The 144,179-nt window shown below is 43.8% G+C and overlaps 3 protein-coding genes across 3 annotated transcripts; 1 reads left to right on the top strand and 2 right to left on the bottom strand.

Annotated features, from left to right (window-relative positions):
• Nucleotides 1-55,466: 55,466 nt before the first annotated feature.
• On the bottom strand, nucleotides 55,467-58,252 carry LOC311147735 (uncharacterized protein). Its single transcript, XM_084184505.1, has 3 exons — nucleotides 58,002-58,252; nucleotides 57,245-57,460; nucleotides 55,467-57,123 (listed from the first exon to the last, which is right to left on the bottom strand). The coding sequence occupies exons 1-3, from the start codon at nucleotides 58,044-58,046 to the stop codon at nucleotides 56,908-56,910; spliced, it is 477 nt and encodes a 158-aa protein (XP_084040631.1). The 5' UTR covers nucleotides 58,047-58,252; the 3' UTR covers nucleotides 55,467-56,907.
• A 137-nt stretch (nucleotides 58,253-58,389) lies between these two features.
• Nucleotides 58,390-130,948, top strand: LOC311147728 (signal transducer and activator of transcription 6-like). The gene is made up of 23 exons (XM_084184491.1): nucleotides 58,390-58,448; nucleotides 58,588-58,685; nucleotides 63,282-63,435; nucleotides 76,215-76,357; nucleotides 76,484-76,628; nucleotides 83,200-83,283; nucleotides 83,489-83,666; nucleotides 86,977-87,086; nucleotides 89,952-90,100; nucleotides 106,113-106,229; nucleotides 107,542-107,718; nucleotides 111,224-111,308; nucleotides 111,825-111,947; nucleotides 112,691-112,783; nucleotides 116,658-116,861; nucleotides 117,071-117,165; nucleotides 117,536-117,669; nucleotides 119,260-119,409; nucleotides 119,655-119,718; nucleotides 120,989-121,057; nucleotides 121,150-121,197; nucleotides 121,940-122,035; nucleotides 129,614-130,948. The coding sequence occupies exons 4-23, from the start codon at nucleotides 76,227-76,229 to the stop codon at nucleotides 129,672-129,674; spliced, it is 2,313 nt and encodes a 770-aa protein (XP_084040617.1). The 5' UTR covers nucleotides 58,390-58,448; nucleotides 58,588-58,685; nucleotides 63,282-63,435; nucleotides 76,215-76,226; the 3' UTR covers nucleotides 129,675-130,948.
• A 7,695-nt stretch (nucleotides 130,949-138,643) lies between these two features.
• LOC311147734 (prostaglandin E synthase 3-like) lies at nucleotides 138,644-142,374 on the bottom strand. Its single transcript, XM_084184504.1, has 8 exons — nucleotides 142,156-142,374; nucleotides 140,774-140,887; nucleotides 140,463-140,532; nucleotides 140,208-140,306; nucleotides 139,826-139,915; nucleotides 139,656-139,727; nucleotides 139,468-139,486; nucleotides 138,644-139,271 (listed from the first exon to the last, which is right to left on the bottom strand). Coding segments are annotated over exons 1-8 (486 nt in total). The 5' UTR covers nucleotides 142,158-142,374; the 3' UTR covers nucleotides 138,644-139,251.
• Nucleotides 142,375-144,179: the final 1,805 nt, after the last annotated feature.

Genomic DNA, 144,179 nt, shown 5'->3' with positions numbered 1-144,179 from the left:
TCTGCATTGTACATCTGTCTACCTATGGCTACAGTTTATTGTATTTACAGTATTAATAAGGGACAAACCTCTATGATTCCTCTATCTTTATATATTATTTTTTTATTCACAGAACGGCAATAAATCATTACCAATACAGAGTATGTGCCAACAGATTTTTATAGCTGGACTCAATGCTAAAAAAAAGTCACATACCGATCGATATATGAGCTTGATAGTGTGTTGGTGAGGAGACCATGCAGCTATTGGAGGATGCCATTGTTTGTGCTTGTGTTGTCATTGGAGACAGAGACATAGCTGGGATTAGTTGAACAAGAGGCAGCTTTCTGCTTTGTCCAGCCAGAGCTTCTAGATCTGTCCAGGAGTTCTAGAGATTTCCAGGGCTTCTAGAACTGTCAAGCGGTTCTAGAACTGTCCAGGGGTTCTTGGGCTGTCCAGGGGTTCTACAACTGTCCAGGGGTTCTAGATCTGTCCAGGGGTTCTACAACTATCCAGGGGTTCTAGAACTGCTTTGTCCATCCAGGGGATCTAGAACTGTTCAGGGGCTCAGACCTAACTCCCACTTCCGGTAATGGAAGTAGTAGAGGGACAGAATAAGAGCAGTTGGAGGCTGTGGCAGTCTGTGGGGATGTCAGAACTCCCATTCTCTTTTCAGACTGAGGAGTAGGGTTTAGAGCACACTGAGACATGCACTGCTATGGAATACTCAATGAGTTTAATGGCTAAAATGACTTGAGTTAGCTAATAGCCAAGCTTGGGACAACAGGCACCATCAGCATTACTCTACCACTGTCACTGTCCATCCAATATTGTGGATACTCTCTCTCTCCCCCATCATCGCTCCACTGGACTCAGTGTAGTCTGGCCTCTTCCTTTATTACAGCTGCAGGGTCCTTCCATCTCTCTCTCTCTCTCTCTCTCTCTCTCTCTCTCTCTCTCTCTCTCTTTCACACAATTATTGCCTTGCTCATAAGAAAACTCATATTGCTTCCCAATGGAGTCATACAGTGTCACAGGGCGTGTGTGTGTGTGTGCCAGCATGCACGTGCGCGTGTCTGTGATACTACCATTTCCCTGGATGATATTCCTCCTCGCTTGTCGCCTGCGTTCCTTCTCTTGACTAACATGGCATTCCCATGCAGAGCAGAGGGATCATTTCATCTGTGAGATTGCATAGATATTTATTGTCTCTAAGAATAAAATCTATTTATAAATATCCCAGAAGTCCTCTCTGGCCTGGAACCATCGATCATGGTGAGATAGAGTGAGGAGAGGAGCTGTTGATTATTGTAATGATCATAGTGGCATCCCAAATGGCACAATATTCCTTATATAGTGCACTACTTTTGACTAGGACCCATAAGGAATAGGGTGCCATTTGGAAAGCAGCCATGTAGTATGTAGGCCTACTCCCACTGTGCCGTGGTGAGGTTGGACCCAGGAGCAGAGAAGAGACCAGACGAGGAATCAGTGGTTAAGGATAAACGTAAATACTTTACTGAGAAATGGTAACAGAAGGATCACAGTAACACTGGGAAAACAACAAACACTAAGTTTAGAAAACGCACATGGCAAACAAATCAAGCTTCTGCAAAGGACAACAGAAAACACACCTCTCTTAACAGCGAAATCATAATGAGTAATAGAACACACCTGAGTGTCATTAATATCTCTAGGACGGTCTCTGCCGCCCTCTGGTGACAGGTGGAACTATGACAGTACCCCCCCTTCTAGGAGTGGCTCCAGCCGCAGGAGCCAGGGCGACCACCACGTAGTTGGTTGAAGTCCCGTACAAGTCCCGGATCCAGGATGTCCCGGACAGGCACCCATGCCCGCTCCTCGGGGCCGTAGCCCTCCCAGTCCACCGGGTACTGCAGGGTGCCTCGGACCCGATGAGTCTCCAACCAGAACTGACACTCGAACGGCGACAGTCCAGTGGACGAGTTAGTTCGGCAGTGTGTTATGAGCATATTCCGCCCAGACGAGGAACTTGCTCCAGTTGGTGGCCTGAGTGGAGATGAAACAGCGGAGGTACTTCTCCAGCTTCTTGTTGGCCCACTCAGTTTGCCCATTCGACTGTGGGTGGAACCCCGAGGAGAGACTCACCGACCCCCCAACAGGGAGCAGAAGGCTTTCCAATACCGTGCGATGAACTGGGGCCCACAATACGAGACAATGTCCTGGGGAAGTCTGTGTAGTTGAAAGACATGGGTAATCATGAGATAAGCGGTCTCCTTCGCCGAGGGCAACTTGGGTAAGGCGATGAAATGGGATGCCTTGGAGAACCGATCGACGACCACCAGGATAGTGGTAAGCCCTTGGGATGGAGGTAACCCTGTGATAAAGTCTACGGACAGGTGGGACCAGGGCCGGCTAGGGATGGGCAGAGGTTGGAGCAACCCAGCCGGTCGCTGTTGTGAGGACTTGCTTTGGGCACAGGTGGAACAAGCCGCAACGAAGGAGCTCACATCCTCAATCATGTTGTGCCACCAGAATTTCTGCCTCAGGAACTCCAGTGTCTGATTAACCCCTGGATGCCCAGTTAATTTAGAGGAGTGTCCCCATTGTAGTACTCGAGAACGGGCTGATTGCGGAACATAAAGTCTGTTAGTGGGACCCCCCGCCGGGGTCAGGTTCTCGGGTCTGGGCTTGTCAGACCGTGGTCTCAATACTCCATACCACGGGAGCCACAATGCGAGAGCTGGGGCTCGGAGTCCCTCTCAATAGAGACATGGTGTTGACGGGACAGGGCGTCTGCTTTCTGATTCTTGGATCCCGGGCGATAGGCCAGAGTGAAGTTGAACTAAAAAACATAGCCCGCCTAGCCTCTTGGCTTCTTGAATGGAGACGAAGTTCTTATGGTCCGTCCAGATCACGAAAGGATGAGGTGCCCCCTCCAACCAGTGTCTCCACACCTCAAGGGCCCACTTGACTGCCAAGAGCTCCTGGTTTCCTTCATCGTAGTTGCGTTCCACTGGTGAGAACCGCTTGGAAAGAAAGGCACATGGGTGCAGTCTCTTGTCCCCCTCATTCTGCTGTGAAAGGACAGCCCCTGCTCTGGTGTTCGAGGCGTCCACCTCTACCACGAAGGGATGAGTAGGATCAGGATGAAAGAGGATGGGTCCGGAGGTGAAACGTCTCTTGAGCTCCACGAATGCCCTGTCAGCCTGAGGAACAGCTGGACTTGTTTGAGTGAGGCGGGACGGGGTCAGTCGGTGACCGCCTTAACCTTAACGAGGTCCATTTCGATGCCGGCGGTAGAGATAATGTGGCCCAGGAAAGAGACTTGGGATACATGGAACTCACACTTCTCTATCTTGATGTATAGTTGACTCTGCAGGAGGCGTCTCAGGACTTGGCGGATGTACAGGATGTGTTCCGGAAGGGTCTTGGAGAAGATCAGGATGTTGTTGAGGTAAACAAAGACGAACCAATTCAACATATCCCTAAGAGTGTCATTGACCAATGCTTGGAAGAATGCCGGTGACTTCGATAATCTGAATGGCATGACTAAATACTCATAGTGGACACTAGGGGTGTTAAAGGCAGTTTTCCATTCATCTCCCTTCCTGATTCTCATCAGATTGTAAGCGTTGCGGAGGTCCAGTTTGGTGAGGAATTGGGCCCCTTGGGCCAGCTCCAAGGTGGTGGACATCAGGGGTAATCCTGTTCAGCCCTCAGTAATCTATGCATCCTTCTTTCCCACGAAGAAGAAGCCTGCACCAGCTGGGGCTGTTGAGGAGCGAATGAAACCTGCTTCCAGCAACTCCCGGATGTAATTGTCCATGACTGCTGCTTCAGGGGTCGAGAGGGAGTAAAGACTGCTCCGCGGAGGGGTGGAGCCGGGTAGGAGTTCTATGGCGCAGTCGTATGGATGATGAGGAGGGAGGGTGGCGGCTTGCCTCTTACTGAAGGCCTCCCGGACGTCTAAGTATTTGGGAGGGAGAGCGGATAAGTCTTGGTCTTCAATGGATGCAGGGGGACGCGGCGAGGCTCTTGGTGGGGGTCTTAGACATTTAGTCTGGTAGTTACCCCAGTCCAGTAGGTGTCCCGTGGACCAGGAGAATAGTGGGTTATGTAGCGCTAGCCAGGGGTACCCTAGGATAAGGGGGTTCTCGGGAGCAGTGATCAAAAGAAAACTAAGAGTCTCTGAGTGGTTCACCCCAACCTGCAGTAGAATGGGCTTGGTCTGATATTCCACCTTGCTGGAGCCAATGGGGCATCCATCGAGGGTTTGAATCTGCAGAGGGATAGGACATTTCACGCAGCGGATTTGTAATTCTCTGGCGAAGTCTTGATCAATGAAATTATCTGCGGCCCCGGAGTCCATGAAGGCTTGAATCTATTGCTGACAGTTGTCCCAGTGGAGGGTTGCGGGTAGTGACAGATGGTGTCTGGGTAGCCGGGGTGAAACTGCACAGCTCGTCAGGGTCTCCCCTTGTCCTGGCGAGCGCTAGCATTTCCCATCAGCTCTGGGCATGTAGCACAGAGATGGCCGAGACCTCCGCAGTAGAGGCAGCAGCCTTCGCACATGCGCCTGTCACATTCCTGTGGGCTCAGACGTGTGCATCCCAGCTGCATGGGCTCCTTAATGCTGGGCTCGGGGGGTTTGGGGTGCTCAGGAAACCAGGATACTGGGATGGTGTCAGAGATACACCATCAAGCGCTATGGTCCTCTGTAGCTCAGCTGGTAGAGCACGGCGCTTGTAACGCCAAGGTAGTGGGTTCGATCCCCGGGACCACCCATACACACAAAAAAATGTATGCACGCATGACTGTAAGTCGCTTTGGATAAAAGCGTCTGCTAAATGGCATATTATTATTATATTATTATATTATTATATTATTAAAAAGGCGCTGTCTCACACGTTCTCAGAGGCGGTTGTCAATCCTGATTGCCAGCGTTAACAGGGACTCGAGGTCCTCTCCCAGTTCCCGAGAGGCCAGTTCATCCTTGATGGAGTTAGACAGACCTTGGTGGAAAGCGGTGACCAGTGCCTCCGTATTCCACCCACTCTCGGAGGCGAGGGTGCGGAACTCAATGGCGAAGTCAGCCACTGGTCTGGCCCCTTGGCGGATGTTGGACAGTCGGCTGGCCGCTTCTCGTCCTCCGACTGGGTGGTGGAAGACTCGTCGCAGCTCGGCAGTGAAGGCTAATATGGAGCTTCAGGATGGTGGCTGCTGTTCCCACACCGCCGTTGCCCACGCCAAGGCCTTGCCCAAGAGTAGAGAGATGATGTAGGCGATCATGGCCTGATCGGTGTGGAACGAGGAGGACTGTAGCTCGAACACCAGAGAGTGAGGAACCCCTTGTATCCTCCCGGGAAGCCGTCACACCGCTCGGGGGCTGGGATCTTGGGTTCCCGGTGCAGGTTCCTGGAGGAACTACGGCAACGCCTGTAGCACTGGGCGATGAGACTTATTGGCTCCTCCTGGGTTGGGGTTGGACTGTGGTTGGAGGGAATCGGTAAGTGCCCAGAGGGTCTCTGATATTTGGGAGAAAAAAATATATATACACACTACCAGTCAAAAGTTTTAGAACACCTACTCATTCAAGGGGTTTTCTTTATTTTTACTATTTTCTACATTGTAGAATAATAGTGAAGACATCAAAATGAAATATGAAATAACACACATGGAATCATGTAGTAACCAAAAAAAGTGTTAAACAAATCAAAATATATGTTATATTTTATCTTCAAATAGCCACCCTTTGCCTTGATGACAGCTTTGCACACTCTTGGCATTCTCTCAACCAGCTTCATGAGGTAGTCACCTGGAATGCATTTCAATTAACAGGTGTGCCTTCTTAAAAGTTAATTTGTGGAATTTATTTCCTTCTTAATGTGTTTGAGCCAATTAATTGTGTTGTGACAAGGTGGGGGGGGGGGTATACAGAAGATAGCCCTATTTGGTAAAATACCAAGTCCATATTATGGCAAGAACAGCTCAAATAAGCAAAGAGAAACGACAGTCCATCATTACTTTAAGACATGAAGGTCAGTCAATACGGAAAATGTCAAGAACTTTGAAAGTTTCTTCAAGTGCAGTCGCAAAAACCATCAAGTGCTATGATGAAACTGGCTGTCATGAGGACCGCCACAAGAATGGAAGACAAGTTCATTAGAGTTACCAGCCCAAATAAATGCTTCACAGAGTTCAAGTAACAGACACATCTCAACATCAACTGTTCAGAGGGGACTGTGTGAATCAGGCCTTCATGGTCAAATTGCTGCAAAGAAACCACTACTAAAGGACACCAATAAGAAGCAGAGACATGCTTGGGCCAAGAAACACGAGCAATGGACATTAGACCGGTGGAAATGTGTCCTTTGGTCTGGAGTCCAAATTTGAGATTTCTGGTTCCAACCGCTGTGTCTTTGTGAGACGCGGTGTGGGTGAACGGATGATCTCCGCATGTGTGGTTCCCACCATAAAGCATGGAGGAGGAGATGTTATGGTGTGTGGGTGCTTTGCTGGTGACACTGTCTGTGATTGATTTAGAATTCAACGACAGCATGGCTACCACAGCATTCTGCAGCGATACGCCATCCCATCTTGTTTGGGCTTAGTGGGACTATCATTTGTTTTTCAACAGGACAATGACCCAACACACCTCCAGGCTGTGTAAGGGCTATTTTACCAAGAAGGAGAGTGATGGAGTGCTGCATCAGATGACCTGGCCTCCACAAACCCCTGACCTCAATCCAATTGAGATGGTTTGGGATGAGTCGGACGGCAGAGTGAAGGAAAAGCAGCCAACAAGTGCTCAGCATATGTGGGAACTCCTTCAAGACTGTTGGTAAAGCATTCTAGGTGAAGCTGGTTGAGAGAATGCCAAGAGTGTGCAAAGCTGTCATAAAGTTAAAGGGTGGCTATTTGAAGAATCTCAAATATAAAATATATTTTAATTTGTTTAACACTTTTTGGGTTACTACATGATTCCATATGTGTTATTTCATAGTTTTGATGTCTTCACTATTATTCTACAATGTAGAAAATAGTAAAAATAAAGACATACTCTTGAATGAGTAGGTGTGTCCAAACTTTTGACTGGTACTGTACACTAGAGATACACCAGAGATACACCAGAGATACACCAGAGATACACTAGATACACCAGAGATACACCAGAGATACACCAGAGATACACCAGAGATACACTATGTCACAGTTTCTCAATGGAGATCGCTACATCATAGTCGAGTGTAAATGGGTTCGTTGTGAAGTGAAATTCAACAGAATGTAGAGATTGTCTTATTAGGCGTTTCACTGCTTTTCCCTGACACCATTCGATAGAAATACATCTTAGTCTCTAGATTGTGAATTCATTTCTCATGTCTCATTTACATAGTAAAGAGTAGGTTCCCACTAACAAAGATCAAGCCAATCTATGAGTGGCCGATGGTGGACCCCTAACAGTAAGACTGTGGGTATGTTCCAAATGGCACCCTATTCCCTACACCATATTCCCATAGGGCTCTGGTCAAAAGTAGTGCACATAGGAAATAGGGTGCCATTTGGAACGCAGACTCTGTCGATTCCATTCGAGGTGGGGCAAGAAGTTTGTCATTACCCTTATGAATAAGCAAACAAACACACACACCCTCACACACCTACACGCACACACACACACACACACCTACACACATCCTTATTGATAAGCACAGGGTCAATACTGTGATTTATTCAGCTGGGAACAGACTTAAGCTTTAGTCACAAGTTTCAGCAGGACCCTGAGGAATAGTACACAAAAGACAAGTACAACATGACAACATGAACTGCTAAGAAGAGGACACAAACAATGGAGCACAGGAGCACGCACAGGAGCACGCACAGGAGTACACATGAGAGCCCATGAGTTCATGTTGAGCAACATTTCTATAGGCTATGCAATTGCGTGAGAAAACAGAGTTTTGATGGCCTCTATTAAAAAGAGGAGGATCCCATCAGCTTTCTATAGGCTAGGCCTACTATATTTATTTCTCAACTTTCCTAATATTAAGCACATTGCTTCTCTTTACAACAGGAATATAGCCTACCTGGATGGCATGAAAATGAACCACGGGAAAAGCGTCCTCCATTCGCTATTTACAGTAAGTGTATAGATGTATTTTTTCCCATTCCCCTGTTCAAGACAGGTGCATGATAATGGTCCATTCTAAATCAAAACAAATTTCACACATACGATTTAGTATATGTAAAGACAAGATTAAATCAAGAATAGCCTGATGGGTGACAATATTAGCCTATCACTTGTGAATGATATATTATCACTTGTGAATGATGCCCAGCTTTTGTGCAGTAAGGCCAGAAACAGCACATGCCTTTTTTAGCTAATTTCTCAAATCATAGTCCCACACCTCATGTAACCTAGCCCATAGGCCTATATGTTTGGATAAGGTTTGTATCACAACTAAAGTGGCCAAATAACTTCTTAAAATGAAGCACATTCATCCGCTTTACAATGGGTGTAGAGTCTAACTGGCATACATAGGCGGTGCGTGAGTTTCAATTTTGGGGAAGATCATTTTCACCATTAAAATTCACCTTTATAATAAAGTATTACATGCATAATCGCATTTGTGGTCACTTTTGAGAATGGTGTTTTCCCGCTAAGTGATTGCATTTAGGAGCATTCACATTTATAACCTACTGCCGTGTGCACATTGCTGCACTTTTAATGTGAAGAAATAGCCTAATAGTTTATCAACATTTTAGAATAGGTCAACTGTTGTACTATGGGTGATAGTAGATTGACATAGGCTAGTGCTTTTGCTGTTCGTTAGGCCTACTCATCTTGTTGGCTGACGAAAAATACATGTGGACAGTTCTTCCAACATCTTCAATATGCACTTCGGAATTCAATAAGGACGCGAGATGCCTGTGAGTAGGACCCGATCACGTGATGGGCATTGGCTAATAAGAATTGAGATATCTGAGAGAGCCATGTGAGTGAGAGAGGTGCTTCGGAGCACACAGCAGGGAGAAGGGAATTATAATTATTATATTCAGCCCAAGGGCACAACGGCCACTGGCCGCAAAGGCATGGATTCTTTTAGGGGGCATTACAGCTACCCAAAGAGGATGCCGCCGGGAAATTCGAGGCATTATCAAGTGCTTGTCAAATTGTAAATGAGAGACTAATGAAGTGTGTGCAGCCTGCGCAAAAAACTAAGCAGAGCTCATGCCTTGCAACTTTTTTCAAATCATCCTTAGAGTCGCATCATGTAGCCTTAGAATGTATTACAAATCAAAACATATAACCCAACGTTTGTATCATAACTAAAGTTGCATAAATAACCCTAAATTAAGCATATAGGAGGACCTGTTTCTTTGTTAACTGCTCAACACAGAACAGCCGCATGTGCGCACTCCCTCAAATCGTTTGGAGAAAATACCCTGTCTATTTTATACAGCTATGTTCAATTGTTTTCTTCATACTATAAAATAATATAAAATAATGCCAGGGAATTCTAATATTGTCTGCTAAATGAACTAGTGTAGCCCACAGCCAAATGGCATAGCCAGATCAGGGCCTAACATAAGGACAACTCAGAGTATGCTATTCTGTTCTTCTGAAATATACTACATTTTCTTCATATCATGTTTCTTTAGACCTGTCTAAAATAAATAATGGATTTATTGTGATGGTGTAGGCTATATTACATGGATTCATTAGACTTTTTAAAATGTGGATGTTCCAAAGGTCTGCATCAGTGGCTTGTAGGCTATGCGTGGAAGCCAGGAGATGCTAAATGTGTTTATGTTCATAGCAATCAATTACCGTGAGACGGGCAGTTATTTGCTTGACAATCACCGGCTGACAAAATGTAATGACCGCCACAGCCCTACACACACACAACACACACACACACTCTACATGCCACTCCAGTGATTTGGGAGGACACACACACACACACACACACACACTCTATGCGCCACTCCAGTGAATTTCTCAAAATGCACCTTGTTCATTAAGCAAATATGGCAAGGGAACCAACAGAGCAGACTGGAACGGAAGGGAGGGAGGTTCCACCCCAGGTGACTGAGCCTGGAGTTGTAATAAGAACACTTTGTAAAGGCAGAGCGGAGCTGTAAAAAGAAGAGAGGAAGCGAGGGAGGAAGGAAGGTGGTGAAATAGAATTATCCACAAAGGTGTTATGTATTATAGATTACCCTGTTAGGCTGGCCAGCCGGGGAGTGGGTGTGTTTGTGTGTGTGTGTGTGTGTGTGAGTGCGCGCGTGTGCATGTGTGTGTGCGTTCAAACACTTTATTACATACAGTGGGGAAAAAAAGTATTTAGTCAGCCACCAATTGTGCAAGTTCTCCCACTTAAAAAGATGAGAGAGGCCTGTAATTTACATCATAGGTACACGTCAACTATGACAGACAAATTGAGGAAAAAAAATCCAGAAAATCACATTGTAGGATTTTTAATGAATTTATTTGCAAATTATAGTGGAAAATAAGTATTTGGTCACCTACAAACAAGCAAGATTTCTGGCTCTCACAGACCTGTTACTTCTTCTTTAAGAGGCTCCTCTGTCCTCCACTCGTTACCTGTATTAATGGCACCTGTTTGAACTTGTTATCAGTATAAAAGACACCTGTCCACAACCTCAAACAGTCACACTCCAAACTCCACTATGGCCAAGACCAAAGAGCTGTCAAAGGACACCAGAAACAAAATTGTAGACCTGCACCAGGCTGGGAAGACTGAATCTGCAATAGGTAAGCTAGGGGGTCAACTGTGGGAGCAATTATTAGGAAATGGAAGACATACAAGACCACTGATAATCTCCCTCGATCTGGGGCTCCACGCAAGATCTCACCCCGTGGGGTCAAAATGATCACAAGAACGGTGAGCAGAAATCCCAGAACCACACGGGGGGACCTAGTGAATGACCTGCAGAGATTTGGATGATCCAGAAGAGGATTGGGAGAATGTCATATGGTCAGATGAAACCAAAATAGAACTTTTTGGTAAAAACTCAACTCGTCGTGTTTGGAGGACAAAGAATGCTGAGTTGCATCCAAAGAACACCATACCTACTGTGAAGCATGGGGGTGGAAACATCATGCTTTGGGGCTGTTTTTCTGCAAAGGGACCAGGACGACTGATCCGCGTAAAGGAAAGAATGAATGGGGCCATGTATCGTGACATTTTGAGTGAAAACCTCCTTCCATCAGCAAGGGCATTGAAGATGAAACGTGGCTGAGTGCTACTTTCAAAACTACTAGCTGAAATTATAAAAAACCTCTGTAGCATTACTTTAATCAGTAGGCTTCCTTTCATGTAAATAACGAGTGGATGATAAAAAATTATAACTGAAGTAAAATAGGACCTTGGGGGGTTTGTAACATAACACTGCAAGTCACTGACATTAATATACAAAAACGCTTACTTAATTAACATAATTTCCTGAAATAATATCATGCATTTATTCACTGCCAAAGAGGTCAGCTACAAATTGCATGAATTTATTCATGATTTCTGACAGACATCTTTCTATGGATTCTCTCTCATGACCCAAAGGTTGAGCAACGTTTGCATCCCAAATGGCCCACAGGGCTCTGGTCAAAAGTAGTGCACTACGTAGGGAATAAGGTGCCTTTTGGGACACAGCCAACAACTTTCAGAGCATAGCTAACTCCTCCAGTATAATTTTAGCCAGCTCAGCCTTTTGAACACTTTCTGCCAGTGCGTCCTCCTCACAAGGTCTGATGGTAGAAACACTACAAATAGCTGCAGTGCAGTCACAGACAGACAGCCAGACAGAGAGACAGACAGCCAGTCACAGACAGACAGCCAGTCACAGACAGACAGCCAGACAGAGAGACAGACACAGTGACGACCCGTCATTCAGGGCAGGTGGGGTAGAGCCCCACCTGTTTTGAGGACCACCTGTTTAGCCCAAAAAAATATATACAGTACCAGTCAAAAGTTTGGACACACCTACTCATTCCAGGGTTTTTCTTTATTTTTACTGTTTTCTACATTGCAGAATAATAGTGAAGACATCAAAACTAGGAAATAATACATTTGGAATCATGTAGTAACCAAAGAACGGTTTAAAAAATATATTTTATATTTAAGATTCTTCAAAGTAGCCACCCTTTGCCTTGATGACAGCTTTGCACACTCTTGGCATTCTCTCAACCAGCTTCACCTGGAATGCTTTTCCAACAGTCTTGAAGGAGTTTCCACATATGCTGAGCACTCTGGTTGAGAGAATGCCAAGAGTGTGCAAAGCTGTCATCAAAGGCAAAGGGTGGCTATTTGAAGAATCTCAAATATAAAGTATATTTTGATTTGTTTAACACTTATTTGGTTACTACATGATTCCATATGTGTTATTTCAGAGTTTTTATGTTATTCTACAATGTACAAAATAGTAAAAATAAAGAAAAACCTTTGAATGAGTAGGTGTGTCCAAAATTTTGACTGGTAGTGTATCTCTGTCAAGCCAGTGAGGAAGAATTCAGGAGATCAGATCTAATCAATGTGAGTCCACAGATATCTAGAGAGGTGTTGAGCTGGTGGTTTATGACAGACAGACAGACAGACACTTTGCAGAGGTAGTAATATGTCCTGTCCTGGCCTGCATGGTCTGGTCTGGGCTCTGGGCTCTGGGCTGAGCTCTGGGCTGGGCTCTGAGATGGGCTCTTGGCTGAGCTCAGGACTCTGGGCGGGACTCTGTGTTGGGCTCTGGGCTCTGGGATGGGCACTGGTCTCTGGGCTGGGCTCTTGGCTGGGCTGGGCTCTGGGTTGGAATCTGGGCTCTGGGATGGGCTTAGGTCTATGGGTTGGGCTGTGGTCTCTGGGCTGGGCTCTGGGCTCTGATCTCTGGGCTGGGCTCTGGGATGGGCTCTGGTCTCTGGGCTGGGCTCTGGGGTATCTGGGGTCTCTGGAGCACTGCACAGCTCCACACATGATGGCTCGTCATATCCAGGGACAGGAGTTATTCCACATTATCAGGAAAAAACTCAGGGTCCTACTAGTAACAGAGACTATGGTCAAGTTCCTGCCCGACTAGATGTGCAGGCGTTGCATTGCATCAACCAATGGCTGCGTCCAATGCCATCGACTGTGCAGTCAGGCATGTGATTGCTATATAATATGATGTGATTAGCTGATAAATACCTATCCAGGTGTTGTATGATCTGGCATGTGTCTGCAATGTAGTCAGGCAGGAATATTTTATATTACATTTACATTTTAGTCATTTAGCAGACGCTCTTATCCAGAGCGACTTACAATTAGTGAGTGCATACATTTTTATTTAATTTTTTTCATACTGGAATCGAACCCACAACCCTGGCGTTACAAACGCCATGCTCTACCAACTGAGCTACATCCCTGCCGGCCATTCCCTCCCCTACCCTGGACGACGCTGGGCCAATTGTGCGCGGCCCCATGGGTCTCCCGGTCGCGGCCGGCTACGACAGAGCCTGGATTCGAACCAGGATCTCTAGTGGCACAGCTAGCACTGCGCCACTCGGGAGGAACGTAACCTACAGATGTAGGATCTTAATTTGATCACTGTTTTGTTGCTGAGCATTTCCCTGCAAAATTGTAGTGTATTTCAGTTTTTTTTTTTATGTATGCACTCACTAACTGTAAGTCGTTCTGGATAAGAGCGTCTGCTAAATGACTAAAATGTAAAATGTAAAAAGGCTTCTAAAGTTTGGAATTTCCACTTTGAGATTTCAGAATCAAAAAATGTATCAACACTACAAAAATGTCCATTAATTATGATCCACATAATAAATCACATTTCCTGTTGCTGCAGGATTATTTTCCTGCTTTAGCAAACTGGCTCAAATTAAGATTCTACATCTGTATGTAACGTTAGACCCCAAACAAGAGCAGCCACAGACCTTTCTCTGTTTAGCCCAGCTCGGTCCATCTATTATCCCAGCGGGCAAAACTGGTTGCAATGACATCACGTCATTCTGTCGAGTTGCATGAATAGAAATTGCACACTGCAAATTCAAAGAGGAAATACATAAGGTACAGAGAAACAGTAGTTATTTTCCTAGAAAGAAATTGGGACGGGAGATGGTAGACAGGAGGCCCAGCCAGTGAAATGTATCCGTGTTGACTCATAAAAGCCAATCAAGTGTCTCTTATTTCTTTTTCCATCCTGATGATTCCTGTTGGATCTCTACTTCATGTAGGGATGATTCCTGTTGGGTCTCTACTTCATTTAGTGATGATTCCTGTTGGGTCTCCACTTCATTTAGTGATGATTCCTGTTGGGTCTCTACTTCATTTAGTGATGATTCCTGTTGGGTCTCCACTTCATTTAGTGATGATTCCTGTTGGGTCTCTACTTCATTTAGTGATGATTCCTGTTGGGTCTCCATTTAGTGATGATTCCTGTTGGGTCTCCATTCAGTGATGATTCCTGTTGGGTCTCCATTTAGTGATGATTCCTGTTGGGTCTCCACTTAATTTAGTGATGATTCCTGTTGGGTCTCCACTTCATTTAGTGATGATTCCTGTTGAGTCGCCACTTCATGTAGTGATGATTCCTTTTGGGTCTCCATTTAGTGATGATTCCTGTTGGGTCTACATTTAGTGATGATTCCTTTTGGGTCTCCACTTCATTTAGGGATGATTCCTGTTGGGTCTCCATTTAGTGATGATTCCTGTTTGGTCTCCACTTCATTTAGTGATGATTCCTATTGGGTCTCCACTTCATTTAGTGATGATTCCTGGTGGGTCTCCAGTTAGTGATGATTCCTGGTGGGTCTCCACTTCATTTAGTGATGATTCCTCTTGGGTCTCCACTTCATTTAGTGATGATTCCTGTTGGGTCTCCATTTAGTGATGATTCCTGTTGGGTCTCCATTTAGTGATGATTCCTGTTGGGTATCTATTTAGTGATGATTCCTGTTGGGTCTCCATTTAGTGATGATTCCTGTTGGGTCTCCATTTAGTGATGATTCCTGTTGGGTCTCCATTTAGTGATGATTCCTGGTGGGTGTCCATTTAGTGATGATTCATGTTGGGTCTCCATGTAGTGATGATTCCTGGTGGGTCCCCACTTCATTTAGTGATGATTCCTGATGGGTCTCCATTTAGTGATGTTTCCTGTTGGGTCTCCACTTCATTTAGTGATGATTCCGGTTGGGTCTCCACTTCATTTAGTGATGATTCCTGTTGGGTCGCCACTTAATTTAGGGATGATTCCTGTTGGGTCTCTACTTCATTTAGTGATGATTCCTGTTGGGTCTCCACTTTATTTAGTGATGATTCCTGTTGGATCGCCACTTCATTTAGTGATGTTTCCTGTTGGGTTTCCACTTCATTTAGTGGATGGAGCACAACACAATGAAAAGGCTGACTCGTAAAGCAGGGTCTGGCTGCATTATACACACACACACGTGGGCATTTGCAAGAGCGCACACACACACACACACACACACACACACACACACACACACACACACACACACACACACACACACACACACCAACGGTTTAATAGTACCATTTAATTATGACAAGGTTTAGGACCCTCTGTGATCTTCAGTTGGATCAATTCATTTCAACTCCAATAGGATCTCTGCACCACACGCTTGTGTACACTTACAATATACACTTATAAGACACACAAGCATGGATGCAGTTCACAAAGGCACACACACATACACTTACAAAACACATTATTTTAAAAAAAAATCGCTCGTGAAGGTCTCTCATGAAAATGTCTCTGTCAATGTATAAATGGTCAGTCACATGCAGCAGTAAGTTGACCAAGCAGTGCGATAACAGCACAGTGTACACACACACACACACACACGTTTGTGTTACTATCCTTGTAGGGACCAAACAATTAGTCCCATTCAAAATCATATTTTCCCTAACCCTTAACTTAACCCTAACCCTAACCTTAACCCCAAACCCTAATTCGAACCCTAAATGTAACCCTAACCCTAAACCTAACCTCTAAGCCTAAAATAGCCTTTTTCCTTGTGGGGATAGGCGAAATGTCCCGACTTGTCCGAATTGTCCTTGTTTTACTGTTCTTGTGAGGACTTCTGGTCCCCACAAAGACAGTAAAACCAAACACACACACACAGACACACACACTCACACAAACACACTGAGTGCACAGCTCTTGATGCAGAAATGTAGGCTATTCTATTTAGCTGTGTCTGTCACACCTAACATCCACCCACCCTGTGTACAATGTCTTATCAGAATGCTAACAGAATGTAGGCCAAGCATGGAACAACACACTTGGCTAGCTCAACCAGCCACAGACCGACAGAGAGTCTGAAATAGAACCCTATTCCCTTTATAGTGCACAACTTTTGACCAGTGCCCATTTGGCTCTGGTAAAATGTAGTGCACTATAGAGAATAGGGTGCAGTTTGGAATGTAGACACAGCAGCAACATAGCATTGTCTGGCCACAGAATTACAGTAGCTTCGCCTCAAATGAAGATGGTTTACACAGATAAACAGATCCACAGGACAGGTATTAAAATAACTACACAGACAGTCATTGATATGTTGTTTATAATACTGTTGAAGACAGCTGGAGCCTACGTTCTTTGTCTCACTACATCTATCTGGAGTCTGGACCACAGAAACACAACACAGACTGAAACTTTAGGCTATGTTCGCAATAAGTGTGTGTGAGACAATACTGTAAACATTAAACTGCCTGTATACAAAAACAATGGACTGTTTTCTCCTAATGCAATCAATGCTTACTGGAATCAATTTGTATGGTTATTTTTTTCACAAGAAAAATTGGGTTGTGGTTTTGGCGAAGTGAGGGATAAAGCATCATAAAGTCTTGTGAATGTTATTTTTTATTTACGGGCAAAGAGAGAGGTAGTCAGAGCAGAGAAGAGCATAGCAGAGCAGAGCAAGGCAGTTTAACTGGGCCTTCTACTCCCAGCCTCTAGCCCCTCCTTCAATCCTGTTACCATGGGGATTTGTTCTGCTAGCCCTATAAAATATTATTCCTCAAGGAGAGAGAATGGACTTGATTATCTAGACAGCAATTTAATGGGATTGTCAGAGCAGACGAGGATAAATCAGCTTTTGTGATTAAATGGGATCTCCAGTAAAAGTTATACGTCCGTCTCCAAATCAATAACTATTGAATGTTTCTCCCTTTGTTCCTGTGGTGGAGGAAAGAGAGAAAAAAACGGAGAAACAAAACCAAAATGATATTTTCCAGGCGCTGGTGGTGAGAAGCGGCTTACGTGTTCTACAGGGAGGGAGGGAGGGAGGGAGGGAGAGCAGGGGAGACACAGAGAGAAAGATAGAAAGAGAGAGAGAGATCAACCAACCTGCACATGTCCTCTATGCCATCGTTATTGTTCAATGTATAGTTATTTTTACCCTTGATTATTGTTGTTACTGATTGTCCCGTTGACAATCTTCATTATTATCATTTTAATTATGTTATTATTGTAAATATATCACTTAATCTCCAAAGTACGCTTTGGCAATATGTACATTGTTACATCATGCCAATAAAGCAAATTGAATTGAATTGAGAGAAAGATAGAAAGAGAGAGAGAGCAAAAACATTTGTGTCTGGGATAAGGAGCACAGTAGAGGGAGAACTGGAATAGTAAGAGCAATAAGCAAAGCCAAATGTACTTGAAAACAGTATATATTTCCATTTCATTTGTCTGATATAATTTCCTGCTGCAGTGTAATGGACAGCCACAGCTCTGAGTGACTGAATACAGTGTTTCTTAGACTGTGAGTGAAGCAGCAGAGAAATACACCATTAGATTGTTACAAGGTGTCTCTCTCATTGTGATTTAACAATAGTGGGAAGCAGGGCTTGGAGCTTGCTTGGTCTATTAGAGGGAAATTAAGCTGGACTAGAGGCTGGAGGCCCAATACTGCCGGCTAGGCCACGGCCCATAACCCCATGGAGTGATGGATTGCTGCCCTGGTCAATTAACCAGAGCCGCTCTCTGATAGGCCCATACATATTAACCACCAAACATACTTTAGTCTAACAGGAGAGAGACTGAAGAGGGGAGGGACCTCTGACCTTCTCATCCAATGGGTTTTAAGAAGGAGGCGAGGAGAGAAAATGCGGGGAATCAAGGAAATGCAATTGAGATTCTCCCTTAGAAACCAATGCCCAGCCGGTGGACTGAGCACACACCCATTAACCCTAACCCATCCGGTGGACTGAACACCCATTAAATAGATAGAGATTTTCATTTGGCAGAGGTCATCACAGGATTATGGCAGAAAGAACACTTGACTCGTATATAATCAGATGTCATATCAATACATACTGTGGCTACATGCAGTGAACCGTGTAAATCAACAATATATTCCTGGTCAGTTTATTCAGTGTTATTTTAGAGAGAATCTTTCATGTTTAATATTAATTAATTATCTTTCAGAGCCAATTGAAACCATAGCTTTTTCAGTGGAATGGTAGTATGTATCAGTGGCGCAACTTTGGTTTTAGAAGTGGGGGGGACATAACCTGGCGAGGGGTCTGGGGGTCCTCCCCCAGATTCTTTGGGGCCATCTAAAAGTCATTTCCTGTATTTCTACACAATCTAATATGACCCATTGCTCTTCTCGCCGTCTCTATTTAGAACAACAAAAAGTAAACAAAAATCCAGTCATCAAGCTAGGTAAGATAACATTATTAAATATGTTTAAGTGATTGACAAGACTGAACTAAATTTTGTTCAGTGTAATTCATATGATAGGCCTAATAGTACTGTAGAGCTCTTTTGACTTTCACACAATATAGCTGGGTCGCCCCGTCCTGCTCCTAGGGGTCCACAGCCCTGCAGCGCCCCAACACAACACACCCCACTCAGGTTTAGGATCTTAGTGAAACATTCCTGATTGGTTTCAGGTGTGTTAGGCCAAGGCCAGAGAGACAACAGTACGGCAGACCCCCAGGGCCAGGACTGAGCAGCCCAGTAGCTAGGGATTGTCTAATCCCCTGACGTCGGCATGTTTTCAATAGACTGTTTTTGTCGTACAGTATTCTATATAAGGCATCCATACCTTATGAAAGTTGCACAGTATACCCTTATTCTGGTAATAAATCTAATCTAGTGATACATAACTTGACATTTCTTCCATCAATTGTGGGAGGATAACCAACCTTCCAATTAATGGCACTCCATTTCTTAGCTGCTATACATGCTTGGTTACACAATTTCTTCTGATAACAGTCTCCAGTATCAACATTTCCAAGCAAACAAAAACAGGTAGAAGGGAGAATCTGTAGACATGCTGAGATTTACATTTTTTACATTCTACATACTCTTTGCCAGAATTCAGCCATCCTTCACAAGACCATAACATATGCAAATATGTCCCCTTTTGTGTTTTACACCTCCAGCAGAAGAATAACATTTCTGAGGGCATGATATTCAGTTTCACTGGCATATAGTACATTCTATGAATGGTCTTAAACTGCAGTAATGTATGTCTGAGATTATATGAACATGACTGGGAATTTAACATATCTGTATCCATTCATCATCATCATCAATAGTGTCTCCCAGGTCTTCCTTGCATTTTTGTTTTACATGTTTTGTGTCATCGGGAAAAGCCTCTATTAACCCTTAGTACAGTTTGGAAATCAACTTTAGAGGTTTGTCAGACTGCCTTAAAATAGCTTCAATCTTTGAAGCTTCTTGCTTGTCCAGTGTTTGATGCACAGAGAGAATAAAGTGTTGTATCGGCAAAAGTTCACCTCCCTGGCTGTCTGACCCTGATGACACCTGTCACCATCTGATCCTGCTCAGATGAGGCATGACAAATAATTACCTTGGTGTACATTTATACATTATATTATCCATGGATATAATCAATGGTTCAATAATTGAAATTACCATTATACCCAGATCCCAGACTGTAGCCTACCCATCAACTCAAGATGGAACTTTGTATCAATTCACTGATTGTTAGAATATACTGCAAAATTCACCTGAGCTCCGTACACTGGTCTTCCCTGGCTGTCTGACCCTGCTGGGACACCTGTCACCATCTGATCCTGCTAAGACATGATGAGCATAGTGTTGTGTACTGACTGTGCACCATGACAGTGTAGCCTGTAGAGCTGTTTATACCGTGTCAGTGTGAAAAGTATGAAATTAGCGAGGGAAACTGACAGATCAATAACGTTACATTGCTATACAGACTAATAAAAACTCACAATCGTTTGGCAGCTTCAATCGTTTGTCTTCATCGTTTGGTTCAGGTCTCGTGTGGTTGAGGCAAAAATAATAGTTAAAGTTAGTGACCTAGCTAGCTAGCTAACGTTAGCCAACTTTTGGCTAGTTCTAGCTAATGGTATATTGGTACATCATCAAATTTACTTAATGTTGAAACGGGACAAAACAAAGGCTACAAAACATTTCCATACACACAACAGCTGTTAGATAGCTAGCGGCTAGCTAGAGCTGAACTGGCTGTGGTAACTACTAGCTAGCTAACTAGCTGTTAGTAGCTAGTTCATTCACTTCAGTCGAGAGGGGATGAAACATTAGCTAACGACACGTAACACGTCAGTTACAATACTAGCTGGGAATAAATACTTATTTTCTGTCAAATAGCAGTTACCTTGCCAGCTATATCAGTCAACTAAAGTATCCAGTTTCTGCTCTGCCTACTTTTACAACTCAGACAAAAAGCGCAACACAGACAGCAGCTGCCTCTGTTCATCTCTCCTGTGCTGGTCCTATACGCCAGCCTTTCAGAAGCTTTGCCTTCATACAGCCTGTCCGCACGCTCTGTGGTGTCCGTGTGGTCCTAAATTCTGCCGTCTGAAACCGGAAAATAGCCTACCTGCTCTGAGGTGTCCGCATGGTCCTAAAGCACACAGCTGCTGCGATGTATATCACAGTGCAATGATAAAACTGGGGGGGACAAATATGCAATTTCAGAATGTGAGGGGGGTCATGTCCCCCCATCCCCAGTGAAAGTTGTGCCCCTGGTATGTATTATTGAAAGGTTAGTAGCGTATCCTGTACACTGTGTAGGTGTGGTATACAGCTGCATGGATAAGGCTCTGTTATGTGTTCTCTACTGCTGTGTCTCACCGCTCTACATATCAGGGAGAGAGAGAGAAAGAGAGAGCGAGAGAGAGAGAGTGAGAGAGAGAGAGGGGGGGAGAGGGGGAGAGAGAGAGAGAGGGGGGGAGAGAGAGAGAGAAAGAGAGAGAGAGGAGAGAGAGAGAGAGAGAAGAGAGAGAGAGAGAGAGAGCGCAGCAGGCTCAGAGGTTCCAGGTCTCACCAGTCTCCTGCTCTACATTCCTGCTGCTTTGATCCCCCCCAGTTCAGAGGGATTCAGCATCTCTGGAAAGTGTTCCATTTCTCACAGGCCACATCCTTGATAGCTTAATGGCCTCTAGCTGAGGAGAACATGGAGCTGGGAGAGACAGGGGCTGCGTCCGAAACGGCACCCTATTCTGTATGTAGTGCGCTACTTTTGACCAGGATCCATAGGGCTCTGGTCAAAAGTAGTCCACTACATTTATAGGGAATAGGGTGCCGTCTGGGACGGACACAGGGAGAACTGCAGGGAGCTACAACATAAAAGTTACTCTCCATATTAAACTCATTTAAAACCCAGGGATTGTTGATTTTAGCTATGGAGTTTTTGTTAGATGATGTTATAAAGACCATGGTGTCAGTGTGTTGGAGGTCAGAGGTCAGAGGACACTGAGTTCTGTGTTCTGTGCTGTCTGTTCTCGTTACCTGGCAATACAACCCTTTCTCTCCACTTGGTACAATAGGGCTATGTTGGCTACAGAGATGCAGGGCCTTTACCTTCCACAGGCTGTAGTAGTGGAAAACTAGGCCAACAGACAGACACAAGGGACACAACCTTGAGTCATTGTTTGGTGCCTTGAACATTAGAGAAAAATGGTAACAATGCATCAGTAGGTGCTGCTACTCTGTAATGTACACAAGAGTCAATTCAATTTCTCTCTTCTCTTTTTCTATTCAGCTCTGTTCCATTTTACCTGTACATAAAGGGACTGGAGATGGAGAGATGGAGAGAGTGAAAGAGAGGGATGGAGAGAAAGAGAGAAGGTGTTTGTCCTCCCACTCACAGGGTGTATCACAGGGGGACAAAGAACACAGCTATGATTATGATTAAGGCCACTCCATACTCACACACACAAACACACACACACACACCACATGCAAAGGTTCCTGGGTCCATTCAGCCAGCATTTAGCCCACTGAGTCCAGACAGCTCTTTGTCAGTACTATTTGGCATGTGGAGGACTGTGCCGTCTGCACCTCCAAGGTCAGCCATGTGTGTGTGTGTGTGTGTGTGTGTGTGTGTGTGTGTGTGTGTGTGTGTGTGTGTGTGTGTGTGAGTGTGAGTGCTGAGCGATTGACCGAAATGTAGGTAATTTTTCGGTTTTTAAACAACTAATTGACTGACGTCTGTTCAATTATTTTAATTCCATTTTGTTCTGTTTTTTTTTGTGTGAGCTCAATGCACTGTTTTTTGTAGAGATAAATCAGATCAACCCTGAACTGTGCGATGTAGTAGGGAGTTGAAAAGGGTTAGGGTTAGGGTTACTATTAGGTTTTGGGTTACTATTACAGTAATACAAGTGAACAGTGTATGCTCATAAGTGCCAACAGGGGTCAAGTGAAGCAAAAGGCCAAGCACTATGACAAATGTGGAATATATTTAAATAAATATTTATTAATTTATTTTGTATACATTTTGGGAACACAAAACAAATTAAATTGGGAAGTGAGAGGTGCACACACACACACACACACACACACTTAGCGAAGCTAAGAGAAAGTAAGGGATGGTGACCACAGCTGGGGGAGAGGGGAGAGAGAGGTGAGGGGATAGAGAGAGAGTGGGGAGAGAGAGAGAGTGGGGAGAGAGAGAGAGAAAGAGAGGGTACAGAATATGGAATGGAGATGGTAGGGGACCCTAGGTTAATTTCAGGTGTTGTGGGACAGTTTAATATAGATGTACTCCTCTCTCTGTGTGTGTGTGTGTGTGTGTAATTGGTTTTGGGGTTATTACAGATGGGTCTGGTTGATCTATCTATTTATCTCCACACCACTATGGGCTGCTGGGATGGGGATTCACACTAAACAGATTTGGTTGGTATAAAGTACGAGTTATTTTCAGTGATAGGTGCAAATAGTCTAGTCTTGATTGACTAGCTAGCTGGATTTCTATAGAGCCATGTCCTGCAGTGAAACAAATGAAAGTATCCAGAGAGAGATATGCCATCATAAACCCACTGGGATTGGTTTTTGCATTTTGGCCAACAACCCCTCTTGTCATACCACACACAAGCATGTACACACATACCTCAGTATAAGGGTGGTCTGAGCTTGCTTCCCATAATCAGAGATATTCAGAGCGAGCTTCCACCTTGTCAGAACTCGCCCCAGATGGGGTGTCTCAAGGTGGATTGAGCTGTCATAACAGCACGCCTGGAGGGCAGCTGGATCCCTCAGAGAACACTCTCTCTCTCTCTCTCTCTCTCTCTCTCTGTCTCTCTCTCTCTCTGTCTCTCTCTCTCTCTCTCTCTCTCTCTCTCTCTCTCTCTCTCTCTCTCTCTCTCTCTCACACACACACACATATTGGGCCTTTGATCATGTGAGTGGTCTTTCTCAGAGCCGAGCAGGGCTGACAGACACCCAACATGGGCCTCCCATCTCTCTCTCTCTCTCTCTCTCTCTCTCTCTCCTCAGATCAGCCTGGCCTCAGAGCCATATATAGCATACTATATGTATTTTTATGCACCTCCAAGACGTGTGATATGCACTAATGGTCTAGGTACAGAAACTAAAGTAAGGAGGTTGGTCGCGACCATCTAGCATTCCAAAGATTGCGTGTTTGAGTCACATCGGGGACAACTGTAGCATTTTAGCTAACACTTCACCAAACCCTTTTCCTAACTTTAACATAATTATCCTAACCTTAACATAATTCTCCTAACCTTAACATAATTATCTTAACCTTGTGTGTGTAACCTTTTTGTATACCGCATATATCAAATCAAATCAAATGTAATTTGTCATATGTTTCGTAGACGACAGGTGTAGACTAACAGTGAACAATTTTAATAGTGACAAGAGGAATAAATACACAGTGAATAATGAATAAAAAGAACAAGTAAAAATAACATGTCTATGTACAGGGAGTAGAAAATAACATGGCTATATACAGGGAGTAGAAAATAACATGGCTATATACAGGGAGTAGAAAATAACATGGCTATATACAGGGAGTAGAAAATAACATGTCTATATACAGGGAGTAGAAAATAACATGGCTATATACAGGGAGTAGAAAATAACATGTCTATATACAGGGAGTATAAAATAACATGTCTATATACAGGGAGTAGAAAATAACATGGCTATATACAGGGAGTAGAAAATAACATGGCTATATACAGGGAGTAGAAAATAACATGTCTATATACAGGGAGCTGAAAATAACATGTCTATATACAGGGAGCTGAAAATAACATGGCTATATACAGGGAGTAGAAAATAACATGGCTATATACAGGGAGTAGAAAATAACATGTCTATATACAGGGAGTAGAAAATAACATGTCTATATACAGGGAGTAGAAAATAACATGGCTATATACAGGGAGTAGAAAATAACATGGCTATATATAGGCAGTTGTGGAAAAAGTACCCAATTTTCATACTTGAGTAAAAGTAAAGATACCTCAATAGAAAATGACTCAAGTAAAAGTGAAAGTCACCCAGTAAAATACTACTTCAGTGAAAGTCTAAAAGTATTTGGTTTTAAATATACTTTACTATCAAAAGTAAATGTAATCGCTAAAATGTACTTAAGTATCAAAAGTAAAAGTAAAAGTATAAATCATTTCAAATTCCTTATATTAAGCAAACCAGACGGCACCATTTTCTTGTTTTTTTAATTTACGGATAGCCAGGGGCACATTCCAACATTTAGACATATTTTACAAACAAGCGTGTGTGTTTAATGAGTCGGCAAGATCAGAGGCAGTAGGGATGACCAGGGATGTTCTGTTGATAAGTGCATGAATTGGACCATTTTCCTGTCCTGCTAAGCATTCAAAATGTAACGAGTACTTTTGTGTGTCAGGGAAAATGTATGGAGTAAAAAGTACAAACTACTTTACTTTACTTATGTACTTTACACCATAGGGAGTAGAAAATAACATGGCTATATATAGGGAGTAGAAAATAACATGTCTATATATAGGGAGTAGAAAATAACATGGCTATATATAGGGAGTAGAAAATAACATGGCGATATAAAGGTTGTACCAGTACTGAGTCGATGTGCAGGGGTACGAGGTAATTGAGGTAGCTATGTACTGTACATATAGGTAGGGGTAAATTGACTAGGCAAATGGATAGACAATAGACAATAGTTAATAGTAGCAGCAGTGTATGTGGTGCGTGTGAAAGTGTGTGTGTGTGGCGTCAGTATGCATGTGAGCATGCTATGTGTGTGTGGGTGTATGTAGTGTGTATCTGTGTGTTGGGGTGTCAGTGTAAGTATGTGTGAGTGTGTGGGTAGAGTCAGTGCAAGAGAGTTAGTCCAAAATGCAGGTCAATGCAGGTAGTCCGGGATGCCATTTGATTAGCTATTTAGCAGTCTTGTTTAGAAGTCTTATGACTTGGGGGTAGAAGATGTTCAGGGTCCTGTTGGTTCCAGACTTGGTGCATTGGTACCTCTTGCCTTGCGGCAGAAGAGAGGACAGTCTATGGCTTGGGTGGCTGGAGTCTTTAACAGTTTTTTGGGCCTTCCTCTGACACCGTCTGGTATCGACGTGTGGCAGGGAGCTAAGCCCTGGTGATGTACTGGACCGTACACACTACCCTCTGTAACGCCTTGTGGTCGGATGCCAAGCAGTTGCTATACCAAGCGGTGATGCAGCCAGTCAAGATGCTCTCTTCAAGACTGTGTTGGTGTGTTTGGACCATGATCTATCCTTAGTGAGGTGGACACCAAGGAACTTGAAGCTCTCAACCCGCTCCACTACAGCCCAGTCCATGTGAATGGGGGCGTGCTCAGCCCTCTGTTTCCTGTAGTCCACGATTATCCTCTTTGTCTTACTGATGTTGAGGGAGAGGTTGTTGTCCTGGCACCACACTGCCAGGTCTCTGACCTCCTCCCTATAGGCTGCCTCATCATCGTCGGTGATCCAGCCTACCACCGTCGTGTCGTCAGCAAACTTAATCATGGTTTTGGAGTTGTGCGCGGCCATGGTTTTGGAGTCGTGGGTGAACAGAAAGTACAGGAGGGGACTAAGCACGCACCCCTGAGGGGCCCACACTAAGCTAACTTGATCCTGGACTTCCTGACGCCCACATGTTGAGGGTCAGCATGGTGTATGTGTTGTTGCCTACCCTTACCACCTGTGGGCGTCAGGAAGTCCAGGATCAAGTTGCATAGGGAGGTGTTCAGTCCAAGGGACATTAGCTTAGTGATTAGCTTCAAGGTGACTATGGTAGTCAATGAACAGCATTCTCACGTAGGTGTTCCTTTTGTCCAAGTGGGAAAGGGCGGTGTGGAGTGCAATAGAGATTGCATAATCTGTGGATCTGTTGGGGCGGTATGTGAATTGGAGTGGGTCCAGGGTGTCTGGGATGAGGATGTTGACGTGAGCCATGACCAGCCTTTCAAAAAATGTCATGGGTACAGATGTGAGTGCTACGGGGCGATAGTCATTTAGACAGGTTACCTTGGCGTTCTTAGGCACAGGGACTATGGTGGTCTGCTTGAAACATGTAGGTATTACAGACTGGGTCAGGGAGAGGTTGAAAATATCAGTGAAGACACTTGCCAGCTGGTCAGCGCATGCTCTGAGTACGCGTCCTGGTAATCCGTCTGGCCCTCTGGCCTTGTGAATGTTAACCTGTTTAAAGGTCTTACTCACATCAGCTACAGAGAGCATGATCACATAGTTGTCCGGAACAGCTGGTTCTCTCACGCATGGTTCAGTGTTGCTTGCCTCGAAGCGAGCATAGAAGGCATTTAGCTCATCTGGTGCTCGTGTCATTGGGCAGCTCGTGGCTGGGTTTCTCTTTGTAATCCGTGATAGTTTGCAAGCCCTGCCACATCCGACGAGCGTCAGAGCCGGTGTAGTAGATTTCGACGTTAGTCCTGTATTAACGCTTTGCCTATTTGATGGTTCGTCGGAGGGCGTAGCGAGATTTCTAATAAGCGTCCAGGTTAGTGTCCCACTCCTTGAAAGAGGTAACTCTAGCCTTTAGCTCAGTGTGGATGTTGCCTGTAATCCATGTTTTTTGGTTGGGATATGTACGTACGGTCACTGTGGAGACGACATTGTCAATACACTTATTAATGAAGCCGGTGACTGATGTGGTAAACTCCTCAATGTTATCGGATGATTCCCGGAACATTTTCCAGTCTGTACTAGCGAAACAGGGGTTATTTTGAACTGTTATAAGAATGATGAAAAGTGCCCCCTTGACGGAGAGTGGAATTTGAAAATCACATTTTCACCTGTGTTGCTAAAAACGTACATGCTTTATCTTGCATGTCATAGCCAGCAGTTAGCGAAGCTCCCCAAAATAGAAAAAAGTGGTACCTTAACCACAAATGAACGTCCAGGGGGTGTACTTGCATGGCGTTTGCAACGCCAGGGTTGTGGGTTCGATTCCCACGGGGGGCCAGTATGAAAAATAAAATTATAAAATAATGTATGCACTCACTAAACTGTAAGTCGCTCTGGATAAGAGCGTCTGCTAAATGACGTAAATGTAATGTAAATATACTTGCACATCAAGCTATCTAGCTATCTTGTGCACCTAGCTATCTCAAAATGAATGCACCAATGTAAGTCGCTCTGGATAACAGTATGTGCTAAATGAATCAAATGTAAAAATGTAAACCTAAGCTGCCTCGCTGTAAAAACAGGAGATAGGCTCCTGCCCTTTGGGCCGTTTTGGCTTGGACCAAGCTTAGTTACTTACACTGCAGCAAACACAAAGAGAACACACTCTCACCCTTCACCTCTCTCCCCCTCTCCCCCTCTCCACCTCTCTCTCCCTCTCCACCTCTATCTCCCTCTCCACCTCTCTCTCCCTCTCCACCTCTCTCTCCCTCTCCACCTCTCTCTCCCTCTCCCTCTCTACCTCTCTCCCTCTCTACCGCTCTCCCTCTCCATCTCTCTCTACCTCTCTCCCTCTCCACCTCTCTACCTCTCTCCCTCTCCACCTCTCTACCGCTCTCCCTCTCCACCTCTCTACCTCTCTCCCTCTCCACCTGTCTCCCTCTCCACCTGTCCACCTCTCTCCCTCTTCACCTCTCTCTCCACCTGTCTCCCTCTCCACCTCTCTCCCTTTTCACCTCTCTCTCCCTCTCCACCTTTCTCTACCTCTCTCTCCCTCTCCAACTCTCTCTCCCTCTCCACCTCTCTCTCTCTCTCTCCACCTCTCTCTCCCTCTCCACCTCTCTCTCTCTCTCCCTCTCCACCTCTCTCTCTCTCTCTCCCTCTCCACCTCTCTCTCCCTCTCCACCTCTCTCTCCCTCTCCACCTCTCTCCCTTTCTACCGCTCTCCCTCTCTACCTCTCTCCCTCTCCACCTCTCTCCACCTGTCTCCCTCTCCACCTCTTCACCTCTCTCCCTCTTCACCTCCCTCTCCACCTGTCTCCCTCTCCACCTGTCTCCCTCTCTACCTCTCTCCCTCTTCACCTCTCTCATTCTCCAACTCTCTCTCCCTCTCCCTCTCCACCTCTCTCTCCCTCTCCACCTATCTCTCCCTCTCCACTTGGACACACACACACACACACACATACAGATGGGCCAGTGTTGTTATAGTATGCTGAGTCAGCCCCGGGATGTGTGTGTGCCGTACTGACGGCAGGACCAATCAACAGGTCACCTTTTACAAACAGGCCTTTGTTCCCCCAAACCACAAACAGCTGGGAACTATTATCTACAGGACACAGAAAGCACTGGCTTAGTTGCCAGGTAGTTCATTATGGTGCCTGGCTGAATCTGTAGCCCTGCTGGGGGATGTAAATGATATCATCCTTTGGTCGGTGTACCCCTTCACTCCTTGTTGTATCATCTGTCACAGTCTATCCTTTCTAGCTTTTATTCCCAGCCTGGGCCCTTATCCACGAAGCATCTCAAAGTAGAAGTGCTGATCTAGGATCTGTGTCCATATAATCTTATTCATTATGATCAAAAAGGCTAAACTGATCCTAGATCAACACTCCTACCTTTCACCTCCAGCCTGATTCAATACTGCTGTAGTGTAGCCAACTCTACTATGGTTGTCATGCCATCCAAAGGACAAACACACAGAGGACTAAAGCACAGACAGACTGGACCACCAGGCTACTTCACTTCTTCTTTGGCAAACTTTCTGGGGCATTTAGGCTTCGTTTACACAGGCAGACAATTCAGATCGTTTGCCCAATTATGGGCAAAAGATCTGATCTGATTGGTCAAAAGACCAATAATTGGGCAAAAGATCAGAATTGGGCTGCCTGTGTAAACGCAGCCTTAGCTACTGTATCAGGTCGGAGTTTATTGAGATACAGTAGAGAGAGCCCTGATTTTTTTTATTTATTTGTATTTCTTTTTCACCTTTATTTAACCAGGTAAGCCAGTTGAGAACAAGTTCTCATTTACAACTGCGACCTGGCCAAGATAAAGCAAAGCAGTGCGATAAAAAACAACAACAACAGAGTTACACATGGGATAAACAAAACATACAGTCAATAACACAATAGAAAATCTATATACAGTGTGTGCAAATGTAGTAAGTTATGGAGGTAAGGCAATAAATAGGCCATAGTGCAAAATAATTACAATTTAGTATTAACACTGGAGTGATAGATGTGCAGAAGATGATGTGCAAATAGAGATACTGGGGTGCAAATGAGCAAAATAAATAACAATATGGGGATGAGGTAGTTGGGTGGGCTAATTACAGAATGGGCTGTGTACAGGTGCAGTGGTCGGTAAGGTGCTCTGACAACTGATGCTTAAAGTTAGTGAGAGAGATAAGAGTCTCCAGCTTCAGAGATTTTTGCAGTTCGTTCCAGTCATTAGCAGCAGAGAACTGGAAGGAATGGCGGCCAAAGGAGGTATTGGCTTTGGGGATGACCAGTGAGATATACCTGCTGGAGCGCATACTACGGGTGGGTGTTGCTATGGTGACCAATGAGCTAAGATAAGGCGGGAATTTGTCTAGCAGAGATTTATAGATGACCTGGAGCCAGTGGGATTGGCGATGAATATGTAGTGAGGACCAGCCAACGAAAGCGTACAGGTCACAGTGGTGGGTAGTGTATGGGGCTTTGGAGACAAAACGGATGGCACTGTGATAGACTACATCCAATTTGCTGAGTAGAGTGTTGGAGGCTATTTTGTAGATGACATCGCCGAAGTCAAGGATTGGTAGGATAGTCAGTTTTACGAGGGTATGTTTGGCAGCATGAGTGAAGGAGGCTTTGTTGCGAAATAGGAAGCCGATTCTAGATTTAACTTTGGATTGGAGATGCTTAATGTGAGTCTGGAAGGAGAGTTTACGGTCTAACCAAACACCTAGGGATTTGTAGTTGTCCACATATTCTAAGTCAGACCCGCCGAGAGTAGTGATTCTAGTTGGGTGGGCGAGTGCAAGCAGCGTTCGATTGAAGAGCATGCATTTAGTTTTACTAGCGTTTAAGAGCAGTTGGAGGCTATGGAAGGAGTGTTGTATGGCATTGAAGCTCGTTTGGAGGTTTGTTAACAGTGTCCAATGAAGGGCCAGATGTATACAAAATGGTGTCATCAGTGTAGAGGTGGATCTGAGAGTCACCAGCAGCAAGAGCAACATCATTGATATACACAGAGAATAGAGTCAGCCCGAGAATTGAACCCTGTGGCACCCCCATAGAGACTGTCAGAGGTCCAGACAACAGGCCCTCCGATTTGACACATCTCAAGTTGGCCAACCAACATCTTCCGGATGAGTTTACCCATCGGGTGAAGTTTCCCCTTGAAAAGTCTTGTTGATGACAGCAGAAACAAATTGCAATTTGAATCCCAATCAATCGTGGACCGGCTTGAACCCCTTACGTGCTTAAGAAGAGGAGTCAGCATCCGTCCAATGTGTTGGAAATGAGACAAGCCACCAACGGCTGGTCCCCTAGTCCTATTGTGAACGGAGCTGTGGAAGGGAGAGCAGCCACTCATGACAGATGTCCCTGGCTTTTGTTCTAGCCATCAGATTGATCTCTCTACCAGGCTCCTACCATCAGATTGATCTCTCTACCAGGCTCCTACCATCAGATTGATCTCTCTACCAGGCTCTCTACCAGGCTCCTACCATCAGATTGATCTCTCTACCAGGCTCCTACCATCAGATTGATCTCTCTACCAGGCTCCTACCATCAGATTGATCTCGCTGCCAGGCTCCTACCATCAGATTGATCTCTCTACCAGGCTCCTACCATCAGATTGATCTCTCTACCAGGCTCCTACCATCAGATTGATCTCTCTACCAGGCTCCTACCATCAGATTGATCTCTCTACCAGGCTCCTACCATCAGATTGATCTCTCTGCCAGGCTCCTACCATCAGATTGATCTCTCTACCAGGCTCTCTACCAGGCTCCTACCATCAGATTGATCTCTCTACCAGGCTCCTACCATCAGATTGATCTCTCTACCAGGCTCCTACCATCAGATTGATCTCGCTGCCAGGCTCCTACCATCAGATTGATCTCTCTACCAGGCTCCTACCATCAGATTGATCTCTCTACCAGGCTCCTACCATCAGATTGATCTCTCTACCAGGCTCCTACCATCAGATTGATCTCTCTGCCAGGCTCCTACCATCAGATTGATCTCTCTACCAGGCTCCTACCATCAGATTGATCTCTCTACCAGGCTCCTACCATCAGATTGATCTCTCTACCAGGCTCCTACCATCAGCCTCCTCTCTCTCTCTGCCTCCTGGTCAGCCTGGGTCTGGATGGAACTCAATGAGACAGCATCCCCTCCTCTGGGTCTGGGGGAGACAGTATCCCCTCCTCTGGGTCTGGGGGAGACAGCATCCCCTCCTCTGGGTCTGGGGGAGACAGCATCCCCTCCTCTGGGTCTGGGGGAGACAGCATCCCCTCCTCTGGGTCTGGGGGAAACAGCATCCCCTCCTCTGGGTCTGGGGGAGACAGTATCCCCTCCTCTGGGTCTGGGGGAGACAGCATCCCCTCCTCTGGGTCTGGGGGAGACAGCATCCCCTCCTCTGGGTCTGGGGGAGACAGCATCCCCTCCTCTGGGTCTGGGGGAGACAGCATCCCCTCCTCTGGGTCTGGGGGAGACAGCATCCCCTCCTCTGGGTCTGGGGGAGATAGAAGAGACGACCCCACTCTCTCGCCCCACGCTCTCACCACCCTCCCTGCTGCAGGCCTGTGGAGTCAGGAGAGTTGGGAGCCTGGGATGAGCACTTTGTGTGTGTGTGTGTGTGTGTGTGTGTGTGTGTGTGTGTGTGTGTGTGTGTGTGTGTGTGTGTGTGTGTGTGTGTGTGTGTGTGTGTGTCAATCAATGGTTTGAGACCACAGCTTCAGGTTTCTACAGGCCTGTCATTTATATGTGCCAGCTGGTGAATACACACACACACACACACACACACACACACACACGCGCACACACAGTTATCAACCAGGGGGGAAGTGATTTGTGTCGCACCAACGGGCAGCGTGTGCTATGTAATGTCATCTTTAGTGGAGCTGACTTCCTGGAAACGGGGGATGGGGAGTGGGAGTGGGGAGAGGCTAACACACAATGGAGCTGATGGGAAGAGGACATCATTGAGATAACAGTAACAGATTGAGGAAGGGATGAAATGTGGGAAATAAGAGATGTGTGAAAGTGCTGAGCAAGGCAAGCGCTGGAGAATGAGGCTTTGTCTCAGTTCATCTATACACACACACACACACACACAAACACACAGTGCATCTAAATAGGGAATCTACACACACACAGCAGCAGCACAGCTAGAGACAGAGAGTCGGAGCCAGAAGTCATAATGGGAATCAGAGAGCGGGAGGGAGGGAGGGAGGGAGGGAGGGAGGGAGGGAGGGAGGTGAATAGTTGCGGTTTCAACTATTGTTTTGTTTTCCAGTCGGGTTCCAATTGAGCTCGAAGGGCTAAAGAGTTGGAAAAGGGCGGAGGGAGGGAGGGAGGGAGGGAGGGGGACAAAAGGCCCATTGTAAAGGGGCAGAAGTGTCCCTGGAAAGAAGGGAGAGTGAAAAGAAAGAAAGCCACCACTGGCTGGTCCCCTAGCCCTATTGTGAACGGAGCTGTGGAAGGGAGAGCAGCCACTCATGACAGATGTCCCTGGCTATTGTTCTAGCCATCAGATTGATCTCTCTACCAGGCTCCTACCATCAGCCTCCTCTCTCTCTCTGCCTCCTGGTCAGCCTGGGTCTGGATGGAACTCAATGAGACAGCATCCCCTCCTCTGGGTCTGGGAGAGACAGCATCCCCTCCTCTGGGTCTGAGAGAGACAGCATCCCCTCCTCTGGGCCTGGGAGAGACAGCATCCCCTCCTCTGGGCCTGGGAGAGACAGCATCCCCTCCTCTGGGTCTGGGAGAGACAGCATCCCCTCCTCTGGGTCTGGGAGAGACAGCATCCCCTCCTCTGGGTCTGGGAGAGACAGCATCCCCTCCTCTGGGTCTGGGAGAGACAGCATCCCCTCCTCTGGGTCTGGGGGAGACAGCATCCCCTCCTCTGGGTCTGGGAGAGACAGCATCCCCTCCTCTGGGTCTGGGGGAGACAGCATCCCCTCCTCTGGGCCTGAGAGAGATAGAAGAGACGACCCCACTCTCTCGCCCCACGCTCTCACCACCCTCCCTGCTGCAGGCCTGTGGAGTCAGGAGACTTGGGAGCCTGGGATGAGCACTTTGTGTGTGTGTGTGTGTGTGTGTGTGTGTGTGTGTGTGTGTGTGTGTGTGTGTGTGTGTGTGTGTGTGTGTGTGCGTGTAGCCCTGGACGTGGGGCGTGCGCTGTTGGGGGTTTGAAAGGAGAGTTTTCAGCCTGTCATTCAACTGCTCGCACACGCTGAGGCAGCCATGCACTTGAATGCCCATACACACATTCTCAGGCAGAGAAATGCACACAGGCACGCACTATCAGTAATTTCTCACACTGTCTGCTCTCTCCTCTGTTCTTTCAGATAAAGATACATTCTACTCACTCACACTCACACACACACACACACACACACACTCACTCACTCTACAATCAGTCACCCTAAACTACCCCACCCCCTAGGCCAGATAACATTAATTTCAAAACATAAACACACAAACGCACAATCACAAAGTGCATTCCAATTCGTGATGACCTCAAAAGCTGTATTGCTTTTAATTGTGGGAGAGAGAGAGAGAGAGAGGAGAGAGAGAGAGAGAGAGAGAGAGAAGAGAGAGAGAGAGAGAGAGAGAGAGAGAGAGAGAGAGAGAGAGAGAGAAGAGAGGAGAGAGAGAGAGAGAGAGAGAGGAGAGAGAGAGAGAGAGAGAGAGCCTTTTTGAATGCAGTGAATGTTTAACACAGGAATCAATGGTCACCATTTAGTGAATTAAAGCAGTACAGAGACAGAGGGACACAGCAGCTCTTCAGAAACACCCTGGAGGTGTTTCAGCTTCCAGAGCTGTGTCTTTTTCCGCCCATCAGTGCAACATAGGTTATTACCTATAATCTGTTCTCTTTCCTTCCTGTCTTTCTTTATCAAACTTGGCTTTGGAGTATGGCAACGCAAGACTAAAGTTCACCCAAACAGCCTCCCGGTTTTCTCCTAACCTCTGAGCTATCTCTAGCCCTGGGTGGAAAGGCGGTTAACATACTGTGAAGTGTTAACCAACAATGCAGTTTTAAGATAAGTGTTAAGTAAAAAAAATATTTAAAAAATAAAAGCAGCAGTAAAATAACAGTAGCGAGGCTATATACAGGGGGTACCGGTACAGAGTGAATGGGTGGGAGCAACAGGTAATTATATGCAGTAAATGTTTATCCCCCTGTGTGCACCACCACACACACCGCAATCCCCTGGTCCCCTGGCTGCTATAGGCTTAGGTGACCCCCAGTCAACATCATTCAGATAGGACACAGCAGGAAGACAATGGGGAAAAGCTCTGGTCCACAGTGGTTTTAATAAGCACAAGGCTGGGTGTGGATGATATTGTTGGGATTGGAAGGGCGGATCAGCCCCTTTCTCCTGGCCCAGGGTAGGTTATAATCCAGGCACTGTCCTGTCCAGACCTGGGTTAAAATACTATTTAAAATAATTTGCTGTGCTTGATTGAGCTAGACTAGCTTAACGGACCAATAGAACAGTCCCCAAACTGTAAACCCCACCCAACTGGCACTCCTGGCAGGATAGAGCAAATGCTCAAAGTATTTGAAATATTTCGAATAGTATTTGAACCCAGGTCTGGTCCTGTACCCCCTCCATTCACCATACACAAACCAACAGCAATTATGCTGAGGCCCTGGATGCATGTGCTTTATAGATGAGTGGATAATCTACTTGGAAGGATTTACATCTAATCTGGCATTTCTGTTCCATAAATGTCATCACAATGGGGGGAATTCCGATCCGAGTTAAGCGCATGTATTCCATATTCTGACAGGAAACCATGAACAAGGTCTAGAACATACTGGTTCCAACTTGAAAAAGCATCTACTTTTTCCCACTAGAAGTAAAATCATTCTCCATGCACTTTCATTTACAACTTGATAAGAGCTATTGATAAGAGCTAGGTAAATGAGTAATGTGTTTGGATAAGGGAATTGTAAATATAAATGACACGTTTTAGTAATATGGCAGCACACTGAAGCATATCCACATACTGTATCAACTTTCCCACAGTAAAGTTGATGAAATGCTGTGCCACTATGCAGAATTTAAATTGTACTGCCTTTTAACTTGCAGGGATGGGCACTCTCGAATTTCTAAAGTATAGGCTACCCCGACTTTCTGTTTCCTATTTCTATCATGTTAATATTAGCCACTATCACTATCGACCGTCAGTAGGCCTAATAACAACACATTTTCCGTGTGGTTAATAGGCCAATTTACTGTATGTTCCCTTCAATTCGTTTAGCCTACATTATCATTCCATTTCATTACATCGTTTCGTTTACCTTCATTTGCTTCCTGTCTGGGTTGTGTGGTTGTTGCTGAGGATCATTAGAAACAGTTAATAATATATATTTTTTAAATGCCATGTAGGCTAATTAAATCGTTATGGAGCGGAGCGCAGACCAAGCTGTAACATAGGGTTTCCACCACTTCCAAATTTGTTAGACGAAGTTAAGCCCCCATTTATTTTCAACGGAAGCACGCGGAGCAATGTACCGGGGATTGCGGGAAGTTTAGCAGCGCAAACCCTGCTAGGTGGCGCTCTACTTTATGCAGATTCCACCGGCCACCGCTTCCATTAACCAATCAGATGAGGAGCAGATGTTTGCTTGAAAATCTTCCATTCATGAAACATAGTTCCGCCTGTCATTATTTCCAGGAAAGCACAACCAAAAAAGATGGAGGAAAGCCAATATTCACTGTCTGGTATTCCAATTCTATATGATGTCGCTTTGCTAGAATACAGAGACAAAATCAATGGCCTGGAGGAGGATTGCAGAGATTGTTGGTGTTGATGGTGGGTGAAGAGAGATTTGCACAACATTTGCTTGTGCTGATAGCTAGCTATGAACATAAATCAACCTTAACCTAAAAACTGTGATCAAAGCCACCATTTGTGAATGTGTTGACTAAATTAAATTGTGAAATTTGCCCACCAAAGGATAGAAATCACCTGTAACTGTCACGACTTCCACCGAGGCTGCCTCCCCTCCTTGTTCGGACAGGCTTCGGCGTTCGTCGTCACCAGCTTACTAGCCACTGCCGCTCCATATATCATCATTCCATTTGTCTTGTCTTGTCAATTACACACACCTGGTTCATATCCCCTCATTAGTCTGTGTATAAGTGTTCCCTCTGCCCCCTTGTCCTTGTGGGTGATTGTTTTATGTGAGTTGAGTGTAGCTCGGGTGAGCTACTCGTACCTTGTATTGGCGGGGTAGATTATTCCCCTGTGCCTGTATTTTGTTGTCGCTATCCAGCGCAACTGTGTACGACGGAATAAACTCTGTATTCAGTGATTTACCCTCCTGCGCCTGACTCCTTCTAATCACACTCATCACAGTAACACGCATTATAACATTGTAAATCATACACTAAGCATGAATTTCCCCTGTAATACACTTCCTGTAAAAATACATAGGCCTACATGTAAAATGCACATGAATGGGTACTTTGGGTAAAGGAAATTGTGGCTTTGACTTGCAAACATTATTGTTCAAATCTCTCTTCACCCATCATCAACATCTCTGCAATTCTCCTCCATGCCATTGATCTTCTGATTTTGTCTAAAATTCAGCAAATAAACAAGTTATCAATTAAAACAAGTTTAAACAGTTTAAATAAACATTGAATGAATCAACATATAATTTCAAAATGTACAAGTAATCTAACTTTTTTCGAAGTGTTAGACATCTTAGTAAGTAGGCTATTATTACTAAAGCATAATTTCGGGTGAACAAAATAGTCCATACCAGAGGTGACCAACCTTGCTCCACTGATCGGTGATCTACTGGGTGAGCAGACTTCTATTCCAGCCCATCAATAATACACATTATTATCAACTCATTAGGTTTGATGAGTTGAATCAGGTGTGTTAGTGCTGGGCTGGAACAGAAGCCTGCACACCCAGCATACCTCCAGGAAAGGATTTGCCTGCTCCAGTTGCATTACGTTTGTAGCCTACATTGTGTGTGACTTTTAACTGTATTGTTGTATACAACATTTGCTAACATAAGTACACATACAGTGCATTCAGAATGTATTCAGACCACTCAACCTTTTCCACATTTTGTTACATTACAGCCTTATTCTAAAATTGATTAATGACAAAGCGAAAACAGGTTCAGACATTTTTTCAAGTTTATAAAAAAACAAAAACAGAAATACCTTATTTACATACAGTGGGGAAGAAAAGTATTTAGTCAGCCACCAATTGTGCAAGTTCTCCCACTTAAAAAGATGAGAGAGGCCTGTAATTTTCATCATAGGTACACGTCAACTATGACAGACAAAATGAGGGGAAAAAATCCAGAAAATCACATTGTAGGATTTTTAATGAATTTATTTGCAAATTATGGTGGAAAATAAGTATTTGGTCAATAACAAAAGTTTCTCAATACTTTGTTATATACCCTTTGTTGGCAATGACACAGGTCAAACGTTTTCTGTAAGTCTTCACAAGGTTTTCACACACTGTTGCTGGTATTTTGGCCCATTCCTCCATGCAGATCTCCTCTAGAGCAGTGATGTTTTGGGGCTGTCGCTGGGCAACACGGACTTTCAACTCCCTCCAAAGATTTTCTATGGGGTTGAGATCTGGAGACTGGCTAGGCCACTCCAGGACCTTGAAATGCTTCTTACGAAGCCACTCCTTCGTTGCCCGGGCAGTGTGTTTGGGATCTTTGTCATGCTGAAAGACCCAGCCACGTTTCATCTTCAATGCCCTTGCTGATGGAAGGAGGTTTTCACTCAAAATCTCACGATACATGGCCCCATTCATTCTTTCCTTTACACGGATCAGTCCTCCTGGTCCCTTTGCAGAAAAACAGCCCCAAACCATGATGTTTCCACCCCCATGCTTCACAGTAGGTATGGTGTTCTTTGGATGCAACTCAGCATTCTTTGTCCTCCAAACACGACGAGTTGAGTTTTTTTATTTTGGTTTCATCTGACCATATGACATTCTCCCAATCCTCTTCTGGATCATCCAAATGCACTCTAGCAAACTTCAGACGGGCCTGGACATGTACTGGCTTAAGCAGGGGGACACGTCTGGCACTGCAGGATTTGAGTCCCTGGCGGCGTAGTGTGTTACTGATGGTAGGCTTTGTTACTTTGGTCCCATCTCTCTGCAGGTCATTCACTAGGTCCCCCCGTGTGGTTCTGGGATTTTTGCTCACCGTTCTTGTGATCATTTTAACCCCACGGGGTGAGATCTTGCGTGGAGCCCCAGATCGAGGGAGATTATCAGTGGTCTTGTATGTCTTCCATTTCCTAATAATTGCTCCCACAGTTGATTTCTTCAAACCAAGCTGCTTACCTATTGCAGATTCAGTCTTCCCAGCCTGGTGCAGGTCTACAATTTTGTTTCTGGTGTCCTTTGACAGCTCTTTGGTCTTGGCCATAGTGGAGTTTGGAGTGTGACTGTTTGAGGTTGTGGACAGGTGTCTTTTATAATGATAACAAGTTCAAACAGGTGCCATTAATACAGGTAACGAGTGGAGGACAGAGGAGCCTCTTAAAGAAGAAGTTACAGGTCTGTGAGAGCCAGAAATCTTGCTTGTTTGTAGGTGACCAAATACTTATTTTCCACCATAATTTGCAAATAAATTCATTACAAAATCCTACAATGTGATTTTCTGGATTTTTTTTTTCTCAATTTGTCTGTCATAGTTGACGTGTACATATGATGAACATTACAGGCCTCTCTCATCTTTCTAAGTGGGAGAACTTGCACAATTGGTGGCTGACTAAATACTTTTTTTCCCCACTGTAAGTGTTCATACCATTTGCTATGAGACTCGAAATTGAGCTCAGGTGAATCCTGTTTCCATTGATCATCCCTGAGATGTTTCTACAACTTGATTGGAGTCCACCTGTGGTAAATTCAATTGATTGGACATGATTTGGAAAGGAACATACCTGACTATATAAGGTCCCACAGTTGACAGTGCATGTCAGAGCAAAAACCAAGCCATGAGGTCGAAGGAATTGTCCATAGAGTTCCGAGACAGGATTGTGTTGAGGCACAGATCTGGGGAAGGTTACCAAAACATTTCTGCAGCATTGAAGGTCCCCAAGAACACAGTGGCCTCCATCATTCTTAAATGGAAGAAGTTTGGAACCACCAAGACTCTTCCTATAGTTGGCCACCCGGCCAAAGTGAGCAAATGGGGGAGAAGGGCCTTGGTCAGGGAGTTGACCAAGAACCTGATGGTAACTCGAACAGAGCTACAGAGTTCCTCTGTGGAGATGGGAGAACCTTCCAGAAGGACAACCATCTCTGCAGCACTCCACCAATCAGGCCTTTATGGTAGAGTGGCCAGACGGAAGCCACTCCTCATTAAAAAGCACATGACAGCCTGCTTGGAGTTTTCCAAAAGGCACTTAAAGGACTCAGACCATGAGAAACAAGATTATCTGGTCTGATGAAACCAAGATTGAACTCTTTGGACTAAATGCCAAGCGTCACGTCTGGAGAAAACCCTACGGTGAAGCATGGTGGTGGCAGCATCATGCTTTGGGGATGTTTTTCAGCGGCAGGGACAGGGAGACTAATCAGGATTGAGGGAAAGATGAACGGAGCAAAGTACAGAGAGATCCTCGATGGACCTCAGACTGGGGTGAATGTTCACCTTCCAACAGGACAATGACCCTAAGCACACAGCCAAGACAACCCAGGAGTGGCTTCGGAACAAGTCTCTGAATGTCCTTGAGTGGACCAGCCAGAGCTCGGACTTGAACCCGATCGAACATCTCTGGAGACAACTGAAAATAGCTGTGCAGCGATGCTCCCAATCCAACCTGACAGAGCTTGAGAGTATCTACAGAGAAGAATGGGAGAAACTCTCCAAATACAGGTGTGCCAAGCTTGTAGTATCATGCCCAAGAAAACTCAAGGCTGTAATCGCTGCTAAAGGTGCTTCAACAAAGTACTGAGTAAAGGGTCTGAATTCTTATGTAAAATAGTTTTTGCTTTGTCATTATGGGGTATTGTGTGTAGGTTGATTAGGGAAAAAACCAATTTAATCCATTTTAGAATAAGGCTGTAACGAAACAAAATGTGATAAAAGTCAAGGGGTCTGAATACTTTTCAAATGCACTGTACAACCCATGGCATACAAGGATGTGCCAGCAGTCTCTTGGGACATTCAATGGGACCACTTCATCTGCAGACAGCATTTCGTAGCTCTCCATATCTGAGGACAGACAACATTACAAAGGAACAGGCTTCATTTTATTACAATGAATCATAGTTTTCCTCTCTGGGGACTAGAACTGGAGAATCTTTTCATAATGTCATCCCACAACTTGCCCTATCTAACTAGTACACATACTCCTGTTACTGACAGCTGGAGCAGAAAATCATTTCGCCCTCTTCCATTGTTGTTATCTACAAATGCATTTGGAGCATTGTTAACTTACAATGATAAACAGGCCTAAATCAAGATAACAAGCTAATATGAAGTTACAGTGGGGGAAAAAAGTATTTAGTCAGCCACCAATTGTGCAAGTTCTCCCACTTAAAAAGATGAGAGAGGCCTGTAATTTTCATCATAGGTACACGTCAACTATGACAGACAAATTGAGAAAAAAATTTGCAGAAAATCACATTGTAGGATTTTTTATGAATTTATTTGCAAATTATGGTGGAAAATAAGTATTTGGTCACCTACAAACAAGCAAGATTTCTGGCTCTCACAGACCTGTAACTTCTTCTTTAAGAGGCTCCTCTGTCCTCCACTCGTTACCTGTATTAATGGCACTTCTTTGAACTTGTTATCAGTATAAAAGACACCTGTCCACAACCTCAAACAGTCACACTCCAAACTCCACTATGGCCAAGACAAAAGAGCTGTCAAAGGACACCAGAAACCAAATTGTAGACCTGCACCAGGCTGGGAAGACTGAATCTGCAATAGGTAAGCAGCTTGGTTTGAAGAAATCAACTGTGGGAGCAATTATTAGGAAATGGAAGACATACAAGACCACTTATAATCTCCCTCGATCTGGGGCTCCACGCAAGATCTCACCCCGTGGGGTCAAAATGATCACAAGAACGGTAAGCAAAAATCCCAGAACCACACGGGGGGACCTAGTGAATGACCTGCAGAGAGCTGGGACCAAAGTAACAAAGCCTACCATCAGTAACACACTACGCCGCCAGGGACTCAAATCCTGCAGTGCCAGACGTGTCCCCCTGCTTAAGCCAGTACATGTCCAGGCCCGTCTGAAGTTTGCTAGAGTGCATTTGGATGATCCAGAAGAGGATTGGGAGAATGTCATATGGTCAGATGAAACCAAAATAGAACTTTTTGGTAAAAACTCAACTCGTTGTGTTTGGAGGACAAAGAATGCTGAGTTGCATCCAAAGAACACCATACCTACTGTGAAGCATAGGGGTGGAAACATCATGCTTTGGGGCTGTTTTTCTGAAAAGGGACCAGGAGGACTGATCCGTGTAAAGGAAAGAATGAATGGGGCCATGTAATGTGAGATTTTGAGTGAAAACCTCCTTCCATCAGCAAGGGCATTGAAGATGAAACGTGGCTGGGTCTTTCAGCATGACAATGATCCCAAACACACCGCCCGGGCAACGAAGGAGTGGCTTCGTAAGAAGCATTTCAAGGTCCTGGAGTGGCCTAGCCAGTCTCCAGATCTCAACCCCATAGAAAATATTTGGAGGGAGTTGAATGTCTGTGTTGCCCAGCGACAGCCCCAAAACATCACTGCTCTAGAGGAGATCTGCGTGGAGGAATGGGCCAAAATACCAGCAACAGTGTGTGAAAACCTTGTGAAGACTTACAGAAAATGTTTGACCTGTGTCATTGCCAACAAAGTGTCACGATCGTCTTCCAAAGGAGCAGACCAATACGCAGCGTGTTGAGCGAACATGATAGACTTTATTAATTAAAGTGCCAAAACCAAAACAATAGACGATTCGTAACGTCCACAGTACCAATGACTGACAAGGAACAAAAACCCACAACACCCAAAGGAAAACATACAGATTAAATATGGCTCCCAATCAGAGACAACCAGCCCACAGCTGACACTCGTTGCCCCTGATTGGGAGTCATTATCTCAAACATAGAAATGAACCCAACAGAAATACCAACATAGAAATACACCCAATGAATAAACACACCCTGGCTCAATATACAGAGTCCCGGAGCCAGAGCGTGACAGTACCCCCCCCTAAAGGCGCGGACTGCGACCGCGCCTCAATAAGGGCCAAACAAGGGAGGGCTGGGTGGGCATACCACCTCGGCGGTGGCTCTGGCTCCGGCCTTGATCCCCACCTCCTTTCCAACCCCCCAAAGTACCCCTGGTCCTGTCTAGCCCCGTTGGCCGGAGCCGGACTGACGACACGCGCCCCTGGCTTGGTGCGTGGAGGACGAACAGGCCTTACCAGGCTGACGACGCACACCGTAGGCCTGGCGCGTGGAGCAGGGACAGGCCGGACCGGGCTGACGAAGCGCACCCCTGACTTGGTGCGGAGAGCAGGAACGGGCCGGACAGGGCTGACGACGCACACCACTGGCTTGGTGCGGGAAGCTTGGAAGGGCCGGACTGGGCTGGCGACGCGCACCACAGACTTGGTGCGGAGAGCAGGAACGGGCCGGACAGGGCTGACGAAACGCACCACAGACTTGGTGCGGGGAGCAGGAACGGGCCGGACAGGGCTGACGAAACGCACCACAGACTTGGTGCGGGGAGCGGGACTGGGCCGGACTGGGCTGTCGACGCACACCGTAGACTTGGTGCGTGGAGCAGGAACAGGCCGAGCAGGGCTGTCGACGCACACCGTAGACTTGGTACGTGGAGCAGGAACAGGCCGGACAGGGCTGTCGACGCACACCGTCGACTTGGTGCGTGGAGCCGAAACAGGCCGGGCAGGGCTGTCGACGCACACCGTAGACTTGGTGCGTGGAGCAGGAACAGGCCGGGCAGGGCTGTCGACGCACACCGTAGACTTGGTGCGTGGAGCAGGGACAGGCCGGACCGGGCTATGGAGACGGATAGGAGACCTGGAGTGAAGAGCTGCCACAACCCGTCCTGGCTGAATGCCTACCTTCACACACTCTGTGTGAGGCATCAGCACAGGACGTACAGGGCTGTGTACCCGTACTGGCATAACAGCACGTGACACTGGCGCAGGATATCCGGGACCGAAGAGAGGCACTGGAGGCCGCGAGCGCTGAGCCGGCACACTCCGTCCTGGCTGCATGCCCACCTTCGCACAACACGTGCGGGGTGCTCGCACAGGACGTACCGGACTATGCCGGACCACTCGCGGCACAGTGCGCATCTCCGCACTCCGCGGAACCTGCCCAGTCTCATGCTGCCATTCCTGAGTACGGGGAGTTGGCTCTGCTCTCCATCCAGGCTCCGCCAACCTGCCTTCTGGCCCCCAAACCCCGGTGGCCTTCTCTCCTCTTCTCCTATTACGCCCTGTGGCAGCCTCCTGCTGCCCAGTCGCCCATGCCGTGTGCCCCCCCCTAAAAAATCCTTGGGGGTGCCTCTCGTCCGTCCGACGATGGCACTGCTGACGCCGCTGCTCCTCTCCTGCCTGGTTCTCCCCCTTCATAGCCCTCCGGTACCGGACGGCCTCCTCCTCGGTGATCTGCCCCCAACCGAGGAGGACATCCACCAGAGTCACCTCCTGCGTGTGTTCCTGGACACGCTGCTTGGTCGTTGTATGGTGGGTTTTTCTGTCACGATCGTCTTCCAAAGGAGCAGACCAATACGCAGCGTGTTGAGCGAACATGATAGACTTTATTAATTAAAGTGCCAAAACCAAAACAATAGACGATTCGTAACGTCCACAGTACCAATGACTGACAAGGAACAAAAACCCACAACACCCAAAGGAAAACATACAGATTAAATATGGCTCCCAATCAGAGACAACCAGCCCACAGCTGACACTCGTTGCCCCTGATTGGGAGTCATTATCTCAAACATAGAAATGAACCCAACAGAAATACCAACATAGAAATACACCCAATGAATAAACACACCCTGGCTCAATATACAGAGTCCCGGAGCCAGAGCGTGACACAAAGGGTATATAACAAAGTATTGAGAAACTTTTGTTATTGACCAAATACTTATTTTCCACCATAATTTGCAAATAAATTCATTAGAAATCCTACAATGTGATTTTCTGGATTTTTTTTTCTCATTTTGTCTGTCATAGTTGACGTGTACCTATAATGAAAATTACAGGCCTCTCTCATCTTTTTAAGTGGGAGAACTTGCACAATTGGTGGCTGACTAAATACTTTTTTCCCCCACTGTAGCTAGCTGATGATGTATTACTTAGCTATAGAATGTAAAGTTGGCTGGCTAGCTAGCTAGTAGCTCATTAGCCTACACACAGTGGCCTGCTGTAGCTAGCTAGCGAGCTGATAAAATATTTCTTTTTTTACATTTTGAAAATGTATTTACTTACTTGAATAGGTTCACGTCTACGCCCACGCAGCGGCCAATCTGTTGGAGCAAAGTGTTGTCAAGTGGATGCGCCGCTTCTGGTCGATTCTGGCTCTCCAAACCAGTTTTTTAGGATTCATAAATACTTTCCGAACCCTAAATAATCTAAAATAGCAGACTTTTTTTTATCTACCAATTGATGCTGAAACTAAGACAAATAGGCATATATTTAGATGGCTTTCTTTCATTGATCCCTAATATTCTGAACCCGTTCTCTTGATATATTCTAGTGAGTCTGTTGACAAAAAATTCTAACTAAAAGGTATGGTTTAAAATAAATGTACTGAAAACCCTATTGAACAAAAACTCCACAAGAAAATCTGTTGGCCAGCCAGTGGGAGCGTTTTCAGCTGTTGAATTAAATTATTCAGAGCGTGTTACGCGACTGAATAAGGGAAATCTGAATACCAAATACTGAGAAGTGCATAGGAAAGGCATGCATAGATGTATATTTCCTAAATCTGATCCGGAATAGGATTAGGGAATAGGAATAGGACACATATTAACAGGGATTCTGAGAATAATGAGGAAGGAGGAAGAAGGATAGGATTTGTCGCATTGGACAAGATATAGAAACAGACAATAAAAAAAACAAAATGAAAGCTTTTTAAGTTTCGAGAAGCCAACCTGACCTCCTGCTAGTTCAAAGCCACTGCATGGAGACACTGTTCTACTATGCTGTGCTGTGCAATAGGCCTACAATAGGCCTACATGGCAATCTGTACATACCTTTTTAAGAGGCAGGCTGGGCTCTGGGATATCTTTCAGAGACATGCCTTAAAGCAGACAGATAGAGTTGTGCCCTGTGTGGCTCAGTTGGTAAAGCATGGTGCTTGCAATGCCAGGTTTGTGGGTTTGATTCCCACGATGGGTCAGTTTGACAATGTATGTACTCACCACTGTAAGTCGCTCTGGATAAGACTAAAATGCACAAAAAAATGTTATTATGACTGTGGGGAATACCATTATACCATAACCCCATGTCTCAGCCTTCTGCTAGAGATAATAGTTATACCATAACACCATGCTAGTAGGAAATACAGCAGCTTGCCACGTCTTTCCTCCTGCAACGTATGTACCGCAGTAATGTTGTTCTGGTTTCCCCTAAAACTCTCTCTCTCTCTGCTCCTCTCTCTCTCTCTCTCTCTCTCTCTGCTCCTCTCTCACTCTCTCTCTCTCTCTGCTCCTCTCTCTCTCTGCTCCTCTCTCTCTCTCTCTCTGCTCCTCTCTCTCTCTCTCTCTCTCTCTCTCTGCTCCTCTCTCTCTCTCTCTGCTCCTCTCTCTCTCTCTCTCTCTGCTCGTCTCTCTCTCTCTCTCTCTCTCTCTCTCTCTCTCTGCTCCTCTCTCTCTCTCTCTGCTCCCCTCTCTCTCTCTCTCTCTCTGCTCCTCTCTCTATTTCTCTCTCTCTCTGCTCCTCTCTCTCTCTCTGCTCCTCTCTCTCTCTCTCTCTGCTCCTCTCTCTCTCTCTGCTCCTCTCTCTCTCTGCTCCTCTCTCTCTCTCTCTCTCTCTCTCTGCTCCTCTCCCTCTCTCTGCTCCTCTCTCTCTCTCTCTGCTCCTCTCCCTCTCTCTGCTCCTCTCTCTCGCTCTCTCTGCTCCTCTCTCTCTCTCTGCTACATCAGCAGACGTAGCGAAGGCAGGACAACTCAGAGGTCCACAGCATCAGCAGAATCAATAGAGAGGAGAAGGGAAGAGAAGGGAAAAGAGGAGAGTAGAAGGGAAGAGAGGAGAGGAGAAGGGAGGAGAAGAGAGGAGAAGGGAAAGAGAGGAGAGGAGAAGGGAAGATAGTAGAGGCGAGGAGAAGAGAGGAGAGGAGAGGAGAAGGGAAGGGAAGGGAAGAGAGGAGAAGGGATAGAGAGGAGAGGAGAAGAGAGGAGAAGGGAAGAGAGGAGAGGCAGCAGCCGCGAGACTTCAAAGAACATGCGGGGGAAAGGGGTTAACACTGAGGATAACGTCATCAATGGACCACTGGGCTATAGAGGAACTCTGTAGATGAACAGACAGATTACATTGTTAGATAAGACTGTTTCACAGCCATTGTGTGTGTCTATCAAAGCAGGAGTACATTTTGGCCGATTATTTATTAACATTCCAACCCCCAAATGGAGCCCTTTTCAGCCAATTTGCGAGGGCCCCTTCCTCCCTCTCTCCCCTCTCTTTCAGGGCTATAACATTTTACATTTTAGTCATTTAGCCCTCTCCATTTAATTTATACTACCTGACCTGTCTCCAATGTTTCCCCTAAAACTGAGAGAGGATGGGAAGAAGAATTACAGTGCCTTCAGAAAGTATTTACACCCATTGATGTTTTACACATTTTGTTTTGATTTTCTGTCACTGGTGTACACACAATTCCCCATAATGTCAAAGTGGAATTATGTTTTTAGACATTTTTACTAATTAATTAAAACGCTGAAATGTCTTGAGTCAATAAGTATTCATGGCAAGCCTAAATAAGTTAAGGACTAAAAATGTGCTTAACAAGTCACATAATAAGTTGCATGGACTCACTCTATGCGCAATGATAGTGTTTAACATGATTTTTGAATGACTACCTCATCTCTGTACCCCGCACATACAATTATCTGTCAGGTCCCTCAGTCGAGCAGTGAATTTCAAACACACCGATTCAACCACAAAGACCAGGGAGGTTTTCCAATGCAAAGAAGGGCACATATTGGTAGATGGGTAAAGGGGGGAAAAAAGCAGACATTGAATATCCCTTTGAGCATGGTGAAATTATGAATTCCACTTTGGATGGTGTATCAATACACCCAGTCACTACAAAGATACAGGCGTCCTTCCTAACTCAGTTGCCGAAGAGGAAGGAAACCGCTCAGAGATTTCACCATGAGGCCAATGGTGACTTTAAAACAGTTACAGAGTTTAATGGCTGTGATGGAAGAAAACCGAGGATGGATCAACAACATTATAGTTACTCCACAACACTAACCTAAATGACAGAGTGAAAAAAAGGAAGCCTGTGCATAATAAATGTATTCCAAAACATGCATCCTGTTTGCAACAAGGCACTAAAGTAAAACTGCAAAAAATGTAGCAAGAAATTAACTTTATGTCCTGAATACAAAACGAACACAACAAATCAGTACCACTCTTCATATTTTCAAGCATGGTGGTGGCTGCATCATGTTATGGGTATGCTTGTCATCGGCAAGGACTAGGGAGTTTTTATATGATAAAAATAAACTGAATAGAGCTAAGCAGGCAAAATCCTAGGGAAAACCTGGTTTAGTCTGCTTTCCAACAGACACTGGGAGACAAATGAACCTTTCAGCAGGACAATAACCTGAAACACAAGGCCAAATATACACTGGAGTTGCTTACCAAGATGACATTGAATGTTCCTGAGTGGCCTAGTTACAGTTTTGAATTCGGCTTGAAAATCTATGGCAAGACTTGAAAATGGCTGTCTAGCAATGATCAACAACCTACTTGACAGAGGTTGAAGAATAAAAAATAAAAATAAAAAATATGTGCAAATATTGTACAATCCAGGTGTGCAAAGCTCTTAGAGACTTACCCAGAAAGACTCACAGCTGTAATCACTGCCAAAGGTGATTCTAACATCTATTGACTCAGGGGTGTTAATACTTATGTAAATGAGATATTTCTGTATTTCATTTTTAATACATTTGCAAAAAAATCTAAAAACATGTTATCACTTTGTCATTATGGGGTATTGTGTAGATGGGTTTAATCCATTTTGAATTCATGCTGTAACACAACAAAATGTGGAATAAGTAAAGGGGTATGAATACTTTCTGTAGGCACTGTAAATTGGAGAGAGGGGAGAACATGTGCAAAGGTGTGAGGCTCAGAAAGGTCAAATGTTATGTTTGATGATAAATGATGTGCTATGCCCCAAAACCCACCTAATGCTCAGCTCCAATCCCCCTGTCTACCCCTACCCCTACCCGCTTCAGTGGGTCTGCAGAGCAGTAGGCCCATGCCCTCAGCGCGCTCGCTGGACCGATAGGCCCCTGTAAGAAAGGATCCCTTTCAAACAGACTGACTCCAGATCCTGGCTATAACACTCCTCCAGGCTATGGCAGGGAGAGAGGGAGCGAGGGAGGGGAGGGAGGGAGAGAGGGAGCGAGGGAGGGGAGGGAGGGAGCGAGGGAGGGGAGAGAGGGAGCGAGGGAGGGGAGGGAGGGAGAGAGGGAGCGAGGGAGGGGAGGGAGGTAGCAGGAAAGCGAGATAGGAATCTGATAGCCTATCATTAACAGGATACATACATTTAAAAGATGACATGCTGAACTGTTGACCCCACTGGTGGTGATGTTTATAGGCAAGACTGTTATTGTTTTGTCTCAAACAGTATTTAAAACTGCCGCTCTTAGTTGCCATTTCAAAGTAAGTATTTGCTGTGAAGGATACATTCTGTAATGTGTTACGTCAACTATGATGACTCACTGATTTAGTATTGGAATTACAACAGGGAAATAACCTTTAGTTAAGGCACTGTAGAAACCACAGGGACATTACCTAGTGAGGGGCTGTGTAGAGAGAGAGAGAAAGAGGTCCATCATTTGTTCTCTCTTTCATGCAAGATAGTATTACCTTTATCAATCAATACTATGGCTCTATTCTCTACCTTTCGTGTCACTGTTCAAGACCTGAGCGTGCAAAGCTGTCATCAAGGCAAAGGGTGGCTATTTGAAGAATCTCAAATATTGTTTAACACTTTTTTGGTTACTACATGATTCCATATGTGTTATTTCATAGTTTTGATGTCTTCACTATTATTCTACAATGTACAAAATAGTAAAAATAAAGACAAACCCTTGAATGAGTAGGTGTGTCCAAACTTTTGACTGGTTCTGTATAGGTCAAATATACACTAATTTATGCTCTACTTCACCAGACAGACAGACAGACAGACAGACAGAGACAGAGACAGAGACAGAGAGAGAGAGAGAGAGTACATGTTTGTGTTTGTTAAAAGGGCCTGAATAAATAATGCTGTGTGTTTATTAAAACTTATCCAAGAAGCTTCATCCCTGCATACCTTAGTACAGCACCATGCAAACACACACATATACGCTCACACACAGACACAATCTGCACACACACACACACACACACAAGCACACACAAGCAGCCTGTACACACAAACACAGAAAATAATGCAAAGGAAAACATATACAAACATCCTCTCAGTGACCACAGTGAAGCAGTTTTATTTATGTAGGAGAGTCCCCTATAACTCAATCAGTGATCTAAAATCAGCATTCCCTGTCCCAATACTAACCCAAGCCAGAAGAAGCCAACCAAGATAGGGCATAATGATCTAGAACCAGCCTTACAGCATGGTGGTTCTATACATGCACTCAGGGGCGGACTGGGACCAAAAAGCGTCCCTGGCATTTCTAACACGCCATCCAATTTATTTCCTTGAGGCCCCCACACCGACCCATTTTGTCCCTGTAGGCCCCCATTATTAGCCAGATAATTATCATTTTGCGCAAAAAAAATAGTTAGACAGGCCCACTAGACAAAAAATGGACCAGCCCATCTGGCATTTGCCCGAAATGCCAGATGGCCAGTCCGCCCCTGTATGCACTGACCAGCCACATTGAGGGTTGGCTAGTGTTCATCTGAGGTGGAAATTCAGCAACCCTTGGAGGACAGAGGAAGTTGATAAAACGGCTTATTTATTGTTAAAAGAAAACCTAGGCCTACGCGTTTCAGCCTTCATCAGGGTTTTACTTTTACAACTTATATATGTCAAAATGGCCTCCTAGGGTTCAGGGAACAATCAACCATAATGGGAATAGAAAGCAAAACATGATTTGATTGGATAAATAAGTAACAGAAATCTGACCAATTGCTTTTTTCCATCAGAGACCACATTCGCCTCGTGCCCCTCCATGCTGCCTGTCTGCTGAGCGCAGTGAATGAAGAGGAATTTAAATTGGCACGGTCTAACTCCCCCCTCTTGTGGCATCCCTAAGGTCTCACATAATATTTGCACATTGCAACCGCAACATTTTGCCAACGGCAAGTTACAGCAAAGATACTGATAACTTTTGTATTTTATTTATTATTTTTGTAATTTTGCAGAAGTTCTTATCCAGAGCGACATACAGGAGCAATTAGGGTTATATGACTTGCTCAAGGACACATCGTCAGATTTTTCACCTAGTCGGCTTTGGGATTTGAATCAGCGACCTGATTGTCTCGGATTTACATTTAGTCTAGTCTATGAGACCAAGCTACTCAGTTGACTCCAGAGTGGCGCAGTGGTCTAAGGCACTGCATCGCTGTGCCACTAGAGATCCTGGTTTGAGTCCAGGCTCTGTCGCAGCCGGCCGCGACCGGGAGACCCATGGGCGGTGCACAATTGGTCCAGCGTCATCCAAGGTAGGGGAGGGTTTGGCCGGCAGGGATGTGGGTTCGTTTCCCACGGGGGGCCAGTATGAAGAAGAAAAAAATTTAAATAAAAAAAAAACATGTATGCATTCACTAACTGTAAGTCGTTCTGGATAAGAGCGTCTGCTAAATTACTAAAATGTAAATGTGTCCCCCAAATGTGGCCGCATGTCAACAGCACTGCCTGGGCGTGCCGGAGTCCTGATGATCGAGTCCCCTAAAACAAACACCTCTTTACTGGAAGTTATCATCTTAGTTAACAGTGTGTAATATAAGGCAATCCTTTCCTCAGCCTGATGTCATAGACATGGGAAGATGTTTGGGGGTGGGGGTGGGGGACATTTCTCCCCGCGGCTGCAGCCGGCTATGTAAAAACTGTTGGTCGCTAAATCCGAAGAAATTAAGGACCTTGTAAAAACGGCTAGCCTGGAGCTCGTCTGAGCGGTCGGCTGTGAATGCCCTCACCCGCTAATACTTATTGCTGATTGTTAAGATTTAGCCTTATTAACCTTTCAAATTATATTATTTACATACCATAACGCCTTTCTTTGAGGGCCTAGTTATACTCTAACACAGGAGTGTTAGGAAACTCCTGGTTTACAAGCCACATCAGGCCTGCTAGTCACATAATGCTGGCTTGCAAAGTGATGTGTAATTCCTATTGAAATCCACACAGTTAGCATATCCAACAAGTGGAATTTTTAAATCAACCACAACCTGCATTTAGAATGACTGCCAGGGTAGGGGAGATTGAATACTGAGACTTCCTCAATCTTCAAAACTGGAACAACCATCCCAGTAACGAGTGCAATAAGTCCAACTACTAACAGATTAGATTAGTTTAGAAAAAATGTATGTTATTTATATTTGTGTAGCGTAATATTAATCAACCAATCAATATGCATGCAAAAATACAGATATTAAAACAAACAATTCTGAAAATCACCTTGCAATAGAGCATGCTGGAAAATATGATATATTGTATGGCTCTACAGTGGCTTGCGAAAGTATTCACCCCCCTTGGCATTTTTCCTATTTTGTTGCCTTACAACCTGGAATTAAAATTGATTTTTGGGGGGTTTGTATTATTTGATTTACACATGCCTACCACTTTGAAGATGCAAAATATGTTTTATTGTGAAACAAACAAGAAATAAGAAAAATAAACAGAAAACTTGAGCATGCATAACTATTCACCCCCCGCAAAGTCAATACTTTGTAGAGCCACCTTTTGCAGCAATTACAGCTGCAAGTCTCTTGAAGTATATCTCTATAAGCTTGGCACATCTAGCCACTGGGGTTTTTGCCCATTCTTCAAGGCAAAACTGCTCCAGCTCCTTCAAGTTGGATGGGTTCCGCTGGTGTACAGCAATCTTTAAGTCATACCACAGATTCTCAATTGGATTGAGGTCTGGGCTTTGACTAGGCCATTCCAAGACATTTAAATGTTTCCCCTTAAACCACTCAAGTGTTGCTTTAGCAGTATGCTTAGGGTCATTGTACTGCTGGAAGGTGAACCTCCGTCCCAGTCTCAAATCTCTGGAAAACTGAAACAGGTTTCCCTCAAGAATTTCCCTGTATTTAGCCCTTCCTTCAATTCTGACCAGTTTCCCAGTCCCTGCCAATGAAAAACATCCCCACAGCATGATGATGTCACCACCATGCTTCACTGTGGGGATGGTGTTCTCGGGGTGATGAGAGGTGTTGGGTTTGCGCCAGACATAGCATTTTCCTTGATGGCCAAAAAGCTCAATTTTAGTCACATCTGACCAGAGTACCTTCTTCCATATGTTTGGGGAGTCTCCCACATGCCTTTTGGCGAACACCAAACGTGTTTGCTTATTTTTTTCTTTAAGCAATGGCTTTTTTCTGGCCACTCTTCCGTAAAGCCCAGCTCTGTGGAGTGTACGGCTTAAAGTGGTCCTATAGAAAAATCATAAAACCCTTGTGTATATATACAGTGGGGGAAAAAAGTATTTCGTCAGCCACCAATTGTGCAAGTTCTCCCACTTAAAAAGATGAGAGAGGCCTGTAATTTTCATCATAGGTACACGTCAACTATGACAGACAAATTGAGGAAAAAAAAAAAATCCAGAAAATCACATACATACATACACACACAGTTCCAGTCAAAAGTTTGGACACACCTACTCATTCAAGGGTTTTTCTTTATTTTCTACATTGTAGAATAATAGTGAAGACATAAACTATGAAATAACACATATGGAATCATGTAGTAACCAAAAAAAGTGTTAAACAAATCAAAATATATTTTATATTTGAGATTCAGTTAGTTTACCTGGTTAAATAAAGGTGAAATAAAAAAAAAAAAAAAAATTCTTCAAATAGCCACCCTTTGCCTTGATGACAGCTTTGCACACTCTTGGTTCTCTCAACCAGCTTCACCTGTAATGCTTTTCCAACAGTCTTGAAGGAGTTCCCACATATGCTGAGCACTTGTTGGCTGCTTTTCCTTCAGTCTGCCGTCCGACTCATCCCAAACCATCTCAGTTGGGTTGAGGTCGGGTGATTGTGGAGGCCAGGTCATCTGATTCGGCACTCCATCACTCTCCTTCTTGGTAAAATAGCCCTTACACCGCCTGGAGGTGTGTTGGTTCATTGTCCTGTTGAAAAACAAATGATAGTCCCACTAAGCCCAAACCAGATGGGATGGCGTATCGCTGCAGAATGCTGTGGTAGCCAGGCTGCTTAAGTGTGCCTTGAATTCTAAATAAATCACAGACAATCACAAATCTTTCAATTTAAATTATTATATAAAATTCTTGCTACCAATAGAATGTTATTTATATGGGGGATACAATCTTCCCAGCTCTGCAGATTTTGCTGTGAAGAGATAGAATCATTAGATCATTTGTTTTGGTTCTGTCCATTTGTAGCTTGTTTTTGGACACAGGTCCAGGAATGGCTAAAGGATTGCAATATTTACCTGGAACTAACCTTGCAGATAGCATTACTGGGTGATCTGAAAAGTCATAGTCAATCAATCAATAATATAATAATACTTTTAGCAAAAATGTTTATTTTTAATTCACAATCTGTAGAAGCAATGAGAATAGAAAGGTTCAGAACTTTTGTAAAACATCACAGTACGGTTGAAATATATATGGCAAATAGAAATCCTATATGGATGGTGTTAAGAGATAGATGGGAGGTATTGAATAGAGTTGAAGGATGGGACTAATAACAAATAACAACAAATAATAACAAAGATAGCTAATAATGTAAGCATACTGTGTCCATAATAAGTATATAGGTTGTATGTTGGGAGCTTTTGGGAAAGAGCACAGTTAGAAAGATATGGCATTTAGAAGCAAACCGGATGGACATCATGAAAATGATCGGAGAGGTTGAGAGTAGAAGAAGTTCAGGAGCAAAAAAATAAATAAATATATATATATATATATATATATATATAGAGAATTATTGTAAAATTAACTCTGTCCATAAGGTGTAGATAGTAAGTATAGACCGGAAGTAGAGGCCTGGGCGTTGTTGTTCACTAATTTACTCCAAGTAGGGAAAGGATGGTGGGGTTGAAAAGTAATAAAGGGGAATATATATATACAAAATAAAAATAAACATGGGGGATTGGAAGTGATGCAGACAATTACATTGATAGAAGATACAATCTATCTGCAATATTAAGCTGATCCATTCCCCCCCCCCAAAAAAAAAAAAAAAAAAAAAAAAAATGATAGTCCCACTAAGCCCAAACCAGATGGGATGGCGTATCGCTGCAGAATGCTGTGGTAGCCAGGCTGGTTAAGTGTGCCTTGAATTCTAAATAAATCACAGACAGTGTATCCAGCAAAGCACCCCCACACCATAACACCTCCTCCTCCATGCTTTACGATTGGAACTACACATGCGGAGATCATCCGTTCAGCCTCACACAAAGACACAGCGGTTGGAACCCAAAATCTCAAATTTGGACTCCAGACCAAAGGACACATTTCCACCTGTCTAATGTCCATTGCTCGTGTTTCTTGGCCCAAGCAGGTCTCTTCTTCTTATTGGTGTCCTTTAGTAGTGGTTTCTTTGCAGCAATTCGACCATGAAGGCCTGATTCACACAGTCCCCTCTGAACGGTTGATGTTGAGATGTGTCTGTGACTTGAACTCTGTGAAGCATTTATTTGGGCTGCAATTTCTGAGGCTGGTAACTCTATTGAACTTATCCACTGCAGCAGAGGTAACTCTGGGTCTTCCATTCCTGTGGCGGTCCTCATGAGAGCCAGTTTCATCATAGCTCTTGATGTTTTTTGCGACTGCACTTGAAGAAACTTTCAAAGTTCTTGAAATGTTCTGTATTGACTGACCTTCATGTCTTAAAATAATGATGGACTGTCATTTCTCTTTGCTTATTTGAGCTGTTCTTGCCATAATATGGACTTGGTCTTTTACCAAATAGGGCTATCTTCTGTATACTACCCTACCTTGTCACAACACAACTGATTGGCTCAAATGCATTAAGGAAAGAAATTCCACAAATTAACTTTTAAGAAGGCACACCTGTTAATTGAAATGCGTTCCAGGTGACTACTTCATAAAGCTGGTTGAGAGAATGCCAAGGGTGTGCAAAGCTGTCATCAAGGCAAAGGGTGGCTACTTCGAAGAATCTCAAATATAGGAAGGATTACTTTTATACTATTCCAGGTATTCCTTAAAGAGGTAGGGTTTCAAGTGTCTCCGGAAGGTGGTCAGTGACTCCGCTGTCCTGGCGTCGTGGGGGAGCTTGTTCCACCATTGGGGTGCCAGAGCAGCGAATAGCTTTGACTGGGCCCTCGTTTGGGTGTAGGGTCTGATCAGAGCCTGAAGGTAAGGAGGTGCCGTTCCCCTCACAGCTCCGTAGGCAAGCACCATGGTCTTGTAGTAGATGCCAGTGGAGTGTGCGGAGTAGCGGGGTGACATGAGAGAACTTGGGAAGGTTGAACACCAGACGGGCTGCAGCGTTCTGGATAAGTTGTAGGGGTTTAATGGCACAGGCAGGGAGCCCAGCCAACAGCGAGTTGCAGTAATCCAGACGGGAGATGACAAGTGCCTGGATTAGGACCTGTGCTGCTTTCTGCGTAAGGTAGGGTCGTACTCTGCAAATGTTGTAGAGCATGAACCTGCAGGATCGGGTCACCGCTTTGATGTGTTGTCCAGGGTCACGCCAATGTTCTTTGCACTCTGGGAGGAGGACACAATGGAGTTGTCAACCGTGAAGGCGAGATCATGGAGCGGGCAGTCCTTCCCCGGGAGGAAGAGCAGCTCCGTCTTGCAGAGGTTCAGCTTGAGGTGGTGATCCGACATCCACACTGATATGTCTGCCAGACATGCAGAGATGCGATTCGCCACCTGGTTATCAGAAGGGGGTAAGATCAGATGTGATCAGTCGATGCAGGTACAACTACCATTCCCTAAGGTGTTAATGTCCGTTAATGAGAATGTAATAACAATGTCCCAGTGATGTGTATACCTGTCTGTTTAGGCTGGCTGAGTCCAGAGGACGATGGTCACTAGACTGGGCTGGGGAAGACACTGAGCTGCCACCCTCACTAGGAGTGAAGGAGAGGGAGATTATCATCTGTGACATGTGTATGTAATATGATGCAGAGACATGTTGTAAGCTTGTGTGTGTAAACTTGTAATATGTCCTGTCCAGTTGGTCTGGAATCAGCTCAGGTATCTGCCACTATAAAGATATAACACAGAGACAGACACACAAATTATAATTTAGCTATACCTCATAAGATTGTGTCATGACATCATGTGTTGCCCCACACACACACACACACACACACACACACACACACACACACACACACACACACACAGATGGCTTCAACCTAACAAGCTTAGGAAACATCATTCCGTGGGTTAACATTAGCCCTGTTGTTTGCTTTATAGCTAGCGACCTAGGTTAGCTAGAAAAGCGAGGTGGTCTGGTCAGTATTTAAAACAGCTCGCCAAGCTAACTCAACAACACGATTTATGATAGACTTGAGTTTCGCTTGGCTAGCTGGCTAACGTCGTTAGTGAGAGAGAGCTAGCTAGCCACAATGGAGTCGAATTGAATGTCATCTATCTAGCTACCAGTAACTAGTTAGTTTAAGTAGCTGCTCTTATCATATAGCTCGTTAACTAGCTAGCTAGCAACACCAACGAATTACAATGCTGAACCAACTAAAACAATTAATTTTAGCAGCACGCGATCACAACATCAGACTTCTTACCTTCCATTCCGTCTCCTGACAAGAGTCCAGGACTACACGAGTCATTCAACATTCCATAGCAGTATGCGCTGTAGCTACACATTGTGCCCGCCTATCCTCTCCCCCTCCCTCCATTTCTACACAACAATCTTCCAAATAAGTTTGAAATGGAGTTTGCACTGAAATGTCCACTTAAAATCGTCCACTTTTCCCCTTAGTAATCGGCGCTTCCGGTTCTCATGCATGAGCGGTTCGATTCTTCCAATAATCACTCTATTGCGCCATTGCCTTAACAGTTGTTAGTTGAATAGTACATGTTGCAATCTAGGCATAGATACCTATAACAATCTCCCAAAGAAGATTGCACTGAAGTGTGCGCTGAACATTTCCCTAGAAGTCGGTACTTCCGCTTCTCGTTCCATGAGCAGTTCGACTCTTCCGAATAATCACTCTATTGCCGCATTGCCTGTTAGTTGTTAGTTGAATATTACATTTTACAGTCGAGGTATAGAGACGTATAACGGCTTATGACTGTACATGGATTGTCGTAAAAACTGTAGTCCTACAGCAGTTTATTTTGTTTACATTTATTCAACTGTCTTCACAGAAGGGAGAGAAGACTGGAGAGAAGAAACAGAAAGGAAGAGGATTATGCCGCAAATCTTTTAAAATGTTTATAACGGACTTTTATTGAGTTCGTGGACGGTAAGTTATTCATATAAAACATATATCTCATATTGGTGAGAAATGATAGACAAATATAAATTTTTTTCTTGAGACAGACGATCGATTTGATCAAACTTCCACTTTAGTTGTAAGCATTTTGAAACCAGGGGTTAGTGCGCAATCGAAAGTGGTTTCCTCACTTAAAGTTAACCCCAATTCGTCAACAATTTGTTTGATCATAGAATATTTAATTTGAATACAACAACCACCACCAACCTGTCATACAACTACTGTGCGTCAACATGCCTAAGCAGATCCACATACTTCAGGTTACCACAAGAAACACAGAGATGCGTATAAATGATGTGTAGGCCTTCCTTACGCTACTCTGTTTATGTCTTTATGTTTTATCAGCCTATATAATGCTAAAAATAATTTTTTTTAAACTCTGACAGGTAACTGAATAACTGTGTGTACAGGATTGAAGTTATACAACATTGACAGTTAGTCTATGCCAAACATGGTTGATAATGAAAGTGTTACGTATCATGGTTAGGCCTGTGACCGTATTCATAGAGCTTCACATAATAGTAGTGTTGATCTAGGATCAGGTCGCCCCTGTCCATGTATTCTTATTTATGATCAAACTGATCCTAGATCCGCACACCTATTATGAAACGCTTTATGAATACAGGCTCTGATTTTGACACGTTTCTAGGAACTCAAGACATCATAGTTTGAGTCACTTCCGTCAGCATCACTTCCCTGTCCTCTATATTGCTTTAACCTATCACAGATGACCTATCACAGATGGGTGTTGACTCCAATAAATAGTGTCTTCGAACTGACCAAATGTCCCTTGTGACTCAGTTGGTAAGAGCGTGGCGTTAGCAACACAAAGTTTGAGGGTTCAATCCCTGCAGGGATCACAACATACTCATGCAAAAATGTATTCACTCTGTCCTGTCGGTGGCTTGAGATCAAAGCGTCTGCTAAGTGGCATACAGTGCATTCGGAAAATATTCAGACCCCTCGACTTTTCCCACATTTTGTTACGCTACAGCATTATTCTGAAACAGATTAAAAAAATTAAAAAATACTCATCAATCTACAAACAGTACACCATAATGACAAAGTGAAAACAGGTTTTTATTTTATTTTATTACATAAGTGGTCAGACCCTTTGCTATGAGACTCGAAATTGCGCTCAGGTGCATCCGGTTTCCATTGATCATCCTTGAGATGTTTCAACAACTTGATTGGAGTCCACCTGTGGTAAATTCAATTGATTGGACATGATTTGGAAAGGCACACACCTGTCTATATAAGGTCCCACAGTTGACAGTGCATGTCAGAGCTATATTAGGAATTGTCCGTAGAGCTCAGAGACAGGATTGTGTTGAGGCACAGATCTGGGGAAGGGTACCAAAACATTTCTGCAGCATTGAGGGACCCAAGAACACAGTGGCCTCCATCATTCTTAAATGGAAGAAGTTTGGAACCACCAAGATTCTTCCTAGAGCTGGCCACCCGGCCAAACTGAGCAATCGGGGGAGAAGGGCCTTGGTCAGGGAGGTGACCAAGAACCCGATGGTCGCGCTGACAGAGCTCCAGAGTTCCTCTGTGGAGATGGGAGAACCTTCCAGAAGGACAACCATCTCTGCAGCACTCTACCAATCAGGCCTTTACGGTAGAGTGGCCAGACGCAAGCCACTCCTCAGTAAAAGGCACATGACAGCCCGCTTGGAGTTTGCCAAAAGGCACCTAAAGGACTCTCAGATCATGAGAAACAAGATTCTCTGGTCTGATGAAACCAAGATTGAAAGCTTTGGCCTGAATGCCAAGCATCACGTCTGGAGGAAACCTGGCACCATCCCTACAGTGAAGCATGGTGGTGGCAGCATCATGCTGTGGGGATGTTTTTCAGTGTCATGGACTGGGAGACTAGTCAGGATCGAGGGAAAGATGAACGGCGCAAAGTACAGAGAGATCCTTGATGAAAACCTGCACCAGAGCGCTCAGGACCTCAGACTGGGGACGAAGGTTCACCTTCCAACAGGACAACGACCCTACGCACACAGCCAAGACAACACAGGAGTGGCTTCGGGACAAGTCTCTGAATGTCCTTTGAGTGGCCCAGCCAGAGCACAGACTTGAACCCGATCTAACATCTCTGGAGAGACCTGAAAATAGCTGTGCAGCGACGCTCCTCATCCAACCTGACAGAGCTTTAGAGGATCTGCAGAGAAGAAGGGAATAACTCCCCAAATACAGGTGTGCCAAGCTTGTAGCATCATACCCAAGAAGACTCAAGGCTGTAATCGCTGCCAAAGGTGCTTTAACAAAGTACTAAGTAAAGGGTCTGAATACTTATGTAAATGTCATATTTCAGTTTTTTATTTGTAATACATTTGCACACATTTATAAAAACCAGTTTTTGCTTTGTCATTATGGGGTATTGTGTGTAGATTAATGAGGGGAAAACAATTTAATCAATCTTAGAATAAGGCTGTAACGTAACAAAGTGGAAAAAGTCAAGGGTTCTGAATACTTTCCGAATGCACTGTATATAGTATACCTTATAATGATCTCATAGGATGTAGCAAACACAAATGTTATAGCCATGTTGGTTTGTTTGAGTACCTAACTATGATCGAGCACATTGCATTCTTGCATACAGTGAGGGGAAAAAAGTATTTGATCCTCTGCTGATTTTGTACGTTTGCCCACTGACAAAGACATGATTAGTCTATAATTTTAATGGTAGGTTTATTTGAACAGTGAGAGACAGAATAACAACAAAAAAATCCAGAAAAACACATGTCAAAAATGTTATAAATTGATTTGCATTTTTAATGAGGGAAATAAGTATTTGACCCCTCTGCAAAACATGACTTAGTACTTGGTGGCAAAACCCTTTTTGGCAATCACAGAGGTCAGACGTTTCTTGTAGTTGGCCACCAGGTTTGCACACATCTCAGGAGGGATTTTGTTCCACTCCTCTTTGCAGAACTTCTCCAAGTCATTAAGGTTTCGAGGCTGATGTTTGGCAACTCGAACCTTCAGCTCCCTCCACAGATTTTCTATGGGATGAAGGTCTGGAGACTGGCTAGGCCACTCCAGGACCTTAATGTGCTTCTTCTTGAGCCACTCCTTTGTTGCCTTGGCCGTGTGTTTGGGTCATTGTCATGCTGGAATACCCATCCACGACCCATTTTCAATGCCCTGGCTGAGGGAAGGAGGTTCTCACCCAAGATTTGACGGTACATGGCCCCGTCCATCGTCCCTTTGATGCGGTGAAGTTGTCCTGTCCCCTTAGCAGAAAAACACCCCCAAAGCATAATGTTTCCACCTCCATGTTTGACGGTGGGGATGGTGTTCTTGGGGTCATAGGCAGCATTCCTCCTCCTCCAAACACGTTGAGTTGATGCCAAAGAGCTCGATTTTGGTCTCATCTGACCACAACACTTTCACCCAGTTCTCCTCTGAATCATTCAGATATTCATTGGCAAACTTCAGACGGCCCTGTATATGTGCTTTCTTGAGCAGGGGGACCTTGCGGGCGCTGCAGGATTTCAGTCCTTCACGGCGTAGTGTGTTACCAATTGTTTTCTTGGTGACTATGGTCCCAGCTGCCTTGAGATCATTGACAAGATCCTCCCGTGTAGTTCTGGGTTGATTCCTCACCGTTCTCATGATCATTGCAACTCCACAAGGTGAGATCTTGCATGGAGCCCCAGGCCGAGGGAGATTGACAGGTCTTTTGTGTTTCTTCCATTTGCGAATAATCGCACCAACTGTTGTCACCTTCTCACCAAGCTACTTGGCGATGGTCTTGTAGCCCATTCCAGCCTTGTGTAGGTCTACAATCTTGTCCCTGACATCCTTGGAGAGCTCTTTGGTCTTGGCCATGGTGGAGAGTTTGGAATCTGATTGACTGATTGCTTCTGTGGACAGGTGTCTTTTATACAGGTAACAAGCTGAGATTAGGAGCACTCCCTTTACGAGTGTGCTCCTAATCTCAGGTCAAATACTTATTTCCCTAATTAAAATGCAAATCAATTTATAACATTTTTGACGTGCGTTTTTCTGAATTTTGTTGTTGTTATTCTGTCTCTCACTGTTCAAATAAACCTACCATTAAAATTATAGACTGATAATTTCTTTGTCAGTGGGCAAATGTACAAAATCAGCAGGGGATCAAATACTTTTTTCCCTCACTGTACATACTCATTGCCCAAGAATATGTATAGTGATGCTTGATGCAGTTCAGACAGGAAAACCTGTTTTTCCTGCTGTGAGAGGTAATGTTAACAAAGCTCTGTGTGCATCTGTCACATTCAATTATTAAATAGTCTGTAGAAGCAGATCTCATCAGGCCTTTCAGTTATTATTCACCTGTAAACTGAGTGTTAATGTAACCTACCTCCTCCCAAGAGCACAGCAGACAGGGAAGAGGTAAGGGGAAGCAGGGGATTATTGTTAGGGGGGAACAGGAAGTGTGCAACATTAATATGGGCACTTACACCAACAAATGAAATACAGTACACTGCAATATCAGGAAACTATACAAGATTTTGTGTAATTAAATCAAATTCAATTAAACACTTGGTAGACTAACTGTTTACTCCATAGGACTGAAGAACAGGGGGTTCCCCAACACTGGACAGGGTGAGAGTGACCCCATAGAGCTGCTACCCAGGTGCTGCAGCTTCCTCTCCTGAAGTCTTCAGAAAGGGCGTCGTCTTGTCTTAGCGCTGGTCAGTGAGTCAACAAGCGCAGTAAAAAGGTACGCTTGGATTAGCTTGATGATATGTTTTTAATCATTCCTGCATGGTGATGCCAAAGACAAATATCCATCCTTGGATGGAGAATAGTCTATTCTTGTTGAAATCAAATCAAATTGTGTTTGTCACATGCGTGCTTACGAGCCCTTCCCAACAATGCAGAGTAAAAAACAAAAAAACAAAAATTGTAACACAAGATAAATAAAGTACACAAGAATGAAGCTATATATAGGGAGTACCAGTACCAGAACAAAGTACATGAAGGCAGGGTGAAGTGACTAGGCATCAGGATAGATAATAATACGGTATTTGAGGTAGATATGTACATGAAGGCAGGGTAAAGTGACTAGGCATCAGGAAGAATAATAATAAGGTAGGATAATAATAAGGTATTTGAGGTAGATATGTACATGAAGGCAGGGTAAAGTGACTAGGCATCAGGATAGATAATAATAATAAGGTATTTGAAGTAGATATGTACATGAAGGCAGGATAAAGTGACTAGGCATCAGGATAGATAATAATACGGTATTTGAGGTAGATATGTACATGAAGGCAGGGTAAAGTGACTAGGCATCAGGATAGATAATAATAAGGTATTTGAGGTAGATATGTACATGAAGGCAGGGTAAAGTGACTAGGCATCAGGATATATAATAATAAGGTATTTGAGGTAGATATGTACATGAAGGCAGGGTAAAGTGACTAGGCATCAGGATAGATAATAATAATACGGTATTTGAGGTAGATATGTACATGAAGGCAGGGTAAAGTGACTAGGCATCAGGATAGATAATAATAAGGTATTTGAGGTAGATATGTACATGAAGGCAGGGTAAAGTGACTAGGCATCAGGATATATAATAATAAGGTATTTGAGGTAGATATGTACATGAAGGCAGGGTAAAGTGACTAGGCATCAGGATAGATAATAATAATACGGTATTTGAGGTAGATATGTACATGAAGGCAGGGTAAAGTGACTAGGCATCAGGATAGATAATAATAAGGTATTTGAGGTAGATATGTACATGAAGGCAGGGTAAAGTGACTAGGCATCAGGATAGATAATAATAAGGTATTTGAGGTAGGTATGTACATGAAGGCAGGGTAAAGTGACTAGGCATCAGGATAGATAATAATAATAAGGTATTTGAGGTAGATATGTACATGAAGGCAGGGTAAAGTGACTAGGCATCAGGATAGATAATAATAAGGTATTTGAGGTAGATATGTACATGAAGGCAGGGTAAAGTGACTAGGCATCAGGATAGATAGTAATAAGGTATTTGAGGTAGATATGTACATGAAGGTAGGGTAAAGTGACTAGGCATCAGGATAGATAATAATAATAAGGTGTTTGAGGTAGATATGTACATGAAGGCAGGGTAAAGTGACTAGGCATCAGGATAGATAATAATAAGGTATTTGAGGTAGATATGTACATGAAGGCAGGGTAAAGTGACGAGGCATCAGGATAGATAATAATAAGGTATTTGTGGTAGATATGTACATGAAGGCAGGGTAAAGTGACTAGGCATCAGGAAGGATAATAATAAGGTATTTGAGGTAGATATGTACATGAAGGCAGGGTAAAGTGACTAGGCATCAGGATGGATAATAATAAGGTATTTGTGGTAGATATGTACATGAAGGCAGGGTAAAGTGACTAGGCATCAGGAAGGATAATAATAAGGTATTTGAGGTAGATATGTACATGAAGGCAGGGTAAAGTGACTAGGCATCAGGATAGATAGTAATAAGGTATTTGAGGTAGATATGTACATGAAGGCAGGGTAAAGTGACTAAGCATCAGGATAGATAATAATACGGTATTTGAGGTAGATATGTACATGAAGGCAGGGTAAAGTGACTAGGCATCAGGACGGATAATAATAAGGTATTTGAGGTAGATATGTACATGAAGGCAGGATAAAGTGACTAGGCATCAGGATAGATAATAATAAGGTATTTGAGGTAGATATGTACATGAAGGCAGGGTAAAGTGACTAGGCATCAGGATAGATAACAATAATAAGGTATTTGAGGTAGATATGTACATGAAGGCAGGATAAAGTGACTAGGCATCAGGATAGATAATAATAAGGTATTTGTGGTAGATATGTACATGAAGGCAGGGTAAAGTGACTAGGCATCAGGAAGGATAATAATAAGGTATTTGAGGTAGATATGTACATGAAGGCATGGTAAAGTGACTAGGCATCAGGATAGAGAGTAATAAGGTATTTGAGGTAGATATGTACATGAAGGCAGGGTAAAGTGACTAGGCATCAGGAAGAATAATAATACGGTATTTGAGGTAGATATGTACATGAAGGCAGGGTAAAGTGACTAGGCATCAGGATAGATAGTAATAAGGTATTTGAGGTAGATATGTACATGAAGGCAGGGTAACGTGACTAGGCATCAGGATAGATAATAATAATAAGGTATTTGAGGTAGATATGTACATGAAGGCAGGGTAAAGTGACTAGGCATCAGGATAGATAATAATAAGGTATTTGAGGTAGATATGTACATGAAGGCAGGGTAAAGTGACTAGGCATCAGGACGGATAATAATAAGGTATTTGAGGTAGATATGTACATGAAGGCCGGGTAAAGTGACTAGGCATCAGGATAGATAATAATAAGGTATTTGAGGTAGATATGTACATGAAGGCAGGGTAAAGTGACTAGGCATCAGGACGGATAATAATAAGGTATTTGAGGTAGATATGTACATGAAGGCAGGATAAAGTGACTAGGCATCAGGATAGATAATAATAAGGTATTTTAGGTAGATATGTACATGAAGGCAGGGTAAAGTGACTAGGCATCAGGATAGATAATAATAAGGTATTTGAGGTAGATATGTACATGAAGGCAGGGTAAAGTGACTAGGCATCAGGATAGATAATAATAAGGTATTTGAGGTAGATATGTACATGAAGGCTGGGTAAAGTGACTAGGCATCAGGATGGATAATAATAAGGTATTTGAGGTAGATATGTACATGAAGGCAGGGTAAAGTGACTAGGCATCAGGATAGATAATAATAAGGTATTTGTGGTAGATATGTACATGAAGGCAGGGTAAAGTGACTAGGCATCAGGAAGGATAATAATAAGGTATTTGAGGTAGATATGTACATGAAGGCAGGATAAAGTGACTAGGCATCAGGATAGATACTAATAAGGTATTTGAGGTAGATATGTATATGAAGGCAGGGTAAAGTGACTAGGCATCAGGAAGGATAATAATAAGGTATTTGAGGTAGATATGTACATGAAGGCAGGGTAAAGTGACTAGGCATCAGGATAGATAATATTAAGGTATTTGAGGTAGATATGTACATGAAGGCAGGGTAAAGTGACTAGGCATCAGGAAGGATAATAATAAGGTATTTGAGGTAGATATGTACATGAAGGCAGGGTAAAGTGACTAGGCATCAGGATAGATAATAATAAGGTATTTGAGGTAGATATGTACATGAAGGAAGGGTAAAGTGACTAGGCATCAGGACGGATAATAATAAGGTATTTGAGGTAGATATGTACATGAAGGCAGGATAAAGTGACTAGGCATCAGGATAGATAATAATAAGGTATTTGAGGTAGATATGTACATGAAGGCAGGGTAAAGTGACTAGGCATCAGGATAGATAATAATAAGGTATTTGAGGTAGATATGTACATGAAGGCAGGGTAAAGTGACTAGGCATCAGGATAGATAATAATAAGGTATTTGAGGTAGATATGTACATGAAGGCTGGGTAAAGTGACTAGGCATCAGGATGGATAATAATAAGGTATTTGAGGTAGATATGTACATGAAGGCAGGATAAAGTGACTAGGCATCAGGATAGATAATAATAAGGTATTTGAGGTAGATATGTACATGAAGGCAGGGTAAAGTGACTAGGCATCAGGATAGATAATATTAAGGTATTTGAGGTAGATATGTACATGAAGGCAGGGTAAAGTGACTAGGCATCAGGAAGGATAATAATAAGGTATTTGAGGTAGATATGTACATGAAGGCAGGGTAAAGTGACTAGGCATCAGGATAGATAATAATAAGGTATTTGAGGTAGATATGTACATGAAGGCAGGGTAAAGTGACTAGGCATCAGGACGGATAATAATAAGGTATTTGAGGTAGATATGTACATGAAGGCAGGATAAAGTGACTAGGCATCAGGATAGATAATAATAAGGTATTTGAGGTAGATATGTACATGAAGGCAGGGTAAAGTGACTAGGCATCAGGATAGATAATAATAAGGTATTTGAGGTAGATATGTACATGAAGGCAGGGTAAAGTGACTAGGCATCAGGATAGATAATAATAAGGTATTTGAGGTAGATATGTACATGAAGGCTGGGTAAAGTGACTAGGCATCAGGATGGATAATAATAAGGTATTTGAGGTAGATATGTACATGAAGGCAGGGTAAAGTGACGAGGCATCAGGATAGATAATAATAAGGTATTTGTGGTAGATATGTACATGAAGGCAGGGTAAAGTGACTAGGCATCAGGAAGGATAATAATAAGGTATTTGAGGTAGATATGTACATGAAGGCATGGTAAAGTGACTAGGCATCAGGATAGAGAGTAATAAGGTATTTGAGGTAGATATGTACATGAAGGCAGGGTAAAGTGACTAGGCATCAGGATAGATAATAATAAGGTATTTGAGGTAGATATGTACATGAAGGCAGGGTAAAGTGACTAGGCATCAGGACGGATAATAATAAGGTATTTGAGGTAGATATGTACATGAAGGCAGGATAAAGTGACTAGGCATCAGGATAGATAATAATAAGGTATTTTAGGTAGATATGTACATGAAGGCAGGGTAAAGTGACTAGGCATCAGGATAGATAATAATAATAAGGTATTTGAGGTAGATATGTACATGAAGGCAGGGTAAAGTGACTAGGCGTCACGATAGACAATAATAAGGTATTTGAGGTAGATATGTACATGAAGGCAGGGTAAAGTGACTAGGCATCAGGATAGATAATAATAATAAGGTATTTGAGGTAGATATGTACATGAAGGCAGGGTAAAGTGACTAGGCATCAGGATAGATAATAATAAGGTATTTGAGGTAGATATGTACATGAAGGCAGGGTAAAGTGACTAGGCATCAGGATAGATTATAATAATAAGGTATTTGAGGTAGATATGTACATGAAGGCAGGGTAAAGTGACTAGGCATCAGGATAGATAATAATACGAGTAAAATTAAGAGAGGACCAGCAGCATATGATGTGTGTGAAAGTGTTTGTGTGTGTGTGTGTGTGTGTGTGTGTATGTAGTGTATGTGAATGTGTGTGGGTTTTCTGTTAGAGTGTCAGTGTAGCGTTAGTGTGTATATAGTGCATACATATAGTATTTTGAGTGTGCACAGAGTCAGTGCAAGATAGGGTGAATGCAGATAGTCCGTGTAACCGTTAATGAACTATTTAGCAGTCTTATGCCTTGGAGGTAGAAGCTGTCTCCGAGCCTGTTGGTCCGAGAGCCGATGCTGCGGTACCATTTGGGCGGCAGGTAGCTTAGTGGTTAAGAGCGTTTTGCCAGAAACCGAAAGGTCGCTGGCTCTAATCCCCGAGTCGACTAGGTGAAAAATCTGTCGATGTGCCCTTGAGCAAGGCACTTAACCCTAATTGCTCCTGTAAGTCTCTCTGGATAAGAGCGTCTGCGAAATGACTAAAATGTAAAAAATGTGTCTGGTTTTAATCTCCTTGCACTTCCTCCTATCTTGCTCTTTTTTGGATTGTGTGTAATTCAAACATTTTTGACTTTATGATTATTTTACACTTTAGTCATTTAGCAGACACTCTTATCCAGAGCGACTTACAGTTAGTGAGTGCATACATTTTTCATACTGGCCCCCCCGTGGGAATTGAACCCACAACCCTGGCGTTGCAAGCGCCATGCTCTACCAACTGAGCTACAGGAGGCCCTGAAACATGAAACATGACATAATACAGAACATTGATACACAACAACAGCTCAAGGACAGAACTACATTAATTTAAAAATGGCACACAGCCTACATATCAATACATACACACAAAATATATTGGTCAAATAGGGGAGAGGCGTTGTGCCGTGAGGTGTTGCTTTATCTGTTTTTTTAAACCAGGTTTGATGTTCATTTGAGCAATATGAGATGGAGTTCCATGCAATGTTTTATGCATGTTTGAAGAAAGAAAATGATACTTTCTGTATTAGTATTAAGCAGCTTGTTGGGCCATGAGGGGTAGGCTTAATGGATCATGATGAACGGATATCAAAATTGTCAGGCAAAATGACATTCAATGATGAGACAACTGTTAAACCTCTAGTTACTGCTCACTGCTCAACAATGCCTGACAATGATCAGATCAAATCAAATCATTTCAAATACTCCAGAAGTTATCTATCTCACCAAAAGAGAAGGGACCTAATTCTGCACTAGACTGGACTTGAAACACCAAATAAATGTGTTTTCAACCTCTTCCGTTAGTGCTCCCAGTCCCTGTCAAGGTGTTGCACAACACTTGCTTAAGTGGTGTTAAAACACACCGTGTCATGTTTCAGAACATCTCGGGATGATGTGTTTCAATACTCCATTAAAATTAAGGTTTCATCTCCTTCAAGTTGGTGGCAGCTCAGTTGCCACTAGTTTTGGTGTTACAAAGCACTTCATTTTAACAGTGTAGAATATATGGAGAGAACGCTTCAGAATATTAGGGATCAATGAAAGAAAGCCATGTAAAAACATGTACAGTGAGGGAAAAAAGTATTTGATCCCCTGCTGATTTTGTACGTTTGCCCACTGACAAAGACATGATCAGTCTATAATTTTAATGGTAGGTTTATTTGAACAGTGAGAGACAGAATAACAACAAAAAAATCCAGAAAAACGCTTGTCAAAAATGTTATAAATAGATTTGCATTTTAATGATGGAAATAAGTATTTGACCCCCTCTCAATCAGAAAGATTTCTGGCTCCCAGGTGTCTTTTATACAGGTAATGAGCTGAGATTAGGAGCACACTCTTAAAGGGAGTGCTCCTAATCTCAGTTTTTTACCTGTATAAAAGACACCTGTCCACAGAAGCAATCAATCAATCAGATTCCAAACTCTCCACCATGGCCAAGACCAAAGAGCTCTCCAAGGATGTCAGGGACAAGATTGTAAACCTACACAAGGCCGGACTGGGCTACAAGACCATCGCCAAGCAGCTTGGTGAGAAGGTGACAACAGTTGGTGCGATTAAACGCAAATGGAAGAAACACAAAAGACCTGTCAATCTCCCTTGGCCTGGGGCTCCATGCAAGATCTCACCTCGTGGAGTTGCAATGATCATGAGAACGGTGAGGAATCAGCCCAGAACTACACGGGAGGATCTTGTCAATTATCTCAAGGCAGCTGGGACCATAGTCACCAAGAAAACAATTTGTAACACACTACGCCGTGAAGGACTGAAATCCTGCAGCGCCCGCAAGGTCCCCCTGCTCAAGAAAGCACATATACAGGCCCGTCTGAAGTTTGCCAATGAACATCTGAATGATTCAGAGGAGAACTGGGTGAAAGTGTTGTGGTCAGATGAGACCAAAATCGAGCTCTTTGGCATCAACTCAATTTACCGTGTTTGGAGGAGGAGGAATGCTGCCTATGACCCCAAGAACACCATCCCCACCGTCAAACATGGAGGTGGAAACATTATGCTTTGGGGGTGTTTTTCTGCTAAGGGGACAGGACAACTTCACCACATCAAAGGGACGATGGACGGGGCCATGTACCGTCAAATCTTGGGTGAGAACCTCCTTCCCTCAGCCAGGGCATTGAAAATGGGTCGTGGATGGGTATTCCAGCATGACAATGACCCAAAACACACGGCCAAGGCAACAAAGGAGTGGCTCAAGAAGAAGCACATTAAGGTCCTGGAGTGGCCTAGCCAGTCTCCAGACCTCAATCCCATAGAAGATCTGTGGAGGGAGCTGAAGGTTCGAGTTGCCAAACGTCAGCCTCGAAACCTTAATGACTTGGAGAAGATCTGCAAAGAGGAGTGGGACAAAATCTCTCCTGAGATGTGTGCAAACCTGGTGGCCAACTACAAGAAACGTCTGACCTCTGTGATTGCCAACAAGGGTTTTGCCACCAAGTACTAAGTCATGTTTTGCAGAGGGGTTAAATACTTATTTCCCTCAATAAAATGCAGATCAATTGATAACATTTTTGACATGCGTTTTTCTGGATTTTTTTGTTGTTATTCTGTCTCTCACTGTTCAAATAAACCAACCATTAAAATGATAGACTGATCATTTCTTTGTCAGTGGGCAAACGTACAAAATCAGCAGGGGATCAGCACGGCGCTTTTTTTGTTGTTATTCTGTCTCTCACTGTTCAAATAAACCAACCATTAAAATGATAGACTGATCATTTCTTTGTCAGTGGGCAAACGTACAAAATCAGCTGGTAGAGCACGACGCTTGTAACGCCAAGGTAGTGGGTTCGATCCCCGGGACCACCCATACACAAAAAAAATGTATGCACGCATGACTGTAAGTCGCTTTGGATAAAAGCGTCTGCTAAATGGCTTATTATTATTATTATTATTATTAGGAGCCCCATTAGCTGTTGCGAAAGCAGCAGCAACTCTTCCTGAGGTCCACACAAAACATGAAACATGACATAATACAGAACATTGATAGACAAGAACAGCTCAAGGACAGAACTACATTAATAAAAAAATGGCACACAGCCTACATATCAATACATACACACAAAATATCTAGGTCAAATAGGGGAGAGGCGTTGTGCCGTGAGGTGTTGCTTTATCTGTTTTTTTTAAACCAGGTTTGCTGTTCATTTGAGCAATATGAGATGGAAGGGAGTTCCATGCAATAATGGCTCTATACAATACTGTACGCTTTCTTGAATTTGTTCTGGATTTGGGGACTGTGAAAAGACCCCTGATGGCATGTCTGGTGGGGTAAGTGTGTGTGTCAGAGCTGTGTGTAAGTTGACTATGCGAACAATTTCAACATATTAATGTTTCTTATAAAAAGAAGAAGTGATGCAGTCAGTCTCTCCTCAACTCTTAGCCAAGAGAGACTGGCATGCATAGTATTTATATCAGCCCTCTGATTACAATGAAGAGCAAGATGTGCCGCTCTGTTCTGGGCCAGCTGCAGCTTAACTAGGCCTTTCTTTACGCGCTTAGGGTCGGAATTCCCTCCTAGGTGTATTAAGCTATAGGCTAACTGTATAAAGCTACACTACATGACCAAAAGTATGTGGACACCTGCTTGTCGAACAGCTCATTCCAAAATCATGGCCATTAATATGGAGTTAGTCCCCCCTTTGCTGCTATAACAGCCTCCACTCTTCTAGGAAGGGTTTCCACTAGATGTTGGAACGTTGCTGCAGGGACTTGCTTCACTTCAGCCACAAGAGCATTAGTGAGGTCGGGCACTGATGTTGGGCGATTAGGCCTGGCTCGCAGTCGGCGTTCAAATTCATCCCAAAGGTGTTTGATGGGGTTGAGGTCAGGGCTCTGTGCAGGCCAGTCAAGTTCTACCACACCAATCTTGACAAACCATTTCTGTATGGACCTCGCTTTGTGCACGGGGGCATTGTCATGCTGAAACAGGAAAGGGCCTTCCCCAAACTGTTGCCACAAAGTTGGAAGCACAGAATAATCTAGAATGTCATTGTATGCTGTAGCGTTAAGATTTCCCTTCACTGGAACTAAGGAGCCTAGCCCGAACCATGAAAAACAGCCCCAGACCATTATGCATTGGGGCAGGTAGTGTTCTCCTGGCATCCGCCAAACCCAGATTCATCTGTCGGACTGCCAGATGGTGAAGCGTGATTCATCACTCCAGAGAATGCATTTCCACTCCACGTTGAAAGTCACTGAGCTCTTCAGTAAGACCATTCTACTACCAATGTTTCTCTATGGAGATCGCATTGCTGTGTGCTCAATTTTATATACCTGTCAGAAATGGGTGTGGCTGAAATAGCCAAATCCACTAATTTGAAGGGGTGTCCACATACAGTGCCTTTGGAAAGTATTCAGACCCTTTGACTTTTTCCACATTTTGTTAGGTTACAGCCTTATTTTAAAATTGATTAAATTGTTTTTTTTCCCCTCATCAATCTACACACAATACTCCATAATGACAAAGCAAAATATTATGTTTGGCCAATGTATAAATAAATAAAAACTGAAATATCACATTTCCATAAGTATTCAGACCCTTTACTCAGTACTTTGTTGAAGCACCTTTGGCAGCGATTACAGCCTTGAGTCTTCTTGGGTATGACGCTACAAGCTTGGCACACCTGAATTTGGGGAGTTTCTCCCATTACTCTCTGCAGATCCTCTCAAGCTCTGTCAGGTTGGATGGTGAGCGTCATTGCACAGCTATTTCAGGTCTCTCCAAAGATGTTTGATCGGGTTCAAGTACGGGCTCTGGCTGGGCCACTCAAGGACATTCAGAGACTTGTCCCGAAGCCACTCCTGTGTTGTCTTGGCTGTGTGCTTAGGGTCGTTGTCTTGTTGGAAGGTGAACCTTCACCCCAGTCTGAGGTCCTGAGCGCTCTGGAGCAGGTTTTCATCAAGGATCTCTCTGTACTTTGCTCCATTCACCTTTGCCTCGATCCTGACTAGTCTCCCAGTCCCTGCTGCTGAAAAACATCCCCACAGCATGATGCTGCCACCACCATGCTTCACCGTAGGGATGGTGCCAGGTTTCCTTCAGACGTGATGCTTGGCATTCAGGCCAAAGAGTTCAATCTTGGTTTCATCAGACCATAGAATCTTGTTTCTCATGGTCTGAGAGTCTTTAGGTGCCTTTTGGCAAACTCCAAGCGGGCTGTCATGTGCCTTTTACTGAGGAGTGGCTTCCGTCTGGTCACTCTACCATAAAGGATTGATTGGTGAAGTGCTGCAGAGATGGTTGTCCTTCTGGAAGGTTCTCCCATCTCTAGTTCTGTCAGAGTGACCGTCAGGTTCTTGGTCACCTCCCTGACCAAGGCCCTTCTCCCTCGATTGCTCAGTTTGGCCGGGCGGCCAGCTCTAGGAAGAGTCTTGGTGGTTCCAAACTTCTTCCATTTAAGAATGATGGAGGCCACTATGTTCTTGGGGACCTTCAATGCTACAGAAATGTTTTGCTACCCTTCCCCAGATCTGTGCCTCGACACAATCCTGTCTCGGAGCTCTACGGACAATTCCTTCCACCTCATGGCTTGTTTTTTTTTATGAATTTGCAAAAATGTCTAAAAACCTGTTTTCGCTTTGTCATTATGGGTTATTGTGTGTAGGTTGCTGAGTTTTTGTTGTTGTTTTAATCCATTTTAGAATAAGTCTGTAACGTAACAAAATGTGGAAAAAGTCAAGGGGTCTGAATACTTTCCGAAGACACTGTACTTTTGTATATATAGTTTAGATTGGGGGTCAGTCTCTCAACAATTCTGTCTTGTTCTTGGCTCTCTACCATATTTCTTTACTTGGAAAATTGCCCTTTTTTTCTGCATGTCTGGCATTTGCACTGTATTTCTTCTGTAGTTATCATAGCAATGTTTTTGAAAGCTGTTTTATGTTGATGTTGCTTTACTCTTTTAAGGGATGATGGCATTGCGTTATTAACATAACAATATATTTTATTTTATCTTTATTTAACATGTATTTAACTAGGCAAGTCAATTAAGAACAAATTCTTATTTACAATGACGGCCTACCAAGAGGCAAAAGGCCTCCTGCGGGGACGGGGGCTGGGATGAAAAAAAAAAATATAGGACAAAACACACATCACGACAAGAGAGACACCACAACACTACATAAAGAGAGACACCACAACACTACATAAAGAGAGACACCACAACACTACATAATGAGAGACCTAAAACAACACAGCATGGCAGCAACACATGACAACACAGCATGGTAGCAACACAACATGACAACAACACGGTAGCAACACAACATGACAACACAGCATGGTAGCAACACATGACAACAACACGGTAGCATCACAACATGACAACACAGCATGGTAGCAACACAACATGACAACAACACGGTAGCAACACAACATGACAACAACACGGTAGCAACACAACATGACAACAACACGGTAGTAAATGAAAACATTTCTGTTTGTCGTAGTCCCTCCACTGTCCTGTTGAGGACTTTTATCTTATTCTCATTACTGAATTAGGGCGTTCAGGGTCTCCCAAGTGACGCAGCGGTCTAAGGCTACAGATCCGGGTTCGATCCCAGGCTGTGTCGCAAGCCGGATGCGACCGGGAGACCCATGAGGTGACACACAATTGGCCCAGCGTCGTCCGGGTTAGGGGAGGGTTTGGCCGGCTACTTGTCCCATCGCGCTCTAGCGACTCCTGCAGCGGGCCGGGCGTATGCACGCTGACACGGTCGCCAATTGTACGCGTTTCCTCCAACATATTGGTGCGGCTGGCTTCCAGGTTAAGCGAGCAGTGTGTCAAGAAGCAGTGCGGCTTGGCAGGGTCGTGTTTCGGAGAACGCACGGCTCTGGACCTTCGCCTCTCCCGAGAGTTAGATGAACATGACTCTAACTGGCAGCAGAAGGCTTTTACAGTAACCAAAACCAGCTGTGATTTCCTAATACATCAATGTGGCTTTGATTGAATTGAGCCAAAAGCAGTATGCTATGTAGGGAATATGGTGCCATTTGGAATGGTATGTTTGGATATAGTACATTATTAGATGTCCTTTATTCCTGTCTCTTCCAGCTCTGCTTCACCATGGCACAGTGGATGCAGATGAAACAGCTGATCCCCTATCTGGCCCCACAGATCCTCAACCAGCTCTATACCCCCTCCTTCCCCTTGGACGTGAGGTGCTACCTGGCCAACTGGATCGAAGAACAGAGATGGTATGACGCACGCAAGCAAGCACATACAATGTGAACCCCCTTTCCCATCACCCCACCCACCCTCTCTCCCACCCACCCACCCTCTCTCTCTCCTCTCCCCCCCCCCCCCCCCCCCCCCCCCTCCAGGGAGGACTTTGAGCCAGAGAAGGTAGACCAGGAGTCCCAGGCCGTGTCCCTGCTGGATCAGATAATCTCCTGCCTACAGAGTCTGGCCGGGCAGAACCCCAACGTGGTGGAGAGGATGAGGCTGCAGCACATCTCCAAGAACATGGTAGGCTACAGTACAGTAGGGATATAATAGAGCCTAAAGGGATACTCAAGCCTGTGTTGGTTCCTGTACAGGAGCAGTATGCCTACAATAGGGCAGGGGTGGGCAAACTACGGCCCATTCAATGTCGCACCCACCCCTGCTGTAGGACCAACCCAGGACTAGTAAAGGACCTAGCCAGGACTAGTACAGGGCCTAACCAGGACTAGTACAGGGCCTAACCAGGACTAGTACAGGGCCTAACCAGGACTAGTACAGGGCCTAACCAGGACTGGTACAGGGCCTACCCAGGACTAGTACAGGGCCTAACCAGGACTAGTACAGGGCCTAACTAGGACTAGTACAGGGCCTAACCAGGACTAGTACAGGGCCTAATCAGGACTGGTACAGGGCCTACCCAGGACTGGTACAGGGCCTACCCAGGACTAATACAGGGCCTAACCAGGACTGGTACAGGGCCTACCCAGGACTAGTACAGGGTCTAACCAGGACTAGTACAGGGCCTAACCAGGACTAGTACAGGGCCTACCCAGGACTAGTACAGGGCCTACCCAGGACTAGTACAGGGCCTACCCAGGACTAGTACAGGGCCTAACCAGGACTAGTACAGGGCCTAATCAGGACTGGTACAGGGCCTACCCAGGACTGGTACAGGGCCTACCCAGGATTGGTACAGGGCCTACCCAGGACTGGTACAGGGCCTAACCAGGACTGGTACAGGGCCTAACCAGGACTGGTACAGGGCCTAACCAGGACTGGTACAGGGCCTACCCAGGACTGGTACAGGGCCTACCCAGGACTAGTACAGGGCCTACCCAGGACTAGTACAGGGCCTAACCAGGACTAGTACAGGGCCTACCCAGGACTGGTACAGTTGACCTACTCAAAGCTGGTACAGTTGGCCTACTGTAGGGATACTCCTCAAGCCTACTGGTAGACTACATAGGCCTACTCAGAGCCTACTATTTAAATTGCTGCTGGTTTTGGTATGCAGGGCTCCCTTGAAAAGGAGACCTTGGTCTCAATCGGACTCCCTGCTTAAATTAAGGTTAGATAATACTCGTAGAAATGTCCTACTCACTGTTTACTGTCAGTGGGTGCTGTAGGTGGGTGTGGTGCAGGAATCAGGCGCAGGACGCAGAAAATTTGTCCAAAAGACTTTAGTGAAAGCACACTCAATACACGAGCCAAAAAGCCCGGAGGCGAGAAAATACGCACACAGGCGTAAACCAAAAGGCGCACTAACATGTGCGAAAATACCCTCCTAAACAGAGGAGGAAAACCACGAAGAGCAAACGGGCAACAGTAGCGCACAAACACGACAGCGAAACAATCACACACAACACCTGACAAACACAACGAGAACTTATAGGACACTAATTAGCGCTAAACGAAAACAGGTGTACAACATAAAGACAAAACCAAACGAAAATAGAAACATTCAACGGTGGCAGCTAGTACTCCGGAGACGACGACCGCCGAAGCCTGCCCGAGCAAGGAAGAGAGGCAGCCTCGGCCGAAACCGTGACAGTACCCCCCCCTTGACGCGCGGCTCCAGACGTGCGCCGACTCCGGCCTCGGGGACGACCAGGAGGACGCGGAGCAGGGCGCGTCGGGTGACTACGGTGGAATTCTGTCAGGAGAGACGGGTCCAAAATGTCTCTCCTCGGCACCCAGCACCGTTCCTCCGGGCCGTACCCCTCCCACTCCACCAGATATTGGAGACCCCCCATCCGACGTCTCGAATCCAAGATGGACCGCACGGAGTACGCCGGTGCCCCCTCGATGTCCAATGGGGGCGGAGGAGTCTCCCTGATTTCATCTTCCTGGAGTGGGCCAGCTACCACCGGCCTGAGAAGAGACACATGGAACGAGGGGTTAATATTTTTATACTCAATAGGCAGTTGTAATCTGTAACACACCTCGTTCAATCTTCTCAGGACTTTAAACGGCCCCACAAACCGCCGACCCAGTTTCCGACAGGGCAGGCGGAGGGGCAGGTTTCTGGTAGAGAGCCAGACTCGATCACCAGGTGCGTACACCGGCCCCTCACTGCGGTGGAGATCGGCGCTCGCCTTCTGACGACGGAGGGCCCGCTGCAGGTGGACGTGTGCAGCGTTCCACGTCTCCTCCGAGCGCCGCACCCACTCATCCACCGCAGGAGCCTCGATCTGGCTCTGCTGCCAAGGTGCCAGAACCGGCTGGTAACCTAACACACATTGGAAAGGGGTTAGGTTAGTTGAGGAATGGCGTAGGGAATTCTGGGCCATTTCTGCCCAGGGAACGTACCGTGCCCACTCCTCCGGCCGGTCCTGGCAGTATGATCTAAGAAACCTACCCACATCCTGGTTCACACGTTCCACCTGCCCATTACTCTCAGGATGGTAACCCGAGGTGAGGCTCACCGAGACCCCCAAACGCTCCATAAAGGCTCTCCAGACTCTGGAGGTGAATTGGGGACCTCGATCAGACACAATATCCTCGGGTACCCCGTAGTGCCGGAAAACATGGGTGAATAGAGCTTCGGCGGTCTGTAGGGCAGTAGGAAGGCCCGGCATAGGGAGCAAACGACAGGCCTTAGAGAACCGGTCCACAACAACCAGTATAGTAGTATTCCCCTGCGAGGAGGGCAGGTCAGTGATGAAGTCCACCGAGAGGTGAGACCATGGTCGTTGTGGAACGGGCAGGGGTTGTAACTTACCCCTAGGCAGATGTCTAGGCGCCTTACACTGGGCGCACACCGAGCAGGAGGAGACATAAACCCTCACATCCCTCGCCAACGTGGGCCACCAGTACTTAGCACTAAGGCAGTGCACTGTCCGGCCTATACCAGGATGTCCAGAGGAGGGTGACGTGTGAGCCCAATAGATCAATCGATCCCGAACCTCGAGCGGGACGTACGTCCGACCCTCCGGGCATTGAGGAGGACTAGGGTCGGTGCGCAACGCCCGCTCGATCTCAGCATCGACCTCCCACACTACCGGTGCCACCAGACAAGACTCCGGCAGTATGGGAGTGGGCTCCACGGACCTCTCCTCCGTGTCGTACCGCCGAGACAGTGCGTCTGCCTTACCGTTCTGTGACCCAGGGATGTACGTGATCTTAAATACGAACCGGGCCAAAAACATGTTCCACCGCGCCTGGCGAGGGTTCAGTCTCCTAGCTGCCCGGATGTACTCCAGGTTACGGTGGTCAGTCAAAATGAGGAAAGGGTGTTGAGCCCCCTCAAGCCAGTGCCTCCACACCTTTAGGGCCTGTACCACGACTAACAGCTCCCTGTCCCCTACGTCATAATTTCGCTCCGCCGGACTGAGCTTTTTGGAATAAAAAGCACAGGGGCGGAGTTTAGGTGGCGTGCCGGACCGTTGCGAAAGCACGGCTCCTATACCGGCCTCTGACGCGTCCACCTCTACCTGAAATGGTAAAGAGGGATCCGGATGCGCCAGCACCGGAGCCGAAGTAAACAGGTCCTTCAGCCTCCCAAAAGCCCTGTCCGCCTCGGCTGACCACTGCAAACGCACCGGACCCCCCTTTAAAAGATACGTTATGGGAGCTGCCACCTGTCCAAAACCCCGGATAAACCTCCGGTAGTAATTCGCAAACCCCAAAAACGGCTGCACCTCTTTAACAGTGGTTGGAGTTTGCCAATTACGCACGGCTGACACCCGGTCAACCTCCATCTTCACCCCTGACGCAGACAACTGATAACCCAAAAAGGAGATCGACTCCTGGAAAAACAGACACTTCTCTGCCTTGACATACAGGTCGTGCTCCAACAGCCTCCTCAACACACGGCGCACCAGGGCCACATGCTCGACTCGGGTAGACGAGTACACGAGAATGTCATCTATGTACACGACCACCCCCTGCCCCTGCATGTCCCTGAATATCTCATCCACGAATGATTGGAAAACTGAAGGAGCGTTCATCAACCCGTATGGCATGACAAGATACTCGTAATGCCCCGAGGTGGTACTAAATGCTGTCTTCCATTCATCGCCCTCCCTAATGCGCACCAAGTTGTAAGCGCTCCTGAGATCTAATTTAGTGAAAAAACGCGCCCCATGCAATGACTCCGTCATGGTCGCAATCAGAGGAAGTGGATAACTGTACTTCACCGTGATCTGATTGAGACTACGGTAATCAATGCACGGGCGTAACCCTCCATCCTTTTTCTTCACAAAAAAGAAACTCGAGGACGCAGGGGAAGTGGATGGCCGTATGTATCCTTGTCTCAGAGATTCGTCTATGTAAGTCTCCATAGCTCTCTTTTCCTCTTGAGACAGAGGATACACATGGCTCCGTGGGAGCGCAGCTCCTGCCTGGAGGTCTATCGCACAATCTCCCTGCCTATGGGGAGGCAACTGCGTCGCCCTCGACTTACTGAACACAATAGCCAAATCCTCATTCTCAGGGGGAATGTGCAATGCGGGCACCTGGTTTGGACTCTCCACCGAGGTAGCCCCCACGGAAACGCCTAAACATCGACCCACACACTGGGCAGACCACTCCATCAGAGCCCTCTCCTGCCACGAAATAGACGGGTTATGGATACTCAACCAGGGCATGCCCAGCACCACCGGATACGCAGGCGAGTCGATCAGAAATAGCTGGATAATCTCCTCATGACCCCCCTGCGCACACATCCTAAGTGGCGCCGTGACCTCCCTGATCAAGCCCGATCCCAACGGACGGCTATCTAGGGCATGAACGGGGAATGGGACGTCAACAGGAAGAAGGGGAATCCCTAATTCTAAACAAAATTTTCTATCAACAAAATTCCCAGCCGCGCCTGAATCTACCAGCGCCTTATGCTGGGAATGAGGTGCTACCTGTGGAAAACGCACAGGTATACAGAAGTGCGCAACAGAGAGCTCTGGGTAAGTGGGGCACCTACTCACCTGGATGGACTCCCCAGTGCGGAGTCTGTCGTCTTCTCCCCTAGGAGACCCTCCCCAGCACCTAGCCGCGGTGTGTCCTCCACGGCCACAGTTGGTGCAGGGGACGGCCCCCCTCGTACTCCGACCCCTCCTCTCTCTAGCGCCAGCGCCCCCAAGCTCCATCGGGCTCGGCTCGGAGGCGCTGGAGGATGAAATGGACGGACCCCCCTCGGAACGTCCGCGGGTAGCCAGCAGGGTGTCCAGCCTGATGGCAGGGTGTCCCTGCAGGCCAGCTCCCGACGGACGTCCTCTCGTAGACTACAGCGGTAGTGATCCATGAGGGCCCGCTCATTCCACCCTGCATCCGCCGCTAGAGTACGGAATTCTAAAGCGAACTCCTGGGCGCTCCTCCTCCCCTGCCGGAGGTAGAACAGACGCTCCCCCGCCGCTTTCCCCTCAGGTGGATGGTCAAACACAGCCCTGAAGCGGCGGGAGAACTCAGAGTAGGTGATGGTGGTGGCGTCTATTCTCCTCCACTCGGCGTTGGCCCATTCCAACGCCTTGCCGGTAAGACAGGAGATGAGGGCGGACACGCTCTCGTGTCCAGAGGGCGCCGGGTGCACGGTGGCCAGGTATAGCTCCACCTGTAGAAGGAAGCCCTGACACCCGGCAGCGGTCCCATCATAGGCCCTCGGGAGCGAGAGTCGAATTCCCCTGGGTTCCGGAGCCTGAATGGGCTGACTGGCCGATGGTGATGGTAGGGGAGGTGGAGTTGGGGGTGTCCCTCTGGTCTCCCAGCGTTGAAGGGTGTTTATAACGTCCTGCAGGGCGGTCCCGATACGAAGGATCTGGTCATTCTGCTCACGGACCCGATCCTCCAGAGACTCATGTGCTGCTGCGGCTCCTGCTGATTCCATCCTTCAGGTGTGTGATTCTGTCAGTGGGTGCTGTAGGTGGGTGTGGTGCAGGAATCAGGCGCAGGACGCAGAAAATTAGTCCAAAAGACTTTAGTGAAAGCACACTCAATACACGAGCCAAAAAGCCCGGAGGCGAGAAAATACGCACACAGGCGTAAACCAAAAGGCGCACTAACATGTGCGAAAATACCCTCCTAAACAGAGGAGGAAAACCACGAAGAGCAAACGGGCAACAGTAGCGCACAAACACGACAGCGAAACAATCACACACAACACCTGACAAACACAACGAGAACTTATAGGACACTAATTAGCGCTAAACGAAAACAGGTGTACAACATAAAGACAAAACCAAACGAACATAGAAACATTCAACGGTGGCAGCTAGTACTCCGGAGACGACGACCGCCGAAGCCTGCCCGAGCAAGGAAGAGAGGCAGCCTCGGCCGAAACCGTGACATTTACTTTACTTTATTCCCACAGGGCAGTCAAATACAGTATATTTAACTGGCATGCATGGTATTAATTAAGGTACACTGCAACAGAGAAACAAAAACAGTTTTCAGTACTGTGAGGGAACGTGTTATCCTCAGTAATATTGTAATCTACTATGTTGTCTGGTGATTGATGGGAACTATGCCTGTCTTCCAGAGTATTTTCCCAGCCTCTCTATCTCTCTCCTGCCTCTCCTTTCCTCCTTCCTCTCCTCTCCCTCCCTCTCTTCTCCTCTCCTTATGTATGGCCGTGTGGTTGATGTGAGCATTGACTGTGTTCCAGAGTATGTTCCGCTCCCAGCCCCTACAGCTGGTGCTGACTGTCAGAGATGTCCTGAGGAAGGAGAGGGAGCTGCTCAGCAGGGCGGTAAGTGTAACAGAGACTATGCTTTAACTCAGCGGTCTAACACGGTCACTTCCCCCACCCACCCTCACTGCTCTAACAGTCTACTCTCTCCGTAGTCTACCCAGATCCCCTCACTCCACTTTCTCCCGGCCCAAGCCCAGGACAGCATAGCCCAGATCCCCACCACCAGAGAATACCTCTAATACTCTGTCTTCTTCCTCCACAGTCTACCCAGATCCCGGCCATAGCCCACTTCTCTCAGGATCCCATGGCTGTAGCCCCCACCACCCGGGACGTGGACCTGCTGGTGCTAAAGGTGCTGGATATCCAGAACTGCAGACAGCAGATCCATCAGCTGCAGGAGGAGCTCAACTGGGAGAGGCAGAACTATGAGTCCATGCAGGGTGAGCAATACCAAATACACTTATTACTAAGAAGGGGAACAATGAGCATTTCCCCATAGCAAAACATGTCAGACTTAACTGTAATGCTAACACGAGTAGCGAATAGCTACATCATTGAACCCACAACCTTGCCGTGGCTAGCGGCACAGTCTTACCAGTTGGAACCTATACAAATCTTGAAGGGAGCAACAGAATCTAACATGACATAGGGTACTTTTTTTTATCTGGGTAAATGTTCTGACGAACTGGCCCAAGGCCATATCCCATTCCAGATTCAACACTGTCAATTCTAGAGCATGTAGCAGAGTTTATATGGAATCACCATGAAATCATCAGGGAATCAAGATTAGGTCAATTCACAGGAAACTAATGTTCCACTGTGTAATTTATGTATTTTGCAGCCAAAGATTGTCTCCAACCCTAACTTTTTAATAGCTTTTTAATATCGCCCAGGATACATTGACTACATTGTTGCCTGATAATAATAATAATAATATGCCATTTAGCAGACGCTTTTATCCAAAGCGACTCACAGTCATAGTTAAGTAGTACATTCTTTAAGTTCTGATGATAGAAGAAACGCAACATCCTACAATACCTGATTTGGCCAAAGTAGGTCACTGTCGACCTAATCTCAGGGCCATCTCATCCATTGGTGTCTTCAGTAACCTCCAAGACAGATCATCCCCTTAGCTACAGTCCTCTCACTTTGTTTCGATGTGTCACTCATGAACCTGCATTACCTCACAAGTGTTTGTCGTCCATTACCTTGCCACGTAGGTTCTGCAGGCTGAGCATGTCTAACTGACCGTTATAGACAACCAGGTGCTGCAGTTCGGGAGGCTGGTGAGCACGTAGGTGTTCAAAGCGCTCTTTATTATAATATTCAACGTCTCATCTTTCAAAATACATAGTCCTCTTAATCTACAGCCTTTCCCTCACTAAGACAACAAAAGCCCAAAAGTTACACAATTAGCAGGAGGGATGGGGGCAACTTCTTGTTGTGCGCCGTTCTCAAGTTCAGAACGCCTGTCAGTCAAAACCTTATACAGAGCTGTGAAGCGCAGAGCTCTGTCATGTATAGCATGTTAGTGTACAGCCACTGCGTTCCAATTTGGGTGTTTAGCAGTGCCCAAACCTGCCATTTTCAAGCCGGGTATGAGTATAAAGGGCTACAGGACACAATTATGATGCTAAAACTGATTAGACTGCGCAGACTAAACAGATGGCTTCTGTGTATTGCCTTCATGTGTACATGACACCACAAATACAGTTTACAAACAGGGAACACAAAATGAAGACCTGCAAAAATGAAAAAAATTTCAGCGTCTCTTTTCAGTGTCTCTCTTACTTTAGCAGACAGAAAGTAAAGGAAAACAACAGGTTTTAGACTAACAGTGAAATACTTACGGGCCCTTCCCAACAATGCAGAAAAAAACAAGGAATAAATACACAATGAGTAACGATAACTTGGCTATATACACAGGGTAGCAGTACTGAGTCAATGTGCAGGGGTACGAGGTAATGGAGGTAGATACTGTATGTACTTATAGGTAGGGGTAAAGTGACTAGGCAACAGGGTAGATAGTAAACAGTAGCAGCAGTGTATATGATGAGTCAAAAGAGATTAGTGCAAAAAGGGTCAATGCAGATATTCCGGGTAACTATTGGCTAACTATTTAACTAACTATTTAACATTCTTATAGCTTGGGGGTAGAAGCTGTTCAGGGTCCTGTTGGTTCCAGACTTGGTGCATCTGTACCGCTTGCTGTGCGGTAGCAGAGAGAACATTCTATGACTTGGGTGGCTGGAGTCTTTTTTTAGGGCCTTCCTCTGACACCGCCTGGTATAGAGGTCCTGGATGGCAGGGAGCTCGGCCCCAGTGATGTACTGGGCCGTACGCACTACCCTCTGTAGTGCCTTGCGGTTGGATGACAAACAGTTGCCATACCAAGTGGTGATGCATCCAGTCAAGATGCTCTCAATGGTGCAGCTGTATAACTTTTTGAGGATCTGAGGGCCCAAGCCAAATCCTTGTCGTGCCCTCTTCATGACTGTTGATGTGTGTGGACCATGATTGTTCCTTAGTGACACCGAGGCTCTTGAAGCTCTCGACCTGTTCCACAACAGCCCCATCGATGTGGATGGGGGCAAGCACGGACCTCCGTTTCCTGTAGTCCGAGATCAGTTCCTTTGTCTTGCTTACGTTGAGGGAGAGGTTTTTGTCCTGGCACCACACTGCCAGGTCTCTGACCTCCTCCCTGTAGGCTGTCTCGTCGTCGTCTGTGATAAGGCCAACCACCGTTGTGTCGTCTGCAAATTGAATGATGGTGTTGGAGTCATGCGCGGCCACACAGTTGTTGGTGAACCGGTAGTACAGGAGGGGACTAAGTACGCACCACTGAGGGGCCCTCGTGTTGAGGGTCAGCATGGTGAAGGTGTTGTTGCCTAGCCTCATCACCTGGGGTTGACCCGTCAGGACGTCCAGGATCCAGTTGCAGAGGGAGGTGTTTAGTCCCAGGGTCCTTAGCTTAGTGATGAGCTTGAAGGGCACAATGGTGTTGAACGCTGAGCTTTAGTCAGTTAACAGCATTCTCACGTAGGTGTTCCTTTTGTCCAGGTGGGAAAGGGCAGTGGTGTGGAGTGCAATAGACATTGTGTCATCTGTGGATCTGTTGGGGCGGTATGCGAATTGGAGTGGGTCCAGGGTGTCTGGGATGATGGCGTTGATGTGAGCCATGATCAGCCATGATCAGCCTTCCAAAGCATTTCATGGCTATAGATGTGAGTGCTACGGGGCGATAGTCATTTAGACAGGCTACCTTGGCGTTCTTGGGCACAGAGCTGATCTAGGATCACGTCCCCCCATCCGTGTAATCTTATAAATGCTAATCTAAAAGGGAAACTGATCCTAGATCACTAGCACTCCTATTTTGAGACAGTTTGTGAATACAGGCCCAGAGCTCATGGCGGACATTGTGTTCTGTGTCTGGTTGAAATTATGCCCAGTGAGCAGTGTTTTCCTCCAAGGCCCTCCGATAGACTAGCTTCCTGTTCAGGGGGTGTACTTGTACAGCTGGGCTCACTGTGATAGACTAGCTTTCTGTTCAGGGGGTGTACTTGTACAGCTGGGCTCACTGCGATAGACTAGCTTCCTGTTCAGGGGGTGTACTTGTACAGCTGGGCTCACGCTACAGAAACAAGAGATACAGGCTTCTGGCCAACGGGCCATTTTGGCTCGGACAAGGCCCCATAAAGATACAATATAACACATGATTGTAAATAAATATTGTATTTAATTGGGTGACAGGCCCCCTCCAGCCGACCCAGACCAATGGGATGGACCCCAGCATGTCAGAAGTCACCAAACTGCAGACTAACATCAACCAGCATGAGTATAATGGCCAAGTCATAGCCAAGGTAAGCCATTACGTAACATACACAATTGTTGTTCTCACGTGTGTGCTAGCCTGCTGTTGTTAAATCTGTCACAAAAGACTATACCTGAAGTTGTCCAATTAGAACACAGATTTCCATTGCAAAACATTGTGCGCCCTTGGTGGCAGGTAGCCTAACGGTTAGAGGATTGGGTCAGTAATTGAAAGGTTGCTGGTTTGAATACCTGAGCTGACAAGGTCAAAAAGATTGTCCATACGTGTATTGTAAGTGTCTCTCTATGGTTGGAGGGTCTTAACTATGTCTGTCTGTCTGTCTATGGCTGGAGGGTCTTAACTATGTCTGTCTGTCTGTCTGTCTATGGCCAGAGGGTCTTAACTATGTCTGTCTGTCTGTCTATGGCCGGAGGGTCTTAACTATGTTTGTCTGTCTGTCTATGGCCGGAGGGTCTTAACTATGTCTGTCTGTCTGTCTATGGCCGGAGGGTCTTAACTATGTCTGTCTGTCTGTCTATGGCCAGAGGGTCTTAACTATGTCTGTCTGTCTGTCTATGGCCGGAGGGTCTTAACTATGTTTGTCTCTCTGTCTATGGCCGGAGGGTCTTAACTATGTTTGTCTGTCTGTCTATGGCCGGAGGGTCTTAACTATGTCTGTCTGTCTCTCTATGGCCGGAGGGTCTTAACTATGTTTGTCTGTCTGTCTATGGCCGGAGGGTCTTAACTATGTCTGTCTGTCTCTCTATGGCCGGAGGGTCTTAACTATGTTTGTCTGTCTGTCTATGGCCGGAGGGTCTTAACTATGTTTGTCTGTCTGTCTATGGCCGGAGGGTCTTAACTATGTCTGTCTGTCTGTCTATGGCCGGAGGGTCTTAACTATGTCTGTCTGTCTGTCTATGGCCGGAGGGTCTTAACTATGTCTGTCTGTCTGTCTATGGCCGGAGGGTCTTAACTATGTTTGTCTGTCTGTCTATGGCCGGAGGGTCTTAACTATGTTTGTCTGTCTGTCTATGGCTGGAGGGTCTTAACTATGTCTGTCTGTCTGTCTATGGCCGGAGGGTTTTAACTATGTCTGTCTGTCTGTCTATGGCTGGAGGGTCTTAACTATGTTTGTCTGTCTGTCTATGGCCGGAGGGTCTTAACTATGTCTGTCTGTCTGTCTATGGCCGGAGGGTCTTAACTATGTTTGTCTGTCTGTCTATGGCCGGAGGGTCTTAACTATGTTTGTCTGTCTGTCTATGGCCGGAGGGTCTTAACTATGTCTGTCTGTCTGTCTATGGCCGGAGGGTCTTAACTATGTTTGTCTGTCTGTCTATGGCCGGAGGGTCTTAACTATGTTTGTCTGTCTGTCTATGGCTGGAGGGTCTTAACTATGTTTTTCTGTCTGTCTATGGCCGGAGGGTCTTAACTATGTTTGTCTGTCTCTCTATGGCCGGAGGGTCTTAACTATGTTTGTCTGTCTGTCTATGGCCGGAGGGTCTTAACTATGTCTGTCTGTCTGTCTATGGCCGGAGGGTCTTAACTATGTCTGTCTGTCTGTCTATGGCCTGAGGGTCTTAACTATGTCTGTCTGTCTGTCTATGGCCGGAGGGTCTTAACTATGTCTGTCTGTCTGTCTATGGCCTGAGGGTCTTAACTATGTCTGTCTGTCTGTCTATGGCCGGAGGGTCTTAACTATGTTTGTCTGTCTGTCTATGGCCGGAGGGTCTTAACTATGTTTGTCTGTCTGTCTATGGCCGGAGGGTCTTAACTATGTCTGTCTGTCTGTCTATGGCCGGAGGGTCTTAACTATGTCTGTCTGTCTGTCTATGGCCGGAGGGTCTTAACTATGTTTGTCTGTCTGTCTATGGCCGGAGGGTCTTAACTATGTTTGTCTGTCTGTCTATGGCCGGAGGGTCTTAACTATGTTTGTCTGTCTGTCTATGGCCGGAGGGTCTTAACTATGTTTGTCTGTCTGTCTATGGCCGGAGGGTCTTAACTATGTTTGTCTGTCTGTCTATGGCCGGAGGGTCTTAACTATGTTTGTCTGTCTGTCTATGGCCGGAGGGTCTTAACTATGTTTGTCTGTCTCTCTATGGCCGGAGGGTCTTAACTATGTTTGTCTGTCTGTCTATGGCCGGAGGGTCTTAACTATGTTTGTCTGTCTGTCTATGGCCGGAGGGTCTTAACTATGTCTGTCTGTCTCTCTATGGCCGGAGGGTCTTAACTATGTTTGTCTGTCTGTCTATGGCCGGAGGGTCTTAACTATGTTTGTCTGTCTGTCTATGGCCAGAGGGTCTTAACTATGTTTGTCTGTCTGTCTATGGCCGGAGGGTCTTAACTATGTTTGTCTGTCTGTCTATGGCCGGAGGGTCTTAACTATGTTTGTCTGTCTGTCTATGGCCGGAGGGTCTTAACTATGTTTGTCTGTCTGTCTATGGCCGGAGGGTCTTAACTATGTTTGTCTGTCTGTCTATGGCCGGAGGGTCTTAACTATGTTTGTCTGTCTGTCTATGGCCGGAGGGTCTTAACTATGTTTGTCTGTCTGTCTATGGCCGGAGGGTCTTAACTATGTCTGTCTGTCTGTCTATGGCCGGAGGGTCTTAACTATGTTTGTCTGTCTGTTTATGGCCGGAGGGTCTAAATCAGGGATGGGCAACCTTGTTGGGGGTGGGGGCCACAAAAAATCTGAACTCATAATGCATACCCACATCCATACAGAGCTGACCCTAGCCTTTTGGCCCCCTCCCCAAACAGTAGGAACTGTTTGCCTCTCTAAGGCCGGTGTTTTCCTGTACTGTATGAATTGTTCGCCTTTCTCTGCATAACTCTCTCTCTACAAACTCAACTGTGTGTGTGTGCGTGCGTGTGTGCGTGCGTGCGTGTGTGCGTGTGTGTGTGCGTGCTTTTGTAGAAGCGTATACAGCTGCTCCAGGAGGCAGTGACCAGTCTGGAGAAGTGTCAGTCTCATCTGATCAGCAGGATCAAAGCCTGGAGGTGGGAACAGCATCAAGCTACTATAGGACACCCCTTTGATGACAACCTTAGCCCTCTGCAGACATGGTGAGGCCGGTGTGTGTGTGTGTGTCATGGTGAGGCATGGTGAGACCCTCTGCAGACATGGTGAGGCCCTCTGCAGCAGCACAGAGAAACAGTCTGGTTTGGGATATTACATCCTGGTATTATGTCCTGGTATTATGTCCTGGTATTACTTCCTGGTGTTACTTCCTGGTATTATGTCCTAGTATTATGACCTGGTATTATGTCCTGATATTACAGTGGGGGAAAAAAGTATTTAGTCAGCCACCAAAAGTTCTCCCACTTAAAAAGATGAGAGAGGCCTGTAACTTTCATCATAGGTACACGTCAACTATGACAGACAAAATGAGAAGAAAAAAATCCAGAAAATTACATTGTAGGAATTTTAATGAATTTATTTGCAAATTATGGTGGAAAATAAGTATTTGGTCAATAACAAAAGTTTCTCAATACTTTGTTATATACCCTTTGTTGGCAATGACACAGGTCAAACGTTTTCTGTAAGTCTTCACAAGGTTTTCACACACTGTTGCTGGTATTTTGGCCCATTCCTCCATGCAGATCTCCTCTAGAGCAGTGATGTTTTGGGGCTGTCGCTGGGCAACACAGACTTTCAACTCCCTCCAAAGATTTTCTATGGGGTTGAGATCTGGAGACTGGATAGGCCACTCCAGGACCTTGAAATGCTTCTTACGAAGCCACTCCTTCATTGCCCGGGCGGTGTGTTTGGGATCATTGTCATGCTGAAAGACCCAGCCACGTTTCATCTTCAATGCCCTTGCTGATGGAAGGAGGTTTTCACTCAAAATCTCACGATACATGGCCCCATTCATTCTTTCCTTTACACGGATCAGTCGTCCTGGTCCCTTTGCAGAAAAACAGCCCCAAAGCATGATGTTTCCACCCCCATGCCTCACAGTAGGTATGGTGTTCTTTGGATGCAACTCAGCATTCTTTGTCCTCCAAACACGACGAGTTGAGTTTTTACCAAAAAGTTATAATTTGGTTTCATCTGACCATATGACATTCTCCCAATCCTCTTCTGGATCATCCAAATGCACTCTAGCAAACTTCAGACTGGCCTGGACATGTACTGGCTTAAGCAGGGGGACACGTCTGGCACTGCAGGATTTGAGTCCCTGGCGGCGTAGTGTGTTACTGATGGTTGGCTTTGTTACTTTGGTCCCAGCTCTCTGCAGGTCATTCACTAGGTCCTCCCGTGTGCTTCTGGGATTTTTGCTCACCGTTCTTGTGATCATTTTGACCCCACGGGGTGAGATCTTGCGTGGAGCCCCAGATCGAGGGAGATTATCAGTGGTCTTGTATGTCTTCCATTTCCTAATAATTGCTCCCACAGTTGATTTCTTCAAACCAAGCTGCTTACCTATTGCAGATTCAGTCTTCCCAGCCTGGTGCAGGTCTACAATTTTGTTTCTGGTGTCCTTTGACAGCTCTTTGGTCTTGGCCATAGTGGAGTTTGGAGTGTGACTGTTTGAGGTTGTGGACAGGTGTCTTTTATACTGATAACACGTTCAAACAGGTGCCATTAATACAGGTAACGAGTGGAGGACAGAGGAGCCTCTTAAAGAAGTTGTTACAGGTCTGTGAGAGCCAGAAATCTTGCTTGTTTGTAGGTGACCAAATACTTATTTTCCACCATAATTTGCAAATAAATTCATTACAAATCCTACAATGTGAATTTCAGGATTTTTTTCTCCTCAATTTGTCTGTCATAGTTGACGTGTACCTATGATGAAAATTACAGGCCTCTCTCATCTTTTTAAGTGGGAGAACTTGCACAATTGGTGGCTGACTAAATACTTTTTTTCCCCACTGTATGTCCAAGGATTATGTCCTGGTATTGTCCTGGTATTACAGTATGTCCTGGTATTATGTCCTGATATGTCCTGGTATTATGTCCTGGTATTATGTCCTGGTATTACGTCCTGGTGTTTTACGTACTGGTATTACATCCTGGTGTTTTACGTCCTGGTATTATGTCCTAGTATTATGACCTGGTATTATGTCCTGGTATTACGTCCTGGTATTATCACCTGGTATTACAGTATGTCCTGGTATTATGTCCTGGTATTGTGTCCTGGTATTACGTCCTGGTATTATGTCTGAGTATTATGTCCTGGTATTTGACCTGGTATTACGTCCTGGTATTACGTCCTGGTATTATGACCTGGTATTATGTCCAGGTATTATGTCCTGGTATTATGACCTGGTATTACGTCCTGGTATTATGACCTGGTATTACAGTATGTCCTGGTATTATGTCCTGGCATTATGTCCTGATATGTCCTGATATTATGTCCTGATGTTATGGCCTGGTATTATGTCCTGGTGTTATGTCTTTATATTATGTCCTGGTATTATGTCCTGGTATTATGTCCTGGTATTATGGCCTAGTATTATGACCTGGTATTATGTCCAGGTATTATGACCTGATATTATGGCCTGATATGTCCTGGTATTATGTCCTAGGATTATGTCCTGGTATCCTTTGACAGCTCTTTGGTCTTGGCCATAGTGGAGTTTGGAGTGTGACTGTTTGAGGTTGTGGACAGGTGTCTTTTATACTGATAACATGTTCAAACAGGTGCCATTAATACAGGTAACGAGTGGAGGACAGAGGAGCCTCTTAAATAAGTTGTTACAGGTCTGTGAGAGCCAGAAATCTTGCTTGTGTGTAGGTGACCAAATACTTATTTTCCACCATAATTTGCAAATAAATTCATTAAAAATCCTACAATGTGAATTTCTGGATAATTTTTTCTCAATTTGTCTGTCATAGTTGACGTGTACCTATGATGAAAATTACAGGCCTCTCTCATCTTTTTAAGTGGGAGAACATGCACAATTGGTGGCTGACTAAATACTTTTTTTCCCCACTGTATGTCCAAGGATTATGTCCTGGTATTGTTCTGGTATTACAGTATGTCCTGGTATTGTGTCCTGATATGTCCTGGTATTATGTCCTGGTATTATGTCCTGGTATTACGTCCTGGTGTTTTACGTACTGGTATTACGTCCTGGTATTACGTACTAGTATTATGACCTGGTATTATCACCTGGTATTATGTCCTGGTATTATGACCTGGTATTATGTCCTGGTATTACAGTATGTCCTGGTATTATGTCCTGGCATTATGTCCTGGTTTTGTGTGCTGGTATTATGTCCTGGTTATTACAGTATGTCCTGGTATTGTGTCCTGATATGTCCTGGTATTATGTCCTGATATGTCCTGTTATTATGTCCTGGTCTTATGTCCTGGTATTACGTCCTGGTGTTTTATGTCCTGGTATTACTTCCTGGTATTACGTCCTGGTATTATGTCCTGGTTTTATGTCCTGGTATTATGACCTGGGATTACCTCCTGGTATTATGACCTGGTATTATGTCCTGGTATTACAGTATGTCCTGGTATTATGTCCTGGCATTATGTCCTGATATGTACTGGTATTGTGTCCAGGTATTACAGTATGTCCTGGTTTTATGTCCTGGTATTGTGTCCTGGTATTACGTCCTGGTATTATGTCCTAGTATTATGACCTGGTATTATGTCCTGGTTTTATGTCCTGGTTTTATGTCCTGGTATTATGACCTGGGATTACGTCCTGCTATTATGACCTGGTATTATGTCCTGGTATTATGTCCTGGTATTACAGTATGTCCTGGTCTTATGTCCTGGTATTACATCCTGGTGTTTTACCTCCTGGTATTATGTCCTAGTATTATGACCTGGTATTATGTCCGAGTATTATGTCCTGGTATTATGACCTGGTATTACGTCCTGGTATTATGACCTGGTATTATGTCCAGGTATTATGTCCTGGTATTATGACCTGGTATTATGACCTGGTATTACGTCCTGGTATTATGACCTGGTATTACAGTATGTCCTGGTATTATGTCCTGGCATTATGTCCTGATATTATGTCCTGATGTTATGGCCTGGTATTATGTCCTGGTGTTATGTCTTAATATTATGTCCTGGTATTATGTCCTGATATGTCCTGGTATTATGTCCTGGTATTATGGCCTAGTATTATGACCTGGTATTATGTCCAGGTATTATGACCTGATATTATGGCCTGATATGTCCTGGTATTATGTCCTAGGATTATGTCCTGGTATTGTCCTGGTATTATGTCCTGGTATTACAGTATGTCCTGGTATTGTGTCCTGATATGTCCTGGTATTATGTCCTGGTATTACGTCCTGGTATTATGTCCTAGTATTGTGATCTAGTATTATGTCCGGGTTTTATGTCCTGGTTTTATCTCTTGGTATTATGACCTGGTATTATGACCTGGTATTACATCCTGGTATTATGACCTGGGATTATTTCCTGGTATTATGTCCTGGTATTACAGTATGTCCTGATATTATGTCCTGGTATTATGTCCTGATATTATGTCCTAGTATTATGTCCTGATATTAATTCCTGGTATTATGTCCTGATATTAAGTCCTGGTATTATGTCCTAGTATTATGACCTGGTATTATGGCCTGATATGTCCTGGTATTACATTATGTCCTGGTATTATGTCCTGGTAATATGTCCTGGTATTACGTCCTGGTATTTTATGTCCTGGTATTTTACGTCCTGGTATTACTTCCTGGTATTATGTCCTGGTATTATGTCCTGGTCTTATGTCCTGGTATTATGACCTGGTATTATGTCCAGGTATTACAGTATGTCCTGGTATTATGTCCTGGCATTATGTCCTGATATATCCTGGTATTATGTCCTGGTATTACAGTATGTCCTGATATTATGTCCTGGTGTTATGTCCTGGCATTATGTCCTGATATATCCTGGTATTATGTCCTGGTATTGTGTCCTGGTATTACAGTATGTCCTGGTATTATGTCCTGGTATTTTAAAGCTAAAGCCAAAGGGTAAACACATACAAATGAAGACTTAAGTTTCAGATTGTTTAAGCAAATGCTCAGTCCACCCGTATCGTGTTTGCATATTAGAGCCTTTGCAAACTGTCTGTAAAGGTTAATTGTGAATGACTGGTTTGTCCTATCACTTATACATTTACATTTTAATCATTTAGCAGACGCTCTTATCCAGAGCGACTTACAGTTAGTAAGTGCATAAATCATAATTTTTTTCATACTGGCCCCCCGTGGGAATCGAACCCACAACCTTGGCGTTGCAAGCGCCATGCTCTACCAACTGAGCTACACGGGACTATGACACACATAAATATTTGTCAATGTTTGCAGATGTATGATTTGAAGTGTGAACATACCTTCTGACATTTATCCCCCCCCATCCTCCACCTCCCTCTCTCTCACTCCCTCCCTCCCACCTCCCTCCCTCTCTCTCTCCATCTTTCCCTCCTCTCTCTCTACCTACCCATCTCAATTCAATTCAAAGGGATTTATTGGCATGGGAAACAGGTTTACATTGCCAAAGCAAGTGAAATAGATAATAAACAAAAGTGAAATAATCAATCAAAAATGAAGAGTAAACATCACTCACAAGTTTCAAAGGAATAGACACATTTCAAATGTCATATTAAGGCTACAGTGGCTTGCGAATGTATTCACCCCCCTTGGCATTTTTCCTATTTTGTTGCCTTACAACCTGGAATTAAAATGGATTTTTTGTGGGTTTGTATCATTTGATTTACACAACATGCCTACCAATTTGAAAATGCAAAATATTTTTGGGGTGAAACAAACAAATAAGACAAAAAAAAAGAACTTGAGCGGGCATAACTATTCACCCCCCTCCAAAGTCAATACTTTGTAGAGCCACCTTTTGCAGCAATTACAACTGCAAGTCTCTTGGGGTATGTCTCTATAAGCTTGGCACATCTAGCCACTGGGATCTTTGCCCATTCTTCAAGGCAAAACTGCTCCAGCTCCTTCAAGTTGGATGGGTTCCTCTGGTGTACAGCAATCTTTAAGTCATACCACAGATTCTCAATTGGATTGAGGTCTGGGCTTTGACTAGGCCATTCCAAGACATTTAAATGTTTCCCCTTAAACCACTCAAGTGTTGCTTTAGCAGTATGCTTAGGGTCATTGTCCTGTTGGAAGGTGAACCTCCGTCCCAGTCTCAAATCTCTGGAAGACTGAAACAGGCTTCCCTCAAGAATTTCCCTGTATTTAGCGCCATCCATCATTCCTTCAATTCTGACCAGTTTTTTCAGTCTCTGCCGATGAAAAACATCCCCACAGCATGATGCTGCCACCACCATGCTTCACTGTGGGGATGGCGTTCTCGTGGTGATGAGAGGTGTTGGGTTTGCGCCAGATATAGCGTTTTCCTTGATAGCCAATAAGCTCAATTTTAGTCACATCTGACCAGAGTACCTTCTTCCATATGTTTGGGGAGTCTCCCACATGCCTTTTGGCGAACACCAAACGTGTTTGCTTATTTTTTTCTTTAAGCAATGGCTTTTTTCTGGCCACTCTTCCGTAAAGCCCAGCTCTGTGGAGTGTACGGCTTAAAGTGGTCCTATGGACAGATACTCCAATCTCCGCTGTGGAGCTTTGCAGCTCTTTCAGGGTTATCTTTGGTCTCTTTGTTGCCTCTTTGATTAATGCCCTCCTTGCCTGGTCCGTGAGTTTTGGTGGGCGGCCCTCTCTTGGCAGGTTTGTTGTGGTGCCATATTCTTTCCATTTTTTTATAATGGATTTAATGGTGCTCCGTGGGATATTCAAAGTTTCCGATATTTTTTTATAACCTAACCCTGATCTGTACTTCTCCACAACTTTGTCCCTGACCTGTTTGGAGAGCTCATTGGTCTTCATGGTGCCGCTTGCTTGGTGGTGCCCCTTGCTTAGTGGTGTTGCAGACTCTGGGGCCTTTCAGAACAGGTGTATATATACTGAGATCATGTGACAGATCATGTGACACTTAGATTGCACACAGGTGGACTTTATTTCACTAATTATGTGACTTCTGAAGGTAATTGGTTGCACCAGTTATTTTTTTCATTCCACTTCACCAATTTGGACTAGTTTGTGTATGTCCATTACATGATATCCAAATAAAAATCAATTTAAATTACAGTTTGTAATGCAACAAAATAGGAAAAACGCCAAAGGGGATTAATACTTTTGCAAGACACTGTATGTACAGTCTTATAATGATGTGCAAATAGTTAAAGTACAAAAGGGAAAATATATTTTATTTATTTATATAAACATAAATATGGGTTGTATTTACAATGGTGTTTGTTCTTCACTGGTTGCCCTTTTCTTGTGGCAACAGGTCACACATCTTGCTGCTGTGATGGCACACTGTGGTATTTCACCCAATATATATATGGGAGTTTATCAAATGTGGATTTATTTTGGAATTCTTTGTGGGTCTGTGTAATCTAAGGCAAATATGTGTCTCTAAATGGTCATACATTTGGCAGGAGGTTAGGAAGTGCAGCTCAGTTTCCACCTCATTTTGTGGGCAGTGTGCACAAAGCCTGTCTTCTCTTGAGAGCCAGGTCGGCCTACGGCGGCCTATCTCAATAGCAAGGCCATACTCACTGTACATAGTCAAAGCTTTCCTTAATTTTGGGTCAGTCACAGTGGTCAGGTATTCTGCAACTGTATACTCTCTGTTTATGTTTGGGAATCGCTTCCTTTTAGGTGGTTGTAACGGCTCTTTTCTGGATTTGGATAATTAGCGGTTATCGGCCTAATTCTGCTCTGCATACATTATTTGGTGTTTTACATTGTACACGGAGGATGTTTTTGCAAAATTCTGCATGCAGAGTCTCAATTTGGTGTTTGTCCCATTTTGTGAATTATTGGATGGTGAGCGGACCCCAGACCTCACAACTATAAAGGGCAATTGGTTCTATAACTGATTCAAGTATGTTTTGCCTAATTGGGATGTCGAATTTGATGTTCCTTCTGATGGCGTAGAAGGCCCTTCTTGCCTTGTCTCTCAGGTCGTTCACAGTTTTATGGAAGTTACCTGTGGTGCTGATGTTTAGGCCGAGGTAGGTATAGTTTTTTGTGTGCTCTAGAGCAACGGTGTCTAGATGGAATTTGTATTCGTGGTCCTGGCAACTGGACTTTTTTTGGAACACCATTATTTTTATCTTACTGAGATTTAGTGTCAGGGCCCAGGTCTGAAATAATTTGTGCAGAAGATCTAGGTGCTGCTGTAGGCTCTCCTTGGTTGGGGACAGAAGCACCAGATCATCAGCAAACAGTAGACATTTGACTTCAGATTCTAGTAGGGTGATGCAGGTGCTGCAGATGGTTCTAGTGCCGTCGCCAATTCGTTGATACAGTGCATTCGGAAAGTATTCAGACCCCTTGACTTTTTCAACATTTTATTACATTACAGCCTTATTCTAAAAATGATTACATTAATTGTTTTCCTCATCAATCTACACACAATACCACATAATGACAAAGCAAAAACAGGTTTTTAGAAATGTTTGGCAAATGTATTAAAAATAAAAAACAGAAATGCCTTAGTATTCAGTCCCTTTGCTATGAGACTCGAAATTGAGCTCAGGTGCATCCTGTTTCCATTGATCATCCTTGAGATGTTTCTACAACTGATTGGAGTCCACCTGTGGTAAATTCAATTGATTGGACATGATTTGGAAAGGCACATACCTGTCTATGCAGTGAGGGAAAAAAGTATTTGATCCCCAGCTGATTTTGTACGTTTGCCAAAGACGTGACAAAGACATGATCAGTCTATAATTTTAATGGTAGGTTTATTTAAACAGTGAGAGACAGAATAACAACAAACAAATCCAGATAAATGCATGTCAAAAATGTTATAAATTGATTTGCATTTTAATGAGGGAAATAAGTATTTGACCCCTCTGCAAAACATGACTTAGTTCTTGGTGGCAAAACCCTTGTTGGCAATCACAGAGGTCAGACGTTTCTTGTAGTTGGCCACCAGGTTTGCACACATCTCAGGAGGGATTTTGTTCCACTCCTCTTTGCAGATCTTCTCCAAGTCATTAAGGTTTCGAGCCTGACGTTTGGCAACTCGAACCTTCAGCTCCCTCCACAGATTTTCTATGGGATTAAGGTCTGGAGACTGGCTAGGCCACTCCAGGACCTTAATGTGCTTCTTCTTGAGCCACTCCTTTGTTGCCTTGGCCGTGTGTTTTGGGTCATTGCCATGCTGGAATACCCATCCACGACCCATTTTCAATGCCCTGGCTGAGGGAAGGAGGTTCTCACCCAAGATTTGACGGTACATGGCCCCATCCATCGTCCCTTTGATGCGGTGAAGTTGTCCTGTCCCCTTAGCAGAAAAACACCCCCAAAGCATAATGTTTCCACCTCCATGTTTGACGGTGGGGATGGTGTTCTTGGGGTCATAGGCAGCATTCGTCCTCCTCCAAACACGGTGAGTTGAGTTGATGCCAAAGAGCTCGATTTTGGTCTCATCTGACCACAACACTTTCACGCAGTTCTCCTCTGAATCATTCAGATGTTCATTGGCAAACTTCAGACGGCCCTGTATATGTGCTTTCTTGAGAAGGGGGACCTTGCGGGCGCTGCAGGATTTCAGTCCTTCACGGCGTACTGTGTTACCAATTGTTTTCTTGGTGACTATGGTCCCAGCTGCCTTGAGATCATTGACAAGATCCTCCCGTGTAGTTCTGGGCTGATTCCTCACTGTTCTCATGATCATTGCAACTCCAAGAGGTGAGATCTTACATGGAGCCCCAGGCCGAGGGAGATTGACAGTTATTTTGTGTTTCTTTCATTTGCGAATAATCGCACCAACTGTTGTCACCTTCTCACCAAGCTGCTTGCCGATGGTCTTGTAGCCCATTCCAGCCTTGTGTAGGTCTACAATCTTGTCCCTGACATCCTTGGAGAGCTCTTTAAAATGCAAATCAATTTATAACATTTTTGAAATGCGTTTTTCTGGATTTATTTGTTGTTATTCAGTCTCTCACTGTTCATATAAACATACCATTAAAAATATAGACTGATCATTTCTTTGTCAGAGGGCAAACGTACAAAATCAGCAGGGGATCAAATACTTTTTTCCCTCACTGTATAAGGTCCCACAGTTGACAGTGCATGTCAGAGAAAAAACCAAGCCGTGAGGTCAAAGGAATTGTCCGTAGAGCTCAGAGACAGGATTGTGTCGAGGCACAGATCTGGGGAAGGGTATCAAAAATTATTTACAGCATTGACGGTCCCCAAGAACTCAGTGGCCTCCATCATTCTTAAATGAAAGAAGTTTGGAACCACCAAGATTCTTCCTAGAGCTGGCCGCCTGGCCAAACTTAGCAATCGGGGGAGAAGGGCCTTGGTCAGGAAGGTGACCAAGAACCCGATGGTCGCGCTGGCAGAGCTCCAGAGTTCCTCTGTGGAGATGGGAGACCCTTCCAGAAGGACAACCATTTCTGCAGCACTCCACCAATCAGGCCTTTATGGTAGAGTGGCCAGACGGAAGCCACTCCTCAGTAAAAGGCACATCACAGCCCGCTTGGAGTTTGCCAAAAGGCACCTAAAGGACTCTGGGAGACTAGTCAGGATTATGGGAAAGATGAACGGAGCAAAGTACAGAGAGATCCTTGATGAAAACCTGCTCCAGAGCGCTCAGAACCTCAGATTGTGGTGAAGGTTCACCTTCCAACAGGACAACGACCCTAAGCACACAGCCAAGATAACACAGGAGTGGCTTCGGGACAAGTCTCTGAATGTCTTTGAGTGGCCCAGCCAGAGCCCGGACTTGAACGCAATCGAATATTTCTGGAGAGACCTGAAAATAGCTGTGCTCCCCATCCAACCTGACAGCTTGAGAGGATCTGCAGAGAAGAATGGGAGAAACTCCCCAAATACAGGTGTGGCAAGCTTTTAGCGTCATACCCAAGAAGACTCGAGTCTGTAATCGCTGCTAAAGGTGCTTAACCAAAGTACTGAGTAAAGGGTCTGAATACTTATGGTAATGTAATATTTCAGTGTTCTATTTTAAATACATTTGCAAAAATGTCTAGCAAACTATTTTTGCTTTGTCATTATGGGGTATTGTGGGTAGATTGATGTGGGGGGAAAAAACAATTTAATCCATTTTAGAATAAGGTTGTAATGTAACAAAATGTGGAAAAAGTCAAGGCGTCTGAATACTTTCCGAATGCACTGTACAAGAGGGTGGGGCTTAAGCTGCATCCCTGTCTCACCCCATGGCCCTTTGGAAAGAAATGTTTTTTATTTTGCCAATTTTAACTGCACACTTGTTGTTTGTGTACATGGATTTTATAATTTTGTATGTTTTCCCCCCAACACCTCTTTCCATCAATTTGTATAGCAGACCCTCATGCCAAATTGAGTCAAAAGCTTTTTTGAAATCAACAAAGCATGACAAGACTTGTTTTTGTTTTGTTTTGTTTGTTGGTCAATTAGGGTGTGCAGGGAAAATACGTGGTCTGTCTTACGGTAATTTGGTAAAAAGCCAATTTGACATTTGCTCAGTACATTGTTTTCACTGAGGAAATGTAGAAGTCTGCTGTTAATGATAATGCAGATGATTTTCCCAAGGTTGCTGTTGACGCGTATCCCATGGTAGTTATTGGGGTCAAATTTGTCTCCACTTTTGTGGATTGGGGTGGTCCTTGGTTCCAAATGGGGAAGATGCCAGACCTGAGGATGATGTTAAAGAGTTTAAGTATAGCCAATTGAAATTTGTGGTCTGTATATTTTATCATTTCATTTAGGATACCATCAAGACCACAGGCCTTTTTGGGTTGGAGGGTTTGTATTTTGTCCTGTAGTTCATTCAATGTAATTGGAGAATCCAGTGGGTTCTGGTAGTTTAAAAAAATATATTTTTCTTATTTTATTTCACCTTTATTTAACCAGGTAAGCCAGTTGAGAACAAGTTCTCATTTACAACTGCTACCTGGCCAAGATAAAGCAAAGCAGTGCGATAAAAACAACAGCACAGAGTTACATATGGGGTAAACAAAACATAAAGTCAAAAATACAACAGAAAATATATATACAGTGTGTGCGAATGTAGTAAGTTATGGAGGTAAGGCAATAAATAGGTCATAGTGCAAAATAGTTACAATTTCGTATTAACACTGGAATGATAGATGTGCAAAAGATGATGTGCAAATAGAGATACTGGGGTGCAAATTAGCAAAATAAATAACAGTATGGGGATGAGGTAGTTGGGTGGGCTAATTTCAGAATGGCTGTGTACAGGTGCAGTGATTGGTAAGCTGCTCTGACAACTGATGCTTAAAGTTAGTGAGGGAGATAAGAGTCTCTAGCTTCAGAGATTTTTGCAGTTCGTTCCAGTCATTGGCAGCAGAGAACTGGAAGGAATGGCGGCCAAAGGAGGTGTTTGCTTTGGGGATGACCAGTGAGATATACCTGCTGGAGCGCAGACTACGGGTGGGTGTTGCTATGGTGACCAGTGAGTTTAGATAAGACGGGGATTTGCCTAGCAGTGATTTAATAATCTTGAATAGTTGATTCTAAGATTTGTATTTGATCATGTATATGTTTTTGCTGTTTGTTCTTTGTTATAGAGTCAAAAAGATTGGAGAAGTGTTTTATCCATACATCTCCATTTTGGATAGATAACTTTTCGTGTTGTTGTTTGTTTAGTGTGTTCCAATTTTCCCAGAAGTGGTTAGAGTCTATGGATTCTTCAATTACATTGAGCTGATATCCGACCTGTTGTTCCTTCTTTTTCCGTAGTGTATTTCTGTATTGTTTTAGTGATTTTAGTGATTCACCATAGTGAAGGCGTACACTCAGATTTTCTGGGTCTTTTTGTTTTTGGTTGGAAAGGTTTCTCAATTTCTTTCTTAGGTTGTCTGCATATTTGATAGGGAAGCTGAAAGGTCAAATATACTGTTTAGGCCAGGGGTGTCAAACGTCCGGCCGGATCAGGCCCGCAAACGGGTTTAATCCGGCCCGCGAGATGATTTTGAAAAAAATAAACTGCTGTTCCAATTGCGTCCACTGGATGGCGCAATAGCAATTGTGTTAAGCAAGCAAACTGTTTATACCGGGGCAGAGCAAGTAGGTCAAGCACGTGCAGCCAATGAGCTACTTTGTTTTGCCCGCGATATTTATTACGGCTTCTACTTTTAACATTATGTGCTTTGGCACCCTCATTGCCCCAATATGTCTCTGTCAAAAAAGAGAAAAGTGGACGCAGAGTGCAGAGTGTTCCAAGAAAAATGGTCATCCTATTTATTCACAGAATTGAATGGGAAAGCTGTATGTTTGGTGTGTTCAGAGCATGTTGCAGTGCTGAAAGAATATAACCTTCGTCGCCACTATGTGAGTCTTCATGCCGACAAATATGACAACTTTCAAGGACAGCGGAGATGAGAGAAGGTGAATGAACTGTTGGCGGGTCTGAAGAAACAGCAGTCTGTGTTTACTCACAGCCGAGACATCAGTGACGCTGCAGTGAAAGCTAGCTACCTCATTGCTAATGAAATCGCAGTGGCTTCAAAACCATTTAGTGAGGGTGAATTTGTAAAAACATGCATGATGAAGGCAGCGGAGATTGTGTGCCCTGAAAAGCGGCAGGCTTTTGCAAATATCAGCCTGACAAGAAACACAGTTGCAGACAGGATTTCCGATCTTTCAGTGGATTTGGACAGCCAGTTGAAGCAAAAAGTAAAGTCATTTATTGCGTTTTCGGTTGCAATTGATGAAAGCACGGACATTACAGATGTTGCACAACTGGCCATTTTCATCCGCGGAGTTGATGACACATTGACCGTCACCGAGGAGTTCGTGGAGTTGGTGCCGATGACAGATACAACGACAGCAGCTGATATTTTTACCGCACTCGTCGGCGCGCTGGACAGGGTCGGAGTGGACTGGTCCCGTGCTGTCAGCCTGGCTACAGATGGTGCGCCCTCAATGATCGGGAAAAAAGCAGGCGTTGTGACAAAGTTCAGAGAGAAAGTGCAATCTGCAAATGGAGGACGTGATTTTTTGACTTTTCACTGTATTTTGCACCAGGAGGCTTTGTGTTGCAAGTCATTAAAGATGGATAACGTCATGAAGGCTGAATCACCGTCAGTTTGACAGCCTTCTCAGAGAGAAAGACCACATCTATGGCCTGCCATACCACACTGAGGTAAGATGGTTAAGCCGAGGTGCTGTGCTGAGGCGTTTCTTTGATTTACGAGAAGAAATTGAACAGTTCATGGAAGAAAAGGGCAAACCAGTGTTAGAATTTCATTCCGCAGAATGGATGCAGGACCTTGCATTTATGGTGGATGTTACAGAGCACCTGAATAACTTGAACAAACAGCTGCAAGGGCGCAACAAAGTTGTCACGCAGTATTATGACAGCATACGTTCTTTCAAGTTGAAGCTGTCATTGTGGGAGACGCAACTTGCCGGTGGTGATGCAGCTCACTTCCCCTGTCTGAAAAATGTGTGCGCGACCCAACATGTGGCAGACATGAAGCGGTTCAAAGATAAAATAACGGGACTGTTACGGGAGTTTGAGCAACGCTTTCAGATTTATGTTTATATGTTTTTATGTTGATGTGCTATTGTTTTTAATTGATTTTATTTTATTTGTATATTTAACCTATTCTTGACTCTGTGGTTCTTGCACTTGTTTGGGGAACAGGATTTCATTATTTTTATCTACATTTCTGCCCGAGAAATGACACCCTGATATAGTTCTGTGATCTGTGATATACTTCTGTGAATCACTGAGGCATTGTGTGTTTGTGTGTTCTTTGTCCTCAGAACTTTCAAATAACTTGAGGTGTTTTATGATTAATAGTGATGTTGTGCTTTTGGACACTGTCCTCAGGCTCCAGCTTTATGTTTATATGTTTTTATGTTGATGTGCTATTGTTTTTAATTGATTTTATTTTATTTGTATATTTAACCTATTCTTGACTCTGTGGTTCTTGCACTTGTTTGGGGAACAGGATTTCATTATTTTTATCTACATTTCTGCCTGAGAAATGACACCCTGATATAGTTCTGTGATCTGTGAAACAGTTCTGTTAATCACTGAGGCATTGTGTGTTTGTGTGTTCTTTGTCCTCAGAACTTTCAAATAACTTGAGGTGTTTTATGATTAATAGTGATGTTGTGCTTTTGGACACTGTCCTCAGGCTCCAGCTTTATGTTTATATGTTTTTATGTTGATGTGCTATTGTTTTTAATTGATTTTATTTTATTTGTATATTTAACCTATTCTTGACTCTGTGGTTCTTGCACTTGTTTGGGGAACAGGATTTCATAATTTTTATCTACATTTCTGCCTGAGAAATGACACCCTGATATAGTTCTGTGATCTGTGATATCTACATTTCTGCCTGAGAAATGACACCCTGATATAGTTCTGTGATCTGTGAAACAGTTCTGTTAATCACTGAGGCATTGTGTGTTTGTGTGTTCTTTTTCTTTAGAATTTTCAAATAAACTTGACGTGTTTTATGATTAATAGTGATGTTGTGCTTGTACTATTTTGGACACACTGTCCTCAGGCTCCAGCTTTATGTTGTATGTTGATCGTATTAAAACAAAGAAAACAATCTGAAGTTGTTGTTTATAAGTTATATATACCATGATTTTTCCGGTCCGGCCCACTTGGGAATAGATTTTCCTCCATGTGGCCCCTGAGCTAAAATTAGTTTGACACCCCTGGTTTAGGCTTTCTACTGCCAAGTTTACACCTTCACTATTACAGTGAAATGTTTTGTCCAGGAAGTTGTCTAAAAAGGATTGAATTTGTTGTTGCCTAATTGTTTTTTTTGTAGGTTTCTACACTACTTTCCTTCCATCTATAGCATCTCTTAATATTGTGCAGTTCCTTTGGCTTTGATGCGTCATGATTTGAGTATTGCTCTGTTCAAGTAGACTGTGATTTTGCTGTGATCTGATCGGGGTGTTAGTGGGCTGACTGTGAATGCTCTGAGAGACTCTGGGTTGAGGTCAGTGATAAAGTAATCTACAGTACTACTGCCAAGGGATGAGCTGTAAGTGTACCTTCCATAGGAGTCTCCTTGAAGCCTACCATTGACTAATTTAACGCCCTCTCCCTTCCTCTTCGAGGTGTGAGCAACTCCTGGGGGTGAACGGGAAGTTGAGACAGGAAGTGATGCTGGCTGGGGAGCCAATCCCAGATTTGCAAGAAAGACTGAGACTTCTGCTGCAAACTATAATCCAGAGGTAGGCTGTGTCCCAAATTACACCTGATTCCCTATAATAATGTACTACTTTTGACCAGGACCCAGTACCACAGTGAGCCCCAAAAGTATCGGGACAGTGACCATTTTTGTTGTTGTTTTGGCTCTGATGAAATGATACAATGACTATGAGGTTAAAGTGCAGACTGTCAGCTTTAATTTGAGGGTAATTTCATCCATATCGGGTGAACCGTTTAGTAATTACAGCACTTTTAGTAAACAGTATAGGGAATACTATTAGTTCAATGATCTCAATCACTTTTATAGTCCCCTGTCCTTTATATGTTCCCTATGTTCTATGTTGTATTGTATGTCCTGTAGTGTGTTCTAAAGATGCTAATCAAATATGTGGAACCAGACAAGAAAAGCTTATCTTATCTTAGTCAGTGACACTGAAGTTATCCCTCATTGGCTGTTCTTTCAACCCAAATTGTAGGCTTATTAAAACACAGTTTTGTGTTTTCTTGATATGTTGGATAGTGATCTAATTTGTTAATTTAGTGGGATTATGTTTTAGAAAATGAATTTGCCTTCATTGAAATGTCTTCAGTTTGAAAACAAAACAAAATGTGTTTGTACTCCCTTCTGGGAATCAACTTCAGTCACGGACTCTTATGACATTCCTGTCAGACAGCCCACTGGACAGAGACATCAGTTCAACGTCTAGTTTTGATTTACATTTGATTGAGTTGTCAACTAACGTGAATTCAATGTGAAATCAACAAACATTTGAACCATGTCATCGGATTTAAGTTAGATTTGGGTGAAAAATGAGAAACATTCCCGGAATTCCTTTACATTGATGACGTTTTGCGAATCCAATCAGTTTTCCACGTTGATTCAACATCATCATTACAGATTTTTTTTAATGACTTGGAAACAACGTTGATTCAACCAGTTTGTGCCCAGTGGGAGGGGCCTCTCTAACACCTAGCGTTATGTCTGAGTTATATTGTTGTTGTCATTGTTACGGTCACGTTTGGGTGTTATGTTCCTTTTTAGGAACACTTAGAATCGACCATGTTTACACAGACAAGCACTCCATTACCATAGAAACCTTAAGTAGTGCGGACATACCAGCATTTAATGACTCACTAGTACTAAGTCATGTTTCCTCTCCTGTTGCAGCTCTCTGGGAGACAATATTGCTGCCAGTCCACCCATCAAAGACCCATTGATCGTTCTAGTAATTCTATTTCTATGGTTTCAGCACTCTGATGGGGGACAATGTGGCTGCCAGTCCACCCATCACAGAACCATTGATTGTTCTAGTAATTTTATTTTTACGGTTGCAGCTCCCTGATGGTAGACAAGCAGCCTCCCCAGGTGATTAAGACCCAGTCTAAGTTCTCCACAACGGTGCGCTACCTGCTGGGGGATAAGGTGGCACCCGGGAAACCAGTCCTCATCAAGGCTCAGATCATCACAGAGGCCCAGGCTAGAAACCTCAGACAGCTAGGCACCGTACCCAGGTCAGTGATGTAACGGAGCGCTTCTCAAACTCTTTTGTACAAGGGACAGGCATGCTACAGTCTTTCTTGTGTTGCGGACCATTTACATTTTAGTCATTTAGCAGACGCTCTTATCCAGAGTGATTTACAGGAGCAATTAGGGTTAAGGTGCTCAAGGGCACATAGACAGATTTTTCACCTAGTTGGCTCGGGGATTTGAACCAGCGACCTTTCGGTTACTGACCCAACGATCTTAACCGCTATGCTACCTGCCGACCAGCACGTCATGGTCCTCCCTTCTGTGATGGTGAGGACAGTTTCCATCAACAAACCAAAGGTTAATAAACACTGTGGTGAATGGAGGGTTAGGTTAGCAATCGCTACTGTCTTGCTGAACTATGGGACATGAAGTATTATCGTCCTGGACCAAGGAATGCCATGACATTGTTTGTGAACAGAAGCTAGAGAAAAACTATACAGGTGAATTGGTCCGTTACTGCTCCTGGAAAATGTGCAAAATGTCTTACATCAGTTATCACCAGGGGGAATTTTGGATTTAGAGGGTTAGCTTCCTCAAACTAATGTAAGGCTATCGCTTTGTTTACATATGACTGCTAGCATTTGGACTACCCTAATACTTGTAGCCCACTCAGTCACTTACGCTGCGTTTAGACAAGCAGCCCAATTTTGATATTTTTTTTCACTAATTGGTCTTTTGACCAATCAGATCAGCTCTGAAGAAGATGTCAAAAGACCAATTAGTGAAAACAATATCAGAATTGGTCTGGCTGTGTAAACGCAGCCTTAGATAAAATGCATACAAATGTCCATACTCAAGACATTACCGTAGTCCTAGATCAGGGGTCATTTTAGCTCAGGGGCCACATGGAGGAAAATCTATTCCCAAGTGGGCCGGACCGGAAAAATCATGGTATATATAACTTAAAAACAACAACTTCAGATTGTTTTCTTTGTTTTAATACGATCAACATACAACATAAAGCTGGAGCCTGAGGACAGTGTGTCCAAAATAGTACAAGCACAACATCACTATTAATCATAAAACACGTCAAGTTTATTTGAAAATTCTAAAGAAAAAGAACACACAAACACACAATGCCTCAGTGATTAACAGAACTGTTTCACAGATCACAGAACTATATCAGGGTGTCATTTCTCAGGCAGAAATGTAGATAAAAATTATGAAATCCTGTTCCCCAAACAAGTGCAAGAACCACAGAGTCAAGAATAGGTTAAATATACAAATAAAATAAAATCAATTAAAAACAATAGCACATCAACATAAAAACATATAAACATAAAGCTGGAGCCTGAGGACAGTGTCCAAAAGCACAACATCACTATTAATCATAAAACACCTCAAGTTATTTGAAAGTTCTGAGGACAAAGAACACACAATGCCTCAGTGATTAACAGAACTGTTTCACAGATCACAGAACTATATCAGGGTGTCATTTCTCAGGCAGAAATGTAGATAAAAATAATGAAATCCTGTTCCCCAAACAAGTGCAAGAACCACAGAGTCAAGAATAGGTTAAATATACAAATAAAATAAAATCAATTAAAAACAATAGCACATCAACATAAAAACATATAAACATAAATCTGAAAGCGTTGCTCAAACTCCCGTAACAGTCCCGTTATTTTATCTTTGAACCGCTTCATGTCTGCCACATGTTGGGTCGCGCACACATTTTTCAGACAGGGGAAGTGAGCTGCATCACCACCGGCAAGTTGCGTCTCCCACAATGACAGCTTCAACTTGAAAGAACGTATGCTGTCATAATACTGCGTGACAACTTTGTTGCGCCCTTGCAGCTGTTTGTTCAAGTTATTCAGGTGCTCTGTAACATCCACCATAAATGCAAGGTCCTGCATCCATTCTGCGGAATGAAATTCTAACACTGGTTTGCCCTTTTCTTCCATGAACTGTTCAATTTCTTCTCGTAAATCAAAGAAACGCCTCAGCACAGCACCTCGGCTTAACCATCTTACCTCAGTGTGGTATGGCAGGCCATAGATGTGGTCTTTCTGTCTGAGAAGGCTGTCAAACTGACGGTGATTCAGGCTTCTGGATCGGATGAAATTAACAGTTTGGATGACCACCTTCATGACGTTATCCATCTTTAATGACTTGCAACACAAAGCCTCCTGGTGCAAAATACAGTGAAAAGTCAAAAAATCACGTCCTCCATTTGCAGATTGCACTTTCTCTCTGAACTTTGTCACAACGCCTGCTTTTTTCCCGATCATTGAGGGCACACCATCTGTAGCCAGGCTGACAGCGTGGGACCAGTCCACTCCGACCCTGTCCAGCGCGCCGACGAGTGCAGTAAAAATATCAGCTGCTGTCGTTGTATCTGTCATCGGCACCAACTCCACGAACTCCTCGGTGACGGTCAATGTGTCATCAACTCCGCGGATGAAAATGGCCAGTTGTGCAACATCTGTAATGTCCGTGCTTTCATCAATTGCAACCGAAAACGCAATAAATGACTTTACTTTTTGCTTCACTTGGCTGTCCAAATCCACTGAAAGATCGGAAATCCTGTCTGCAACTGTGTTTCTTGTCAGGCTGATATTTGCAAAAGCCTGCCGCTTTTCAGGGCACACAATCTCCGCTGCCTTCATCATGCATGTTTTTACAAATTCACCCTCACTAAATGGTTTTGAAGCCACTGCGATTTCATTAGCAATGAGGTAGCTAGCTTTCACTGCAGCGTCACTGATGTCTCGGCTGTGAGTAAACACAGACTGCTGTTTCTTCAGACCCGCCAACAGTTCATTCACCTTCTCTCATCTCCGCTGTCCTTGAAAGTTGTCATATTTGTCGGCATGAAGACTCACATAGTGGCGACGAAGGTTATATTCTTTCAGCATAAATAGGATGACAATTTTTCTTGGAACACTCTGCACTCTGCGTCCACTTTTCTCTTTTTTGACAGAGACATATTGGGGCAATGAGGGTGCCAAAGCACATAATGTTCAAAGTAGAAGCCGTAATAAATATCGCGGGCAAAACAAAGTAGCTCATTGGCTGCACGTGCTTGACCTACTTGCTCTGCCCCGGTATAAACAGTTTGCTTGCTTAACACAATTGCTATTGCGCCATCCAGTGGACGCAATTGGAACAGCAGTTTATTTATTGAAAAATTGCAGCGCATTTTTATACTTTACAAAATTATGATTAATATTATTATTTTTTATTTATTTTTTATCATCTCGCGGGCCGGATTAAACCCGTTTGCGGGCCTGATCCGGCCCGTGGGCCGGACGTTTGACACCCCTGTCCTAGATGGTAAACCCATGTTCATAAGATGGCCAAAGAAGATCTGATTAGCACATTTCTGTGAGCAACTTCCTTGCTGGCTGTCTATAGTTGTACAGAGAGCAGTAGGCCTAATGTACAACAGACACTGATATCACTCACCATACAACTGTAGGCCTTTAAGAAGTCATATTCAAGTCTGTTTTAAAAAAGTGTTTTTTGTTCTGACTATTCCAGTGAGAATGTTGGCGAGTTGATCAATAACACAGCCATTTTGGAACACACCTCCAGCAAGAGCACATGTGCCACCTTCCGGAATATGGTATGTACTGAAACCAGGCTCTTAACCATGCACTGTCTGTCAGGTTCCTGTAATGTCATATGTGCCTGGATGGTTTTTTAATCAACCAGATTTGGAGATGTCCTTCTGTAAATCCTTCCATGAATTTTCAGATGTCATAAGGAAATGTAAGAATAAAGGAATTCCAATTCATATGTACAATTATGAATTTGTGATGTAAAAAAACTAAAAAAACATAATAAAGTCATCTATCTTGTTCTGTCGTTTCCTCCTGTCTTATAGTCTTCATAAAGTCATCAATCTTGTTCTGTCATTTCCTCCAGTGTATAGTCTTCATAAAGTCATCTATCTTGTTCTGCCATTTCCTCTATCTTGTTATGTCGTTTCCGCCAGTCTATAGTCTTCATAGAGTCATCTATCTTGTTCTGTTGTTTCCTCCAGTCTATAGTCTTCATAAAGTAATCTATCTTGTTCGGTCGTTTCATCCAGTCTATAGTCTTCATAAAGTCATCTATCTTGTTCTGTTGTTTCCTCCAGTCTATAAAGAAGATCAAGAGAGCAGACAGAAAGGGGTCGGAGTCTGTGACAGAGGAGAAGTTTGCTCTCTTCTTCACCACAGAGATCAGCATCACTGGCTGTGACACTCCCTACAGAATACAGGTCAGCTCTCCTTCCCCCTCCTTTTCAGTACAGCCAAATCAAAACTGCATGTCAAAGCTTGAATGACATACTAATACATTTACATTTTAGTCATTTAGCAGACGCTTTTATCCAGAGCGACTTAGTGAGTGCATACATTTTTCATACTGGTCCCCCGTGGGAAATGAACCCACAACCCTGGCGTTGCAAGCGCCATGCTCTACCAACTGAGCTACACGGGACTGTGTGAGGTATGGCAATGTGAGGTATGGCAATAAATGATTGGACTTTTTCTACACACTTTCTCTGGTCTCGCCCTTTGGCCTGTGCAATGTCATTTGAACTTTGACATGACTGCTTAGACCTCACTTTTGGGTAACTTGGCAGTACATCTGTTATCGGTTAACGTCTTGGCAATAGCAGTATTATAGCACAGCAGGTCTGAGATATGCAACCAGACTTGTCATCTGCCACGTCGTATATCTCAAGACACACAGTAGAAGCATAGTTTAGATCATCAATAGAAACTGTGAGCAGTTGTCTTGTTGATCAGTTAATAGTATGGCTGTACTGATATGGTGTTGATCATTGAATAGTATGGCTGTACTGACATGTAAATAATCTCTGTGTGATTGTAGATGATCTCTGTGTGATTGTAGATGATCTCTGTGTGATTGTAGATGATCTCTGTGTGATTGTAAATTATCTCTGTGTGATTGTAGATGATCTCTGTGTGATTGTAGATGATCTCTGTGTGATTGTAGATGATCTCTGTTCCCGTGGTGGTGATAGTTCATGGGAGTCAGGATAACAATGCCCTAGCAACCATCATTTGGGACTGCGCTTTCGCTGAACCAGTGAGTGCCTATCTCTCTAGTTTGTCTCAGTGTCTGTCTGTCGATCTGTCTCCTCCTTTCTCTCCATCTCTCTCTCTCTCTCTCTCTCTCTCTCTCTCTCTCTCTCTCTCTCTCTCTCTCTCTCTCTCTCTCTCTCTCTCTCTCTCTCTCTCTCTCTCTCTCTCTCTCTCTCTCTCTCTCTCTCTCTCTCTCTCTCTCTCTCTATGTCTCTCTAAACCCTTTTCCCACTCATATCACACCCACTATCAACACAGTAGACTAAACAGTATGTCTGCTCACTTTTCTCACAACATCAACATTTGACATCTAATCTTATGATGCAAAAATTCTAACAAAATGTATAGCACATAGAATTAAAAAGATATTGTCGGACATTATTCATTCTAATCAGACAGGTTTTTTACATGGACGATACATTGGAGATAATATAAGGCAAGTACTGGAAACAATAGAACACTATGAAAAATCTGGGAAACCAGGCCTGGTATTCATAGCAGACTTTGAAAAGGCTTTTGATAAAGTACGACTGGAGTTTATATATAAATGCCTGGAGAATTTCAATTTTGGAGAATCTCTTATAAAATGGGTTAAAATCATTACATTTACATTTTAGTCATTTAGCAGACGCTCTTATCCAGAGCAACTTACAGTTAGTGAATGCATACATGTTTCTTTTGTGTTGTTTTTGTTTGTTTTTTATACTGGCCCCCCGTGGGAAACGAACCCACATCCCTGTGCGCCGCCCATGGGTCTCCCGGTCGGGGCCGGCTGCGATAGAGCCTGGACTCGAACCAGGATCTCTAGTGGCACAGCTAGCACTGCGATGCAGTGCCTTAGACCACTGCGCCACTCGGGAGTCAAAATCATGTATAGTAACCCTAGGTGTAAAATAGTAAATAATGTCTACTTCTCAGAAAGTATTAAACTGTCAAGAGGAGTAAAACAAGGTTGTCCACTATCGGCATATCTATTTATTATGGGCATCAAAATGTTAGCTATTAAAATCAGATCCAACAATAATATAAAGTGATTAGAAATCCAGGTCTTAAAAACAAAGGTGTCATTGTACGCCACAGCCTCATAGAGGATCTAGATACATTTTCTAACCTCTCTGGATTACAACCAAATTATAAAAAATTTACTATATTACATTTTACTCATTTAGCAGACGCTCTTATCCAGAGCGACTTACAGTTAGTGAATACATATTTTTTTATACTGGCCCCCGTGGGAATCGAACCCACAACCCTGGCGTTGCAAACGCCATGCTCTATCAACTGAGCTACATCCCTGCCGGCCATTCCCTCCCCTACCCTGGACAACGCTGGGCCAATTGTGCGCCGCCCATGAGTCTCCCGGTCGCGGCCGGCTGCGACAGAGCCTGGATTCGAACCAGGATCTCTATTGGCACAGTTAGCACTGCGATGCAGTGCCTTAGACCACTGCGCCACTCAGGACACTCACTATTATGTATTTGATCACTAAAAAATACTATTTTTACATTACCGTGTAGTTTACCAATAAAATGGTCTGATGGTGATGTGGATATACTCTGAATACATATCCCAAAATAAATAAATGATCTCACTCCAATACATTTTAATAGAAAGTTAGCAAAAATAGATAAGATCTTGCTACCATGGAAAGATAAATACCTGTCTATTTGTGGAAAAATCACCCTGATTAACTCTTTTGTATTATTTACATTTTAGTCATTTAGCAGACGCTCTTATCCAGAGCGACTTACAGTAGTGAGTGCATACATTTTCATACTAGTCCCCCGTGGGAATCGAACCCACAACCCTGGCGTTGCAACCGCCATGCTCTACCAACTGAGCTACACGGGACTACAACTATTATCCCAGTTTACCTATTTGCTTATGGTCTTGCCTACGCCTAGTGAACAGTATTTTAAATTATAAGATTTAAAAAATATTCAATTTCATTTGGAACGGCAAGCCACACAAAATTAAACGGGCCTATTTATATAATGAATATGAATTCGGAGGACAGAAATTATTAAATATTAAAGCATTAGACCTATCACTAAAAGCTTCAGTCATACAAAATGTATACTTAAATCCGAACTGGCTCTCTATCAAATTAGTAAGTTTGTCTCACCCAATGTTCAAGAATGGCCTTTTTCCCTTTATTCAGATTACAACCTCTCACTTTCAGTTATTTGAAAAGGAAATCATCTCCCAAATATCACTATTTCTAAAACAAGCCATAGAAAGTTGGTTGCAATTTCAATTTAAACCTACTGAAACGACAGAACAAATAATGCAACAAATATTGTGGTTAAACTCAAATATACTAATTGATTAAAAAAAACATTATGTTTTGAAGAAATGTTTTAAAAAGGTATAATCTTCATAAATGATATCATAGGTAGGACTGGTGGAGTTATGTCGCACATGCAGCTAACAAAAACATATGGTAATGTCTGCTCTACCCAAAATTACAACCAAATAATTACAGCATTACTGCAAAAATGGAAGAGGAAAGTGGAAGGGGGAAAAAGTAAGGAACTTGTCTGTCGGCCCTGCATTAAAGACCATAATTGGTTAAAGAAAGTTGTGATAAATAAAAAAGCATACCAGTTTCATTTAAGGACCAAAGGATTGACAGCCGTCCCATATAGATTGCAAAATAGTTGGGAAGACATTTTTGACAAATGGTAAATGGTTTATGAACTGATACGCAAAACGACGTTGGATTCAAAACTTATAATTTTTCAATTTAAATTATTATACAAAATTCTTGAAACCAATAGAATGTTATTTATATGGGGGATACAATCTTCCCAGCTCTGCAGATTTTGCTGCGAAGAGACAGAATCATTAGATCATTTGTTTTGGTACTGTCCAATTGTAGCTTGTTTTTGGTCACAGGTCCAGGAATGGCTGAAGGATTGCAATATTTAGCTGGAGCTAACCCTGCAGATATCACTACTGGGTGATCTGAAAAGTCATAGTCAATCGATCAATAATATAATAATACTTTTAGCAAAAATGTTTATTTTCAATTTACAATCTGTAGAAACAATAGGAATAGAAGGGTTCAGAACCTTTGTGAAACATCAAGTTTCATTAGAAAGTTCTTTGTTTCTGTCCATTTTGAGCCTGTAATCGAACCCACAATTGCTGATGCTCCAGATACTCAACTAGTCTCAAGAAGGCCAGTTTTATTGCTTCTTTAACCAGCACAACAGTTTTCAGCTGTGCTAACATAATTGCAAAAGGGTTTTCTAATGATCAATTAGCCTTTTTAAAATGATAAACTTGGATTAGCAAACACAACGTGCCATTGGAACACAGGACTGATGGTTGCTGATAATGGGCCTCTGTACGCCTATGTAGATATTCCATAAAATATCTGCCGTTTCCAGCTACAATGGCCATTTACAACATTAACAATGTCTACACTGTATTTCTGATCAATTTGATGTTATTTTAATGGACATAAAAATTGCTTTTCTTTCGAAAACAATGACATTTCTAAGTGACCCCAAACTTTTGAACAGTAGTGTATATAGTATGTATAAACTGGAAGTAGAGGCCTAAGCGTTGTTGTTCACTAGTTTACTCCAATTAGGAGAGGGGTGGTGGGTTGGAAAGTAATAAAGGAGGATGAATTTAGAAAAAGGATATGTATGTATGTATATGTATTTATATGTATGTGTGTATGTATGTATGTATGTGTGTATGTGTATATGTATCTGTATATTTGCGAGAAAAAACGTATGTGGGATTGGAGGTGATGCAGACAATTACATTGATGGTAGTTACAATCTATTTGCAATTTTAAAGTTGATCTACCCCCTAAAAAAATAATAATATATAATAATATATCCTTATGATGTCGTCATCAGGACAGGATTCCGTTTGTGGTTCCGGAGCGCGTTCCCTGGAAGCAGATGTGCGTGACCCTGAACAGTAAGTTCATGTCGGACGTCGGGACAGAGCGTTGCTTTGACAGCTACAACCAACACTTCCTGGCCCAGAAGATCTTCGACAAGCCGGACATAGCTGGAGACTACAGCAACATGCTGGTGTCATGGGCTCAGTTCAACAAGGTACAGACACACACACACAAGCACACCTGTCTTTAGGTAGGTCCTGTACACCCACCACCTCTAGGGTAACTCCATATGCCACATGGCCTAGATGCACTGTACTGCATTTACCAGTGAATATGTTTGCTAGTAAAATTGTGAACAGAACAGAGTGAGATTTATCAACCAGAAGGATTGTGCAGACTGTCTTTTGTTGGTCAATACCTCAGGAGATGCTCCCCGGACGACCTTTCACCTTCTGGCAGTGGTTTGACGGTGTGATAGAGCTTACCAAGAGGCACCTGAAGAGCTATTGGAGCGATGGGTGAGTCATGTCTGCCAGTCAGAATCAGAGCTAGGTTGTGTTCACTAGGCACCAAACGGAAGAAAACAGACTGAAACAGGGAAGGACTACACTTGTTTTTGTTTTTCATGGATATTTTTTGTTGCTATGGTGAGCTGAACTGCCCTAATGAACTGTCTACCAGTGAGACAGAGCAGACCTGGGTTCAAATAGTGTTTGAAAGTCTTGAGTGTCAGACCGACAGGGTTTGTACCTTTGGGACTATTCCATTGGTTCCATCGCTCCAGACAAGCTCAATCGAGCACAGTTAAAGTATTTGAAAGAGTTCATATGTAGTCACATAACAGAGACACACACACAGACAGAAAAAGGTGTGTCTTCCTTCCTCTAGGTTGATATTTGGTTTCATCGGTAAGCAGCACCTCCACCTGATCCTAAAGGACCGCCCTAATGGAACCTTCCTACTGCGCTTCAGTGACTCTGAGATAGGAGGCATCACCATCGCATATGTGGCTCCCTCCGAGAGTAAGTCTGCCACACACACACACACACACACACACACACACACACACACACAATCATATAGCTATCTTTTATAGCAACTACATCATGTTAGCTAAATTACATGGTTATCTTTGGAGAAAGGAGTACTATAATGGCTGCGTCCCAAATGGCAACCTATTTCCTTTATAGTGCACTAGTGTCTATTGTATCATACTCTGTTTTTCCATTCTGACTTCTTGCCTCTGGTATGGCATGCTGGATGCCAGAGACACAGAACTACATATTAGAACTCATATTCTAATGATTGTGGCCAGAGATACATTATTTTCCCTATTTACCTTCACCTGGTCTCTCTCTCTCTCTCTCTCTCTGCTTCTCTCTCTCTCTCTCTCTCTCTCTCTCTCTCTCTCTCTCTCTCTCTCTCTCTCTCTCTCTGCTTCTCTCTCTTTCTCTCTCTCTCTCTCTCTGCTTCTCTCTCTCTCTCTGCTTCTCTCTCTCTCTCTCTCTCTCTCTCTCTCTCTCTGCTTCTCTCTCTCTCTCTGCTCCTCTCTCTCTCTCTCTCTCTCTCTCTCTCTCTCTCTCTCTCTGCTCCTCTCCCTCTCTCTCTGCTCCTCTCTCTCTCTCCCTCTCTCTCTGCTCCTCTCTCTCTCTGCTCCTCTCTCTCTCTGCTCCTCTCTCTCTGCTCCTCTCTCTCTGCTCCTCTCTCGCTCTCTCTCTGCTCCTCTCTCTCTGCTCCTCTCTCTCGCTTTCTCTCTGCTCCTCTCTCTCTCTGCTCCTCTCTCTCTCTCTGCTCCTCTCTCTCGCTCTCTCTCTGCTCCTCTCTCTCTCTCTCTGCTCCTCTTTATCTATCTCTCTCTCTCTCTCTGCTCCTCTCTCTCTCTGCTCCTCTCTCTCACTCTCTCTCTCTCTCTGCGCCTCTCTCTCTGCTCCTCTCTCTCTGCTCCTCGCTCTTTCTCTCTCTCTCTGCTCCTCTCTCTCTGTTCCTCTCTCTCTCTGCTCCCCTCTCTCTCTCTGCTCCTCTCTCTCTCTATTTGCTCCTCTCTCTTTGCTCCTCTCTCTCTCTCTCTGCTCCTCTCTCTCTCTCTCTGCTCCTCTCTCTATCTCTTTCTCTGCTCCTCTCTCTCTCTCTCTCTGCTCCTCCGTCTCTGCTCCTCTCTCTCTCTCTCTGCTCCTCTCTCTCGCTCTCTCTCGTTCTCTCTCTCTCTGCTCCTCTCTCTCTCTCTGCTCCTCTCTCTGCTCCTCTCTCTCTCTCTGCTCCTCTCTCTCTCTCTCTCTCTCTCTCTGCTCCTCTCTCTGCTCCTCTCTCTCTCTCTGCTCCTCTCTCTCTCTCTCTCTCTCTCTCTCTCTGCTCCTCTCTCTCTCTCTGCTCCTCTCTCTCTGCTCCTCTCTCTCTCTCTGCTCCTCTCTCTCTCTCTGCTCCTCTCTCTCTCTCTACTCCCCCCTCTCTCTGCTCCTCTCTCTCTCTCTCTGCTCCTCTCTCTCTCTCTCTGCTCCTCTCTTTCTCTCTCTCTCTCTCTCTGCTCCTCTCTCTCTCTCTCTCTCTCTCTGCTCCTCTCTCTCTCTCTCTCTCTCTCTCTCTCTCTGCTCCTCTTCCTCCCTCTCTCTTTCTAGACGGGGGCCAGAAGATCCAGAATATTCAACCGGCTACCAAAAGAGACTTGGAGATCCGTTCCCTTGGTAACCGTATTCGAGACATCGACTTTATCACACACGTGTATCCAGATCTGCCAAAGAATGATGTGTTTCGAAGATACTACACAGGTAAGTCCTATTTATTACCAACTAGAAGAGACAGACATACAGACAGACAGACAGACAGACAGACAGACAGACAGACAGACAGACAGACAGACAGAGACAGACAGAGACAAACAGACATACAGACGGACAGACAGAGAGTATATTATTTGTGTTATGAAGCTTTGAATTGGATGAATAATATGACAATTGTAAGAAATCTGTTTAAATGGGAATTCCAATCTTCTTCCCTGCATCATTTTAACCAGATAACCCGTTACCTCGGGATACCTCGGGATACCTTGTTGTCTCCATCCAGACGAAAGTGGGAGTGTGAGTTACACAGAAGCAATATCACTAACCAAGGTTGCGTCCCAAATGGCACCCTATCCCCATATTACATCGTGCACTACTTTTGACCAGGGCCCATAGCGAATATGGTGGCATTTGTGTGTCTGGATGTTAAAGTTATGATATATTCCAGGCATAAGCTAACATGATGTTGTTAAAAGCAAACTATACACTGAGTGTACAAAACATTAAGAGCATCTTCCTAATATTGAGGTGCACCCCCTTTTGCCCTCAGAACAGCCTCAATTTGTTGAGGCATGGACTCTACAAGGTATCGAAAGCGTTCCACAGGGATACTGGCCCATGTTGACTCCAATGCTTCCCACAGTTGTGTCAAATTGTCTGGATGTCCTTTGGATCCTTTGGTCCTTTGGACCATTCCTGATACACACAGGAAACTGTTGAGCTTGAAAAACCCAGCAGCGTTGCAGTTCTTGACACAAACCGGTGTGCCTGGCACCTACTACCATACCCCGTTCAAGGGCACTTAATTATTTTGTCTTGCCCATTCACCCTCTGAATGGCACACATACACAATCCATGTCTCAATTGTCTCAAGGCTTAAAAATCCTTCTTTAACCTGTCTCCTCCCCTTCATCTACACTGATTGAAGTGGATTTAACAAGTGACATCAATAAGGGATCATAGCTTTCACCTGGATTCACCTGGTCAGTCTATGTCATGGAAAGATGTTTTGTACATTCAGTGTATTTATTTTATTTTGTATTTAACCTTTATTTTATCAGGGAGTCATACTGAGACCAAGGTCTCTTTTACAGATGAGCCCTGAATTACAGAAATTACAGAAAATACACACATCAAAATATATAATTACAAAATGCAAGTAGAAAGAAAAACACGGTCATAAAGAACAAACACATTCATCAGTAATAAGGTCCTCAATCAGCTTTCTGAATTACCCTAGAGACACCAAAACATCACATTTAAGAACATTTTGCAGATTGTTCCACAAATAAGCTGCAAGAAAACTAAAAGCTGATTTACCTAACTCAGTAGAGACCCAAGGAATTTCCAGAGTTAGCCATCACTGAGACCGGGTGTGGTAACTCGTATGTCTAAAGTTTAGTAAAGGTGTTAGGTACAGTGGGACTTTTTGTAAAAGGGCTTTATAAATGAAAACATAGCAATGTATCAACCTATGTGACATCAAAGAAGGCCAACAAACTTTCTGGTAGAAAATGCAGTGATGAGTACTAAAATTGTGTATGTGTGTGTTTTTTTGTTGTTGCAGGGAACCCCTTTGTGACTCTCCTCAATGCAGTGAAACCCCACAGGACCATAATTCCTCTCTCTATTCCATGTGAGTCTGAATATCTCACACACACACACACGCACACGCACACAAACACACACACACACACACTTTACAAGGTGGTCTTCATTCTCTCGTAGGGACCAGGGAAATAGAGCCAGCGCGTCGCCGTTCTACTCTCTCTCTCCGTAAGTACCTTGTTAGTTAGTGATCCCTTATGTGCCCGGGAAGACACATTTACATTTTAGTAATTTCAGTAGACACATTTACATTTTAGTCATTTCAGTAGACACGTTTACATTTTAGTCATTTCAGTAGACACATTTACATTTTAGTCATTTCAGTAGACACATTTACATTTTAGTCATTTCAGTAGACACATTTACATTTTAGTCATTTCAGTAGACACATTTACATTTTAGTCATTTCAGTAGACACATTTACATTTTAGTCATTTCAGTAGACACATTTACATTTTAGTCATTAGAGTTTTATGTGGCTCATGCTATTGTAAGCTACTGTTAAGCTCTTTTGTTGTCCAGTGACAGGACTCTAGCCTGAGTGTCAGTCTATTTGTGCCAACTCCTTGTCACTCATTGTCATACCAATGGTTCAATATATAATAAAAATATATATTATAATATATAATAATAATGTATATTTACCAGACACTTTTATCCAAAGCGACTTAGTCATGCGCACGTACATTTTACATACGGGTGGACTCTGGAATCAAAACCCACTATCCTGCCGTTACAAGCGCCATGCTCTACCAACTGAGATACAGAGGACCATAATTGATCATGAGCAATGGAGTTGGCAAGAGCACAGACAGATCTGGGACAAGGCTAACTTGACTCATCTGGTTAAATAAAGGTTACATAATTTAATATAGAAATAAAATCTAAGTGTTGTGTCTGTTGGCATCAGGCACCAGCAGACCGCCTTCCAGCCTGTCCCAGGGCCCCTACAGGGGATGTTCACTGACCTCTCAAGCCCCAACGGACTCTTTCCTGCATCTAACTTGTGAGTGACACCGCACTGGAAAAACCTCCCAGGTCTTTGTGGTTGAACCTGTGTTTGAAATTCACTGCTCGACTGAGGGACCTTAAAACACTATTATTGCACACAGTGAGTTATTATGTGAACTTATCTAGGCTTGCCATAACAAAGGGGTTGAATACTTATTGACAAGACATTTCAGCTTTTCATTTTTATTTAATTTGTAAACATTTCTAAAAACATGATTCCACTTTGACATTATGGGGTATTGTGTGTAGGTCAGTGACACATCTCAATTTAATCCATTTTTAATTCAGGCTGTAACACAACAACATGTGGAAAAATTCAGGGGGTGTGAATACTTTCTGAAGGCACTGTAGCATGTAGCCCTGTAGGGAATATACTTCATTGTGGAGCACTGATCTTCATTATTTCATATTTGACATGTCACTGGGACAGCTCTCGGTGTCCACATCGCTAAGGATCTATCATGGTCCACACACACCAACACAGTCGTGGAAAGGGCACAACAACGCCTCTTCCCCCTCAGGAGGCTGAAAAGATTTGGCATGGGTCCTCAGATCCTACAGCTGCGCCATTGAGTTCTACAGCTGCATAGGGGTGGGCGATATGAGCTAAAATTCATATCACGATATTTTCCACTGTCCAGACGATATCGATATGATATCACGATATATGACGTAAAAAAATATGAATCACATTTTAATATCCCTTCTTGGTTAAATTATATTAGTTAAGGAAAAATATGTATTTGAACCTTATATAACCAGAAAGAGTGAGGCATTGGACCGTATGGACCTGAAAAGTTTTTATTTGTATTGTGCAAACATGCATTCCGTAAACATGAGGTAGGTAGGCCTATATATATATATATATATATATAAATTAGATATTAAGTAAAATTAAATAAAAAATAACAGGAGATAAAGAAAATAAGGTAATTACAAATTCAAATACGTGTGTTTGTTTTGGCTACGGTCCGTAGATATGTAAAAAACTAACCGTTTGAAACTAAACCTTTCAAGCCTCAACCATCAATTATCAACAATATCAACAAATCTTCACTAGAACTTTCTTCACAAGTTCCGTGCCAGGAATACCAGCATGTTGACTGTTTCTGGCTTTAGTGCTGCCCTGTGACATGTCACCACATTGCCCCCAGTGCTGAATGCCCTCTCAGAGGGGGCACTTGTGGCAGGGATGCATAAGTATTTCTTTGCCAGACAACTCACACGTGGAAAATTAGATCCGTGAAATCGCCACCACTCCAAAGGATCAGACTCGCTGTCTGCTGCCGTTGCCAGAATGTAGCTATTCAGCTCTTGCTCAATGATCTGCCTCTCTGAACATGAGGCAGGTGCACTGCTGGTCTGCTTAAAGAAGCTCCCAAGGCTCTTCTTGGGCTTCTTGCCTGATTGATGAGCAGTGGAAGCTTCTTTCTCCCTGTCAGTGTGATCCTCTGCAAGAGACGATTTTCCCAGGGCTGTGTTCTCCACCAGGAGGGCTTCGGTCTCTGAGGCAGCTCTCACCTTAAAAAATGAAAATAATTAAACTTTATTTGTATAGCACCTTTCATACATAAAATGCAGCCCAAAGTGCTTTACATTTGAAGCAATAAAACAAGAACAAATGAATAAATACCTTAATGTCCTCCAGTTTCTCAGCGGACATGTACCTGGTCTTGAACCTTGGATCTAGAAAGGTAGCCATGGAGAGCAGCTCATCTGTTGCAGGGTCAGTGTACTTGTTATTCAAGTAATCAAGAACCTTGATCTTGATCTCTTTGGTCAGTTCTGTATCGTCCTTGCTCAGATTTAGAACCTCTGCATTTAACAGATTGATGACAGGCTTCAAATAGGACACGCTCACATACGCTTCTCCTGACAGGGCATCTGTAAAGTCCTGGAGTGGCTTCAGTGCTGCTGTGACTGATTCCAAGACCTGGATGTCTTGCCAGGTAGGTACAAGGTGCCGTGTCTTTTTGTCCCCTGCCAGGACCTGTGTAATGGCCTTTTCCTGCTCCAGGACTCTTTCCATCATTTTCAGACGAGATCCCCACCTTGTCGGAGATTCTGTGATGAGCTTGTGCAGGGGCAGGCTTAGTTCATTCTGTGCTGTCATCAGGGCCTTCTGCTTTTTCCAGCTGTATGAGAACGTGCTAACCACCTTTTTGCAAACCCCTGTGGCCCGGGAAATCGCACACCCCTGTGGCCCGGGAGCGTTTTGGACACTCCTCTCTGGAAATTGGGAATAAGAAATCAAAATAATAGGGTGAAAAATAATCGAATCACAATACAATAATAATTAATAATAATGCATTTTTATATAGAAATCACAATACAATATAACTTTTAATCTTTGTTTGAGGATTTACGGCATTTACATTCAACTGTTACACATTTTACAAATCTGATGTGCTTAGATTTAGCCTACGGTACATGGCTGATGTGAGCTGTATTTTTTCTTAATAATAAGCATCATACAGGGTAGGCCTAGGCTACAGTCCTGAAACTTACCAATAGCATTGTGCAGCCTGTGTCCGAAACATCCAAGGTTTGCCCACTTGTTCAGCTGCAATGCCTTGATCATGTTCGATCCGCTGTCGGTCGTCATACAAACTTGACGCGACTCTTTTAATCCCCAGGACGACAGTATGTCCCTCAGCCCACCTGCAATTATTTCCCCGGTGTGGTCGTCTGGGAAATAAGACGTCTGTAGGCACTTACTTTTCAGTTTCCAGTCACCGTCTATGTAATGGATTGTGAGGCTTATATAAGGTTCTGTGGTACGACTTGACCATAGATCGGCAGTAGTGGAGAAGAATGGAATGTTATTTATCTCACTGTAAACTCTGTCCCAGCATTCTGTGTAAAGCTGTGGCAGGCATTTTTGGCTAAAATATTTGCGGCTCGGGATCTCATATCTTGGGTCCAGAGTTTGAATCAACTTTCTGAACCCCTCTTTCTCCACAGTTTGAATCGGTACCATGTCCTTCGCTATGTGATTTGTAATCGCAGCTGTGATGTCTATCCATTTTTTGCTCGTCTTCTCATAGCAAGTACCGGCAGCAAATGATGATATAATTGATTGTTGAGTGCGAGTCTGGCTTGTCTTCGGGCGAGCTCCTGGGCTTACTGTCTCACGCATTCTGGTGCATTGTTCATACTCACGGACATGTATGTTTTTTAAGTGATTGAACAGGTTGGTCGTGTTTCCACCTTTTGCTAAGACAACACGACGACACAACTTGCATAGGGTAGTGTTTTGGTCGGGGTCGGAGATTTTAAAGCCAAACCAGTTCCAAACAACAGAGGTGCCCCCTTTCTTCTTAACCAATTTATCCTCCTGCTCTTGAGCAACATCAATTTCTGTGTTTTCGCTCATCCTGGATTGTAAAGTTTTCCCCCAATAGTTAACCTGCCTCCTAACTGCAGCTGCCTGCACACTTCTTTGTTGCTAGCACTACATGCGTGCAACAAGTGCATGCGACGTGCGCTCATAAAAATAGGTCAACATATTAACATACATTCTTTTATTCGTAAGAACCAAGAAAGGTTGGATATTGATGCAAAATTCGAATTTATGAATTCTGAATAAATCGCGGTATCCATGATATTGCTAAATCCATATCATGGCGCGGCACAATACCGGTTTTTACTATCAAACCGGTATATCGCCCACTCCTACAGCTGCACTATTGAGAGCTTCTTGACTGGCTGCATCACCGCTTGGTATGGAAACTGCTCGGCATCCGGGTAGTGCGTACGGCCCAGTACGTCACTGGGGCCGAGCTCCCTGCCATCCAGGACCTCTATACAGTGAGGGAAAAAAGTATTTGATCCCCTGCTGATTTTGTACGTTTGCCCACTGACAAAGAAATGATCAGTCTATAATTTTAATGGTAGGTTTATTTGAACAGTGAGAGACAGAATAACAGCAAAAAAAATCCAGAAAAACGCATGTCAAAAATGTTATAAATTGATTTGCATTTTAATTAGGGAAATAAGTATTTGACCCCCTCTCAATCAGAAAGATTTCTGTCTCCCAGGTGTCTTTTATACAGGTAACGAGCTGAGATTAGAAGCATACTCTTAAAGGAAGTGCTCCTAATCTCAGCTTGTTACCTGTATAAAACACACCTGTCCACAGAAGCAATCAATCAATCAGATTCCAAACTCTCCACCATGGCCAAGACCAAAGAGCTCTCCAAGGATGTCAGGGACAAGATTGTAGACCTACACAAGGCTGGAATGGGCTACAAGACCATCGCCAAGCAGCTTGGTGAGAAGGTGACAACAGTTGGTGCGATTATTCGCAAATGTAAGAAACACAAAAGAACTGTCAATCTCCCTCGGCCTGGGGCTCCATGCAAGATCTCACCTCGTGGAGTTGCAATGATCATGAAAACGGTGAGGAATCAACCCAGAACTACACAGGAGGATCTTGTCAATGATCTCAAGACAGCTGGGACCATAGTCACCAAGAAAACAATTGGTAATACACTACGCCGTGAAGGACTGAAATCCTGCAGCGCCTGCAAGGTCCCCCTGCTCAAGAAAGCACATATACATGCCCGTCCGAAGTTTGCCAATGAACATCTGAATGATTCAGAGGAGAACTGGGTGAAAGTGTTGTGGTCAGATGAGACCAAAATTGAGTTCTTTGGCATCAACTCAACTCGCCGTGTTTGGAGGAGGAGGAATGCTGCCTATGACCCCAAGAACACCATCCCCACCGTCAAACATGGAGGTGGAAACATTATGCTTTGGGTGTGTTTTTCTGCTAAGGGGACAGGACAACTTCACCGCATCAAAGGGATGATGGACGGGGCCATGTACCGTCAAATCTTGGGTGAGAACTTCCTTCCCTCAGCCAGGGCATTGAAAATGGGTATTCCAGCATGACAATGACCCAAAACACACGGCCAAGGCAACAAAGGAGTGGCTCAAGAAGAAGCACATTAAGGTCCTGGAGTGGCCTAGTCAGTCTCCAGACCTTAATCCCATAGAAAATCTGTGGAGGGAGCTGAAGGTTCGAGTTGCCAAACATCAGCCTCGAAACCTTAATGACTTGGAGAAGATCTGCAAAGAGGAGTGGAACAAAATCCCTCCTGAGATGTGTGCAAACCTGGTGGCCAACTACAAGAAATGTCTGACCTCTGTGATTGCCAACAAGGGTTTTGCCACCAAGTACTAAGTCATGTTTTGCAGAGGGGTCAAATACTTATTTCCCTCATTAAAATGCAAATCAATTCATAACATTTTTGACATGGGTTTTTCTGGATTTTTTGTTTGTTATTCTGTCTCTCACTGTTCAAATAAACCTACCATTAAAATTATAGACTGATCAATTCTTTGTCAGTGGGCAAACGTACAAAATCAGCAGGGGATCAAATACTTTTTTCCCTCACTGTACCAGGCGGTGTCAGAGGAAGGCCCTAAAAATGGTCAAAGACTCCAGCCACCCAAGTCATAGACTGTTCTCTCTGCTACTGCACGGCAAGCGGTACCGATGCACCAAGTCTGGAAGCAACAGGACCCTGAATAGCTTCTACCCCTAAGCCATAAGACTGCTAAATAATTAGTTAAATAGTTAACCAAATAGCTACCCGAACTATCTGCATTGACCCTTATTGGACTAACTTTCTTGACTCATCACATACACTGCTGCTACTGTTTATTATCTGTCACTTTATTCCTAGTTATATGTACATCAACTCGGTACCGCTACCCTGTGTACAGTTGAAGTCGGAGGTTTACATACACTTAGGTTGGTGTCATTAAAACTCGTTTTTCAACCACTCCACAAATTTCTTGTTAACAAACTATAGTTTTGGCAAGTCGGTTAGGACATCTACTTTGTGCATGACACAAGTAATTTTTCCAACAATTGTTTACAAACAGATTATTTCACTTATAATTCACTGTATCACAATTCCAGTGGGTCAGAAGTTTACATACACTAAGTTGACTGTGCCTTTAAACAGCTTGGAAAATTCCAGAAAATTATGTCATGGCTTTAGAAGATTCTGATAGGCTAATTGACATAATTTGAGTCAATTGGAGGTGTACCTGTGGATGTATTTCAAGGCCTATCTTCAAACTCAGTGCCTCTTTGCTTGACATCATGGGAAAATCAAAAGAAATCAGCCAAGACCTCAGAAAAATAATTGTAGACCTCCACAAGTCTGGTTCATCCTTGGGAGCAATTTCCAAACGCCTGAAGGTACCACGTTCATCTGTACAAACAATAGTATGCAAGTATAAACACCATTGGACCACACAGCGGTCATACCGCTCAGGAAGGAGACGCGTTCTGTCTCCTAGAGATTTACATTTACGTAAATATGATGAACGTACTTTTGTGCGAAAAGTGCAAATCAATCCCAGAACAACAGCAGAGGACCTTGTGAAGACACTGGAGGAAACAGGTACAAAAGTATCTATATCCACAGTAAACGAGTCCTATATCGACATAACCTGAATGGCCGCTCAGCAAGGAAGAAGCCACTGCTCCAAAACCGCCATATAAAAGCCAGATTACGGTTTGCAACTGCACATGGGGACAAAGATCGTACTTGTTGGAGAAATGTCCTCTGGTCTGATGAAACAAAAATAGAACAGTTCGGCCATAATGACCATCGTTATGTTTGGAGGAAAAAGGGGGTGCTTGCAAGCCGAAGAACACCATCCCAACCGTGACACACAGGGGTGGCAGCATCATGCTGTGGGGGTGCTTTGCTGCAGGAGGGACTGGCGCACTTCACAAAATAGATGGCATCGTGAGGAAGGAAAATTATGTGGATATATTGAAGCAACATCTCAAGACATCAGTCAGGAAGTTAAAGCTTGGTCGCAAATGGGTCTTCCAAATGGACAATGACCCCAAGCATACTTCCAAAGTTGTGACAAAATGGCTTAAGAACAACAAAATCAAGGTATTGGAGTGGCCATCACAAAGCCCTGACCTCAATCCTATAGAAAATTAGAGCAAGGAGGCCTACAAACCTGACTCAGTTACACCAGCTCTGTCAGGAGGAATGGGCCAAAATTCATCCAATTTATTGTGGGAAGCTTGTGGAAGGCTACCCGAAACGTTTGACCCAAGTTAAACAATTTAAAGGCAATGCTACCAAATACTAATTGAGTGTATGTAAACTTCTGACCCACTGGGAATGTGATGAAAGAAATAAAAGCTGAAATAAATAATTATCTCTACTATTATTCTGACATTTCACATTGTTAAAATAAAGTGGTGATCCTAACTGACCTAAGACAGGGAAGTTTTACTAGAATTAAATGTCAGGAATTGTGAAAAACTGAGTTTATGTAAACTTCCGACTTCAACTGTATATAGCCAAGTTATCGTTACTCATTGTGTCTTTATTATTACATGTTTTACTTTTCTATAATTTCTCTATTTTCTTTCTCTCTGCATTGTTGGGAAGGGCCTGTGAGTAAGCATTTCACTGTTAGTCTACACCTGTTGTTTACAAAGTGTGCAACGAATATAATTTTAATTTGATCATTTGATTTGACTTCACATCCCCAACATTTATATAGTGTGTGTTTGTGATTCCAGGTCCCAGGGCCCGCCTACTGAGATGGAGATACAGGAGATTCTAGACACATTCTCTGATTAGGAGGAGAGGAGGAGGAGGAAGAGGAAGAGTAGCCTAGTGGAGACAGTTTCTCATCACTCACAGGACAGCAGCAGATACCACCCTATGTTCTCTCTATGGAACTCATAGAACAATGAGGAACTCTATGGAACTCTATGGAATTGGAATTGAGAGAGACAATATGTTCTGAGAGACAGACATTCATTCTACCTACCTATCACTCCTTTCCCCTAGTTCAGTGGTTCCCAACCTTTTCCTTCCAGGGGACCACCAGATCTGGGAACCACTCCCTTAGTTTATTATATAGACATATATTAAAAGCCATTAGATCCTTCATTTGGTATGACTCTTGCCGAGGCTGTGGCCTGGCCTCTCGTCATCACTTTAGCACCCAGTACCAAATCTTGCATGCGTGCTTGGTCTGGCCAGTTAATATTTTGTCTTTCTTCTTTGGGATAACGGGTATGAGACGTGCATGTTAGGCATTCCTACAGTACTTTCCTACACTTTTCTATACAATAATCATGTTTCCACTTAAATAAGTATTTCAGAAACGCACCGTTTTTGCATATGAACTGTTATGGTGCTGGATATAATGAATATGAGGTTAGAAAAAGTGTTACTTTAAGACACTAGCGTCATTATTAGTTGTCAATATGATTGTTCACTATGTAGTAGTTTGATGATTTATCATTGTTTGCTTTTATGTACGCATGATTATTCCTCATTGCCTAGTAGATTACAAGAGGACTTCCACACTTACAAGAAATACTCTTTATTCTATTTGGGTCGCTAATGCTTAAAATTAAAATATCTTTACATTTTAAAGTATTCTTTCTATTGTAAATAACTTTGTTTTACCTAGTTTAATGTCAGTAATACAGATGGTTGATTTTACATGGCCTCTTATGCAGTCCATTTCATAACCTAACCTACCTTACAGTCACAGAATAGATTGGAATTAAATAATTGATTCAGGTGTATCTGCGGGTGACGAGATTAAATATACGGTAGTTCTTTCAGATGAGTCGACACAGCTATATACTGTAAGTTATTATAACAGTATATATATATATATATATATATTATACAAAACAACATATTTTTCTATTCAATGCTTTGTTATTTCTCTGCCATTTTTACTACTTGACCTTTAAATTAACAATAGCTTTTGTTATCTCTAAGGGAATTTCATAGACTACTTGATGCATTCTGTTTTATTCTCAACTGTGAAAATGTATGTTGATATGTTGATCAAACACGTATTCAAATAATAAAATCACAATTAAAGAAGATATCAGAATTGGAAAAGTTGTTAACGACGTTAAGAGCGTTTTCAACAAACACTTTTTTCAGACCAGGTAGCAACTACTCTTCTCAAATTCAAGACAGAATTTGCCATCCATGGTGTTAGACTCAACCATTACTTCCATGGTAATTGACCCAGTCGTCTACTGGCTAACGAGCTTCGCAGTAATGATTAATTAGGTGATATAGCAACTATTGAGTCTAAATCAGGTGAATTACTATCAGAACCAAAATGAATGGACCAAAGGTTCTCCCGTTTCTATAGAGAATTGGTACACCTCATTTTTAAAAGATATAAGAACTCCTCTTCTTTCAAATGAGGAAGCCGGCTTGCTAGGAGCCCACACGTTCTTACTTTTTCCCAGTGGGAATCAAACCCACAACCCTGATGTTGCAAGCGCCATGCTCTACCAACTGTGCCACACAGGAACACATCATATTAAACTATTTTCAAAAATTCAGTCGTTCCGTCCTATTGGTACATCCGGACCAAAGCGGGTTTGTTTAAAAACAATTAACCTCCATCATCTATTACATATCTTACATGCTTCATCAGAAACTAAAGCTCCTTGGGCAGTTCTATCTCTCAACGGAGAAAAAGCTTTTGATAGACTAGAATGGTCATATCATTAATATGATTAAAATACTATATGCCAATCCCTCAGCCATAGTAATAACAGGCAATACCTGCTCTGTTCCATTCAGAATAACTAGAAGTAGCAGGCAAGGTGATCCCATCTCACCTCTGCTATTTGTATTGTCTATGGAGCCCCTGGCCCAGGCAATTCGACAATCAAAAGAAAATACACCAATATCTCTCAATTCTACGGATCAGAAGACAGGTCCTACAGGCCCTAGTTTTGTCGCACCTGGACTACTGTCCAGTCGTGTGGTCAGGTGCCACAAAGAGGGACTTAGGAAAATTACAATTGGCCAAGAACAGGGCAACACGGCTGGCCCTTAAATGTACACAGAGAATTTTAACATTAATAATATAATTCATGTCAATCTCTCCAGGCTCAAAGTAGAGGAGAGATTGACTTCATCACTACTTGTATTTGTGAGAAGTATTGACATGTTGAATGCACCGAGCTGTCTGTTTAAACTACTAGCACAAAGCTCAGACACCCATGCATTTAACCTTTATTTTATCAGGGAGTCATCCTGAGACCAAGGTCTCTTTTACAGATGAGACCTGAATTACATAAAGTACAGAAAATACACACATCAAAATGCAAGCAGAAAGAAAAACATGGTCATAAAAAACAAACACATTTATCAGTAATAAGGTCCTCAATCAGCTTTCTGAATTACACTAGAGGCACCAAAACATCACATTTAAGAACATTTTGAAGATTGTTCCACAAATAAGCTGCAAGAAAACTAAAACCTGCTAGCTACTTCAGTGGATGTTGAACACATTTCTACCTGCAAATGAACACATTTCTAGCAGTAAATGTGTTCAAAATGTGTTCAATTATAGCCTTGGTATAAAAAAATGTAAAAGGGATAATCAACAGGGCTCTATCCGTGGAAGGTCAGGTCCACTCTGCTAGCGCATCATGGAACACACCTTCCACGTCGTTCCAGAGGACGCATAGCCCTTTGTTGATTACCCACGCATTACTTATGATGATGATACACGAAACCAGTGAAAACAACTATGAGGAAAGGTGCTGACACAGCAAATATGCAGACCTTTAGTTTCTACACATCGTAAGTGCTGAATTCAAATTCATAACACTAGATCTAACAATGACGTTGGGCGATTCCTAAAATCAAGAGGGGATAGGCAGAAAATCTGGAACCCTCCAACCAGGATTTCCGGAAAACCAGGGAATTTATTGAAAGTTCCTGGAATTTCGCATCCCTTGTTGTAATGAGTGTTTCTACCACTGTGTAGTGCCTGTGAGTCAGCCCGGGGCTGGTATTGCGGAGAGAAGGGGATGGTCTAGGCATCTGTATGCTTAGGTGTATGTTTCTACCACATAGTGGCAGGGATGGGGTGTATTTAGTAGTTATTAGGATCACCAATTAGCTGTTGCCGAGGCAACGGCTACTCTTCCTGGGGTCCAAACAGGAAACAACATAACATGAATATACACAGCACTACATTTCCATTACAATTCAGCCATTCAGCAGACGCTCCCATCCAGAGCGACCCACAGCTAGTGCATTCATCTTAAGATAGCCAGGCGAAACCGTATTAGATGGATGTTAGTGAGCTATGGGTTGGATGGTAGAGAGAGGGGCTGTGGATTGATTGGTTGTGTTGTTGTCAGCAGTCTGAAGCAGAGGTAGGTGATAGAAAATAGATTCCCCACGCTAGCAGGTTTTAACCCTGTCCCTGTAAAACAGGCTTACACCCACAATAGAGGGCTTACCAACGCAGGACTGGTCAGGCAGGGGGCTGAATGCACAGACCACAATAGAGATACAACAACCCACCACCCAACGAGTACATTCTGAGCCTGGCCTGCCTCTGCCTTACCAAGGCCTACAGCCATACAGGCAAAGCTTGGTTTTTACACATTTGGTCGTCTCAGACTTTGAGATAGTACAGCACTTTGTGTTCTTTGGTTATTTCAGTTGTTCGTCAACTCACTAAAATTGTTGGTGATAACATCAACATGCACAGCTGAATTTCCTCCATTTCTCCATGTGAGAGGGGGCTTGGAAATTACATTGAAGTGTGCAGCTGACTGGTATGAGAGAATAGCTTAAAGTTACACTGATCTTTATCATAAAAATAAAACATCCCTTTCCTTTCACTACACGTTATCATTTATAACAGTCTATGTGCCGGGGGGCTAGGGTCAGTCGTCATATCTGGTGTAATTCTCCTGTCTTATCTGGTGTCCTGTGTGATCTTAGGTATGCTCCCTCTAATTCTGCCATCTCTCTCGCTCTCTCTCTCCCCTCCTGGAGGACCTGACCTTGCCTCAGGACTACCTGGCCTGACAACTCCTGGCCGTGCTGCTGATCCAGTTTCTGCTGTCCTGCCTGCGGCTATGGAACCCTGACCTGTTCACCGGTCGTGCTACCTTGTCCCGGACCTCTGAACGCTCGGCTATGAAAAGCCTACTGACATTTACTCCTGAGGTGCTGACCTGTTGCACCCTCTATAACCACTGTGATTATTATTTGACCCTGCTGGTCATCTATGAACGTTTGAACATCTTGAAGAACGATCTGGCCTTATTGGCCATGTGCTCTTATAATCTCCACCCGGCACAGCCAGAAGAGGACTGGCCACGCCTCAGAGCCTGGTTCCTCTCTAGGTTTCTTCCTAGGTTCCTGCCTTTCTAGGGAGTTTTTCCTAGCCACCGTATTTCTACATCTGCATTGCTTGCTCTTAGGGGTTTTAGGCTGAGTATCTGTAGAAGCACTTTGTGACATCTGCTGAGGTAAAAAGTGCTTTATAAAATACATTTTATTGATTTAAATAAATGTGATTGATAACAGACATGGCTCACCCAAAATCAATGTATTATTATGGAATTTTAGTCCCATGGTACTATAGTATAAGCACTCTGGTAAGGGGAAGGCTACACAGTGTTAGTGCATATAGGGATGGGGTGGAAAGAGTAGGCTATATGAGTAGTTACTGCTCCACCATGGATTAGGGCAGCTATATGAGTAGTTACTGCTCCACCACGGATTAGGGCAGCTATATGAGTAGTTACTGCTCCACCATGGATTAGGGCAGCTATATGAGTAGTTACTGCTCAACCACAGATTAGGGCAGCTATATGAGTAGTTACTGCTCCACCATGGATTAGGGCAGCTATATGAGTAGTTACTGCTCCACCATGGATTAGGGCAGCTATATGAGTAGTTACTGCTCCACCATGGATTAGGGCAGCTATAGGAGTAGTTACTGCTCCACCATGGATTAGGGCAGCTATATGAGTAGTTACTGCTCCACCACGGATTAGGGCAGCTATATGAGTAGTTACTGCTCCACCATGGATTAGGGCAGCTATATGAGTAGTTACTGCTCCACCATGGATTAGGACAGCTATATGAGTAGTTACTGCTCCACCATGGATTAGGACAGCTATATGAGTAGTTACTGCTCCACAATGGATTAGGGCAGCTCTTATACATTCGATAGCAAGACAAACAGATCATAGAAAGCGACAGAATCTGTTACTGCCAGCCTTTTGTTTCTAGCGTATGAAAGGAAGAGAGGAACAAGCCGCTGAGCACAGCACTATCCTTTCACTGCTCTGTCCATCCGTCCTCTCTGGCGGGCTAGCCTGATCCTCTCTGGCGGGCTAGCCTGATCCTCTCTGGCGGGCTAGCCTGATCCTCTCTGGCGGGCTAGCCTGATCCTCTCTGGCGGGCTAGCCTGATCCTCTCTGGCGGGCTAGCCTGATCAGCGCGATGCTGGATGCTCCAGTGCAGAAGCTCAATGCCAAACCCCTCGCCTCCTCCTCCTCTCCAAACATGGGTATATCTGTTGCTCTATCTGCCCTGAGCCCGAACCTCTCCGCTCAGCCACCACATACAATGTAAAAGTCTGCCTAATCAATTATGGGGCTGCGCAGAACCAATTTGCATTGCACCCATCGAGAATACTAGGGAGAGAGCTACCTATGGACAATAAGGCAATACATGTATTGTAATGATTGTTCACTAGGAGTTTCCATTGAAGGGTTTAATAGAGTCGATGTGTGAGAATGAGAATAGCTTAGCGTGTGGGACAAAAGGAGACAATCAGAAGAGTATCGAGAAAGACCGGTTGATAGTGAGGCATCCCTCTGGATGCAGTGTGCTGCTCTGCATGTTACCAACTGAGGGGGTTAAACAGTTCATGTCACATGGTTGAAGTTCTCTTCTCTCTCTAGGGGGAGAGGTTCTCTTCTCTCTCTAGGGGGAGAGGTTCTCTTCTCTCTCTAGGGGGAGAGGTTCTCTTCTCTCTCTAGGGGGAGAGGTTCTCTTCTCTCTCTAGGGGGAGAGGTTCTCTTCTCTCTATAGGGGGAGAGGGGTCAGTTTAGGGTCGGGGGGTTATTTTCAGTGTACCAGTGCATCCACCTCTGATATATGGTGTGTTTTGCCCTCCAAACTCAGATTCTTATAGCCTGGTCCCAGATATGTTTGTGCTATGTTGCCATTAAGTTAGCAAGACAACATAAACAGATCTGAAACCAGGCTATGGTTATTATACCTGGGGGGTAAAATGAGAGGAGAAAAAGTGAGAAGAGGATCATGTTAACTGAGGCGACTGAATGCTTTAGCTTTGTGTTACTGGGTGAGGACTTGGGGTAAACTAAACATGCACCTGTATGACCTCTTCACAACATCTGCATCAGAGGGAAATGAAACATGAAGGAGAGGTCATCCCCCTCTTCCCTCCATTCCTGCTTTCACCCCCTACCTCCTCCCTCTGTTTACAAGGCGGACATTTTGTGTTCTGATCTAATGATGACAGGACAGTTGATGCTGCAAGGACTCTGGCGGTGGGAGGGGTACTGCAGTGTTGAACCAGCTCATAGTGCTTTTAAACCCCCCTCCGTTTTCACTACTTGGTAAAGAAGTAAACTGAACCAAACAGCTGATTCTCCTTTTACATTTATTTATTCCGCTTGATTCCCCCAGCGATAAATACATTTCCTTCCTTATTTCAGTTAATGACTTATGAACCATTTGAAATTAAAATAATGATGTTTGTATTCCATTGAAAAGCTTTATACAGTGTACAATTTCATTATTTTATTTTTTTTACCATGATTGTTGAAACTGGATGGATAGATAATATAATTTCAAAGCTATACAATGTCTCCTCTGACCATTTGGTTATGAAAGGTATGGGAAAATATGTAACACAGTCCAACAATATGCTTGGATCCTATCAAGAACATATTATATACTTTAATAATCAGAGAATCCTGGATGTATTATTTTTATGTTAAAAACTTCCTAAAATTCAAAAATGTTCTTTGTCTGTTTTCTTCTAGATTGAACTGTAGGAAAAAACACGGACAGTTTGAGGTTCATTATTACGAATGGGGTGACAGGTGTACCATTTAGTCACGACATATTTTCACTTGGGTTTTATATATTTTTTCCTTCACAAAACTTGGGGTTAACGCAATTTATTATTTTTATTACACCAATACCAAATATCTTTCATTAAGATGCTCACACCAGTATTTCTGTTGGAAAACGATGGGCACAGCCACAATAACGACGGGTCTCTCTGGGGTTCTCTTTTCAATTCTACTAGCGTGGTCAGACTGCTTGCCTACTGCATGATATCTATGCTACTGGTTGTCCATCACATTTGACTGATTTATAGATTTTCAGTTATACAATATTAACGGGCCTGAATTCATTTAGGCTACTTAGTTTAATAACATAAACTCACTTGGCTCCCATTCCTTGCACCTATATAATATAAATTATTTCTTATCCAATTATAAAATCTAACCCAAATACAAATGTGATATTTAACTCCATGGACAGGGATTATTACATTTATGTAAATAAACATTTAAAAAATATTTGGAATTAATGGTTTGTGCATAACTCTTTGATAAGGAGAATATTGCCAGCTGTTAGTAACACAACACAAAAGCCTCAATTAGCAGAATCGAGTGTGTTAGTGTTTACTAAAGTCTCATTTTAGTCTCAGAATGGTGTGCACAGTTGTGACATGTAGCATGCTCCTATACTGAACCAACATTAAATCATATTTTTTAGAGGAAAATGAAAACTTCCAAGTGGGATTGTCCAAAAGGTAAATTCTCTGGCAGCACATAACATTGCTATGTTGGTTCCTATTCTGTATAGATTCTCTCAGTACCCTACTCCTGTGTAATATCCAATGACGTATCATTGGTTATATCTGGGTTTGTAGCCATGGTGTATAGACTATCAGCACCACCTGGTGGTCATAGCACGTACTAGAATTAAACTGACTCCATATTCTCAACAGCTGAAATAACAGATGACCTTTGTTCATGCCCTTTAATCTGTTTAGGTCAAACACATGTTATTCTCACTACGTGCCAAGATACTGTATTAAACCGGACAAAAAAATAAAACATCAACTTAGTCCGAGACAAGTTTATTAGAAATATGTAGACAAACTCCCACTGCATTTAACCAACTGAAATTTCTTCAACCTGATCTGCGAAACAGGTTGGCGAAACCTAGTAGTGTATCTGCTTTAACTAACACTTGCATTTATATTTTCTACTGTGAGTGCAAATGAAATTTAATGACATGTTCTCTCTTTGTTATGTTTCTGCACCCCTTTGAATATGGAAGATATAATAATTTGCTGCTACACTTTTGTTTTATACAAAACAATGTGCAATGACCACTGCCAGTAAATACGGAGTAAACTACCGGTATATAGTTTAAGTGTTTTGTATGTTCCTATATATATATACACTAAAGCAAAAGCATCCTTGCAAAATGTGATTGCACAGAAAGGTTTTTACCATTATAAAACTTACGCTATACTGTAAAATAAGTTTAACATGCATATTAATTCATTAATTCCAAATACCTTATTATTTAAAATCAATGAATTAACTATTACCGGTAATATTTTCAGATGTTAACGTACATTGCAAAAATATTTGCTTCGAGCTAAAACTTGTTTCGATAAATTAACAAAAATAAAACTGAAACAAAATGTACAGTACGAACTAATAAAACGGGACATGTTCCATAAAAATAAAATAAAACTTTATTGAAAATAGCCGGTTGTTTTAAAACATGTTTTTTCTTTGTTTAGAATTTACAATTATGTTGATATTCAATACGTAACCTCACTGACGTTATTAAATAAAAAGGTGGAGGTGGGGTGTAACTTTAAGACTCATATCCCATTAGAGCAGGGCCACATTCAGCAGGGAAACATTGTCAAACGTTGCAGATAGAAATATGAAGAGCCGACACGATTCCTTAATTCTACATGACGTATTTCTATCTGAACGTTCCATAATGCTGTTCCCTGCTGAAGGCACCCCTGGTTGTTAAGTTAAAGCACGATATAACTGAACCCCACAACACATCATGGAAACAACTGAATTGTCCATGCAGAACTAGAACAGCAAAGCACAGCACTAAGACATTGGCTGTTGAATGCTCTGCTGTGATGCCATTACGACAGACACGGTCTCTCCTCAGTAAGGTTCCTGTGACGTGTTTGGAAAACTGGTGATGTTTCCTCCTTTCAAATATTGCTACCAACTCTACCATCTCTCTCTTCAACCGACCTTTGAGGCTTTCCTTTCTTGTTCTCTACGGTTCAAAGACTTCATATGCTCCATTACTCCAGGTCTGGCATCTCTGAAAAAGTTACAAATATGAAAACATAAAAATAAATGATTCAAGGTAAAAAGCTAAATCACCAATTCTACAACATGGCTCATGTGTGGATGGTATGAGGCTTATCAACAACCTTCAAATGAAATGTACCATGAAAATGCTCTAGAAAATTGTCTGCTTGCTTTTATCCATGTGCTAAAATGATATCTAAACTTACTTTCATCATCGCTGTCGTGCTGTAAATCAAAAATATGAGAAGATTAGTGTCAAAACTGCAAAACTCAACAGAGCAAGAAATCAAGTAGTTTTTCTTGCAGCCACCATATATAGTGCTCTGGTAAATGTTTGCAATTGCCTTGATATTTGCTGTAAAATTCATTTGGAGATGACAGAAAAGAAACAGACCTCTTCTAGACCTTCCATACCGCCCATACCGAGATCTGGCATGCCATCTTCTCCTCCCATCGTGTTCATCATCTGAAAACAGGCAACAACAATCATTGTTTGGACATAAAAATATATATAATTTAACACATTTAAAACATTACACACTTTGTGCAACATGACATGCTTGCCTCTGAGAACTTGTCAAAACTGGACAGATCCTCATCAGAATCATCTTCCCAGTCTTTCCAGTTGTTGAAGTCGACACCGAGCCATTGAAACTGTGGGAAAGAAAAGAGAAATCCCAAATCAAAATGATTTTAAACCAACATTCAAGACAAAATGCCCCTCTTATGTGACCTGAGCCTATTCAAACCATCTCAGAGTAGGAGTGCTGATCAGTTTGAGTTTGGCCTTTTAGGAATAAGATATATGGGGGGGGGGGGGGGGGGGGGGACCGTAATCCTAGACAAGTATTCCTACTCTAAGACGCTTTTTAAATATAGGCCCAGAAATACAGGGCAGAAAAAGTAAGGTAGAATAAATAGTATTGCGCATTGAAACAGTTCCTACTTTTGCCTTGTCCTTTGTTAACCGTGACCATGCTCTTCCTGCCTTGGACTTCTTTAGACAACACAACACCGATCTGTCTGTTCGTTTGTGCTTAGATGCCTGCAACGACAGGAAGAGAGATAATTGGTATATTACAAGTCATTTTGGATGAGGGATCATATTTAACATCCAGCATATTTAACATCCAGGTCATTGCAGCGGTTTTCTGGGTCATTGCAGATGGTGAATCTGCAGCTAAATGAGAAACATACTTACATTGGGGTCAATTGAGTCGAAAAGGTCCAATTCATTTTGATGTTTGAGGTTTTCAATCCCGCCAACACAACTGAAATGACAAAACAGAGTAAAATATATGAAGGTAAGTAAGGGCCGATAAGATTAATCTTATTCATGGGCTAAAAGGAAGACAAAGAAGCTTTTTAGTCCAGGATTAGGTTTCATCTGTGTCCGGGAAACCGCCCCCCAAGTGTCTATGCAGTAGGTCTAATTTATAGACAGCTTACAATTTAGCCTAAGATCAGTGTCAATTAAACTGCAATGTGCCGGGTGATGGTGAAGCAGCTTACCGGAAATCAAGTTTAGATTTTTCAAACTTCACTTGTAGATCTTTGCTGTCTTCTACCAGGAACTCAATGAAGACAGAGTCCCTTCTGTCATACCACTTTGCTGTTGCTGGCTGCCTATTGGACAACAGAGAAGAGAGAAGACTGATTAGTCCGATACAAAGCAGTGATCAATGTCTTCTAGTTTCTGGTTATGAAATCCAACCATACCTATTTGGGAAACTGCACCCCCAACATTATAGCCTGGGTACCAGTCTGTTTAGATAACATTCCACTCCTTGTACTCTGTGTCATTATGCCAAATGTTTAGCATGACAAGGGGTGGCAAGGAGTGGAATGATAGTTTAACAGACTGGTGCCCAGACTACCATCATTAGGGGATAAATCTATGAAGGGAAAAATGTGGGAAGGGTAGGGTGCTGGTTCCATCCATATATGACTCTGGTTCCATCCATTCATTTTAGAAGCAAAACTGAATAATGTGCCATTCTACTCGTCTGTTACACACATTGTGAAACAGAAAAGCATGCACGTTTGCTTTTAGCATTGATTAGCTAGCTAAGATAATACATTGTTTGGTTCATCCACATAGTATAAATCAGGAACACTAATTTATCCGCTGGAGTCTAGCGCCACCCATTCAACCGTATTTAATCCAAGGTCATACTCATACTTGGTCAGGTGGCTCACTGTCACTGGTCTCAAGGGAAAAGGCTTCCCTGAATTCAGTGGTTTGATGGCCATGCCTAATGGGTATTATTGGCTAACCAGCTCTGACAACCTTCCATATATTAATTAATGAGCTAGCTAGCAGGCCACATGGAATGTCATGACACTCCAACTAGTAAGCCAGTAGCTAAACTAGCCTCGTTGCAAGGAAATGGTTTGCCTATACCAGTCTTTATATGGCTCTCTAGCTAGTCCACGTGAATAAAGGACCGGCTATCTGTAAATTCGTTGGGCAACTAGCTACCTATGAAGACAAGGGTCAGCCTTGTATTATTATTAATGTCTCATGATATGGGAGAATACCATTGTTCGAATGTAAAGCCGACATTTCGACTACCGTAAACTGACAAGGGCTCCATTCATTCCCACTAGCACAAATCGTTCTCATGCATGAAGGAGCATGGAGGCCTAGCTAGCTAGTTAGCTAAATATGGCATTTGCTAGCTAGCCAGCTATAACGTCAACGTTGCATTCACAATATGGAACCTTTGTCATTGCAGAGTAGCTATACACGTATAAAGGCATGGGCATACTAGCCCTAGCTAAGCGCTGATTAAACTTGAAACTAGCTAGCAAGCTACCCCATTTGCAAGAATATGCATCCCATGCATTTCACGCTAACGTTAGCTCCCTCCTACCCTCCGTCCCACACGTACATCTCTTGCTATCTAGTTCTTCCCACTCCAGACCGAAGTATTAGCCACGATGTGTTGTTGGATATTCTCTTCTGTAGTGAAATACGACAGGGTAAAATGTAAATATCAATCCTAGACCAGACTCTGTCACTGCCTCGCGTGCTTTTCCTCCTTCTCGTGCGCAATGACGCATCTAGTATCTAAGTCGTTGTTTGTACTATAGCCTCGCTCGCGCAGTCTGGAGAAGTTTCTGGATCTTTCGCTCGTGCCGGGACGAGTCTCTTGCACGCGCTTTACCTGAAGCAAGCTACGCTGTTACCGTGACAACGCACGCACACACACACAGACAAAGTTGATCTGTATCACATAATGTCAACTATTTCCCCTGTATAATGTCAACTATTTCCCCTGTATAGCACAGGTCTGTATGAACAGGTGTTTTTAGCAGGGTTGTAGTGCTGCTGGAGCGGAGCTACCTCACTTTTCAATTTGAGAATACATGGAGCTGGTAAAACTATTTCTGGAAAATTCATTCTGATAAATAATTATAAATAAATGTAGTTACCGCTAAATTCCCATGAAAAACGATATAATGACAAACCAAATAAGTATTGTTAAGTTGCGTCAATTCAAATCTGGTATTAGGAACAAAAGAGGTCAATACACGTCTTCTAAAATAGACTAGTATTTTAATTAATGCAAAACCTTCAATGGTAAATATGATGTTCGTATATACGGGCTCCCTGAAATACCACGCAGGGCAGACAGAGAACTAATCCATTGTTACAGGTTCTCCTTAAAATACTCTGACAGTTTTTAGTTCCCGCTCTCTGCTGGGCCTATCAGGGTAGAGACTGAGCGTGGTTTAGACATACTCAGCCAATCCGTTGGCGCACAGGCTAGTCCCAACCTCTTGGCGCTCCACCGTTGCCAGGCATAAGTTCTTATCATAACAACCTGTCATGGTGAGAAGAGCCAGCTCCCCTAGACACCATTCCTACGTCCAAGGAAGGTTCACAGATCACAAAGAAGCAGTATAGTCTAGTATTTGGAGACACAAATTCTTATCTCATCTTACCCCCTAAAACAGCTCCTCACATGAATCACAGCTTGCCAGGTGAAACAACCCACATCAGCACAGTCCAGACCCTCCATGCCTTAATCATTAATGCATTCTTTCTAAGTTAGTCATCCCATCAATTATGAGAATAATAAATCCCCACAGTATGTATAGGAGCCTATAGGTACAGTGGCTTCAGAAAGTATTCATACCGTTGACTTATTTCACACTTTGTTGTGTTATAGCCTGAATTCAAAATGGATGAAAAGTTTTTTTTCTCATACCGATCTACACACAATACCCCATAATGACAAATGTATTGAAAATGAAATACAGAAATATCTCATTTACATAAGTATTTACACCCCTGAGTCAATACTTTGTAGAAGCACAGTTGAGTCTCTTTCTAGGTGAGTCTCTAAGAGCTTTCCACACCTGGAACATTTGCCCATTATTCTTTTATAAGTTATTCAAGCTCTGTCAAATTGGTTGTTGATAATTTAAGTCAAAACTGCAACTCGGCCACTCAGGAACATTAACTGCCTATTTGGTAAGCAACTCCAGTGTAGATTTGGCCTTGTGTTTTAGGTTATTGTCCTGCTGAAAGGTGAATTCATCTCCCAGTGTCTGGTGGAGTGCAGACTGAACCAGGTTTTCCTCTAGGATTCTGCCTGTGTTTAGCTCCATTTACAAGCATACCCATAAGATGATGCAGCCACCACTATGCTTGAAAATATGGGGAGTGGTAGGTACTCATTAATGTGTTATATTGGATTTGCCCCATACATAATTTGTATTCAGGACAAAAAGTTAAATGCTTTGCCACATTTTTTGCAGTAATGCCTATTTGCAAACAGGATGCATGTTTTGGAATATTTTTATTCTGTACAGGCTTCCTTCTTTTCACTCTGTCAATTCAATTAATATTGTGGAGTAACTATAATGTTGTTGATCCATCCTCAGTGTTCTCCTATCACAGCCATTA

This window comes from Coregonus lavaretus, assembly GCF_964263955.1.
Source record: "Coregonus lavaretus genome assembly, chromosome: 20".
Taxonomy (NCBI): domain Eukaryota; kingdom Metazoa; phylum Chordata; class Actinopteri; order Salmoniformes; family Salmonidae; genus Coregonus; species Coregonus lavaretus.
The sequence above is the reverse complement of the archived record's forward strand: the minus strand, read 5'-3'. Positions and strand labels throughout refer to the sequence as shown.

Coding starts and splice junctions, on each gene's coding strand:
- LOC311147734 (XM_084184504.1), bottom strand. Junction 140,307..140,462: donor TCGACTCAATTGACCCCAAT/GTAAGTATGTTT, acceptor CTGTCGTTGCAG/GCATCTAAGCACAAACGAAC. Junction 139,916..140,207: donor TAACAAAGGACAAGGCAAAA/GTAGGAACTGTT, acceptor TCTTTCCCACAG/TTTCAATGGCTCGGTGTCGA.
- LOC311147735 (XM_084184505.1), bottom strand. CDS start 58,046: ATGACTCGTGTAGTCCTGGACTCTTGTCAGGAGACGGAATGGAAG. Junction 57,461..58,001: donor GTCAGGAGACGGAATGGAAG/GTAAGAAGTCTG, acceptor ATATCTTTATAG/TGGCAGATACCTGAGCTGAT. Junction 57,124..57,244: donor CAGCCAGCCTAAACAGACAG/GTATACACATCA, acceptor TCTGATAACCAG/GTGGCGAATCGCATCTCTGC.
- LOC311147728 (XM_084184491.1), top strand. CDS start 76,227: ATGGCACAGTGGATGCAGATGAAACAGCTGATCCCCTATCTGGCCCCA. Junction 76,629..83,199: donor AGCACATCTCCAAGAACATG/GTAGGCTACAGT, acceptor ACTGTGTTCCAG/AGTATGTTCCGCTCCCAGCC. Junction 107,719..111,223: donor CAGCTAGGCACCGTACCCAG/GTCAGTGATGTA, acceptor TGACTATTCCAG/TGAGAATGTTGGCGAGTTGA.